At 43.6% G+C, this 105,341-nt stretch overlaps 4 protein-coding genes across 6 annotated transcripts; 3 read left to right on the top strand and 1 right to left on the bottom strand.

Moving 5' to 3' along the window:
- The first annotated feature begins 29,796 nt into the window (after positions 1-29,796).
- LOC127690692 (uncharacterized) lies at positions 29,797-34,956 on the top strand. Its single transcript, XM_052190260.1, is given in 9 exon segments — positions 29,797-30,168; positions 30,206-30,724; positions 30,726-31,299; positions 31,336-31,452; positions 31,455-32,110; positions 32,113-32,712; positions 32,715-32,982; positions 32,985-34,679; positions 34,682-34,956. Coding segments are annotated over 9 exon segments (5,076 nt in total).
- Positions 34,957-49,506: 14,550 nt separating this feature from the next.
- On the top strand, positions 49,507-59,891 carry Pbk (PDZ binding kinase). Of its 2 annotated transcripts, none has more exons than XM_052191164.1 (8): positions 49,507-49,808; positions 52,737-52,814; positions 53,537-53,630; positions 54,629-54,771; positions 55,490-55,659; positions 57,014-57,143; positions 58,505-58,681; positions 59,097-59,891. In XM_052191164.1, the coding sequence occupies exons 2-8, from the start codon at positions 52,757-52,759 to the stop codon at positions 59,336-59,338; spliced, it is 1,014 nt and encodes a 337-aa protein (XP_052047124.1). In that variant the 5' UTR covers positions 49,507-49,808; positions 52,737-52,756; the 3' UTR covers positions 59,339-59,891. The 2 variants fall into 2 exon arrangements, with proteins under 2 accessions (XP_052047124.1, XP_052047122.1); XM_052191162.1 differs by having other exon boundaries at positions 49,508-49,765.
- Positions 59,892-60,319: 428 nt separating this feature from the next.
- On the bottom strand, positions 60,320-76,999 carry Esco2 (establishment of sister chromatid cohesion N-acetyltransferase 2). Its single transcript, XM_052191161.1, has 11 exons — positions 76,843-76,999; positions 75,385-75,462; positions 73,462-74,257; positions 72,272-72,362; positions 70,672-70,732; positions 69,263-69,389; positions 67,884-68,015; positions 66,294-66,383; positions 65,696-65,836; positions 63,820-63,980; positions 60,320-62,085 (listed from the first exon to the last, which is right to left on the bottom strand). The coding sequence occupies exons 2-11, from the start codon at positions 75,447-75,449 to the stop codon at positions 61,953-61,955; spliced, it is 1,797 nt and encodes a 598-aa protein (XP_052047121.1). The 5' UTR covers positions 75,450-75,462; positions 76,843-76,999; the 3' UTR covers positions 60,320-61,952.
- A 3,052-nt stretch (positions 77,000-80,051) lies between these two features.
- Ccdc25 (coiled-coil domain containing 25) lies at positions 80,052-104,960 on the top strand. 2 transcript variants are annotated; one of them, XM_052191160.1, is made up of 9 exons: positions 80,054-80,195; positions 82,324-82,371; positions 86,608-86,647; positions 90,269-90,320; positions 93,125-93,200; positions 95,239-95,342; positions 95,513-95,715; positions 98,888-98,933; positions 103,503-104,960. In XM_052191160.1, the coding sequence occupies exons 1-9, from the start codon at positions 80,168-80,170 to the stop codon at positions 103,530-103,532; spliced, it is 627 nt and encodes a 208-aa protein (XP_052047120.1). In that variant the 5' UTR covers positions 80,054-80,167; the 3' UTR covers positions 103,533-104,960. The 2 variants fall into 2 exon arrangements, with proteins under 2 accessions (XP_052047119.1, XP_052047120.1); XM_052191159.1 differs by lacking the exon at positions 98,888-98,933 and having other exon boundaries at positions 80,052-80,195.
- The last annotated feature ends 381 nt before the right edge of the window (positions 104,961-105,341 follow it).

Here is a 105,341-nt window from a genome sequence, read left to right as displayed (position 1 = left end):
GTGGGTAGCTTTAAAAAACACGTCAGGGCTTAGTTCTCTACAGTGTCACAGGGCATCAGGTCAGAAAGCTAAAGAAAAATATCTGAAAAGCTGGGAGCAAATCAAACTATAAGTTTACCTGTCAGCGCTCTGGTGACACCTACAGGCCTACAAGAGAAACAGAACGGAACCTTCAAGAAACAACTCCAAGGAGTCTAGAGTCAACCTCAAATTTTGAAGCCAGGTCTTTTTTTTCCCCCTCGGTATAGAATAGAGTTTATTAAGGGAATAGGGAGGGAAATTAAGAGAGTAATAGAGGAGCCAGGTAGTGGTGGCACAGAGGCAGAGGCAGGCGGATTTCTGAGTTTGAGGCCAGCCTAGTCTAGAAAGTGAGTTCCAGGACAGCCAGAGCTATATAGAGAAACCCTGTCTCAAAAAAATGAGAGAGAGAGAGAGAGAGAGAGAGAGAGAGAGAGAGAGAGAGAGAGAAGAAGAAGAAGAAGAAGAAGAAGAAGAAGAAGAAGAAGAAGAGGCAGAGGCAGAGGCAGAGAAAGACAGAAAGGCAGAGAGAGGGAGAGAGTAGAGAAGCCGGCCATGACCACGTGGAGGGGCGGGGAGAGAGTGGAGGGAACAAGGGGCAAGAGAACAAGAGAACAAGAGGGAAGCCAGGTCGGAAATGCGTGAAGATCACTGTACTGTCCCATCTGTAAGCCTGGGACAGAGCTGATTGTACTGAATCTCTGAGAAGCTCCTGGCTGCTGCTGCTGCTGCTGCTGCTGCTGCTGCTGCTGCTGCTGCTGCTGCTGCTGCTGCCTGCCCATCTGAGGAGGAGCGGGCTCAGCAAACCCTTCAGCACATGGCTGTCAAGAAGTGGAAAGGATACTAGCGGTCACATAATCAGCCTCCTTGTTTTATAGGTGGGAAAACTTCAACCAGAGAGAAGCAGGAACTGAGCAGGCGCAGTCAATGTTTCATTTCCTAAACTTTATGGCTTTGTCCGTATGAGAGAACCATGAGTGCCCAGGAAGGCTTCCAAAGGATGTAGAATATGAATCCCCCAAATATGCCACTTTGACATAAAGTCTGTTTTGAGCTGAACCCAATTAAGGAGAAATGCGAGTGAGACATTTTTCTTCCTTTCCTCTAGAGCGGGGTAGAACTTTGTAAAGTCATCCCTCCTTCCTTCTCTACTAATAGGGACTAAATTATCACAGGGCGTGGCCTAAGGCCTTCGCAGCCTGGACACCACACTAGGATATTCCATGCACTCAGATGTCTACATGGTAATTAGCTTCCCACATATTTACATTTCCATCTTGTACTGCCCCCCAGTGCTGTCTGTTGTCTGTTGACGATCTCGTCAAGTCTGAGTTAGTTCTACACTATGTCTTTGAGAGTCTGTTTACCTCTGGATTTCTTCTCACAAGTATAGGAGACATACATGTTAGTACACATCTGTTTGTTTACCTCTTGTAAATCTGTCTTTCCTTATAAGAGACCTAGACAACAGGAAAGAAGGATAAAAAGAGCTCCTCCTCCTCCTCTTCCTTCTCCTCCTCCTCTTCTTTCTCCTCCTCCTCCTCCTGTACTTTTTGGCTCATATGTTTAATGATTGGCCCAGATCTGCACTGCTAGACAAGAGAGTGCATGTGAGGTCCAAGCTCCAAAGCCAGGAACAGAAGAGAGTTATAAATAGCCAGAGGGTAAAGAGAATCCAAGGTATCAGCAGCAGATAGGAGAAACTGTAATTATAGGCACACTGGTCACTAGGTAGGTAGACACTGGAGGACACCTGGGAACATACACAGGCATACAGGTAGACAGGCACACAGGTCACAAGATAGGTGCACACACACCTACACAGGCTGGCTGACAAACATAAAAGATGAAAGCGCTTGCCTCTGACATCAAGGCTACATTTATAGAGAATCACACAAAAGTGGTGTCTGCCATGAACAGGTTTATACAGGTCCCAGGTTTATAAAAGGTCACACCTTGCTTTGGAGATCCACAGACAACAGTGTCAGCCATTGCTTTGTCAGTGTCAGACCCAGATGTCTAGCATTGGCTATCTTGAACCACTTCAGAAAGCCACATCAGCACCATGTTGTCTAAACACAAACTGGCCCACATGGCCTCCTCTTCCCTCCTGTGAACACCCACGTCACTGGCTCTTTGACAGAAGAGTTTGTGAGTCAGAAGCCATCAAAGGTTAATTTGATAGCCAGAAGTGTTGGCTATGAAAATGGTGGTTTGTACAATGGCTAATTGTTTTCTTATTTTTGGATGTGCTGTTGACTAAGGAAGTAATCCATTTAAGATGCCGTGGAAGGTACTTCTGGCTTCCAAACAGACTTCATTATTTCCAGACAGTAGTGGCCCAGTGCAGACTGCTAGGAAGAGGGATGGGGGGCATGGGACTTCCAAACAACAGTGGGTCCTTCTTACATTGCCTCTGGCTGCAGTAATAGAGAAAAGCAGACCCCAGACTGCTCCTGCCTGACACCCAGGGATCCATCAAGCCTGACCCTTCTCACTCTCCAGAATATCTACTTCGGTCCTATAGACAGCCTGCACTCCACAGTGGTATAGTTATTGCAAAAGTCACGTGTAGTGGTACAAGCCTTTAATCCCAGCACTCAGGAGACAGAGGCATTGTGAGCTGGAGGCCAGCTCTGGATCTGCCTGGGCTACATAGTTTTCAAACGGGAAACAAACAGATTCCTCCCAGTAATCATGTTGTGGGGAAAACGAATAACACTATTGATTTTTAACTCAAAGACTGAACTATAAGAGGTGTAATTGATGCAAGGTTTTGAATGAATTACCTTGAAAAAAAGATTAGCTGACGCCACACTTTACAGCTCAGGGACTTGGAATGGATTATCTCCAGACTACAATTAATTGGCAGAATACGGAAAATAAGTGCAGACTCCTGGAATTCACAAACACTGCCATTTAAAGAAGTGGCTAAGGTATGGGAGCTGAGGATGCAGAAATGATGCTTATGTGTGTGACCTGGCCTGATGCAGTGGAAAATTCTCTGCACTCGGGAAGCTGAAGATAAGAGCTTTCTCCCGGAGTCTGCCTCTGGCCGGATGTGTCCTTGGGCAAGCATCTTAGCCTCTGCGGAACTCACATTTCTGTGTTTGTAGGAAGGAGGGCTGGAATTAGATGATATCTCTGTTCTCTTCCAGATCCAGTGTTTTATTACCTCAAAACCTCTCCACCTGCTGGCAAGTTGACTTAGCAGCTGAAAGTGCTTGCCACACAAGGCTAGTGACCTGAATTTAATTCCCATGACCAACATGGTGATCGGAGAGAACGGACTCACAAGAGTTGTCCTCTGAGCAATACATTCATTCTGTGGCACACATAAACACACACATACACTCACATTCATACAAACACACACAAACATATACTCATACCTTCACATACACAGGCACACATGGTACTTACACTCACACAGAAACACACAAACATACACTCACACTGACACACATACCCAGACTTACACATATACACACAAGCACACACTCACACTCAAACACATGCACATAAACACACATACACACATACACATATGCACACACTCACTCGAACACATATACATGTGCATTTGCACACATGTACACACACACTCAAATAAACACACATAAACATACACGTGCATACACACTCACATATACACAAAAGCAAAATTAAAAAAAATACACAAACATGAGCAACAACAATCAAATATCAACAACAAAAAACACCCTACTCAGCCAAAATAAATATAGTAGAAAAATCTGCTACTATAAGCAAGACGTTTTTGGTCCTGTATGTCACACTTATGGCCATCTGTCCTGTCCAGTGTATGTGAGAGAGCCATTTATACAGCTAGCTGACTGCCACCTGTGGCCTGAGTCCCTCGGCTTTGTCTCCTCAGTAGCCAGCCCAGGTTTTGTCACGAGACCCTGTTTATGCAGAGTGGAGTGAGCGAATGGACCCTCAGTTGTTGGCCACTGTTTAAGAACAAGGTTTCCTTGGTCGCCCTTCCTGCCACTGTCCTGTTTCCTCTTCAAAGCCAAATCCCAAATGAGATATTCTTCCCACTCCATTTCCTTCTTCCTGTTCCCTGACCAGCGGATTCCAATCGGTCTTCTGTTCAGAGCCAGTGAACAAACCAAAGCTCTCTGGAGACGTCTGTGTTGGTAAACCAAACAGCTCCCCTAGGGACTGGGGCTTGGATTAAGCTCCATTAATCAAGATTAAATGATGTTCATTGTGTTAAGGTTTGTTGAACATTCCTTAAGTATTTTTCTAGAAGTATCTTTGATGCTTTTCTTTGCATGAAACTAACAAAAGTACAACTATCATTTATGCCTGGAAGCCTTGAACAGGAACTGCTCTGAAAGAATTGAGGGACATTGTCACCAGGGCTGTTGGAAATGGCTTCCTCTTCCAAAGTCTCCCCCCCACCAGCCCCAGCCTGAACTAGTGTGACAAGAACCTTTAGTCCAAGCAAGACAAGCTTGGAGCGAATCCCTACGATTCTGCAGGGGATGGCTCTGCATCTTGCAGGGGCTAGAGGTTGGAGACCATTCTCCTCACGACTTAGCCTAAAACCTTGTGAGTCACAGACAGGAGGAAAGTTTGGAGGGTGTATTGTGGTTGGTGTTCCAGTCACCACATTTGAACACACACCATCACTCCACACCATGCTCCTGGCTGTCTAACTGGGTTGCTGAGCTCACTTTTTGAGTCAATCTAGAGACAGTCCCTTGTGCTGCCCTGTGGCGGGGCAACATTTCTTTACCCACTTGTAATTTTGTCATAAGTAGGGCAGACTGAACTGGTGTCATGATGAGGAAGGAAACGCTTGATGGTGGAGCCTCAGAAGTGACAGCAGCCCCTGCCTCAGGGGTAGGGTTACTTAAAATTTGGGGGAGTTCTGGTGGAGTTGCCAGAGTCTGCCAGAGAAATCAGTGTCCCTTTATGAGATTCTTGGTACCATTAATAAAGGAATTAAAGAACAAACCCAGAAGAAAGCTCAAGAGTAATTTAATCAGAGTTTAAAATAAAAACACCAGGGAAGAAGTTCTCTCTCTCTCTCTTTCCCTCCCCTCCTTTCCTCTCTCAACAGCTACTTGGAAGAGGAATGCTGTTTGCCTTAAGCCAATATGGAGGTAAGCCACAAGCTGGACAAGCAGCTGCACAGCAGGGCGGGGCACACCAGAGAAAGAGTGAAGCCCGGCATGCTAGGAGCTGCTTAGGCTCTGGCTAGCTTCCAAAACATAGACGAAAAGACAGAAAATGGGAAATTACATTTTCTGAGGCAGACACCACAGAACCCTATTTAAGCCCTGGAACACAGGCACAGAGAGCAGGAATTCTGGGAAGGGGAAGAAGAAAAATTATTCTTTCTTTCTCTTCAGCATGGTTAAAGGTAGATCCACTCTCCTGAGGGGTGGCCAGGTGACTGATGGATGGAACACAGAGGAGACAATGGCATGTCTCCACCCACAGTTAGACTCCATTCTTTACTGATGGCCACAGCAGTAGTACAAGAAGGTGGCTAGGGAGCCGGGCGGTGGTGGCGCAAGCCTGTAATCCCAGCACTCTGGGAGGTAGAGGCAGGCAGATTTCTGAGTTCGAGGCCAGCCTGGTCTACAGAGTGAGTTCCAGGACAGCCAGGGCTACACAGAGAAACCCTGTCTCAAAAAAACAAACAAACAAACAAAAACACAAAAATCCAAAAAAAAAAAAAAAAAAAAAAAAAAAAAGAAGGTGGCTAGGGGTGGACGAAGTGGGGAGCAGAGGAGGCAGATGTGGGTGGTGGGGATAACAAAGATGTAGATAGAGAGATGAGAAAGGTAGCCCAGGACTACAGAAGTCAGAGGCTTTGAAATCCCAGAGTCAACACAGATTACCAGTCCTAGGTCCTGCCAAGCCTTGGTGACAAAGCATCCTGACACCTGAGGTTAAGAGCTGTAGCTGGCTAGCGCCTGCTCCTATTGATTGCCGCTGCACTGCCAAGTGCCGGGCACTGGTAACCAAAGCCTAGATCGATGAGCCTCCTGTCTGAGTGACTGGACTTAAGCCTCTAAATCTCAAGGATATAAGCATCCAAACTTTTTGGTCCCATCTGTAAGCCTTAGATACACAAGGGCCCGGTGCCACCAAAGCTGCTCATTGCCTATAGTGACATCATCCATGTAGGACAAAAGGCCCTGGCCAGATCACTGGTGATGAAGCCACTGTTGAACTGTGCTCTGTCTTCACCTGTGTGCTGTGCTCATGGAGCCTTTGCTAGTAACTGTCTTCCCTCCGATCGCCCAGCTAATCCCTAGCATTTTTTGCAACCCCCATGCCATACCATGAGCCTCTGAAGCACCTCGAGCTCTGTGAACACTTATCTGTGTACACTTAGATGAATGAACAGCCGTACTTAGCATTCTGAGTGAGTTTATTGACTATACTGCAAGCTAAATAAAATAGTGGAGAGAGAAAGAAAGAGAGAGAGAGGGGGGGGAGATCATTAAATCAAATACTCAAAGCACCCATCGGAAATCAACCAGGGATGTCCTTTGTGGTAGTTTGAACAGGTTTGGCCCCCCCATAGACGCATATGTTTGAATACATGGCCCACAGAGAATAGCACTATTAGGAGGTGTGGCCTTGTTGGAGGACGTGTGTCACTGTGGGGTTGGCTTTGAGGTCTCCTATGCTCAGGCTCCTCCTAGTGAAGAGTAAGAGTCTCCTCCTGGCTGCCTTCCAATCAATATTTAGAGCTCTCAGCTCCTCCAGCATCTTTTCTGCCCGCAGGCTGTCACGCTCCCTGCCATGATGATAATGGACTGAACCTCTGAAACTGTAAGCCAACCCCAGTTAAATGTTTTCCTTTATAAGAGTTGCCTTGGTCATGATTCCTCTTCACAGCAATAAAAACCTAAGAGATCTTGTTAAGCCAGCCAGCTGGAGTCGCTGATAAAGAGAGTCCCAGGCAGTGTCCCCTTGGAAGAAGAAATAGAATCAGAGATGTCAACCATCGGATCAAGTGCTCAGAGCATCCAGCAGAAAGCTGAGGCAGTTAGCTAGAGTTCCCATCTGAGCTTTGTCCCCATGGCTGAAATGCAGCTTCTGTTTCTCTCATTTTTACCTCATTGTATTCTGTGGCTCACCTTTCTCCCTGTTTTTAAGGACGCTTACTCTTGGGATGTTTCGCCCTTCTCTTCCTTCCCTGTCAAGGTTGGGAAGCCTCCCTGTTAAGGTTGCCAGCCCTCCTCCAGAGAAAGAGCCTTGAAGGACACTTGAAATGCATGCTTGGGTCTGAAATGGGGCACAGGCAGCCCCACTTTGAGAGTCCGCTTCTCCAGAGCTCAAAAGGCTCATGGTTCCCTCTGTTGGGAGCGATGCTGCTCGCTCACAGGAGACGAAAGCTGGGAAGTGGTGATGCGCTTTAGACTCAGTAGAGAGGAAAGCAGAGCTCGCCTTAAGCCACCGTTCTGCTCTGTGCTGCCACCGCTGCCACCACTATTACTTCATATGGATATGTTGTTTTTGTTTAATTGTGAGGCAAGTTTCTTTCTCTTTGCAGTCCAGACTGCCCTAGAACTCAGGGCGATTCTGCCTCCTCAGCCTCTCAGGGACTGAGATTACAGGTGTGAGCCAGAACCTTGGCTTCATGTTTTGTTTTGTTTTGTTTTGTTTTTTTGAAGAAACAACCCCACTTGTGAAGGTGGGGCCACACGGCTCATTCGCCTCTTTAGAGCATTCCTCTTAATGCTGGAGTAGAAGCAGCTTTCCCATGAGTTTGAGAGGACACAGTCCCCCTGCTTCATGATCTCTTTTCTTCTTTTTTAAATTAACTTTTTATTGACTTTTTTTGTGAATTTCCCATCATGCACCCTAATTCTATTCATCTCCCCATCACTTCGTATCTCCCCTTTGCCCTTGCAACCTCCTGCCAAAAAAAGAAAATAAAAAATAAAACTAGAAATAAAAGAACCCATAAAAACAAGCAAAACAATCCAAATAAAAATATAAAACAAAACTAGAATCTTGTTCTGGAAGCTGCAGTGTGTCCCAGGGTGTCCCACAGTGTACCCCACTATCCACATGTCTTAACTTGCAAACGTCCATGGCAGTAAGTCCTTGGTCTGGTTCCAGGCCTCTGGTTTCTGCTACACTATCAATACCAGATCTTCACGGGGACTCCTCTCAGATCTCTCTCTTCTTGGAGATCCTGCAGTTTTGCATCTGCAGGACCTGCCCCTTCCCGGACTCCAGGAGTTCATAGATGGAATGCAAGTTGGAGTACCGTCTTTTCTTAATCTATTGAGTCCAGCCAGTGCTTCCAGTAAGTGTGGGGGTGTAGGGCCATGCGTGGAGATGGGCAACCTACCAGAAGCCACATGCCCAGAACTCAAAACAACCAGCAAAGCCAGAAGCTCCTCTGCTTTGTGAGCCCCTCCCCCACCACGCTGGGAGACTGTCTCACGTGTCCTTGAAATGCGAAGTCTCTGGGTTGCTCCTCAGTTAAACAGCCTTGGGCTTGCCCATATTCTTCCTGGGAGGAGAGCTATTTTTGCAGGGTTCTTTTTGGCTCTCTTTCCCTGACCACACCCATCTGCCAGACTCCACTAATTTTGTGTATCAGTCTATAGTTCTCTACAAATGCCCTGGGGTGGAAACCTTATCACGCGTTCTGATCCACACAGGTGTGGCTATTTGTAAGGGTAACTTTTGAAGCCTGTGAGTAGTTCATCCTAACAAGGAGAAAGCTCCTTCCCTGATTCTCTCTGCTAAGCTGACTGACTAAGATAACACACTCACGTTAGTTACAACCCAGACCTCTTGCTGCTGAGGCTTTAACCTCCTCATACTCTGTTTTGAATTAGGTTGGGTCTTCTGAGGAAAAGCCTGGAGCATTCTCTCTCTCCCCCTTAAGGAAATCTCTAAGCCTCAAGCCTGGAGCTGCAGGTGCGGAAGTGGCCTGCTTCTCTTGTGAGTAGCCCCTTGCTTTAAGCAAAGGACAGGGTAACAGTGTTAACCTCTGGCCTCTTTGGCCTTTCTCCCATAGTAAAACTTCCTCCCTCCAAACAAGCTGGGCCACAGATGGAGCCTTTGTGTTTGGTGTGGAGTTTTAACCCTTTAGGTGGGTGCTGGCTAATGGGGAGAACACCTGGCCTTCCCACTGGACTCACCTGGACTTCGGCCTGTGACGGAGAAGGTGGGATAGAAGCTGTGGCAGCCTGCTCATCAATGATGGGTGGAGTTCCTGACACAGTGAACTAGGGGTGGAGAGGAGGTCTCAAAGCCACAGACTCTCACTGTTCTAACCAAGCTTTACTGTTTTTTTCTTGAAGAAATTCTTCTTTATTTGCTGTATGCCCTTAGGATAATTTCCAGAGTAAATGTTCTGGATTTTGCTCACAAATTTCCTCAGTCTGTTTGCTTGGTTGGAGACTGAGGCACTCCCTGCCACTGTGTTGGACTGTGTGATAGCATCTTCTTCAGATGGCCATTGGCCAGTGGGTGGAGAAAATAGGCTAGAACCTGAAGCAGATAAAACCTTCACAGGCATGCTAGGAGAGACCTTCCAGCCAACTAGACACTGTCGTGTAAAGCGGTAGTTCTCAATCTTCCTAATGCTGCAACCCTTTAATAATACAATTCCTCATATTGTGGGAACTCCCAACCATAAAAGTATTTTCCTTGTTACTTTATAACTGTAATCTTGCCACCGTGAGGAAATCCTAATGTAAATATATGGTATGCAGAATATCTGTGATGGGGGGGGGGTCAGGACCCACAGATTGACCCATTGGTGTGAATGCTATAGCTTCCTGAGGTAGAAAGCAAACTCTCTCTCTCTCTTTTTTCAAGATTTATTCATTTATTTATTTTATGCATGTGAGTACACTGTAGCTGTCTTCAGACACTTAGCAGAGGGCATTGTAAGACCCCCAAAAACCAAGGGTGCCCCAGCATCCCACGCCCTGGAAGGCGACACCCAAATCACTTGCGAGGAACGGTCTCGATGCAATAACATGAGGATTTCTTTTATTCCAGAATTCTGGGTTCCACAGCCGTACACTGTGCAGGGCTAGAGGACTGTGGGCCCCCGAGTGCCGAGTTGTGACAGTTTTTATAAGTTTACAACAAAACCAGCAAATCGCAAACCAATCATTTCTTAGCATGGAGAGCCCATGAAATGCGAGCCAATCGATTTGTACCACTCCATAGTTTTTAGACCAATCGGTTTAAATTATCGGAGCCCATGCTCAGTGGGCCAATTAGTTTCCTATTTTCTTGGATGTCTATAGCTGCGTGAACTCCTGGATAGGAGTAATGGCGAAAGCAGTTTACAGAAGCAAGATAAGCTTAGCTCATTTCCAGTTACCCTATGGGGCCAGGATCACACCTATTCAAGGCCTTTCTGCCTAGCTCTTAAAGGGTAGGCTCTGGACTGTGACCTTTTACCTAGTTTCTAACAAGGAGCACAAAGAGCTTGGCTCTGGTATGCGCAGTGTTTGGAGCTCCTTAGAAGGCTGGAGTTAGGCTGTATTTTCTATTCTTTCAGCATCAGATCATTACAGATGGTTGTGAGCCAACATGTGGTTGCTGGGAATTGAACTCAGGACCTCTGGAAGAGCAATCAGTGCTCTTAACAACTGAGCCATCTCTCTAGCCCCCCAAAAGCAAACTCTTAAAACACTGACTTCTGATTCCAAAGGATCTGTGTCCTCCCATAATGCAAAATGCATTTAGCCCAACTTTAAAAGTCTCCGTAGTGGGGCTGAAGAGATAGAGGAGGGCTCACAAGCGCTCACTGCTCTTAGGGAGGAGGAAGGGAGTTCAGTTCCCCACACCCAGGTCAGATGTGTCACAGATGTTTGCGACTTTAACTTCAGGGGATACAATACCCTCTTTTGACTTTTCTGTGCACTTGTACTTACACACACACACACACACACACACACACACACACACACAATCTTAGGGTTTTACTGTTATGACCAAGGCAAGTCTTATAAAGAACAACATTTAATTTGGGCTGGCTTACAGGTTCAGAGGTTCAGTCCATTATCATCAAGGTGGGAGCATGGCAGGATCCAGGCAGGCATGGTGCAGGAGGAGCTGAGAGTTCTACATCTTCATCTGAAGGCTGCTAGCAGAATACTGGCTTCCAGGCAACTGGGATGAGGGTCTTATAGCCCATATTTACAATGACACACCTACTTCAACAAAGCTACACCTCCTAATAGTGCCTCTTCCTGGACCAAGCATATGGCTAACACACACCAACACAAACACACACACACACATTTAAAATTTAACATTTTTATAATCCCCATTGCCTCCCCAGTACCAGCACTATTCAAAAGAGATTGCTGAGTCTCCAGGCAATTTCTCAGCTGTGAGCCCCTGAAAACTAATAAAACAGGAAACTTGATAATTCCAGTGTGCAATTGCCCAGAGCAACATCCAGACTCATGAGAGACCCCCCCCCAACTCAATGTTTTTAGAGCTCTAAGCAACTAGCCCTGCACAGAGTAACTTGTTTTTCTGCTTTCAGCTTGAGAAAGATATAGCCTACCCAGTTCTAGTTCCAAGGTTTAACTATACAGTGCCCCAAGGACGTTTGCTCCAGATAATCTCTCACCTTCCTTAATTCCTCATTCTGTACTTCCCCATTCTGTGCATGTTTTGTTCTCCACCCCTTGCCTTGTGAATTGTGTCCTCCAACCCTTGTCTTGTGATTTTTCCCATTTAAATACCCCTGACTTCAGTTGTGCAGGGGTCCTCAGTCCTCTACCCCTGCTTGGTGTACAGCTGTGGAACCCAGAATTCTGGAATAAAGAAATCCTCATACTATTGCATCGAGACTGTTTCTCTCGAGTGATTTATTTGGGTGTCACCTTCCGAGGCGTGGGGTGCTGGGGCACCCTCGGTTTTTTGGGGGTCTTACATTTTTTGGTGCATTGGCCGGGAAGTGCAATTTTCCTTCACATGTGAGAACCAACTCGGAGGTAAAGGGGATCCCCTCTGGAATATGTGTGTGTGTGCCAGCTGGTGTCTGTATCCTGGGTGTCTGTACTGCTCTGTTTTCTGTATCTGAGGAGACGCGCGTTTCGGTGGACAGCTGTCCTCTCGGGTTCGTGAGAACCAGAGGACCGTGGTGGGCAGACCTGCTCTGTACCACAGGTTGTGACCCAGGGAGACGTTCCTGGGTATTTTGGGGGAACTCCAGAGACCCTGGAATATTTCTGTCTGAATTTCAGAGAGGACACAGTAGTTCTACTGAATTGGAGAACTTATATGCCCTCCCAGCCCTCTGGTTTTCTGATCTGGGTCTGTCCATCTCAGTGGAGGCGAATACTTGTCAATTTTGTGTGTCTTTGTCTACAGTTTGACCACTAGACGGGTGCCGTGGTTTGTTTTCTGTCTGTCTCACTGTGTGTCAAAGTCTGAGTCTGTAAGCCTTTCTGAAAATTTCGGTTTTGCTTGCAAGCTTCTGGTGTGGTGCGTTCGACTGGCAGCTGCTAGAGTCGAGACTGTGAGGGTCTGGAGGAAGCTTTAGACCTGGGAGAAAGCTGAATAAGGCTCTCCTCCATCTGTAAACAGCAAGTCAGTAATGGTGGAAGCCATGCTTTGCAGAAATCTGTTTTATCTGATCCCTGCTATGTGTGCAGGGATGCCTGGTGTCTGAAACTGGGCCCCTCTAGGGGCAAAATGTGTGATTTTCCTTGCTCTGTGTTTTGAATCTAGTGGCAGGGTCAGGCTGTCTATGTGGTGTTGTTTGTATCGTGTTTTGTGTTCTTGGACTTAGATGGACGATATTATTTTGACTTTGAAAAGCAACTCTGTGGCGCCAAAATCAGGTCACATGACTCAAGCACACCAACTTAGAACAAAAGGAGAGACAAAATACTTGGGCTCTGACGCCCCCTGAAAAAGGAAAACAAGTGTTAACAAGACGCTCAATGTGGCAGGTGCGAGAATTTTGGGTTTAAATTGGTACAAATGGCTTATTTCTTGTATTTTAACTTATTTAAATTGTTATGATCAATGTGATGTTAAACTTTGTGGTTATAGTGTTCCTCTGGGAGAGAGGTCAAAATAAGGGAGACCTCCAGGAGACTAGATTCTAAATCATTAAGTGAAAAAAAATCTGTCTTTGTGATACTAAAATCTTTATAATTGTTATTAAGTTCAAGGCATAAGTTCTTATTTGATACAGGTTAGGGGTTATTGATACAAAATCAAGGCTTTCATTGGTATAAATACTAAATTTGAAAGTACCAGATTTACACCCAGTTTTTTGTTATTATTACTGATCTGAGATGTTTAAGCCTATGAGTTTAGGGCTAAATAGAAATCTAAGCCTCTGAGTTTATTGTTAGGGTGTTTTCTAGGTTTTAATCAGAAATAGGTGAAGATAGTATAATAGACAACCGTCCTCATTACTTTACATAGATAGCTGGTTTTCAAAAATGTCAAAAATCCATGGTATATGACGTTTATGTCTTAAAAGCTATGTAAAGCTTTCTATATGTTTTCAGTTAATATTGGTCACTCTTAGAATTCTGATGGGGTTGAAGACTATTAGTCTCACAGACAGCCCAAGCTGTTTAATCTTGAGAAAGCTGATATAAATTTAAATAAATTATTTTCAGATGACATAAAATTTAAAGCCAGGACATGAGTCAATTCTTACAATGTTAATTGTTAAGTGTTAATTCTGACAGTCTTTTAAGATAATACAGATGAAAAGGGTTCTGTTTAATTGACAGGGATGATAAACTAGATGTTATGTCTCTTATAGTTTATAATTTAAAAAATGGTAATAATTATGCTCAATTGATATTTAGAGAGGACCACAGAATGGAGCAGGAGAGGACCTGAGACCACCTATCCTGATACCATGGTAGCTCTCTCGCTAAGGGTATATTTCCCAAGAGACTAATTAATCTCTTTGGGACTGTTTTATTTGTAATACAGGAAGTCAAAAAGATTACCCCCTCAGACAAAAGGTAAGAGGCATCTGACAGACAAACACCAGACTCCATTGGCAGGTCTCGAGGGCATGGCAGCCCACGAATTTGAACAAGGTATGTAAGGTTAAGCAGGGACCAGATGAGTCACCTGCAGCTTTTCTAGAGCAGCTCATAGAGGCATTCTGACAATATACATGCTGTGAATCCAGGGGCTTGGAATATAATGCTACTATGACAATGGCTATTTTAGACAGGGCTAATAGATATATCAGGAAAGAGCTTCAGAGGCTAGAGGGATTTGGTGCAGGTTGCTGAGAAGGTCTGTAGAAGGATTTAGTAGTGTAGGTTATTGAGAAAATCTGTAGAGAGATTTAGTAGTTTGCTGAGACAGGGAGACAGAGGAAGAGAAGAAACGGAGAAGAAGAAAGAAAATGACAGAGAAGCAAGGAAGCTACAGAGAATCCTGGATATAATAGTTAAAAAAAGTAGAAAAGGGAGACAGAAAAGGACCAGTGTGCATACTATAAAGAAAGAGGCCACTGAGCCAGAGTGTGCCCTAAGAAATAGAAGTCGGGAGCAGGAATTCCCAGGTCTTGGGAAAAGTGACCCCAAATGGCAAACCCAGATATTAGCTCTGGGTTAAGACAGCAACTAGGGGAGATGGGTTTTCTGACCACCTCCCCCAACCCAGGACAACTATGGGAGTGAAAGAAAAACCACTCAGTTCTTGGTGGACACAGGGGCTCAACACTCAGTCTTCCAAGCCAATGGTGCTGTTTCCAAGAAAAGATCTTGGATCCAAGAAGCCCCTGGCACCAAACTGTATTCATGGACTACCCGAAGAACAGCAGATCTAGGGATGAGATGGGTAGCCCATTCATTTAGGGTCACCCCAGACTGTTCCTACTCTCTGTTGGAGTAAGACATCTTCGCCAAAATGGGGAGGGGGGCAGATATGCTTCCTACCCAACGGGCTGCAGCTTACTGGCTCAAAAAGAGAGACTGACCCCTGCTGAAAGTTGCTACAGACCAGAGCAGTTTTCTCCATGATGGAAGCAGGTGCTGCTATGGTGGATGGCACAAATGTCATCTGGGTAGAAGAATCTTTACCCACTGGCATGTCAATGCAGAAAGTGGAGCTCATTGCCCTCACCAAGACCTTGGAACTTGGAAACAGCAAGAAAATCAACAGCCACATGGATAACGGGTATGCCTTTGCCACAGCCCATGTCCACAGGGATATATGCCAAGAGGACTGCTCACATCAGAGGAAACCAACAGGAAATCTTGGACCTCTTAGATGTCCTAATGAAGTCAGCCACTGTGAGTATTCACTGCCCAGGATGTGCAAAGGGAAAAGACTCAATGGGCAATAAGCAGGCAGAGCAAGTGGCTCCAGGAATGAATATGCAGGAGCCTATACTGATTATGGGTTTGTAAGAGACACCCATTGGGAAATGGGACAGAATTAAGGAACAGCCTCACTTAAAAAAGGACTGAGATTACTAGCCACCCTACCAACTATTACCAAGAGAGGGTGCACACAAGAAGGGAGAACTATACTCCCCAGAAAGTAAGCCAAGGACTCACTAGGCCAAATGCACAGATGGACTCATCTAGGGGATTAAAAAAAAACTGTCCTGGCAGTGAAGGGACCAAACATATATTTATGACTCAGATTTTAGGCTAGAGAGATAATTAATAGAACAGTGTAAGATATGCCAGCAAGTAAATGCTTATGCAGTAAAGAGTAAACAGAGCAAAAGACCTAGAAGAGAACACCCTAGAGTATATTTAGAGATTTTATAAAAGCTACAGCAGGAGAATATGATTATAAAATATCTTATAGCATTTATAGATACTTTTATCTAGATGAGTTGAAGCAGGAAACTGCTGCCAAGGTTAGAAGAAATTTTTCCAAGTTTCAGAGTGCCCAAGGTAATTAGATCAGACAATGGTTCTGTTTTTGTTTCTAAGGTAAGTCAGAAATTGACAGAGATATTGGGGACTAATTGGAAACATTATTGGATGTACTGTCCCCAGGGCTCAAGGCAGGTAGAGAGAATAAACAAAACGCTATGAGAGACCTTAACTAAATTGACCTTGGAGACTGGCTCAGGCTGGGTGGTGCCTCACCCCTTGTTTCTGAAGAGCCCCTACCATTTTAACCTGACCCCCCTAGAGATCCTCTTTGATACCCCAACTCCTTTGGTGTCCACTGGGCCCTCCCAGGAGGTGTCCCACTATATATGATTTGCCTTAAATGCTCCAGGCATGCCAGAGATAGGTGGCATATCTGCTTCCAGATAGGTGACTGGATCTGTATAAGAAGGCTTCAGGAACTGTTGCTGGGACCCTGATGAAAGAAACCCTCACCAAATTGACCACAGAGACTGGTATTAATTTGATAGCTCTTCTACCCTTTTTGCTTCAGGCTTTTGTTCTCTAGGCTCAAGGCCCTCAAGTGGGTGAGACAGCAAGTATGGAAGCAGCTCTGGGAGGCCTACTCAAGAGAAGTCCCACATCGCTTCCAATTTGGAGATTCGTCTTCGTTAGACGCCACTGTGCAGAAAATCTTGAGTCTCGGTGGAAAAGCCCTTATCTTGTACTCTTGACCACTCTGCTTTCTGTTTTGATGAGACCCTTTGTAATTTTACTCCTTTTGCTTACAATTGGAACCTGTGTGACTAACCGGTTAATAGCTTTTATTAGGGAAATGTATAAGTGCTGTGCAGATTCTTATGCTACGCCAACAATATAAGAGATTAGGGCAGGACAATCCAGAATATATAGAGTCAGAGATTTAGTTCTATAGTTCTAAGATTAGAACTATTAACAAGAGAAGGAGTGGGGAATGAGAGACCCACCCCCCCCACCCCCACCCCAACTCAATGTTTTTAGACCTCTAAGCAGCTAGCCCAGCACAGAGTAACTTGTTTTTCTGATTTCAGCTTGAGAAAGATAGCCCACCCAGTTCTAGTTCCAAGGTTTAACTATACAGTGCCCCAAGGACGTTTGCTCCAGATAATCTCTCACCTTCCTTAATTCCTCATTCTGTACTTCCCCATTCTGTGCATGTTTTGTCCTCCACCCCTTGCCTTGTGAATTGTGTCCTCCAACCCTTGTCTTGTGATTTTCCCATTTAAATACCCCTGACTTCAGTTGCATGGGGTTCTCAGTCCTCTACCCCTGCGTGGTGTACGGCTGTGGAACCCAGAATTCTGGAATAAAGAAATCCTCATGCTATTGCATCCAGACCATTTCTCTCGAGTGATTTGGGTGTCGCCTTCCGAAGCGTGGGGTGCTGGCTGGCTCACCCTCGGTTTTGGGGGGTCTTACACTCCAAAAGGAAACTGAAGGACAATAGCAAAGAAACTTTGGACTGAGTCAAAATTTAAACTCAGCATGGAATATATTAGATTCTGTAGCCACATGCCAGGATCTAAGCATGCGTTGGCATCATCCAAACTCCAACAGGCTGGAGCAGCCCTGCAATTCAAAGCACACCTGGCCTGCTTCTTGAGCCAACTCTACTTGGTGCCTTCAGCTTTCTTCAGCATGTGTCCTGTATTCCTGAATCTCCAGCATCCTGTGGTCTCCGTTACAACCTGAATTTACCCTAAAAGAATATCCTACGTAGCCTACTCGGGGGCTCAGGATGAACCATTGAGCCTCACTGCACATCACAGGGACCCAGGCTTTAAACTGAGCCTCACCGCACATCACAGGGACCCAGGCTTTGCTTCTGTTTTTGCAACTCCCTATGTAGACCAAGCTGGCCTCAAACTCATGGAGATCTGCCTGCCTCTTCCTTCCAAGCACTAGGATTAAAAGCATGTGCCACCAGGCCTGGCACAGGGCCTCTTTTATCACAGCTTCAGCCAGTGGCCTCCAAGTGCCTGAGTGACAGAAAGAGGAGAAACACTTTTTCAGGTCCTTTCCATCTCACTGTCCTGGCCTTTCTCTTTTCAGACACCCTCTTTTCTTTTCTTTTTTTCTTTTTTCTTTTCTTTTCTTTTCTTTTCTTTTCTCTTCTCTTCTCTTCTCTTCTCTTCTCTTCTCTTCTCTTCTCTTCTCTTCTCTTCTCTGCTCTGCTCTGCTCTGCTCTCCCCACCCCTCCCCTTCCCTTCCCTTCCAATCCCTTCCATTCCCTTCCCTGCCTTTCCTTTCTTTACATTGCTGAGCATTAAACCCAGAGGCTTGAATGCCCTAGGCAAATGCTCTCCCACCCAGATACTCTCTTCTCCAGAGGCATCTTTTAAAGGCATTAACATTTTGACACCTTGCTTCCCTCCAGGACCTTTCCTATGTCCAGATGCGCGCAGGTTCTCTTTAACAGTACTAATCCTGATGACAGTCACCTTATACCTGCAGCTTTGAAAGTGCCCATGCTTCTTTCCTCACCAAATCACATGCCTCTCCATCATTTTGCTCACTATAAACCTGGCTGAATGCAGGCAGCTGAATGTCACGGCCACGCTGTACACTGTCTTGTTAATGCTGTGGCAGATTAATGACTCCATTACTTTTTAATTCAGCTCACTCAAAATTTATGGGCACGGGCAAAATGTAGCCAGATTTATTTATTTATTTATTTATTTATTTATTTATTTATTTATTGCCAGAATGCAACACAAATGCCTCATGAACAGCCTCATGAAGGGTTTCACTCCCCATACTTCCAGCGGTAGTCTGGCCTTCTGACCTTCCACAGAATGGTTCTTAAGTTCTGCTTATATTAGTCTAAGACTTCTCTCACATTTCTCACATTCCAAAGCCAAAAGACTAAAATCGTTGGGGTTCTGCAGCAGTGACACCACTCCTGGGCACTATTTCCTGCATTCATTTCTGTTCTCATTGCTGTGACAAAATATCAGACAGAAGCAACTCAAGAGAAGAAAAGTTGCTTGGGCTTAACCCTTCACAGAGGGAAAGGCGAAGCAGGGTGTCTGGTCCATGGCAGTGAGAACACATGTCAGCAAATCACTAACATGGCTGTAGGTGAGGAGGCAGAGAAAACAGACTGTAAGACCTGAAAAACGAGGGCGCCCAAGCGCCCCATGCCTGGGAAGGCGACATCCATATCACTCGCGAGAAATGGTCTCAATGCAATAAGCAAGAGGATTTTTATTCCAGAGCTCTGGGGTCCACAGTCATACACCATGCAGGAGTAGAGGACTGTGGGACCCCGTGCAACTGAAGTCAGGGGTATTTAAAGGGGGAAAATCACAAGGCAAGGGGTGGAGGACAAAGTGGAGGACAAAACTTGCACGAAATGGGGAAGTATAGAATGAGGAAGTCAGGCAATAGTTTATGCCTTAAGGAAGGTTAGAGATTATCTGGAGCAAACATCCTTGGGGCATTGTATAGTTAAACATTGGAACTAAAACTGGGTGAGCTATCTTTCTCTCAAGCTGAAAGCAGAAAAACAAGTTATTCTGTGCTGGGCTACTTGTTTAGGGGGCTAAAAACATTGAGTTGGGGTCTCTTAGGACCAGAGTCAAAAGCAAGTATAATTTCAAAAGCGTACCCATGGTGGCCTACTTCAGTTAGCCAGAGTCTACCTCTCTCCTGTAACCCACAGACTTCAAAACAGTGCCACAAGGCTAGGAGCCAGGCAATCAAAACAGGAACCCACAGGGGACAATTCAGACTTAAACCATGAAATACATTTTAGAAGGTAAACCAAGCCAGGTTAAATGAGCCAAATTATACATTTTGGATGAAGCCAAGACTTAATTCTTGCAATACATAAAATATAAAAACACTAAATGGATATTCACTTTACAAAAATATTCAATAAATATTCTTTCAACTAGATAGATACCCTGGTGTATTTACATTGTCATATTTAAATAGTTGCAATGAAACTTTATGAAATATAAAAATCTCTCCAGTAAGAGAGATAAGGATATATACACTGACATTTAGCCATGAATGCAGATTAAGCACATCTAAAATCATAATATATTGAATGGGAGTAGGATTTACATAACAATTTCCAAGAATGCTGTGAATTATGGGATACTCATGGTCTTTTAGAATATGATTTGAGACTAAATCCCAGGGTGCTCTTCGGTTCACTTAACATCTCTCTGCGAAGTTCTACGCTTAAAGAACACTGCAGCTGTGCTGGAGGCTATCCAGCTCCGGCTAACATCTCTGTAATTCTTTCTACATCTAATAAAGTCTCTGGAGGCTTCTTACTCTGATTAAATGCTAGCAGAGGCTTTTCCAGAGCCACTTAGCAGAGAACTGGCACAGCAGATTTCCAGTAACCGAGTGGCCACAGGCAACGCAAAGAGCAGAATCACATTCTATGGAAAATACATTGCATTTGAAAAAGAGAGTTGGCTCTCTGTGGTGTGACCACACCTGCGGTCAAGGCATCCCCCATGCAGCACTCACTGAAGGTACATAGCACGCCACCGGATACCTCCTTTTCCGTCCCTAATTCTATGTCGCTCCTCCAAAGAATTCTAAGGGGTTTTAATTTTCTCTTCCTTCTTTCCTCTTTGCAAGGGGAATCAAGTCATCCAGTCTTCCCACAAACTATCTGGAGTAGGACCATCAATGGGGCAAAACAAAGTATCTCCCCAAACAAACAGGGTCTTTTCTTCAGAACTTTCCGTAGACTATAACGTGCCTAGAAACAGCTCATAATTCTGGAAAGATCTCCTTAGTGGGGAGGTAAGATTAGATCCTGAGCAAGCCAGAGTCCACATTCTGGTATCCCATGCTTCATAGGGTAGAATGGCTCGTTCATGAAATTCTCTTCCTGTTTGAGAAGGTGCACTTGGAGTCAGGATGTCCCAGGGATTCTGTAGGGCTTTGGTTGTAGTTTACAGCTAGCCAAACCAAACAGCAGCTAGGAATCAGGACTGTTGGCATAGTTTTGGTAACCAGTCAGTTCACATCAAGGTTAAAGCAGCAGCAGCAGCAGCAGCGACATCAACAACAAGACTTGTGTTGATCCATTTTCTGTTTTTCTCACAAAGTATCTGAACCTGAATAGTTTGGTTTCTTAGGCTCAAGTTTGGTTCCAGGGGTGCAAGAGCATGGAATGAACTCCTTTTAGCTCTGGTATGAGCTCACATGTCTGTGAGTTCACATCCCAGTGGCAGCTCAGATAAGAGTGGCAAATGGCACATGCGGAAGAGGCATTCTGGAGAGGTGCAAAGTTCCCTTAGGGCAACCCCTTACTGCAGGAACTAACCCAGTTCCAAGAAGCACACACTAGCATTTTCTGGGGATGGTGCTTTCTGTATTCGTTGCCCTTTTATTACTTGAACAAAAAAAAAACAAAAAAAAAAAAAACAAAAAAAAAAAAACACTGTGACTGAGGCAATTCATTGAAGGAAGGGCTTAATTTGGACTTAAGGTTCCCAGAGGGTAAGAGACCATCGCCATCAAAGTGCGGAAGCATTATAGTGCACCTGAGCACAGCAGCAGGAAGAGCTGAGAGCCCACATCACCAACCACAGGCAGCAGCTAGCACACTATAAACAGCACATGGCCTTGGAAACCTCAAAGTGTGTCTCCAGTGACATACTTCCTTAAGGAAGGCCTCATCTCCTAAACCTACCCAAACATTATCACCAACTGGGGACCAAGTGTTCAAATGTCTAAAACTATGGAAGACATCTCATTTAAATCACCACACCTTCCATGATGAGATTACATTATCTTATCTCTACAAAGCTTGGAAATGGAGGTTGGGTAGGGGCACAAGACTCCTAGTACATAAACCTTTGGTGGACATAAATCATACCAAACTACAGCAAGAGTCTAACTCCGACAGAATCAGAAAGCATGGCACCAGAGTTCAGATGCTTTGGGCAGACAGGGCAGCTGTTGGTGATCCCAGCACTAAAAAGACAGAGACAGGGCTTTCAGGGAAAAGCTGCCTGGATAGACTAGCCAGAATTGGTGATCTCTGGGTTCAGCAAGAGACCCAGCCTCCATAAATAAAGTTAAAAGCCATTGAATGAAATTTGACCACACACACACTCTTTTCCCAAACGTGTGCATGCACACATATGAGAGAACATGCACACACACACACATTAAGAAATAAAATCAGGATGAGAGACTCAGGGCTATAAGTAGTATACATCATTTCACTGACTTTACAAACCCTAGTTAAATAAGAATAATGCAAATTATTCCTAGGCATAGAGTTATGGGGCAGTGTGGGCGGGGCAGAAACAGCATTTCTAAAGATAGACGTGTAAGTGTCTTAGGACCCGGCAGACGTGAGTGAAAGCTCAGCCTGGGGTTAAGAAGCCAACCGGGTTCCCTGAAAATGGGATTCAGATATGGCTGCTTTGGGAAGTAAGAGTGAAAACAGAGCCAACACTAAGGAATGGATGAGAATGCGTGTGCTCAAGAGCTCACGTTTGTGAGCGTGTGCACAGAGGCCGGAAGTAGACATGCCTGTCCTGCTCCATCACTCACCACCATATTCTTGTCTGGCAGAAAACAGACAACTACATCAATGGGTCAGAAGAGACACCCACATCAAAGGAACACTGCAGTCCAGCCTTTTCCACAGAGGGTGCTGGAGCCAGGGGAGAGCCACGTGTAGAGAGAAAAACTAACACAGATGCTTACTCAGGCTTACACCCATTACAAAAATTAGCTCTATGTAGATTACAAACTCCACTGTAAAATGGAAAACTACGAAACTCATGTGAAAAGTGTGTGTCCTTGGGGGAACAGTGACTTTCAGATCCTGATGTTTATTTGAAGGAGTTGACAACATCAGCACAGAAATCTGCACATGGATATTTGTCTCAGTTCATGTGGATATTTATAGCAGCCTAATTCACAATGCCAGAAGACAGAAGCAGCCAAAGCGCCCGTGGGTGGCTGGATGAACACCCAAACAGCACACAACGGCTCTTATTCAGCACTGAAGACACATGCATGAGCCATCAAGCCGTGACGAGACATCGAGGAACCTTAAATGCACATCACGCAGTGAACAAAGCCATCTGAGAAGGCTGCGTGTGCAAAATATGACATTCTGGAAAACGCAGAGGTCTGAAGACAGTAAAAACATCAATGGTGAGCAAGAACCCCGGATGAGAGAGCAGTGGGAAGTTAGAATGAAAAAAATCTTGGAAGTTTCTGCACGAGAATGTTATGACCCACTAATGATACATTCCTTAGATCCCTGGACTGTGTGAGGTCAAGAGTGACCTCTGATGTGGCCGTGTGGGCTATGACAGCTGTGTCCCTCTGATGGAGGATTCTGGCAATGTCTGGACCTATGTGTATATGGGGTAGGAAGTGCATAGAAACTGTACTTGCTGCAAAAATCTTTCTGGTTCGGTTCCCAGCACCCACATGGTGACTCATAACTAAAACTCCAGTTTTAAAACTAAAGTTCCAGGAGGGATCGAGCGCCATCTTTTGGCCTGGTACTGCATCCATATGATGCATATGCATACATGCAGGCAAAACATTCATTTACAAGATAAAAATAAACACATCAAAAAACCTCTTTACATGTATTTATTTTGTGAATGTGTATGAAGTGTGGGCACATGTGAGTGTAAGGGTGTGAATGTATCTTTTTTTCTAAGATTTATTTATATAGTTGTTGGGAATCTAATTTGAGTTCTCTGAATAAGCAACCTGTGCTCTTAACCTCTGAGCCATCTCTCTAGCCCCTCCACCTTGTTTTTGAGGTGGGATGTGTCCTGGTGTTCGCTGCTGCAATGTGTTCTCTGGGCTGGCAGGAATCCTGTAGGAGAATCTCTTATCTCTGCTTCCCATCTCACCTGGAGGTGCACCGAGAGTAGAGGCATGCACCTTCTCCATGGGTTCAGTCGTTTTCTAGATCTGTTCATAGAACTAAGGAAATAGTTGACTTATTATTGACAATATATTGACTAATTATTATCCATATTTCATATGGATAAAGGGCATTTTATCCATATGAAAAGGTCCAGAGAAGGTCCAGAAAGATACCCAAAGCAGAAACATCCGTCCCTGTGGAGTTAGGGTTCACCACTCTCTTGACACGTGAACATGTTTAACAATCTAGAAGCTTCCTGAACCCCATCTTTTAGGGCTGCCTATGGAAGTTTCATTATATAGCTATGGTAAATTATGAACTCAATCTTTGCATCTCTCTGTCTCCAAGGATGGGGAATGAACTGGAAATCCTGTGTTTCTAATCATGCATCTGTCTTTCTGGTGAAGAACCTATGAGAACAACTGATGTGTCTGTCCATCACCCAGGGTGCTCCCAGGCATTAAAAGAACTGGGCCAGCCACCAGGCATCTGGGAGAAAAGACACTACCACAGCCTCTGTCATCTGTAATTTTATAAAGAACTTTTGTCTAAGAAGGTATAAAAAAAAGCCAGAGAAAAGAAGTAAAGTGTGGCTTTGGGGCTATGCCCCATCCACTAAATGTGTATATGTATATGTTTACTTGTCTATAGGTATGTACATATGTGTGTAGGTATATGTGTTTGCATATAAGTATGCATGAACACTTGTGGAATTGATGAAAAGGTGTGTGTGTGTGTGTGTGTGTGTGTGTGTGTGTGTGTGTGTGTGTGAGCTTCTTCGGAGGCACCTATGCTGTCTCCTGGAGCTGAGCAGCCCCGGAAAACTGACTGCTCTGCTGAACTCGACCATGTAGCTAGCCTGAGTCCCTCATCCTAATAGTGCCTCTTAACTTTCTTTTTTTTTTCTTCCTTTTCTTTTCTCTCTGGCTCATGAAGAGTCAAAGAACTCTGAGCCTCTTGCCTGGCCAGTGAAGACTCCTTGAGCCCAAGAGAAAAGAGCCCATGTAACCAAACTTTTTTTTCCTCATCCCCTGCTGCTCCCAGCAGGAGTTAAACTGCAGGAAGCCATCTGCTTTTGGCCACAGAGGAGCTAAAGAATCCAGAAATTGTCAAAGGTAAGTAGCTTTGGCTTGATCATCAATTCCATGCCTCCCCTCAGCTTCCTTCCTCAGTATCTGGATGCCAGAACTGGCTCCTGGCACACCTCCTCCAACAAGACCACATACCTCCTAATCCTTCCCTAACAGTTCTACCAACTGGGAAACAAACATTCAAGTATATGAGTCTGTGGGACTCATTGAAACCACCACACCTTCTTTTAATACCTTAGCATGAAGTTTTCTGAGGACTTTCAAGTGATATCTTCGTGGCTTGATCCACTTCACAGTGCTTGAGGAATCCTTATCCCAAAGTAGCAAAAAGACATGTTGCTGAGAAGGTAGGTGGCTTCCTAGACATGGAGTCTAAATAACCACAAGCTTTGGCTATTTTTAAGACTCTGCTTTGAACAGCTCCCTGATTTTACCATCTTCCTCAAGCAAAGGGCCAATGATTTCCCTGAGAATATCTGATTAATTTCTCTTCAAATAGTATTGTGCTGGTCAGGGTTGTTAGAGAATATATATATTCGTGGGGAGTTTGCTAGAATAACTTGATATAGGGTCTGGATAGCCCAACAATACATCTTTGAAAGGCTGAGCACTGTTAACTGCTCAGTCTATGAATCTGCATGTCTCAGTGGTTCCAATCTAGAACTGAAGGAAGAGAAAACATCTAGAGGACTTCTGGTCGTCAGTCCACATTGGACCCAAAGTAACTGGAATCCAATGTTATCACAGAAGGGCATCATCATCAAAGACAGACATGCTCGTCAGCAAGAAGCAAGGCGGGCATGCAGGAAGCAGTGGTGCTCCCTTGGATTGCTTTCAAAACTTGTTTTTGAATTTAAAATAATTGCATAGTTTACCCCCATCCCTTTTCTCCCTCCAACCCTCCCACGCGCCTCTTGCTTCTTTCTCATTCATGGCCTCCTTTTCTCTGTTATTGTTACAGATTTGGCTACTATCAACATATGAGGACCATTTTTTTAATCAATAAAATTAACAATTTACTAAATTTTTGAACTGATGCTGTTTATGTAATATATAAACTTAAAAATCTGTAGTATATTTTGGGTTATTTTTCTTTTTCCTTTTTTTTTTAATTAATTTATTTATTTTTTAACTCTATATTTTATCTCCCCCCATCCATCCTCTGACTGTTCCACATTCCATACCTCCTCCCCAGGCCCCTGTCTCCACATGGATATCCCCACCCCCCTAACCCCCTCCTCTAAACTCCCTTTGAGCACCATCTTTGCAGCCTTACAACAATTTTGTCACACTGGTCATTATTGTGTTTCATGGGTGTCACAGCGAGGCAGGACTGTTGGTTGCTTCTGTCCCTTGGGAGCTGCATAGAACCTTCCAGTTCTCTCTCTCTCTCTCTCTCTCTCTCTCTCTCTCTCTCTCTCTCTCTCTTTCTCTCTCTCGTGTGTGTGTATGTGTATGTAAGTACAACCTGTTCTCTGCTCTCTGCTCTCTGCTCAGTGTTATTTTTACATATATGATTCAAGGCTGACCACTTGGAACTGGAGAGTAAATTAGGGAAGGCTATTTCTCCTGTTTTCACCATTCTTGACTTCCTGTAATCCACTGTTGGTCCCCAAGAAGTTTCTTCCTTCCACACTGGCATATCTACTGTCATTGGCACTGTTTGTGTCTTACTTAGGCAGCCACAGTATTAAGGTATCATGGTGTCGCTTTCCTGTCATTTCTAGGAGACACAATCTCACAATAGATTTCTTGGCCCCTTGGCTCTTACAATTCTTCTGACCTCTCTCCTGTAATGTTCCCTGACCCTTAGGTTCAGGAGTTGTGGGATAGATATCTCCTATGGCTGGGCTCCCCATGACCAGTTTTTCTTTTATTCAGAACAGTTGTTATATTTTGTAATGGTGTCTATGTGTTATAAAGAGAAGTTTCTTTGATGGGGCACGAGAGCTATACTTAACTGTGGGTATAAGGATAACTTTTAGGATACCGTTTAGGAATTACATTGGTTTAGTAAAGTGGTGGTATAAGATTTCCTCTAAGATCCATTACCTCACGAGTCTTGGGAATTTAACTAGGTTTCCAGTACTAGGCATATTTTCCTTCCTGTTGAGTGGGTCGTAAGTCCAATTAGACAGCTGTTGGCTACTACCAAGATATGAGTACCACCATTGCCTCCTGAAGGATATCTTGCAGAACTAGCCATTTTGTAGCTGATAGATGTCTTAGCTAAGTACTAGTCCCTGGGAGGATGCTTTTAGGTCATATCTCTCAGGTCCTCTAGACATCTTTATTTGGATCACTGCTGGAGGGTGTTTTGTACTCTGGGAAAGATTTTTTTCCATCATTTAATCCTCTCTTAATGGTCTCACAGGCCTTTTCAGAGGCATGCATGCCTCCTAGTTGATTCCAGATACTATCAAACTGGTGATCAAGATTAGCCACCACAAGTATGTTTCATGGAAATATTGCTTCTGGGCCAGGACAATGTCCAAAACAGGGCAGTAGGCAAAAAGAACTTCCACTACCTATAAGCCCCCCACCAGCACCACAGTGCACATTCCAAGTGGGAATGTTTGTAGTTAAAAGTGCAAACCGCCAAAACCTATTTCCTGTCATTTGTTGGATTCATTCACCCTTGGAAATTGAGAACTGATACTTTTTTTTCCAGCTGAGTTAGAGTGAAGAGCATTGTGGAGCAGGAATGACGTCGGGACACTGAGACTGTGGCCAGCTGCTGTGGCCAGCTGGGGTCTTACACAATCATAGCAGATGAACTCTCTCGGCTTTGTTAGGGATGAGGTGGGCATCTTCCCTCAGGAAGGGTCTGAATTCCCTGTCACATCTTCCCAGTCCACTGGACCACAATGGGATCAGGAACTCATCAATTATAGGCATCTGAGATCATAGCACATCTTCTAAAGTGCTTCTTGTTTTTTAAAGCAAGCCTTATGTTCCCAGAACCAGCAAATTCCACTTCTTACTGGAAGCTGTATGGACACTTTTAGGTTGAGCTGGGACTGTACCTTCCAAGTGGGTGGCTCTAAAAGCCTTCCTATGTCTTCCCTTCCTTTCTGCAAAGGGATGTAGCTGTGTCTTTTCTCCCAGATGCCTGGTTGCTGGCCCAGTGCTTTTAATGCCTGGGAGCACCCTAGGTGATGGACAGACACATCAGTTGTTCTCACAGGTTCTTCAGCAGAAAGACAGATGCATGATTAGAAACACATGATTTCCAGTTCAATCCCCATCCTTGGAGACAGAGAGAAGCAAAGATTGAGTTAATAATTTACCATAGCTATATAATGAAACTTCCATAGGTATCCCTAAAAGATGGGGTTCAGGAAGCTTCTAGATTGTTAAACATGTTCGCATGTCAAGAGAGTGGTGAACCCTAACTCCACAGGGACGGATGTTTCTGCTTTGGGTATCTTTCTGGACCTTCTCTGGACCTTTTCATATGGATAAAATGCCCTTTATCCATATGAAATATGGATAATAATTAGTCAATATATTGTCAATAATAAGTCAACTATTTCCTTAGTTCTATGAACAGATTTAGAAAATGATTGAACCCATGCAGGAGGGGGTACAGATTTGTAGAGAAGGTGGACAGAAGTTAGGGGTTGTACAGAGCCATATTGGGGTGTCATGCCACATAGTAGGAACTTGACATTGGCCAAGGACAATTCCTGGCTCTGGGCAGGAATCTGACATTAGGGTATAATAGGGAAGTAGTTTACAGCAGGAATTTTTATCCTAGGGTGGAGAAGCTCAGAGTGAAGGTTAAGTTCATTGTTCCTCCAGGTCTATGAATTCTTGAATTAAGCAGGTGACCCACCCAGCTGTCTGAGCAGTGGAGGCAAGGACGGCCAGAAGACTTCAGCCTGGAGTCTGGGGGGAGGGACTTGCCCAAACTGTTAAAAGGCCTGACCTCGATTAAAGTTAGGGTCTCAATCGGTAAACTATTGTCCTGGCCTCGTGCTTTTCGCCCCTTCCCCATCTATCCCTCAGCTTCTGGTCCAGCAACCCAGTTCTTAATAGCTGCAGGGAGCTACAGACTACAACAAGGGGTGACCTGGGGTCCTAGTACTTGTGATGATGTAGCTTAAAAATAAAATTAAGTCAAAACTCTACAGAACCCATGGCCCAGGGACAAAGGCAGGCCAGGGACATTTTGCTAACAATAGATAAGTTTCCCCGCTTTCCCCCATTGCTGATATGCCGGTCTGCACGTATTACCCGCTGATGTAATTGTGTATGAATTAACCAATCATGTAAAAGCACGAATCCCCCTCGCCTTTCCTATAAAAAACCCTAGCTTCTGAGCTTCTGGGTCGGCTCCTCTGTCTTTTGCATAAGACACGTGTCGACCCAGGGCCCCGCCATTAAACCGCTTCATGTTTTTGCATCAAGCCGGTCTCTCGTGTTTCCTTGGGTGTGCGTCGACCTGAGACTTGAGTGGGGTCTCCTGTTCGGGGGTCCTACATTGTGGGGGCTCGTCCGGGATTTCTGCAACACCCAGGAACCCTGAAGACCCCTTGGAGGTTCGTTCGTGTGAGTTTGAATGTTTAAGTGCGGCGCCGCTGTGTCTGTGTTTTTGGTTTCGATTTGTGCATGAACAGAGCAGAAGTGGAACCCTGCTCTTGCAGCTGCCGCTGTGGGCCGTGAGGACCCACACGGCCCACAGCAACTGCAGGCTGCAGCCCTGGAGGATGCTCTAAGGGTGGGAGACGGTCAGGAGAGCCTGACCGTGTTTTTCCAGAACGAAGAAGATGGAGTACTCCTTCTCCCCGAGAGAGAGAGAGTGCGGGACCCTGCACCCTCGGGGGTTGTATTTGGTTGGTTGTTCAAGACCAGACGTGGGAGAGTGTGTATGGACGTCTTTGTAACTGTTGCCTGTGTTTTGTTTTTGTGCCTTTTGTTGTTTGAAATGGGGCAGACTGTGACGACTCCTTTATCTTTGACTATGGACCACTGGACGGATGTTAGGGCCAGAGGAAGGAATTTGTCAGTAGAAATTAAGAGAAAGCCTTGGCAGACTTTTTGCACCTCGGAGTGGCCCACCCTCCGAGTTGGCTGGCCCCTGATAGGGACTTTTGATTTGCTCACTATCGGGGCCGTGAAAGCTGTTGTCTTTCAGGAAGGACCCGGAGCACATCCAGACCAGCAGCCGTATATTACGGTGTGGGAAGACTTGGTACGGTCCCCACCCGAATGGGTCTGAACGTTTCTCACTTCTAATCATCCCCTGATGCCCCGGCCATTCTGCCCTTCCACCCCCCATCTCCCATTAATTATGACTGTTCGGGAGGGCAGCGGACGAGGAACCGAAACCACAGCTGAAAGGTGGAAAACGCGACATTTCACCGGCGTCTGTCCCGAAGATTTACCCCGAGATAGAAGAAGTCCCCGAATGGCCCACTCCTCCACCCTATCCCCGTGCCCCGCAGCCCGCACCCCAACCCTTGGCCCCGACACCTCCCCCTCCTGCTCCGGCTCCAGAGGTCGGGGAGAGGGAGGGCCCCTCCGCAGGAACAAGGAGCCGGCGAGGTGCCATCCCTGAAGGACCAGCTGACTCCACGGTGGCCCTTCCCCTTAGGGCTGTTGGGCCACCCCCTGGTCCAGATAAACAGAATGCCTTACAGCTTTTACAATATTGGCCTTTCTGCTCCTCTGACCTTTACAATTGGAAAACTAACCACCCCCCTTTTTCAGATAATCCAGCAGGACTCACAGGGCTAATAGAGTCTCTGATGTATTCACACCAGCCCACTTGGGATTATTGTCAGCAGTTTTTGCAGACCCTGTTCAGTACTGAAGAGAGAGAGGGAATTGTTCTTGAGGCCCGAAAGAATGTTTGAGACAATGCTGGGCACCTTGTCCAGACCCCCAGAAGGGATAGATGAAGGATTCCCCCTGTTGTGTCCTCAATGGGATTATAACACGGCACAAGGTAGGGAACGGATGTCCAATTACTGTCGGGCTCTAGTGGCGGGTCTCAGAGGTGCTGCACGAAGGCCCACAAATTTGGCTAAGGTAAGAGAGGTCATGCAGGGACCGACTGAACCCCCTTCAGTTTTCCTGGAAAGGCTCACGGAGGCATACAGAAGATACACCCTCTTCGATCTTACATCTGAGGGGCAACGAGCCTGTGTAATCATGGCTTTTATTGGGCAGTCGGCCCCTGACATTAGGAGGAAATTGCAACGGATCGAGGAACTGCAGGATTATACAATAAGGGATGTAGTTAGAGAGGCTGAGAAAGTGTATCACAAAAGGGAGACAGAGGAAGAGAAGCAAGAACGAGAAAAAAGAGAAAGAAAGGATGAGGATAGGAGAGAAAAGAGGCAAGAAAAGACTTTGACTAGGATATTGGCCACAGTAGTAGGCAGGGATAGGAGAGATAGGAACAGACAGCTAGGGAACCTGGGAGGTGGAAGATGGCAGGAGCCAAGGAACCCCAGAAGAGACCACCCCCCTCTGGGGAAAGATCAGTGTGCTCACTGCGGAGAAAAAGGACACTTGGCCCGTGAGTACCCCAAGAAGAAGCAGGGGACAAAGATATTGTCCCTCGGGATTGATGAAGACTGGGGGGACAGGGATCAGTCCCCCTCCCCGAGCCTAGGGTAACCCTACATGTGGAGGGAACTCCCATAAATTTTTTGATTGACACAGGTGCAGAATATTCGGTGCTGAAAACTCCTCTGGGTAAGGTTAAAAATGAAAAAACACTGGTAGTCGGGGCTGCGGGACAAAAATCTTACCCATGGACTACCTCTCGGACAGTAGCCTTGGGGAAGAGTATAGTAACTCACTCGTTTCTAGTCATTCCTGAGTGTCCTATACCCCTACTGGGAAGAGATTTGCTGACCAAATTAAAGGCACAAATAACCTTCACCCCCTCTAGACCGGAATTGCCCTGGGGAACTGCCCCTCCCCAGGCATTGGAACTATCTTTGCAGTTAGGAGAAGAGTACTGGATTTATGAGAAGGAGATAAAGGCTGCCACCCCTGAAAGGCTGAAGGACTGGCTCGATCGGTTTCCCCTGGCTTGGGCTGAAACGGGAGGGATGGGAATGGCAAAGCAGGCCCCTCCAGTAGTGGTGGAGCTCAAGTCCGGTGCCACCCCCATTAGGATCCGTCAGTACCCTATGGGGAAGGAAGCTCGGGAGAGGATATGTCCTCACATCGACTGGCTAATCCATGAAGGGATCCTGGTCCCCTGTAAATCTGCCTGGAATACCCCCCCCTCCTTCCAGTGAAGAAGCCAGGGACGGGTGATTATCGTCCTGTACAGGACCTTAGAGAAGTTAACAAAAGAATACAGGACATACACCCCACCGTTCCCAACCCTTACAACCTGCTCAGCACACTGCCGCCTGAACGAGCCTGGTATACAGTGTTAGACCTTAAAGATGCCTTCTTTTGTCTAAGATTGCACCCTAACAGTCAACCCCTGTTCGCCTTCGAATGGCGGGATCCTAAGAGCAGTCGGATGGGGCAGCTCACCTGGACCAGGTTGCCTCAAGGGTTCAAAAATTCTCCAACCCTGTTTGATGAATCTTTACATCAGGATTTGGCTCCTTTTCAAGCCCACAATCCACAAGCAACCCTTCTACAATATGTAGATGACCTTCTCTTTGCAACCGAGACACATGAAGAATGCGAACGTGGGACACAAAATCTCCTGGCTGAGCTAGGTGAGTTGGGGTATCGGGTTTCAGCTAAAAAGGCACAGCTGTGTCAGACGGAAGTGACCTATTTGGGATACACTCTGAAGAATGGACAGCGATGGCTCACAGAAGCCAGAAAGCGGACAGTGATGCAGATCCCGACCCCAACCACCCCTCTCGCCAGGTAAGAGATTTCCTGGGAACGGCGGGGTTCTGCAGACTCTGGATCCCAGGGTTTGCTACCCTGGCAGCCCCCTTATACCCGTTGGCTAGAGAAAAAGGGGAATTTGTGTGGACCGAGGAACACCAATTGGCCTTTGAAACCCTAAAAAAGGCGCTGCTACAGGCCCCCACTCTAGCACTACCTGATCTGAACAAGCCTTTTACCTTGTACAACGATGAGAGAAATCGAGTAGCAAGGGGGGTTCTTACTCAGACATTGGGACTTGGAAGCGCCCTGTAGCTTACCTGTCAAAGAAGTTGGACCTGGTGGCCAGTGGATGGCCCTCATGTTTATGGGCAATCGCAGCCACTGCAGTGCTAGTAAAAGATGCTGATAAGCTAACTATGGGCCAAAATGTGACCATAGTGGCCCCTCACTCCCTCGAGAGCGTCATCTGGCAGCCTCCAGACTGTTGGATGACTAATGCCAGGATGACCCACTACCAGAATTTCTTGCTGACCGAGCGGGTGACCTTTGCTCCACCTGCTATTCTCAACCCTGCCACCTTGCTACCTGAGACCAATGAAGCCCCCATACACCACTGCGGGGATATGTTAGCTGAGGAGGCCGGAACTCGGTCAGACTTAACTGATCGTCCTTGGCCTGGGGCCATGACTTGGTTCACAGACAGCAGCAGCTTCGTGGTAGAAGGTAAGCATAGGGCTGGGGCAGCGGTAGTGGATGGAAAATCTATCATATGGGCCAGCAGTTTACCTGAAGGGACATCAGCTCAGAAGGCAGAGCTCACTGCACTGATCCAGGCCTTGAGGCGTGCAGAGGGAAAGGCTGTCAATATCTACACTGACAGCCGATACGCCTTTGCAACTGCCCACGTCCATGGAGCAATATACAGGCAGCGCGGACTATTAGCTTCTGCTGGAAAGGAGATTAAAAATAAAGAAGAAATTCTCAGCCTGTTAGAAGCTGCTCACTTGCCCCGCAAGGTGGCAATCATTCACTGTCCAGGACACCAGAAGAGAAATGGGCCAATAGAAAATGGAAATCAAATGGCAGACCGGGTAGCAAAAGATGCGGCACAAGGGCCACAAATTTTAACCCTTAAAGCCCCACCACAGTCAGCAGAGGAGATTTTAGAAAAAAGAGAAGAGGGGCTAGAATACTTGACTAACATACATCGCCTCACCCACCTGGGAGAAAAAAAGATGATAAAGCTGGCCGATAAGTCCCCTTATCATATCCCACAGCTACACAAGATAGTGGAAGAATTGATAAAAAATTGCCAAGCTTGCGCACTCACTAACGCAGTGCCGAACAGAACCAGTAGCGGAAAACGTTTAAGAGGGGACAGACCGGGAACCTATTGGGAAATTGATTTTACTGAGGTAAAGCCAGCAAAGTATGGAAATAAATACCTTCTAGTTTTTATAGACACTTTTTCAGGGTGGGCAGAGGTTTTTCCCACCAAAAGAGACACGGCTAACATGGTAGCCAAGAAGATACTTGAAGAAAATTTTCCTCGGTTTGGGATACCTAAGGTAATTGGGTCAGACAACGGACCTGCCTTTGTCGCCCAGGTAAGTCAGGGATTAGCCAGACAACTGGGGATAGATTGGAAATTACATTGTGCCTATAGACCCCAGAGTTCAGGACAGGTAGAAAGAATGAATAGAACACTAAAAGAGACCTTAACTAAATTGATCTTAGAGACCAGCAGGAATGATTGGACAGCCCTTCTCCCCTATGCCCTGTTCCAGGTTCGAAATACCCCCGGAGCTTCAGGTTTAACACCTTTTGAATTAATGTTTGTGGCGCCCCCGCCCATTCACATAACCACAGAGGATAGAGTACATCCTGACGTACCCCCCTCCCTCATCCCCTCGTCTTGCCTTCTAGCCCATTTAAAGGCCCTCGAGATCGTCCAAAAAGAGATCTGGAAACAGTTGAAAGAGACCTACACTTGGACGACCTGCAGGTGCCACACCGCTTTGAAGTGGGAGATACAGTCTTGGTGAGAAGACATCGGGTGGGGAGCCTCGAACCTCGGAGGAAAGGACCCTACCTAGTACTGCTGACCACACCGACTGCCATAAAGGTAGAAGGAATCCCCACCTGGGTCCACGCCTCACATGTTAAGAAGGCTCCCCGCGGACCTGATCGAGATGAGTGGGCTCTGGAAAAGACTAATAATCCTCTTAAGCTACGTCTACGCCACTTGCACCCCACTGAAGATTGATAATTCCCATGCTTCCCTATCTTTGGTTTGGCAGATATCAGACATTAGCACGGGGCGAATTATAGGTAGAGCTCAAACTGTTGCACCTCCAGGCACTTGGTGGCCGGATCTCGGATTCTGTTTTCACTCCATGAATCCCATCACCAAGAGTATTCCCCCTAACATTGTTCGGAGCAAGGGGTTTTATGCCTGCCCCGGGACCACTGATTCTGGGGGCTGTGGAGGGCCAGATGAATTCTTTTGCAGGCGTTGGAGATGTGTAAGTTCGAATGATGGAGATTGGAAATGGTCTACCCACTTGGCTGATCGTATAACCTTTTCCTTTGTGAATTCAGGACTGGGGCGACATGTCACTTTTCCCTTATATGCAGACAAACCCTGTTCTCCTAAGGACCTGGACTATATAAAAATCCGATTCACTGACACAGGGAAACGTACCCCCTTACCTATGTGGCTAAGTGGGTTGTCCTGGGGACTGGTTTACTATAACCACGGGAGTAAACCTGGATCCCTGATATCGATCAGACTCAAAATAGAGAGTCCAACTCCAGTACCTGTGGGGCCTAACAAGATTCTTCCAGAACAAGGCCCCCCGGCCAGACCCAAACCTCCAGCCCCTGTGACTGCCCCATCTATTCAAAAGACAGTAGGACCTCTTAGCACCATCGGCCTCCTCGGGCCCTCAACCGTGATCCCCACATATCCATCAACAGGGCAGAGACTGTTTAACCTAGTCAGAGGAGTCCCTGAACAGGACTGACCCAGATGCAACTGCTGATTGCTGGTTAGGCTTGTCGTCAGGACCCCCCTACTATGAAGGTATTGCGTTTAATGGGGATGTTAATGAAACTACTGATCATACTTCCTGCTCATGGGGGACAGGAAAGAAATTGACCCTGACTGAGGTAACAACATCAGGAGGGAGTACAGGACATTGCCTCGGGAATCCCCCTCCCTCCCACCGACATTTATGTGGCAGAACTCACTCTATGAGTAAGGCAAAAACTGGGTCCTGTCTTGTACCCTCCCCAGTCGGCTGGCGGGCCTGTAATACAGGACTCACCCCTTGTGTGTCAACTAGTGTTTTTAACCCCGCTCATGATTTTTGTGTTATGGTTCAACTTTTACCACGAATGTATTATCACCCTGCTTCCTTTTTAGATGAATATGTCAACGGAAGAATGAAGAGGGAGCCCATTTCTGTAACTCTAGCAATGATGATTGGGGCCGGTATTGCAGCAGGAGTAGAAACAGGTGTGACGGCTCTAGTAGAAGGAAGACAAGGAGCTCATTCCTTTCAGTCTCTTAAGCAAGCTGTAACTGAAGATCTAGAAATGCTTCAAAAGTCTGTGGATGCATTAGAGAAATCCTTGACCTCCTTATCTGAGGTAGTATTTCAGAATAGAAGAGGATTAGACTTGTTATTCTTAAAGGAAGGGGATTGTGTGCAGCCTTAAAAGAAGAGTGTTGTTTTTTCGCAGACCACACAGGAGTGGTTTGAGATTCCACGCAGAAATTAAAAGAAAGGCATGAAAAGAGAAAGCGAGAATGAGTAGAGCAACTGGGATGGTTCGAATCCTGGTATTCCAAATCCCCGTGGATGACCACCTTGCTCTCTGCCCTCGCAGGACCTATACTTATCATATGCCCTGTTTTTGTCTTTGGCCCATGTCTAATAAATAAGGGCATAGCTTTTGTTAAAAGTAGAGTAAATGCTATACAACTCATGATTTTGCAAAAACAATATCATCCTTTGCCCAAGGAAGTAGAAGAATATGCTTACCACTTTCTAGAAAGAAATACTGAGCTTTAAAAATTTTAAGATTAAAATTATAAACAAATAGAAGAGGGGAATGATGTAGCTTAAAAATAAAATTAAGTCAAAACTCTACAGAACCCATGGCCCAGGGACAAAGGCAGGCCAGGGACAGGCCCAGGCAAGCCTAGACAAGCCCAGGCAGGCTGGGCCCACCCAGGCAGGTTGGGCCCACACTCAAGGACGTTAGGACATTCCAGGAACTGACTGGTCATAAAGATAAGGAAGTTGCCTAAACAACCTCTGCTGAGTCAGGGACCATCTCGACTCCTTCCCCCAACACTTTTGCTAACAATAATAAGTTTCCTGCTTTCCCCCATTGCTGATGTGCCGGTCTGCACGTATTACCCGCTGATGTAATTGTGTATGAATTAACCAATCATGTAAAAGCACGAATCCCCCTCACCTTTCCTATAAAAACCCCTAGCTTCTGAGCTTCTGGGCCGGCTCCTCTGTCTTTTGCACAAGACACGTGTCGGCCCAGAGCTCCGCCATTAAACTGCCTCATGTTTTTGCATCAAGCCGGTCTCTCGTGTTTCCTTGGGTGTGCGTCGACCTGAGACTCGAGTGGGGTCTCCCGTTCCGGGGTCCTACAGTGACTGTCTGCTAACATGAAGGGCAGTGTTATAGGACTGCATTCTTAGCTGTGGGATCTTTATTAACTTTGATTAATGTCATCATTGAGTTAAACTGGACACTCACATGGTATCAGGACTTGGCTGGAGTCTCTTCTCCTAAGAGGTTAGCCCTGTCAAACTAGGCACCAACCTAGAGACTTCTTCCAGATTTCATTAACTTCCAAAGTGTGTGTGTGTGTGGGGGGGGGGGCGCTCATCTTCAATATCATCAGAGTAGGCTCTAGGGAATTCAAATGTGATTTTTCCCCCCTGGGGGTATGGGGGTGACTGTAGATACACAGGTCAGCTGCAGCAGATGGCAAATGTGGGTTCAGGGACTGTGGTAAAACATTAAAACTTCACCTCAGCGACTATTCCCAGACCAGCTGCCATGTCACCAAAGGACAGATAGAATCTCTACAAAACAGTTGGCCCATATTTTCCCTCCTTTGTTTCTGAGCACACACCCAGGAGAATGATCTAGAACTGATGCTGTAGGAGGCAGACACAAGTAAAGCGAATTCCATTGTGTTGGTGTAAGACCCAATAAAAGAGGGCGCCCCAGCGCCCCATGCCTTGGAAGGCGACACCCAAATCACTTGTGAGAAATGGTCTTGATGCAATAGCAAGAGGATTTTTTTTATCCCAGAACTCTGGGTTCCACAGCCGTATACCATGCAGGGGTAGAGAACTGTGGACCCCCAGTGCAGAATTGTGACAGCTTTAAGTTTACAACAAAGCCCGCGAATCACAAACCAATCATTCCTTAGCATCGAGAGCCCGTGTAGTGCGAGCCAATCGATTTGTACCACTCCATAGTTTTTAGGCCAATCAGTTTAAATTATCAGAGCCTGCACTCCGTGGACCAATTAGTTTCCTATTTTCTTGGAGGTCTATAGCTGCGTGGACGCCTGGATGGGGGTAATGGTGTAAGCAGTTTACAGAAGCAAGATAAGCAGATAATTAGCTCATTTCCAGTTACCTTATGGGGCCAGGATCACCTATTCAAGGCCTTTTTGCCTAGCTCTTCACAAAGGGCTGGCTCTGGAATGTGACCTTTTACCTAGTTTCTAACAAAGAGCACAAAGAGCAGGCTCTGGAATATGAAGTGTTTGGAGCTCCATAGAAGGCTGGAGTTAGAGCTTCTTTGGAGCCAGATAGCATTTTAAACTTCTGACTTCTTGGGGTCATTAGAGAGTTAGGCTGTATTTTCGATCCTTTCATTAGAATGTCCTAGACTAGGAGAATGAGGAGGCACAGCCATAATGGTGGACTGTGTGAGGAGAAAAGAGGGGTCTGGACTGATAGTGGAGGAAGGGGATGCTAATCCAGACAAGAAGGGCATTTGTTGCTGAGAGGAGAGAGTGTGTCTGTTCTGGAGAAATGAGAAAAACCATGAGCTCTCCAGGCAAGGCCACAGTCTTAGTCTTTGCTAGAGCCCAGGGACCCAGTGAGGCAAACTCTGGGAAAAGATGCTTGGGGTCAGATCACAAAGATCACAAAGAGAATTTTTGCCCCGAAGTTTACAAGGTCCCTGGAGGATTTGGACACAGGCAAGTCAGAATTAAGGCCTCAAAATGGGAGGAGGGGCCTGTAGCAGATGGTGGGCTGGGAGGTTAGCAGTGGGCTGGTGGTCCAGGCAGAGAAAGGGAGAGACTTAGAGATGCAGGAGGAAGAGGTCAGAACAGAGATGGGATAATAAAGGTGTCTAAGGTCTCTAGCTGTGAGGAAACACCATGACAAAAAAAAAAAACCAACTTGGGTAGGAAAGGGCTTATTTTGTTTAAAGTTCCAATTAACAGCTCACTGTCAAAAGCAGGGAGGGCAGGAAATCAAACAGGGTGGGAACCTAGAGGTAGGAGCTGATGCAGAGGCTGTGGAGGAGTGCTGCTGACTAGCTGGGTAATCTGGCTTGCTTAACCTGCTTTCTTACACAACCTCCTACCACAGCCCTGGGGATGGCTCTACATGCAATGGGTTAGGCCCTCCCCCATCCATCACTAACTAAGAAAATGTCTTACAAATGGGTCTTATGGAGGCCTTTTCTCAGTGACGGTTCTCTCCCCTCATATGACTTTAGCTTCTGTCATGGTGACATAAATCTATCTGGGATAAAAGGAAATCTCCAGTTCAGGCCCCAGGTACAGAAAAACAAAGGCCAGCACATGGCAGTGTAAGACCCCCCAAAACCAAGGGTGCCCCAGCACCCCATGCCTCAGAAGGAGACACCCAAATCACTCGAAAGAAACAGTCTCGATGCAATAACATGACGAATCTTTTATTCCAGAGCTCTGGGGTCTACAGCAATACACCGCACAAGGGTAGAGAACTGAGGACCCCATGCAACTAAAGTCAGGGGTATTTAAAGGGGAAAAAATCACAAGACAAGGGTTGGAGGACACAATTCACAAGGCAAGGTGTGGAGGACAAAACATGCATGGAATGGGGAAGTACAGAATGAGGAAGTAAGGAAGGTTAGAGGTTATCTGGAGCAAATGTCCTTGGGTCATTGTATAGTTAAACATTGGAGCTAGAATAGGGTGGGTTATCTTTCTCAAGCTGAAAGCAGAAAAACAAGTTACTCTGTGATGAGCTAGTTGCTTAGAGGTCTAAAAACATTAAGTTGGGGGGGGGGGGGTGTCTCTCATTCCCCACTCCTTCTGTTGTTAATAGTTCTAATCTTAGAACTATAGAACTAAATCTCTGACTATATATTCTGGATTGTCCTGCCCTAATCTCTGATGTTGTTGGCGTAGAATAAGAATCTGCACAGCACTTATACGTTTCCCTAATAAAAACTATTAACCGGTTAGTCACACAGGTTCCAATTGTAAGCAAAAGGAGTAAAATTACAAGGGGTCTCATCAAAGCAGAAAGCAGGGTGGTCAAGAGTACAAGATAAGGGCTTTTCCACCAAGTCTCAACTTGGAAACAACTTGCAAGTCTCTTTCCCCTGAGTAGGCCTTCCACACTCCCTGCCTCACCCACTCAAGGGTCTTGAGCCTAGAGAAAAAAGGCCGGAAGATCACAAAGGGTAGGAGAGCTATCTAATCATTAACACCAGTCTCTGTGTCAATTTGGTGAGGGTTTCTTTCATCAGGGTTTCAGCAACAGTTCCTGAAGCCTTCTTATACAAATCCAGTGGCTACCTGGAAGCAGTGTGGAGTTTCTGGCATGCCTGGAGCTTTTAAGGCAAATCTCATATTGTGGGACAAGTTCTGGGAGGGCCCAGTGGACACCAAAGGATTTGGGGTATCAAAGAGGATCTCTAGGGGGGTCAGGTTAAAATGGTAAGGGTTCTTCAGAAACAAGGGGAGAGGCACCACCCAGCCTTAGCCAGTCTCCAAGGTCAATTTAATTAAGGTCTCTCCTAGGGTTTTGTTTATTCTCTCTACCTGCTTTGAGCCCTGGGGACAGTACGTACAATAATGTTTCCAATTAGTCCCCAATATCTCTGTCAATTTCTGACTTACCTTAGAAACAAAAACAGAACCATTGTCTGATCAAATTACCTTGGGCACTCTGAAACTCGGGAAAAATTTCTTCTAACCTTGGCAGCAGTTTCCTCTTCAACCCATCTAGAGAAAATTATCTGTAAATGCTAGAAGGTATTTTATAACCATATTTTCCTGCCTTAGCTTTTATAAGATCTCTTAATATATTCTAGTCTATTCTATTCTAGGTCTTTTGCCCTGTTTACTCTTTACTACATAAGCATTTACTTACTGGCATGTCTTACACTGTTCTATTATTTCTCTAGCCTAAAATCTGAGTCATAAATATATACGTTTGGTCCCTTAACTGCCAGGACAAGGTTTTTAATCCCCTAAATGAGTCCTTCTGTGCATTTGGCCTAGTGAGTTTTTGGCTTACTTTCTGGAGACTATAGTTCTCCCTTCTTGTGTGCACCTTCTCTTGGTAATAGTTGGTAGGGTGGCCAGCAATCTCAGTCCTTTTTTAAGTGAGGCTGTTCCTTAAATTTGTCCCATTTCCCAATGGGTGTCTCTTACAGACCCATAATCAGTATAGGCTCCTGCATATCATTTCCTGGAGCCACTTGCTCTGCCTGGCTATTGCCCATTTTCCCTTTGGACATCCTGGGCAGTGAATACTCACAGTGGCTGGCTTCATTAGGACATCTAAGAAGTCCAATATTTCCTGTTGGTTTCCTCTGATGTGAGCAGTCCTCTAGGCATATATCCCTGTGGACCTGGGCTGTGGCAAAGGCATACCTGTTATCCATGTGGCTGTTTATTTTCTTGCTGGTTCCAAGTTCCAAGGTCTTGGTGAGGGCAATGAGCTCCATTTTCTGCATTGACATGCCAGGGGGTAAAGATTCTTCTACCCAGATGACATTTGTGCCGTCCACCATAGCAGCACCTGCTTCCATCATGGAGAAAACTGCTCTGGTCTGTAGCAACTTTCAGCAGGGGTCAGTCTCTCTTTTTGGGCCAGCAAGCTGCAGCCCGTTGGGCAGGAAGCATATCTGCCTCCCTCCCCATTTTGGCGAACATGTCTTACTCCAACAGAGAGTAGGAACAGTCTGCGGTGACCCTAAATGGATGGGCTACCTATCCCATCCCTAGATCCACTGTTCTTCGGGTAGTCCATGAATACAGTTTGGTGCCAGTGGCTTCTTGGACCCAAGATCTTTTCTTGGAAACAGCGCCATTGGCTTGGTCACTAAAGAGTGACCAATATTAACTGAAAATATATAGAAAGCTTAACACAGCTTTTAAGATATAAACATCATATATCATGAATTTTTGACGTTTTTGAAAAACAGCTATCTATGTGGACTGTTGTCTGTTAAATATCAATTGAGCATAATTATTACCATTTTGTTAATTATAAATAAAATACAAAATAAAGTAATGTGGACTGTTGTCTGTTAAACTATCTTCAGCTATTTCTGAGTAAAACCTAAAAAACACCCTAACAATAAACTCAGAGCCTTACATTTCTATTTAGCCCTAAATTCATAGGCTTAAACATCTCAGGTCGGTAATAATAACAAAGAATTGGGTGTAAATCCTGTACTTTCAAATTTAGTATTTATACCAATGAAAACCTTGATTTTATATCAAAATAAAACTTGTATCAAATAAGAACTTATGCCTTGAACTTAATAACAATTACAAAGATTTTTATCAAATGAAATTAATTGTATTTTCTCCCCGTTTTAAATCTGACCATTTCTATATTCTCTAGAAAGACCGTTTCTTCAATCTGAACGTGGATGTTGAGATATGAAGGGGAGTAGTATTTTCTGTAATGTAAATCTCAAAACAAGATTTTAGTATTACACAGACAGATATTTCATTTAATATTTTAGCATCTAGTCTTCTGGAGGTCTCCCTTATTTTGACCTCTCTCCCAGAGGAACAATATAACCACAAAGTTTAACATCATATCGATCATAATAATTTAAACAATTTAAAATAAAAGAAATAAACCATCTGTACCAACTTAATGTACCAGAATACTCACACCTGCCACATTGAGCGTCTGGTCAAGGCTTATTTTCCCCACCAGGGGTGTCAGAGTCCAAGTTTTTTGTCTTTCCTTTTGTTCTAAGTTGGCATGCTTGAGTCACGTGACCTGATTTTGGTGCGCTTGAGTCATGTGACCTGATTTTGCTGCCACAGACAGAGTTGCTGTAAATCAGTCTAAAGTCCAAATAATATCATCCATCTAAGTCCAAGAACACAAAACCTGATACAAAACAACACCACATAGACAGCCTGACCCTGCCACCATCAGGCTTCTAGAATCAAAAACACAGATCAAGGAAAATCACACTATTTGCCCCTAGAGGGGTCCAGTTTCAGACACCAGGTGTCCCTGCACACATTGCAGGGACCAGATTCAGAAAAACAAAATGGCTCCCGCTGTTACTGTCTTGCTGTTTACAGATGAAGGAGGGCCTTATTCAGCTCTCTCCAGGGTCCAGCTTCCTCCAGACCCACCCCCACACCCGCCACGGTCTCAACTCTAACAGCTGCCAGTTGAATGCACCACACCAGATAGGCTCTCTGTGCCCCAGAAGCTTGCAAGCAAAACTGAAATTTTCAGAAAAGCTTATAGACTCAGACTTTGACAAATGGTGAGACAGACAGAAAACAAACCACGGCACACTGAGAAGTATTTGCCTCCACTGAGACGGACAGAACCAGATCAGAAAACCAGACAGCCGGGAGGGCATATAAGTTCTCCAATTCAGTAGAACTACTGTGTCTTCTATTCAGACGGGAATCTTCCAGGTTCCCTGGAGTTCCCCCAAATACTCTGGGACGTCTCCCAGGGTCACAACCTGTGGTCTACTCACCACGGTCCTCTGGTCATCATGAACCCGAGAGGACAGCTGCCTACTGAAAACACGCATCTCCTCAGATACAGATTCAGAAAACAGAGCAGGACAGACACTCAGGACACAGACACCAGCTGGCACACACATATTCCAGAGGGGATCCCCTTTACCTCCGAGTCAGTTCTCATGTGTGAAGGAAAGTCACACTTCCCGGCCAATGCACCAAGAGAATGTAAGACCCCCAAAAACCGAGGGTGCCCCAGCACCCCACGCCTCAGAAGGCGACACCCAAATCACTCGTAAGAAACTGTCTCCATGCAATAACATGAGGATTTCTTTTATTCCAGAACTCTGGGGTCCACAGCCATACACCGCACAGGGGTAGTGGGACCCTGTGCAACTGAATTCCCCTCTGGAATGTGTGTGTGCCAGCTGGTGTCTGTATCCTGAGTGTCTGTACTGCTCTGTTCTCTGTATCTGAGGAGCCGGCGTTTCGGTGGACAGCTGTCCTCTCGGGTTCGTGAGAACCAGAGGACCGTGGTGGGCAGACGTGCTCTGTACCACAGGCTGTGACCCGGGGAGACGTTCACGGGTATTTGGGGGGAACTCCAGAGACCCTGGAAGACCCAGCCATGCTTTGCTGGAATCTGTTTTATCTGATCCCTGTTATGTGTGCAGGGATGCCTGGTGTCTGAAACTGGGCCCTTCTAGGGGCAAATTGTGTGATTTTCCTTGCTCTGTGTTCTTGAATCTAGAGGCCTGACGGTGGCAGGGTCAGGCTGGCTATGTGGTGTTGTGTTTTGTGTTCTTGGACTTAGATGGACGATATTATTTTGACTTTGGCTGAAAAGCAACTCTGTGGCGCCAAAATCAGGTCACATGACTCAAGCACGCCAATTTAGAACAAAAGGAGAGACAAAATACTTGGGCTCTGACGCCCCCTGCAAAAGAAAACAAGTCTTAACAAGACGCTCAATGTGGCAGGTGCGAGAATTTTTGGGTTTAAGTTGGTACAAATGGTTTATTTCTTTTATTTTAACTTGTTTAAGTTGTTATGATCGATGTGATGTCAAACTTTGTGGTTATAGTGTTCCTCTGGGAGAGAGGTCAAAATAAGGGAGACCTCCAGGAGACTAGATTCTAAAATATTAAGTGAAAAAAAATCTGTCTTTGTGATACTAAAATCTTTATCATTGTTATTAAGTTCAAGGCATAAGTTCTTATTTGATACAGGTTTTATTGATACAAAATCAAGGTTTTCATTGGTATAAATACTAAAAATTTGAAAGTACAGGATTTACACCTAGTTCTTTGTTATTATTACTGATCTGAGATGTTTAAGGCTATGAGTTTAGGGATAAATAGAAATCTAAGGCTCTGAGTTTATTGTTAGGGTGTTTTCTAGGTTTTAATCAGAAATAGCTGAAGATAGTTTAATAGACAACAGTCCACATTATTTTACATAGATAGTTGGTTTTCAAAAACGTCAAAAATCCATGGTATATGATGTTTATGTCTTAAAAGCTATGTAAAGTTTTCTATATGTTTTCAGTTAATATTGGTCACTCTTGGATTTCTGATGGGGTTGAAGACTGTTAGTCTCACAGACAGCCCAAGCTGTTTAATCTTGAGAAAGCTGATATAAATTTAAATAAATGATTTTCAGGTGACATGAAATTTAAAGCCAGGCCATGAGTCAATCCTTACAATGTGAGTTCTTAAGTGTTAATTCTGACAGTCTTTTAAGATAATACAGATGAAAAGGGTTCTGTTTAATTGACAGGGATGATAAACTAGGTGTTATGCCTATCTTATAGTTTATAGTTTACAAAATGGTAATAATTATGCTCAGTTGATATTTAGAGAGGACCACAGAGTGGAGCGGGAGAGGACCTGAGACCACCTATCCTGATACCACAGTGGCTCTCTCACTAAGGGTATATTTCCCAAGAGACTAATTAATCTCTTTGAGACTGTTTTATTTGTAATACAGGAAGCCAAAAAGATTACCCCCTCAGACAAAAGGTAAGAGGCATCTGACAGACCAACACCAGACTCCATTGGCAGGTCTCGAGGGCATGGCAGCCCACGAATTTGGTCAAGGTATGTAAGATTAAGCAGGGACCAGATGAGTCACCTGAAGCTTTTCTAGAGCAGCTCATAGAGGCATTCTGTCAATATACATGCTATGAATCCAGGGCAAGGAATATAAAGCTATTATATTATGACAATGGCTTTTATTGATGGGGCTAGTAGATATATCAGGAAAAAGCTTCAGAGGCTAGAGGGATTTAGTGCAGGTTGCTGAGAAGGTTGTGAGTGATTTGGGTGTCACCTTCCGGGGTGTGGGGTGCTGGGGCACCCTCTGTTATGTTTACAGCATAAAGAAGGCTTCAAGGTCTCAGTACTCGGGAGGAAGAGGCGAGAAGATCAGAAATTCAAGATCATCCCTGGCTACATAGCAAGTTCAAGCAGGACTAGCTGGTCTGTCGGAATCACTGTCTCAGAAACAAGCAGGCAAGCAAAAGTGCCCATGTTGCTTTGAAGCCAATCTGCTAGAGTCAAAGCAGTGTTGGTTCTTTCGGTGAAATGGTGAGATTGAAGCTTTACAAATGGAAAGAAACAGCTGATCCAGGTGGAGCTGCTCTCTGTGACGACTGATGAGCAGGCAAGGTTTGAAAGTGATGGATGCATTTCACAGGCAATAATCTTGTGATGGTCACATGTCTCTGGGGGTAATCTCTGGGGAGTTCATTTACAGGTCCAAGACTGGAAACAGAGGAGGATGGTTATAACTGTTAGGCAAGGGCCTTTATTTTCACTGATTCTTTAGCCTCAGTTTATACCATGCCAATAAGTTCATCTCCCTGGAGAGTCTTTTCACCAGCAGTAGTTAATTAAGAAACTTTTGGGGTCTGGCTTTAGGCAGAATTTTATTATCTACTAAGAAAAGAACACAGAAGGCTTGTAAAAACCTAAGACTTAATAAAAACATAGAATATTATAGATATTTAATGAAGGCAGGGTGTATAATTCCAGTTTTACACTCACAAAAAAAATTAAGATAGGGGTGGAGAGTTAGGAGTACTTGCTGCTCTTGCAGAGGATTGAGACCTGGTCCACAGGCTGGGCAGCTCACAAGTGTCTATAACTATAGCTTCAGGGAATCTGACACCCCCTTCTGACCTTAAAGGGCACCTGAACACACACACACACACACACAGCATGGCATGATGGTACATAGTTTTAATCTCAGTACTTGGGAGACAGAAAAAGGTGGGTCTCTGAGTCTGAGGCTTGCCTAGTCTATATTGTCATGTCTGGGCCAGCCAGGGCTACATAGCAAGAACCTCTCTCAACCAACCAACCAGTCAATCAATCAATCAATCAATAAAAGGAGAGGCAGGGGTCAGGGGAGGTGAGAGAAGACACTGCGTTTCTATGCCTGGAAAGAGTGATCTAAAATGGGAAGATCCTGGGAGTGAAGGTGAGGGTGTTGGTCGTATGTGCGTGTGTGCATGTATGCGTGTGTGTGTGTGTGTGTGTGTGTGTGTGTATGCGTGTGTGTGTGTGTGTGTGTGCATGTATGCGTGTGTGCGTGCGTGAGATGGAAGAGATTTTGAGCACATTTGTTTAAAAGGAATACTGAGTTCAACATATGTTCAAATCCTATTTACATAAATGATTAGCTCTGATCTCAGGTATATTGCTTATATTATTTGACTGTTTTCTTTCTCAGTTTTCTCATTTTTAAAAAATGAAGTTTATCATGCTATTTGCAGGAAAACAACAACCTGGAAATCATATGTTAAAAACATAGACCAGACTTAGCAAGGTGGGTAACACATGTTTTCTTCCTATGAGGAGTCTAGATTTAAAATCACATATACGTGATTACAGAGAAATGAGGTTGATTGTAGTAATCCATATGATAGACTTGTGAGGATTAGGTACGTTAATACATGTAAAGCAAGAGTACCCATGTCAGACACATCCTGCATACTAAATAAGTGCTTGTATTACTGTTATCATTTTGTTTTTTAAGACCTTTAGAGGAGGTGAAGATGCCAGCGAGGGTGGTGATTTGGCAGTGGTGTGGCAGGGAATGAGAGGACTCCAGAGCTTCTGGATTGACTGGGTGCCTAGGCAGGAGGAGGTCCTTTTCTTTAGCCAATGAAACAGGCTAAGGAAGATTACAGATGTAGAGGGATTTGACTTTGAGGGGTGGACATAAGGCAGGAGTCTGTGAGTGATTTCCATTTTATCTGAATAGCTGAAATTGTTGGGGAGCAGAGCTGTGTGTGACAGAGCTCCTTATCAGCCTCCAAGATGGCCTCTTCCCCAGCATCGATTTCCAACAGTTGCTTAATTACTATGGGGGAAAAAACCAAAACAAAAAAACAACAACAACAAAAAACCCCAAAACCCAATGAATTTATATTGCTTGAATGATGTCAGATCATTTTAAACCCAGAAACATTCCCTGCACTTAGAAAAGAAATCATGGTGCTGGAGAAATGGCACAGCAGCTGAGAGCACTGGCAGCTCTTCTGGAGGAATGTTCCCAGCCTGGTCAACATATCAGGTTCTGGGTCAGCCAGGGCTACATACTAAAAAAGGAAGGAAGGAAGGAAGGAAGGAAGGAAGGAAGGAAGGAAGGAAGGAAGGAAGAAAATAAAATATGTAAGTGAAAACACTTGAGAAACTGAATCAAAGAAATAAAATAGGTGTTAGTGCCAACAAAATTGATGTCACCAGACAAGTATGTGTGTTAATGTATATAAACACGTGAATACATACATGTCATGCCACTGTGTGATACTGTCTTTGTAAAGAAGCTGCCCCTATCTATCTGGGCTCAGACTGTGGTTGAATTTCTTTAAACGTTTGAAGAGGTCACAAGTGCTCTGTTGGGGAGGCATCTCAGTGTTTCTTGTGTTATGTTGTATGTTTTCTTTCTTTTAAAGGTATCACATGGTCTATGGAAATGTCTTCCTGTTCTCCTAAACTTAATTCATTCCTCTTGTAGTGAACACGGTAGATTATGTTATGCAGTGGGCACTCAGGTGCAGAAACCTGACACACAGTAGGTACTCTGGAAATATTTACTAAGTAGAATGTGGTAATTCCAAGAATTAATCAAACTGGGCCAGTGAGATGTCTCAGCGAGGATAAGGGCTTACTGCTAGGCCTGACTGGTTGATTTAGATCTCAGGACTCTAAAGGGGAAAAGGAGGAACCAGTTTCTGCAGTTGTGCTCTGATCTCATAATTTTTTAAGTTAGCAAAATTTCTAAATATTCTATATTTCTTCTCAACCTCAAATGATGAAACTCTACCCATTTCTAATTAGTGTTTTAAGATCACATAAATCTGCAATAAAGCTTCCTACGTAGTTGCATATTCTGAGCAGTGTTTGCAATTTGGGTAGATTTGCTTTCAAAACAGACACAAACTTTTTTTTTTCCACCAGCATCTGTCTGACACTTTTTTTTTGTTTTGTTTTGTTTTGTTTTTGGAGACAGGGTTTCTCTGTGTAGCCCTGGCTGACCTGGAACTCACTCTGTAGACCAGGCGGGCCTCAAACTCAGAAATCTGCTTGCCTCTGCCTCCCAAGTGCTGGGATTAAAGGCGTGCGCCACCACTGCCCGGCTTTGTCTGACACTTGCTATAACTTTATAGCCATTGCTCTGGAAGATTTCTTCTCTTAAGTCTAAGTCAAACTTGGAAGCCCAAGTAAACCTGAGCGGACTGTGCGAACGCTGAGAAGTTTGACCCTAGTGCCGCCCCGTAGTCCCCTGGCGGGACCTTTGAAACTGCGCGGCGGCGGTTACCGCTCGCGTTGGCGGGAGGGAGCTGTTTCTGCACTTTCAGAAGCAAGTCACCTAACAGCTTGGAGTTCTAACTCCAGTGCCCCGCGGGCCGCGGCCTTTGAAGACCGCGCGCGCCCTAACGCTGGGCGGTTACAGAGTTGGCGGGAGCTGTTCCTGCACCTTTCGGACTAGGTGTCCAGACAGCTTTGAGCCAGCTCGTCACTGTCACCTTTTTACCCGAGGGTGCGACTGTGGTAAGGGAAAGCCTGGCCGACTCGAGGTTGACAGCGCACAGGGGTGAGGGATGGGGCATCGAGGACCTGAGGGGAGGGGTCGCGGACGGGAGGGAGGCCGCCTCTACCGGGAGACCGGGGGGAGATCTGCGGGGAAGCTCAGCGAGCTGAGGGTACGCAGCGGCTAGGGGAGGACTGAGGGAGCTCCCAGGGAAGACGGTGGGTGGAGGAGAATAGGGGAATCCTTTGGGACCATCGAGCACCCCCAAGTCCCTGATGCCGAGCGCCTTGATCGCGGAGACTGGGGGTTCATGGAGAAAGTCACCCCTTCCCCATGAAGGAGGCGGGGAAAGCACTTCCCAGTTAATGCCTCTGCTTTTAAGATGAGGCCACAGTAGAAAGGTGGCCCGTGGTAGGGCAATGGCGCATTGGGTACAGTCTGTGCCTAGCATGCCTGCAGCCCCAGGATCCATCTTCAGGACCCCAAAACCTGGGAGCAGTAGTGAATGCGTGGTCCAAGTACTAGGGAATGGAGGAGACCAAAGGAAGGACAGGGAATGTGCTGTGGGTAGAATTTTATACATGGGAATACTGGTGTTACCTAAAAATTAGATTTACACCAGGCAGTGGTGGCACACGCCCTTAATCCCAGCACTTGGGAGGCAGAGGCAGGTGGATTTTTGAGTTCTGAGTTCGAGGCCAGCCTGATCTACAGAGTGAATTCCAGGACAGCCAGGGCTACACAAACACTGTCTCGAAAAACCAAAAAAAATTATATACATATTTACATGCATATATGAAAATTCATAGTGAAAACTCATATCATGTAGAGTATATTATTATAAAATTATGGAGTGTTGATTCTCCTGCACGCAGAGGCGGTCTCCCTCCTGTCCGCGACCCCTCCCCTCAGGTCTTTTGCAGAGGCCCTGAGCTGGTTGCCAGCACCCATGTGGAGTGGCTCACAACTCCATGTAATTCCAGAGGAGTCCATCCTTCACTTATGGCTCCTGTACTATTGTGCATATACCACCCACCCCTGCCCCGCCCATATATGTGATGGAAAGTATATGATGAGAAATCAAGTCTTAAAAACAATTATCAGGGTAACCAAGCAATGGCACACATGTGATCTCAGTGCTTGGGGGGGGGGCGGGTGAAGCGGGAGTATGTAATGTTGGATATCAGCTTAGGATACACAGCCAGTTGAAGGCAGTCTAAGTTATGGTGAGACCCAGACTCAACAGAACAGAAATAGGGATTAGAAAGCCCATCAGTAGATACAGATCAGTAGTAGGGTTCAAATGTGCCCTTTGAACCCTAAGCCTAAAGGTGATATGGTTTAAAGAAAGTATAGTTATTTAACAATCCTTACGGAATGTGTATGCAGATCTAAGACTGTATAAACTAAGGCTCAATCTCAGCCAGGAAAGAAAAATCCCGTTAGACAACTGAGCTGGGTGGGACAGGATATCTTGGTACAAATAGGGTAAGTGGAAGATAGGCATTTTTGAGAGTCCAGAATATAAAGGAATGTTGAAATGTTTAAAACCAGGTATTTAAATCTTTTAAAAACACACTGTGTCTTTTGTATCCACTCCTCAAGCTGTGGTGGCAAGGATGGTCTCCAGGCCGCGCCTTGACAGCATTTTGTATGTGGCTCACATTCTACAGGCTGTGTTCCCCTCCATTTCCTGACTTGGGGTCTTGAGGGTTGAACCCTTTGTCATTCAGCATCCCAGCTTTAGTCCCACGTCTGTCGATAAGCCCACAACGTCATGTTCAGCTCTGTTCCCGATCTGTATTTGCCTGCCTGTTCAACCTTTCTACCAAGATGTCCACTAAAGCATCCAGAAATGAGCTCCCAATCTCCAATACCCTCTTTTGTTTTTCCATTTGTTTGCTCTAGAAAGCCACCTCCTCCCTTTTTTACTTTTTTCTTCCTTGCCACAGTTAAGTCATCAGGAAATGATGGCAGTTTCTGGACAGCTCTAGACATGCTGTCATGGAATCTCATGTGTGGCTTTCTCCATCAGGTCTCTTTCACCTGGCATGTTTTCCTGGCTCATTTGTGTTGTACACAGCAAGTCTGTTACTCTTTGCTCTGCATTCAGCATCTAATGGGTCCTTCTGTTTGGACTGTTAGGAACAATGCTGCTTGTATGCACAGTTTTCCAGTTTTGTTTTATTTGCAGCAGGGTCTCACTGTTGGCCAGGTCAGTCTCAGCCTCCCGAGTGCTGCTATTACAGGTGTGCATATAGGATTCTCTTAAAGGATACCGAGGCATATTTGTAACTTCTGGGAAGTATGTGAGGGAGACGTAGTATTGCCTTTTGGTTTTGTCACTGGGGATTGAACTCATGGCCTTGTGCATGCCAGGCTGACATTCTACCCATGAGCTACATTCCTAGTTTCTGCTAACCTTCTTGAACTAGATAGTAATTTTTTTTAAGATATGACAAGACATCGCCCCCCACCCCCACCCTTCTCCCCACTCGCTCTCGTCCCACACGATCCTGGTATTATTTTTTCAATTGAAGTTACATACTTAAAAGTTTTTAAAATTATGTTTGTATCTATATGTATTGTGTATGTGTGGGAGAAGATGTGTGCCACATAGTGTGTATGGTGGTCAGAAGACAACTTGTGCGAGTTGGTGCTCTTTCTACTAAATGAGACCCAAGAATTGAACTCAAGTTGACAGGCTTGGCAGCAAGTGCCTTTACATTCTGAACTATGCCTCTGACCTCTACGTATATACTGCATAGTTAAAACTACAACCCCTAATCACTGATAGTTTGGCAAGAGTAAGGAATTGTATCTCTGGGTTTCGATTTTACCTTTGTAAATAAAATTGGACTAAGTATTTGCTGAGGTCATTTTCAGGTCTCAAATTGTATATTTCTGTGATAAGATAATGTTATGGGATTCTCCTCACAAATGGGAGTATTTTAGATAGTTGCAGTATAATTTAGCTTGTTTTCGTTATAGGACCTAAAGTGATTGCTACAATGGAAGGAATCAATAATTTCAAGACGCCAAACAAATTATCCGAAAAAAGGAAATCTGGTAAGATTGCAAAAGACCTTTTCTTGTTACTGTTTGTACTGGAAACATTTTAGTGTTTGTTCCTTTGCCATTGTCTGTAAACAGTCATAGTATTGGTCCTTATAACAGTGTTAACCATAAACGGAGATCCTAATAGCACAGGCCAGACTTTCTATCTGCTCCTGATGGTCGTTCTGGATTTGAGGACCTGCCTAGTAATGGCTTCTGGTTTGAACTAGAGGATGATAGGAGTTGTGACCCTTGTAGATGGGACCCAGGAATCCAGCATCAGACTTGCACAGCAAGCACTTTTACCTGCGGAGGTGTCTGGAAGATCGTTCAAGATGTCTTTAGTTGGTTATATATAGATTAATAGACATTGTACCTTTTTTCCATTTCAGTCTCTATGACTTTTTAAAAAATTTACATTACACTGGCTCAGCATATTTTTGAATAAATGTGCTAGTGGACACATTAGTGTTATTCCCAGTGTATACATACACAATAATTGAATGGATTTTTAAGATTCTTAGCTTGTAAGCCATAAAAAACAAGCTATTTACATTAGTGTTATTGTGAGAGTTGTAAAAGTCATCTTAGTCAAAGGGTACCCTAGGGGAAAAAACCCTATGTCATTACTAACCTTCGTAATTAAAACTGTTTTAACTGACAGGGCTTTAAAACTATTAAGATGATTTTGTACTGCTCTTTTCAAATGCTAAGTTTTTGCTTTTGCTTTTTAGTATTATGTTCAACTCCATGTGTAAATATCCCTGCCTCTCCATTTATGCAGAAGCTTGGCTTTGGGACTGGGGTCAGCGTTTACCTAATGAAAAGGTGAGGGCAAGATTCCCTGCTTGGGGGACTGTGGGTCTCTTGTCCTTGGATTGGGGAAGTTCCTCATCACACCTGAAGGCTACATTCCAGTCTTTAGAATCTTGATTACTGCAAGAGCTCTGCCCCTAATACTTTACTTCTAGATTCTTCCTGGTAGAATAGTAAAAGGGAAGTAGCTTAGTCCATTTTCCTTCTGGCTTCTACAAGAAGGTAAAGTGGTAGAAAGATCTGAGAACATGGCTTTGAGTGTGGTGAACAGGTATAAAATTGTTCCATGTGGAGTTGAAATAGCTGCCAGTGGAGAAGAATGTGCTAGGGATGGGGAGCCATTGGCACTTACTACCTCTAGGAAAGAGGGAGTCAGCTCTCTTAGGGATGCAGGCCCTGAGAGGCTACCCATGCTCCAGTAGGAAGTCTAACCCATGCTCTAAATGGACTCAGTGGGCTTGAAAAATAAAGAACACATGAAGTTAGGAGGGAAAAGTTAGGTGGAATAGAAGAGGAACTGGAGGGGAGGGACGGAGTGGAAAGTAGATTTGATTAAAACACATATGCATGAAATTCCAAATAATAATAAAATAATAGAATACCTTTATATAGAAACTCTCTTTAAATTTCTTCAATATTAACCATAGCATGTCATAACTCATATCTGATGCATATAGATAAATGTTGATGAAGTAACAGATTGACATGCCAGGATAGAAATGTTAGAAAACAGTATAGCCATTTTGAGGTTTAATTGTACTTTGATAAATTCCTAATCCCCATCCTTATTTTTGTCCTTTAATCCCTCTCAGAGCATAGTATCAGGTGCTGTTCAGGGCATCTGATTAAATCTTGACACTGATTTAGTCAAAGCAGAAATGTAACAGGTGTAGATGAGCTAAAGAATTTTATATACTTTTAAAAACCTATTTCTATGGAGAAAAATTTGAGTGTTGGTTTTTTTTTATTCATTTTGTATCTCTAAGTTTACATAAATATATCTGTTTTAGATCACCGAGAGGGTTGTCTCATTCTCCTTGGGCTGTGAAAAAGATAAATCCTTTATGCGATGATCATTATCGAAATGTCTATCAGAAGAGACTCACTGATGAAGCTAAGATTTTAAAAGACCTTAATCACCCAAACATTATAGGTAAGTCTACATGTACTTGTGGCAGTATGTGGTGGAGCAATGTTCTGTGTAGCTATTGGTTTTGCTAATGACATTGGATCCACATATTGTTGGAAAGTGAGTTAATGTGAGTTGTCTAAAGTAAAAATTCACATAAGGGCCTGGAGAGATGGATCAGCAGGTCAGACCTGTCATGCTTGCAGAGGACTCAGGTTCAGTTCTTGGCACCCACAAGGTGACTCACAACCATCCACAGGGGATAAAGTATCCTGACTTCTACTGGCAACAGGCATACATGTGGTGCACATACATGTAGGCAAATACTCATAAATAAAACTATTAAAATTTAATATTTTAATTTAACATTAAAATTTTAAAATCATGTATCTTAGATCTTTAAGCATTTGTATTTAAATGTCATGGAGTTGAGTTGGAAGTATTGGTACTGGTCCTGTGAAGATTTAAGGACTGTAGAATGGTCCTCATGTAGACCATTCGTGTTCATTTAGATGGGTTCTTGAACTATTTTTACTTTGTATTTTTGGTACTAATGGGGCTGGGGGAATCATTCTGTTCACAGAAGCATAGTAAAAGTATTTTGATCTGTCCTGCTAGACGCACTTGAAGGCATTTGAATTATGCCTCTGGGATTTGTAAATAGTAGCTGCTTCATTATGCTAGTCCAGGTCCATGTTACATTAATGAAGAGTTTAATAGAAAAATGTCATGTTTTCTTCAGGGTATCGTGCTTTTACTGAAGCCAGTGATGGAAGTCTGTGTCTTGCTATGGAGTATGGAGGTGAAAAGTCTCTGAATGACTTGATAGAAGAGAGGAACAGAGACTGTGGAAGTCCCTTTCCAGCAGATGTAATCCTCAGAGTTGCTTTGCACATGGCAAGAGGGCTAAAGGTAACTATGTTCCTATATTTTAAACAGCTTTGGTGCACTATGAAGACTTTAAACACGGCTTGTACCTATGTTGCTGTGCTTTTGGATAAATAGAAGATAAGGGAAGAAATGTATATGTAACTGGGCGGTGGTGGCACACACCTTTAAACCCCCACTCGGGTGGCAGAGGCAAGGCAGATCTTAGAGTTTTGAGGACAGGGCTACAGAGAAACTCTGTCTTGGGAAAAATTATATTAATTAAATACTGGCAATAGTGACTCTAGAGAATTACTTACGGTGTAATGATAATAATACTAGGGTTACATGCTAAGGTTTCATAGGAAATTGGTTTATGGAACAGATTGAGAAAATGCACTTTAAATACAATTTGTAGTACATTTTTAGATAATTTTAGATAGGATAGAGCTGGGCATGTTGGTACACAGCTTTTAGTTCCAGCAGAAACCGGTGGATCTCTGAGTTCAAGGCCAGCCCAATCTGCATAGTGAGTTCCAGAACAGCCAAAGGATAGAAACATCTGAATTACTTATTGATTGATGACTTTAAGTATGGATATATAATGAAATGAATAAATTACAGTGTAACCATATTGAGGCCTCCTTACCACATGATAGGCTGTATTGAAATAAGCCTAGTAAGCTCTTGTGTAAGAGCAGATCACAGCAAGAATGGCCTCTCTTTTCAAAGTTAGGCTCATGGTGTAGTTAGTGCTCAAATGCGGACAGCTATTGTGCAACACTGTTCACAATGTGACTGTAATTATTTGCAACCCAAAAAGAAGTTAAAGTATAAAACATGATATAGCTTTGGATTATATTTTTTGCTTCTGCTCATGAATTATGGTGGCCCCATGTCATCTGCTTTTCTTGTTTTACATCAAAGTTGAGGTAAGTTTGCTTTATTGTCTAGATTCCAAAATTAAGTCTAGAGCTACTGGCCTCAAGAGAAATTGGAGTGTTTGGAAACCTTCTGGATAGAAGATTATATGGGTGTTGGTGGCGCACGCCTATAATCCCAGCACTCTAGGAGGCAGAGGCAGGCATATTTCTGCTTTTGAGGCCAGCCTGGTCTACAGAGTGAGTTCCAGAACAGCCAGGGCTATACAGAGAAACCTTGTCTCGAAAAAACCAAATCCAAAAAACCAAAAAGAAAAGAAAATTATGTGGGCTTTGAGAATTCAAAGATCTTAAAAGAAAATTTTTAGATAACGTGGCAGCTTCCCTTCCTGGCTTCAAATACTTTGAAATGGACAAATTAAGTCTAGTTTACAAAGAGAATTCAAGTCATTGTTTTATTGAAGGAGTTTTTATTAATTTTTCTGCTCATGTATTTGATTGTTTTTTTCCAATTTTAGTATCTGCATCAAGAAAAGAAGTTGCTTCATGGAGACATAAAGTCTTCAAATGTTGTAATTAAAGGTGATTTTGAAACAATTAAAATCTGTGATGTAGGAGTCTCTCTGCCATTGGATGAAAATATGACTGGTAAGTAGCATTGTTTAAAATTCATACAATTTTGCATTGTAAAACACAATAAACCTACATGGTTTAAATGAACTATTTTTGAAAATTGTATAATAGATTTTTTTTTAGTATTTCGCCTCTTCTGAGTCTCCAGCTCCTTCCCTTCCACATGGACAATTATTGATTTCTTGATAGCATGTATATTTTTTGTCTTATTTTAAATGTTAGTTTAGGATGGCTTCAGGATCACAGGCCTCCAAGTCTTCAGCCTGTGCCCACACTGGCCCTTGTTAGCATGGATTTAACTGAATAACTTTGGGCAAGACACACCCAGCAGGCTTGAGCTTCCTCAGCTTCTGGGCATTATCTAATCATGCTAATCAGGATCAGCTATTACATTTTCCCTTTTCCCTTCAAATGTTTCTTTCTCTACTTGTAATTTTATTTTTTTATTTGATATATTTTTTATTTACATTTCAAATGATTTCCCCTTTTCTGAATTTTATTGAAAGCCTCAAAATAGAGGCTGATTAAATAAACTGCTAGTTTTTCTCTATTGTTTGAAAGTGAGTATAAGCATTTTGTTTTCAATTCTATCCTTATCTGTGTAAAAACAGAGATTATAGTAATGAAATACTGAAAAATTAACACTTTAAAACTGTCCAGTGAATTTGATTTATTTTAGTTAAATAGCGGTTTTAAACATGTAAAGCAAATTTTACCTTAAGGAAGATATCACAGGTATAATACTTTACTAGAAAGAGAAATTAGAGACTACTAACAAAATATCTAGGAGAGCCTTGAGTATTTGGAAGTTTAGCAATGTAAATTTATATAATTATTGGAGAATAGTTGGATCAGAGAATTGACTAAGTGATCCATGTTAAATCACTAGTTTCCTGGGAAAGCTAGTAACTATTAGTGATTATGTTAAAAAAGAAAAAATTGCCCACACTGGCTTTAATTCCTTGTCAGCCAGGAAAGGAAGAGCAGAGCAGTCTATGAAAGGAATAAGAAAGACAGGAATAGAAGTCAAGAAAAACTTTGAAAAAATGTTAATAATGACAAAAGCTGGATCTGTGGAAAATAACAATTCTCACCAAGATTGAGAAAAAAAGAGATATAACCACCAATATTAGACAATGAAGAGGCTCTCAGCTGCATGTTCCACACATTTGTAAGGATTGTTACAGCTATATTTCACCGAGTTGTGAGCAAAGATAAATGGTAATTTCCTAGAAAAAATGTAATTATCAAGATTGACTTGATAGTAAGAACTAGGAAGTCCAAATCTGTGTCTAGTAAAGAAACATTCCTACAAAGAGTCTTACATGGTAGACTTTAGAAGTGATATAGAATGACTGAAGTTATTTTTGTTTTAGTGACTGATCCTGAGGCTTGTTATATTGGTACTGAGCCATGGAAACCTAAGGAAGCGTTGGAAGAAAATGGCATCATTACTGACAAGGCAGATATGTTTGCTTTTGGCCTTACTCTGTGGGAAATGATGACTTTATGTATTCCACACATCAATTTTCCAGATGATGATGATGATGAAGGTATAAATTCATATAGGTTTTAACATAAACCTGAATTTCTTTCCAGTAGATTAGTACCTAAAATTGTCTTTTTAAATTTAAACAGTTAAGATTATAGCAATACTGTGACTAATTGGCTAGATTTAATCCTATATAAATGAGCTAGAGACTGATAATAGGAAGATAATGGCATTCTCCACTTATGGGTTCTCTTTTTTTTCTTAATAATTCTACATTGGGTAGGTGGGGTATCTAGTTAAAGTTTCCGTACCTTTTGCTGGAAAGAAAATAGCTAAACTCTGTGGCAGAAGAGTTGAACAAACTGCCTGTGGTATAGTGGAATGCATACTGGATAACCCTCTGGTTGCAGGAGGGTAAACCATTGAGCTGTTCCATGACATACATGATCTTGTCTTCATCTAACTCCCTGGTACAGATGCAACCTTTGATGAGAGTGACTTTGATGATGAAGCATACTATGCAGCTCTAGGGACAAGGCCATCCATCAACATGGAAGAACTGGATGAATCCTACCAGAAGGTCATTGAACTCTTCTGTGTGTGTACTAATGAGGATCCTAAAGATCGCCCATCTGCTGCACACATCGTTGAAGCTTTGGAACTAGATGGCCAATGTGGTGGTCTGAGCTCAAAGCCTAACTTGTATGGCAACTGTTAACTAGATGTATTTATTTAGTTAATATAACTTATAGTAGCTAGATTCTAGAAGTAGCTTATTTTAGGACCATTGTAGATAGTTAATATTTGCATAACTTTCTGACATGTTATTTCTTATATATGCACTTATTGTACTGGATAGTCTATAAAGTTTAAAAAAACTCTTCAGGTATCTAGATGCTGTCCCTACTGATTTAAACACTAGTGACCCTTGTCTAAGATGACTTAGAATCAACGGGACCATTGCTTTGTTAAAGATCTTTTTAGATACTCTTGCTTCTTTAATGGGTTACTAACAATCTCACTACATATGGTACACACACAGTTTGTCTGCTCATTGTGTCCACCCTACAGCTGGCCTGTTGGCCCATGTGCCCTGGAGCTTGAGAAAAGCATGGTTTATAAGTGTAGCTCCTAGGGTGTCTCAGACCCTGGTTACTGTCTTGCCTCTCTCAACATCTTAACATCTAATTTATATTGTTTTTACTTTGTCACAAGTCTTTTAAAGGTAATGTAAGAATAAACAAACAATAAAAGAGTTTTAGTAACAGGCATCTCAGCGTTATCTTCTGTTTTTGTTGATGTGTTAACCTTTGGATTTGTGGAGAGAATGAATGTGGTTTCTCTCAACCTTGTTTTCTTATATATAAAGTGAGGTTGAATTGTGTCAGTTGAGTCACAGCTCCCTGAAATTACCAGAACTAAAATGGTGAAACCAGGTGGTGTACTCAGACTTGGCAACAGATAGGAAGCATTATTCTTTAGAATTTCCTGTAGGTTCCTCTTAGTACACCAAACAGATTACTAATTAGCACATTGTCCATCAAATTAGTAGGAAAGTGACATCAAAGTGAAAGTTTACTTATGGAAAAATTGTTTAAGTGTGCACACTGAGACTCAGTAGTCTTATCTGCCCCTTCTCTGATGTGTCATTTTAAAAGTAGGTTTGCCCAAGTGACAGGTCCTTGCCATAAAGCATGAATTGACTCAAAACATAAACTGGCACTTTAATTGACAAATTTTGTCCCAGCAGTTCCTATAGACACATTTTCCATTTAGCACTTTACATCACTGTACCTGTCACAATAAACCAGTACTGAAATGCAATAAAACTCCATACTTTATTCAGATTTACTGTTCAGTGACATTTTCTGTTCCAAGATCCCATTCAAATGCCACACTTAGGGATGTCATGGCCCCTTGACTAAGTTCAGATTTTTTTTTTTCATTGCTTTTGAGTTTTAGGGTATGGTGTTTAGGTATTTTGTACAATGTCCACTGGAACGTGTCTGATGTTTAGTTCATGCTCACATGGAATTATATTTGAGAAAGGCAAATAAATACCCTGCTGCTGTAGCAAAGCAAGTTTCAGCACAGTCACATGGCTGTTGCTATTGCTGGCAGGGTACCCACTAGTGCAGTGCTCACTTTCCTTTCTACTGCTACACTCTAATGTGCAGTCTACTTTAGGGTATGTGGACTTACTGTTGTAAATTGAATTGTAAAATTCAATTTTTAGTATGGACTCAAATTATCACTTCATGTGGTCCTTGCAGAAGCCTGGCTACCTGACTTGGATCCTTGGAAGCTATGGCAGGAGAGAAGTGCCCCCCAAGGGTCATTCTCTAACTGCCATGGAGGCACCTTGAAATGCATGCACACATACACTACTAACAATTATTAAAAAAAAAAAATCTAATTGATTTCTCAAAAGTCACTGAACAATGAAATTTTAATAAAATTTATAATAAAACACTTAGAGATTCTGTGCAGCAAATAACATTAAAATGTTTACATAATTATAATTTTAACTCTTACTAATTTTTGAAGTATTACAGGCAAATTACACTAAAGATGAACCAATTTTACAACAAAAAATATAGTACAAAAAAGCAAAAACAACTTTATGTCTTGTGCCAGGTATCAGTTAAATGACCTTTAAGAAATAACCTGAATTTTCTACTTTACAAATGGGTATCCAAATTCAGAAAATCTGAGTGCACTTAGGTATACAGAATATTCCATAAGGTCAATATGTTCTTAGGTCCATTAATCTGATTCATGACTTCAGTTACCTACTAGCATTTTTATATAATTAAAAAAAATCAGATAACACTGCCAAATAGTCTTAATTAAATTTTATAAGCATGCTTTTGATTGATTTTCTAAGGGATTATGGAATTATTCCTGCTATCCTATTACAAATCAGAAATTCAAAATATTTTTAAGTATTTTCAACTTAGCTGCTATAGTATGCTTGTAAAGGGATCGCTACATAAGGAATTCAGGAATTATCTCATGGCCTGTGTTTAGATTCTACTGATGAAGCATGAGACAACCATAGTCTAAAAGTGTGTTCATGTGTTCCTTTTAAAGTAGCCCAGTTTCTGCAAAAACCACCTTGCTGTGAAGTTTTTCAGAATTAAGAATTCAGAATGTACAGTATACAAAGATCTTTCTTCTTTGAATCCCAAACAGTCCTCAACAAATTATCTAACATATAAAGAAAAAAAATAGTATGTACATGTGTACAGTCTTATGATTTTCATTCTGCTACTAATTTCTATCTAGTGGAACTTTTCCACATAGTACCAGATTTGTAGTTGAAATTGACTTTAGCTATGAAAATTATATACAAGGAAATTCGGGGTGTTGCAGTACTTGGTTGCAAATAATTTGCCATCTGGTGTTGGGTCAGAAAATGCAATTTCATTAGTGCTGAGAAAACAGCCAAACATGAAGCAGTTCCTACAGAAAAAAAAAAGGGAAAAGACCATTATAAACTAAAATTTTGGATTTCAATGAAACATTAATACAACAATATAAGTAACTGACTAAAACTATTTTTTCTGATAACAAAATGCCTTGGATTTAGAGATGTCTCATGACATCAAGAAAACTAAGGGCTGGAGAGATGGCTCAGCGGTTATGCTCTTCCAGAGGTCCTGAGTTCAAATCCCAGCTACCACATGGTGGCTCACAACCATCCGTAATGAGATCTGTTGCCCTCTTCTGGAGTGTCTGAAGACAGCTACAGTGTACTTAGACATTTAATTAATAAATAAATAATAGAAAAGAAAACTAAGAAACATAACCATTATACAATGTGATCCTGCATTAAAATGAAAACTAGTGGAAGGTATTTGAAATAAGTGAGGAAAACAAACCCTGGACTACCAACTAGATAAAGAGGATATTGATAATAAAGTTTATTGAACTTGACCATTCTGTGGTTATGTAAGAACATAAATGTAAGAAAAACAAATGGGGATGGGGTGGTGAGGGGGAGATAGAAGAAATGGCTCACTGGTTAGGAGTACATATGTGCTTGTGGTAGTTTGAAAGAGAATGGATCCACAGGCTCATATATTTGAATACTTAGTCCCTAGCTGGTAAAACTATTTGGGAAGAATGAGGAGGTGTGGCCTTGTTGGAGGAAGAGTGTCATTAGGGACCAGTTTGGATATTTCAAAAGCCCATGCCATTTCCAGTTAGCTTTCTTTGACTCATGCTTGTGGATTAGATATGAGCTCTCACATCCTGCTCTAGGACTGTGTCTTCCAGCCTGCTTACTAATGGTTATTGACCCTAAACCCTCTGGAACCATGAGCCCCCAAATTAATGATTGCTTTTATAAGTTGCCTTGATCGCACTGTTTTGTCACAGTAATGTTACTGAAATAGCCTGCTCTTGCAGAGGACTAGAGCTTGGTTTCCAGTACTCATATTTGGCTCATAACTACCTGTAAAACTCCAGCTCCAAGTCTGATCTTTTCTGGCCTTCAAACACTGCACCCACATGGCTTATACCCACACAGACATGGATACAAACACAGATGTAAATAAGAACAAAGACAAAATGAGGGGGGCATAGTGGTGCATGTTTGCAATTCTAGCAATGGAAGCAGAAGGATCAGTTAAGTAGTTCAAGGCTAGCCAAGGCTAATAATGAGACTCTATCTCAACTATGAACCCCATCTTTAAAAAATAAAGTCAAGAAAGAAAGAAAAGAGGGCTGGAGAGATAGCTCAGTGCTTAAGAACACTGACTACTCTTCTGAAGGTCCTGAGTTCAAATCCCAGAAACCACATTGGTGGCTCACAACCATCGTAATGAGATCTGACTCCCTCTTCTGGAATGTCTGAAGACAGCTACAGTGTACTCTCATATAATAAATCTTTAAAAAAAAAAAGAGAGAGAGAGAAAAGAAAAGGAAAGAAAGAAAAAAGAAGAAAGGCAACAGGGAGGGAGAGAGGGAAGGAAGGAAGGAAGGAAGGAAGGAAGGAAGGAAGGAAGGAAGGAAGGAAGGAAGGAAGGAAGGAAGGAAGGAGTTACACTTAATTAAGCTTGGCATGGAATGTATATTGAGTATTTCATGCTAATGTTAACATCTGCCTTTGACAGTATAAAAAGTATTTTAGCAGAATTCTGTTTTGCTTGTGAGCCAAGGAAGATTCGGTCTAAAGCTATTCTGTCTCCTTACCTGACAGTGTCAACCAGTCGTCTTGCAATGCGCTTTCTTCTTTTTAGTCTGAAGACCCAGATTCTACTTATTCCACAAATTGCAGGTTCTGGTATATCTGAACACCGCCAAGCTCTAGAACATTCTTTACTGGCACTTGGTTCTGACAGGACACGAAAAGCCTGAAATGACACACAAAAGCATCTACAACTAAACACGCAGACAAGTTGACTTTTCTTTTAAAAAGCAAACAAAAATCCAAACTTTAAACAAAGCCTAATTATAATCTACCAGAAATATTTTGTTACTCCTTAAATCATATTTATGTATATGAGTGTTCTTTATGTATGTATGCATATGCACTTTTTTAGAGAGGGTACTGGATCCCCTAGAACTGGAGTAACCAATGGTTATAAACCATAAGTTGAAAATTAAGCTAGAAACCTTCAGTACAGGAAAGAACACAACATGCAGAAAAACATTAGGAGAAAATATCTACAAATCTTATCATCTGGGGCAAATGGATGGACCCATAATACATGCATTACAAAATGGCAGATGTTGCACAATCTAACAAATACAAAGTCTGAAACTTGCCGTGTTTCATCTAGATACAATAAATCCTATCTAAGGTCTCCACATGTTTATATGTTTAAATGTATATATGCATGTATAGGGTTACAGTTAAGCTAGGTAAGCCACATCCAGTGGCACAGGCCTGAACCATGTACATGAGACTGAGGCAGAAGATCACAACTTCAAGGCCCATAAAATCAACTTGCAGAGAATTTCTTTCAAAAAGTACAACCTGCTGTTTTAATCTTTGGTGACATTATGAGTTATCTAAATCAAGGCAGTTAAACATTTTTATCATCATACATATTTTCCTGCGAGGAAAACATTAAAGATGTTTTTTTTTGTTTTGTTTTTTGGTTTTTTTTTTTTCTGAGACAGGGTTTCTCTGTATAGCCCTGGCTGTCTTGGAGCTCACTCTGTAGATCAGGCTGGCCTCGAACTTAGAAATCCGCCTGCCTCTGCCTCCCAGAGTGCTGGGATTACAGGCATGTAATTCCAACATTATTCTTCTTTTTCCTCCTCCATTATTATTGTTGTTGTTCTTTATTATTATTATTCTTTTAAGACAGGCTTTCCCTGTATAGCCTTGGCTAACATGGAACTTGGTAAGTAGACAATGGTAGCCTCTGCTTCTCAAGTGCTGTGATCAAAGGTGTGCATCACCACTGCCTGGCTAACAATTTTCATGTATGTACATACACACACACCTGGGATCAAACCTTGAAGCCTGTGGATACACCCAATGTTCTATTGTTCTTTGGGTCCTTTTGTTGTTAATAAAAGTGGTTCTTGGCATTCTTTTCCAGCACCAACTTTATTACGGTATGACTGACAAACAATTAATGCATATTTGCTCTCTATTGACAATGCACACAAACTGCTTTTCTCTAACTTTTAATAAGAAAACTGCTTTCTAGAACTGCTAATTAATGTCTAAAGTAGACAGTAGTTGGGCACAGAGACACACACCTTTAATCCCAGACTTGGGGGGCGGGAGGCAGAGGCAGGAAGACTTCTGAGTTCCAGGCTAGCCAGAGTTAGTGACACTGACTTTATGATAGATACATAGATAAATAGATTGTAAGTGAGGAATGAGTAATGATTATTTTGTTAAATATATCTGCTGAGCTGCGATGTAATAACTTAGGTCTACAGATTCTTACATAAAAGTCACTACATTTTTATACTCCCAGATAGAGAAATGGCTACACAAAAACAGACTTATTCTGCTTATATTATAGACAAAATACTAAATATAATGTAAATGAATGAATTTAATTACAGCCAAAGACATTTTAATAACGTAAGACATACAACACACCTGTTTGATGGGTTCCGCAATTAAACATCCAACTACTCTCTTTTCATCAATAAAAAGGAAGGTTTTGGTTTTGTTTGGACACATGGGAACAACCTGCTGGAAACCCAATTCCATATCCACAAGTTCTTGGACATCTTCTACCTGACAAGTGTTAAAAAGCAGGTGAGTTTCGTTTAAAAATCACAACAAAAACTAAATATGTGTATCCTCACGAAACATGATCACCATCATTTGGCTTTTATTATCTCTATTTTCTAAAATTATATACCCTCAAACTTATTTTAGAATTGATGCATGCACCTGGTACTTAGGGAAAAGGCTACCTTTAAAGAATGCTTTTAAGAGACATTCAGAATCCTAGCAGAGTGGAGGAGTCAGAGCCCCAGGCAGATTTCCTTTAGCTTTATCATTTCTGTTGGTGACATTCAACTCAGGAAATAGCAACACCAACAGAGAACAAACACATCTGACCAAGACTCAATACAAGCCAGTATGAACACTTAAGCCTATGCAATAAAGAAGGCTATTGGCACACCAGGAAAGCAGTTCACATTTCACTGATGCTTTTCTTAAGAGAGGAGAAAATCCCCATACATACCTTTTTGATGGCATAACTTGGATCATGTGGCAGGACCAACACAATCTTCCCATCCCAAAACTCTGCTACTACCCGTTCTCTTTTCCAGCCCTGCCAAAGCAGGTAAAGGAGAAAATATTGTTAATTTATAAACAGAACACATAAAATATTTTGGTTAGGAGACAACAGATGGTCAAACAACGAGTGACCAGAAAGGTAAGATGGAGGTTGTGGCCTTGACCAACTATGGTGTTCTCAACCTATGGGTCAAGATCCTTTTTATAGAGGTTACAAGACCAACAGAAATATCAGATACTTACATTCCAGATCTGTAGCAGTAGAAAAATTAGTTAGGAAGTAGCAACAAAAATAACCTGTTGGGGGTTGCTCTGGTGCGGTTATGTATTCATATGCTAAATTCTGTACCATAAATTCTGGTTGCCTCAAGACAAGTGAATTCTCCTGTGCACCAGCTTACCAGCTTTTGCTGTTTAAAGTTTGCTCCCAGGATGGAGTGAGGAGTTTGAGGCAAAACAAGAGAAAGAGAGAAAAGGAAAGAGAGGAGGAGGCCACCATGAGCACTTGACCAAGAGAAACAGCAGTAACAGGGATATATGGCTGGGATGTAAGTTAGAATAGCTCCAAGCTTGAAAATAAATAGCATGACTTTGTGTCTTTTATACAGCCTAACTGGAATTTGTAATTTTTTCTTAAAAATAATCTTATGGTTGGGGGCCAGCATAACATGAGGAACTGTACTAAAGAGTCACAGTGACTATTCTCTCTGCAGGGAATAATGCAGAGTGCCCACAGCTGTTCAAGGTGCTGAAAACAAGGTACTGAGGAGTGTTTAGCTCTAACGGGACATTTATACCAATCCCTCCAAGGCTCAGAGAACATCACAGAGGAGAAAATCTGAAAGACGAGGAAGAAGCTGGGGAGCCGTGAACTGCCATCTTCTGACTATAACACAACAACTGTATTTCTGAACTCATAGCAGTTGTAGCCTGAACTGGACCTGAAGACCTGTAAACTATCTGAAATAGGTGTCTAGACAGTAAGCCAAGCTTTGAAAAGTGGAAGATTATAAACAGAGGACATAAATGGACTGAAGAGAAAGAGAAACAAGCCCAGATAATCCTGAGGCTCAATTTTTCCTTTTATGAATCTGCATAGGTCTTACCCTAGATGTTTGAATGTGAAATGTCTCCCACAAGTTAATGTATTTGAATACTTGTTCCCCAGCATACTCCCTTACAGCTCGGGGATTCCTATGCAGTTGCATCTGGTGCAGTTAGCACTCTTGCTCTCTAAGCCTTTCTAGAGTCTGTTATGTTTATTTTCTTAAGACACTATCTCACTTTTATAGCCCAAACTGACAGACTGGCTTGAAACTCATTATGTACCCAGTCTGAATCTGAACTCAGTGATCCTTATGCCTCAACCTCTTCTTAAATGCTGGGATCACAGAAGAAGCTAACATGAGCAGCTAGCTTCTACTACAAGAAATGAAAAATTTATAGATATACAGATCTTTCAATAATTATGGTACAAATGCCTTCTTTCATACCATTATACCGACAGAACAAACTGAAAGACTTCTTGACTCACCACATATTTAATTCCTTCCAGAAATCGATGGTGATGTTGGAGATGTTGTATTTCATCTTCAGGATTGGAAGCAGTATAGATCATGCCACAAGACTTACAGATAGTCGTCCCAAAATGTTTCTGACCTGCATCCTACAATTAAAGAACAAGCATGCAAGCAAACAAAATCATAAACCCAAAGAACTGGGTGAATAATAGACCTTTAGGAAGGGCTCATACAAAAGACCAAGAAAAAGAAAAGGCCTCATTTCAAACAGAAGGGACAACATTCTGTAATAGTGTTTTTGCCTTAAATTATCTGTAGTGTTAAATTCTTTATCTGTAAATATTAAATTCTCTGCCTCAAAAGATGGCTCTATGAATTCTCATAAAACATTGCTTTTAATGTCATTGAAAATACTAGATTCTGAATTATTAAGACAGTGATTGGTAGTTTTTCTGTGAGAAGGTAGAAGTAAATACTTGAGGCTTTTCAGACCATATGTGATCTGCCACTGCTGTATTTGAATAAGAATCTATTTGAATACTTGGTGCATGGTTGGTGGGCTGTTTGTGGAGATTATGGAAGCTTTCGGAAGTGCAGCCTCCCTGGATAAAGGCCATCACTGGGGGGCAGGCTTTGAAAGCTTATAGACTACTTCTTGCTGTTGTCTCTGCTTCCTGTATGAGGTTAAAATGTGACCAGCCAACTTTCCATTCTGGCTGCCCATCATGTTATCATTATGCCTTCCCTTGGAACCAGAGCCAAAATAAACTTTCTTCTATCAGTCATGATAGTTTATGTACCAACAAAAGGTTAACTAATTAACTCTTCTCTTTGCTTCGAAACTTCTGAAAGCCCGGCTTGCAGGCACAGGCTTATAATTACAGCTGCCTTAGAAGTGGAGGCAGGAAGATTTAGAGTTCAAGGCCAGCTTGGGCAACATAGTGAGATTCTTTCTCAAAATCAAACACCTCTGGGGGTGCAATGTAGCTTAGTGGCAGAGCCTTGCCTATCCAGGAATGAGAGCATCAGCCTCAATTCCTAGAACCATAAACAAAACCATTCAAAAATGTTAACTACACTTTTCGACTCATAGATTATAGAACTGAATCCAGTACATAGCCAGCTTGCTAAACTTAGTTCTAATTTAATGTTGCTATTTCCACTGCATCTTTTATTGAGAATTTTCTTACCTAGAAACAAGCCATTCATAGCATCCTACTCAAATACTTGCACTGCCCCCAAACTATAAGCTCCAAAGTACTGGCTAGCTTTGAATGGTACCACAACAACACTGGCAATTACAAACTTGGAAACCCACAACCCATGATAACCATTGTGAAAGGCTAACTGCATGTGCCGTGTATGGAAAGACCTTTATTTTGAATTTACTCACAATGACAAGCTGGTCTTTTCCTCCTTTATTTGTATCTCTGGAATTAATATTTTTCTGTACATTTGTCTGTTTCAAGAAGTTAGTACATGGAATAGATCCCGCAGACGACTGTTCTTCAGGTGGAGACCTTTAAAAGAGAAAGTTAGAAAATATGGAACAGTAAGAAACCCAAGGTCCCAGAAGTAATCACTTACTCAGAGGAACATAATGAACAAATTCAATGTCAAGACTCCAATCCAGATCTGACAGCCAAAAAACTTTCCTCTGTAGTACTAGACACACATATAGAGAATTGCTTTAGAAGCTAACTGCACTTTAAAAATGGACTTTTCTTTCTCTGTCAGATCTTAGGACAATATCTACCCACTCAAGTATAAAGAGGCAGATGTTAATTCTAGGCAGATGTTAATGTTGAATCTTATAACCCAAGGCAACGATAGTCACCAGCATATTAGGATCCAGCAACATTTTAATTTTACTTGGGTACTTGAGTGAGAAATCCTGACTCAGAAAGTACAGTGACAACTCCATAGGAAGATCACCCAGGGTGACCTCTGGCTTCCATAGGCTTGTGTATACATATACACAAGTGCCCACACATCAATGTACACCGCACGCACGCACGCACGCACGCACGCACGCACGCACGCACGCACGCGCCGGGGGGGGGGGGGGCACAGTTGGTGGCAAGTAGGCACAAGATTTCTGAATACCCCGACATTCAACAACAAATGAGTGAAGAAAAAAAAAAATCAAATTTTTTTTTAGCAAGATGTTCAGACAATACAAAACGTAGACCTTCTACTTGTCATGTTCTCTACATGACACCACCTTGCCATCACAGTATTTAGCCATGACTTAATAACACTAAACTACTCTTACTTTTCTGGCCACAATTTCTCCCATCTGTAAAATGGAAGCTACTAGTACCTATATCATGATTATAAATGTTCATTAAATTTAGTTATTGTTAATATATTGTCATCTAGGGGAAGAAATATAATCCAATGGGCTTTTGATTCAAATGTGAATTCTATTCCTGGCCCCAGCACTGAGGACCTACTAACTGCAATGGTGGCTAAATTCCTATTTCCTCAGATGAGATGATTATAATTATAACAATACTAATTGTGTTTACCTTCTAGATTGTCCCAAGGATCTTTAAGTGAAATAATAAACTAATTACTTACAGGCTAGGTACTATGTAATAATGTAACAATTACTTTACTCAAGTCCACAAAAATCTATTCCATGTGTAATAAAAAAAGAAACTAATCTCATCTTCTATTCTCAGTATTATTATTTCCCCTTAGTGGTAAAGAAAAAAAAAATGATGTAGCATTACATGAGAGAAAAATAAACCTATATAGTTAATAAAATTAGGGCATTAAAGCAAAAATAATTCCTACCTTTTTGTGTTCACTGAAGAAACACTGAAGATGGGATAGACAGACTCTGACTCCAGAGAAACTGTTAGGGGGAAAAGCAGCAGAAGGTTGCATTACTGAACAAAATCTGAGCTCTGACGCATAAGACGCTGAAGGTTAATAAGAACAAAAAATGTACACTGCCTAACTTAAAGAGTCAACCATAATTAAGATAGTACAAATTGCCAAAAAAGAGACAGGTAGGTCAATGGAACAAAAGAGTTCAGAAATTGACCTACACAAATAAAGCAATGATTTTGGCAGAGACAAAGGTAGTCTTTCACAAATGGTGCCAGAACAACTGGATACCCAGTCAAAATAGATCACCAATCAAAATATAAATTATGTGGTACTGGTGCATGCCTTTAATCCCAGCACTTGAGAGGCAGGCGGATCTCTTTGAGTTCAAGGGCAGAATGGTTTATAAAAGAAATCCTGTCATAAAAGAAAAACAATAGGTTAAATACTAGATTAGAGAAGTCAATGAGAACTGTGAGGAGGAAGAATCTGAGGAAAATACTGAATGAGTCCATAGCATAAGAAACTAAGACAGTGCTCAAAAAAAAAAAAAAAAAAAAAAAAAGAAAAAAAAAGATGAGACATGCCAAGGAGAATTAGGCTGAAAACGACCATCATAATCAAAACAGAATAATTTCAACAATAAAAATAAATTGGATTTAAATGCAAAAAATAAGCATTCACTTATCCACAGTGACAACATACCCATGAGCTCATTGGTTTATTTAAGTGGAGGAATAAATAAGAGAGATAAATTTGAGAGGGTCTAACTCCCCAGAGAGCATAGTAGGGTTAAGATGCTCATGCCTCAGCAGAGCAATCTCCTGAGGCGGAAGGTGGAAATTCATTTTGACTGGGTACCCAGTTGTTCTGGCACCATTTGTGAAAGACTACCTTTGTCTCTGCCAAAATCATTGCTTTATTTGTGTAGGTCAATTTCTGATCCCAAGTTCAATCCATGGAATAGAAAAGCAAAAACAAGCCGGGTAGTGGTGGCACACACCTTTGATCCTAGAATTTGAGAGGCAGAGGCAGGCGGATCTGAGTTCAAGGCCAGCCTGGTCTACAGAACGAGTTCCAGGACAGCCAGGGCTATACAGAGAACCCTGTCTCAAAAACAAACAAACAAACAAAAACAAAAAACAAAAAAACCAAGATGCAGAGTTTGGTGTCTGGAATCCCAGTACTCCTATGGAGTTAGAGAGAGGAGAATCATCATATACCACAGGCTAGTTAATGGGAATACAGAAAATACAAACAAGAGACCCTGACTAAACATGGTAGAATCAAGAGAAGCCTAAGTGAGCTTAGGAAAATAGAAACAGCCAGAGATTACCTAAGGATAAATGTTTCCTTTGTCTGAAGCTTTAACCTAAAAGCTCCTTTGCTTCTTTTCAAAACATACTGCTTTACCATAGACAACAGTTCCCCAGAGATAGTAATGATAGGCACAGTACTTAAGAAGGCCCAGAAAATGTTAGCAGATATAAAATCTCATATGGACATGCAGAATGAAGCACTGTTACAAGTTGCTGGGCTAATTAATGTAAATGTTCTTACTTACTTGTCTTGTTCTCATCATGTGACTTCTCTGAAGGAAAATTATGTTTATCAACTTTACATTCCTTTGAAGAAAGGATTGCACCTGAGGAATTCTAATAATAAACAGGTTAACAGAAATAAAGAAAAACCCTTATCCTTAGTTGTATTGTCTTCAAGTGAACAAATCTCAACAAACACACGTATAATACTTCATAGCATGACTTATCAAGTTTTCAATCTTTATTTATTCGGAAATTTCCTCCGCATTCATTGAATATGGTTCATATAGAGACTGCCATACTTGTAAAAATGCTTCAGGGGTTGGACAGCACAGTGGTTAATAGAGCTCTGGCTGCAATTCTAGCCAGGTTTGGTTCTCAGCACCTCTTAATGGTTCAACTGTCTCTAGCTACAGTTCCAGGGAATCCAGTTCCCTCTTTTGGCCACTTATACACATATGCACATACTTATCAACAGGTGAAACACTCATACATATTAAAGCTAATAATAAGTCTTTAATAAATATGTATGCTTCCAAATGAAGATGGCATAAAGAAAATTATATACTATTCTTTTCATTATAATGAAATTAACTTTTAAAAGTTAGTGAAAATGGAAAAAAATAACAAACTTTCTCTTAAACTAGTAAACAAATTCTCATCATGAACTCGAGACTGGTAGTTTAGGTTGATAAAGTTCTTGTTGTGCAGAATGAGGACCTGAGTTGGACCCCATCAGTTTGTGCTTGTAATCCTTGGGCCAGGGAAGAAAAGACAGGCAGCATAGTTGGATCCTGAGCTAAGGAAGAGCTCCTTTCTCAAAAAAAAAAAAAAATCCAAAGTAGATAGTACCTGATAAACACTTGCCCACTGCACATGCATGCAAAAATACACAGAATAGTAACTACATTCTGAGAGTCATTAGAGGGAGCTTTGTCCATAGCAGTTCCTATTTAACAGTAGCAGAGAAACTACAAAAGCAAAGTAGAAAACTTCCTGCTAATGTTCCAGAGTATACTACCTAAAGCCAAAGGAGAGACCACAGTTATTTTCTACCCAGCTTTATATTTTCTGGTTTTATAAAAGTGGTTCTCCAAACTGTAAAGAAAGTCAAATTTCATTCACTTATTGATCTACATAATTATATACACATAATTCCTATCTAAGCATTATTAAATCACCAGGTGTTCTTAAATGATACATTTAGCTTTACCTTTCTCAGTTTCTCTTCATTTTTACTTCTTGCATCCTGTAGCTCAACATTTAATTTCTCATCCATGAACAAGGACTTCAGTACTTGCTTTGCCTCTGGAGCATCTTCAGTGACCTCTGGTTCATTTTTCTGCAAAAGTAATGGCTTATCTTCCAGAGGTAACTTTTTAAGAGAGTTTTTTTTCCTAACAAAAAATGCTGCTCCACCTTGGAGTGTAACTTGTGGTTTGACTTTCTGGCTTAAAACCCGAGGAGGAGAATTTGGATGATTTTCTGCTGGAAAACAACTGTCCTTTTTGTCTACAACTGGCTTATAGGTCACTTGATTTGGCTTGGAAATTTTTAAGTTTCCTGATATAGACTTGATATGCTTATAATTTGGTTGATATTTAGCAGTTAAACTCTTCTGTTTTTTTTTATTCTTCTTGGTACAGACTGGTTTTCTCTGAATATTTTCTGTCACACTGGGAAAAGGTTTATCTCCATTTTTAGTTGCTAGAGGAATAGATCGACACTCTCTTACCAACTTTCTCTCCAGTGGATTGAGGTAGTACTTATTTTTATTGTAGAAAGATACAGTAGACACAGCTGGTTTAAATAATGAGCTGTGGTTTGCAAATAACAAGCTATTATTTTTAGTTGTTTTGCATGGACTTGAAGTGAAATGGCGTTGGTGGGAGCAAGACTTGTCTTCCTTTTGAACACTGCTTTGACAATTATGTTTCTTATTAGGTGATGGAAATAGATTTTCAGCAAATCTTAAATTTAATTTGCTTGATGAAATATCTGTTAATAGGCTACAAAACAAAAAGAAAGTTCATCGGTAAGTTTATGGTTCTTTTTCAAAATTTATTTAGATCTACTAGTAAACTTTTCCCTAATAGTCATACAAAAAAACCAAAACACTCCTCTCCACTGTTTGACACATTACCTACTAGTTTAACAGGATCCTCACATTCTGTCTTTATTAAATCATTTAAATATATTTCTAATATATATAACATTCATAAGATGGGCAATGTGGCACACACCTTTAACCTCAACACTCTGGAGGCAGAGGAAAGAGGATCTCTGTGAGTTGGAGGCCAGCATGATCTATATGTAGTTCAGGACAACGAAGACTACTTATAGAGTCCCTGTATCAAAGATAAACAGATAACACTCATAAAAACAAACAGTGTTTACAAAGAAACTTTGATATGAAAGTAAGCATATTTCAAAATCAATTTCTCTGTCTAGGCTATATAAAAATTATCCCACACTAGGTCTGGGCATGGTCGCATTTACCTTCAATCCAAACATTCAGGAGGCAAAGGTGGAGAGATCTCAATTAGCTCTGGAGGCCAACCAGGTATAAATAGTTAAGACTGTTTCAAATAAGACAAATTGCCAAGGGGCTGGAGGGATGGCTCGGCTGTTAAAAGCACTGGCTACGCTTTCAGAGGACCCAGGTCTAATTCCCTGCACATGGTCCTTCACAAACAGCCTGTAACTTCAGTCTATGGGCATTGCACATATATGGTACACAGACATAAATGCAGACAAAACACTGACATGCATCAAATAGCTTTTTAAAAAAGACGTACAAATTATTCTCCATGTATTTTTCCCAATTAGCCACTAAAACACCCTATGATAAATTTTTTGTAATAGACTGTCTTCTGTTAGAAAATCCAGTCTTAGCAGGGCGGTGGTGGTGCACGCCTGTGATCCCAGTGCTCGGGAGGTGAAGGCGGAGGCAGGCGGATTTCTGAGTTCAAGGCCAGCCTGGTCTACAGAGTGAGTTCCAGGACAGCCAGGGCTACATAGGGAAACCCTGTCTCAAAACAACAACAACAACAACAAAACAAAAAAGAAAATCCAGTCTTTGGGAAGACTGGATTTTTCTTTCTTAAAAAGTCCATACGTATAGGTTAAGACTTACCTATCATCATCATCAGCATTCAATGTATATCGCTTCCTCTTCCTTGGAGTAAAAGTTGCCATCATCTTAACTAAATTCCTAAAGGCAGTAAATGTCAGTTATAAACACCATGTCAAAACTGTATTTTATAAATCTTGATTCTAAATAAGTGATTGCAAATAAATACCCAAAGGAAAATTTATTTTTGAGATAGTGCTTCACATATCAGAGGTTAGCCTCAAATTCAAACTCATTCACTCTGTTGCCAAGGATAAACTTGAACTTTTGAGCTTTCCAAGACTGGAATCACAAGCTTAAATCGCCAGGCCTGTTTCCAAGAAACAGATTAAGGAAAAACAAGAACAGGGTTCAGTGGTTAAGAGCACTGACTGCTTTTCAAGAAGTCCTGAGTTCAATTCCTGACAACCACATGATGGCTTCACAACCCTCAGTGGTAGAATCCAACACCTTCTGGTGTCTTTGAAGACAGCAACAGTGTACTCTTAGACATAAAAGAAATAAATCTTAGAAAGAAAGAAAGAAAGAAAGAAAGAAAGAAAGAAAGAAAGAAAGAAAGAAAGAAAGAAAGAAAGAAGAAAAAAGAAAACACCAACCACAGAAAAACAAACAAAACCTAGTCAGGTGTGAGGGTGCTAATGGGAGGCTGAGGCAAAGGGATCCCGAGTTTGAGGCAAGCCTGGGATATAGGGGTCTAAAAAAGTAAATAAATAGAAAGAAGTAAAGCAGTAAACTATCAGAGACTTAAAGCAGGGATAAGAGGGAAGGGGGCGGGTTGGGGAAATGCTGAGCTACAGTAGACGAAAGGAGGGAAAGAAACCGAGGAAGGCGTTTCCAGTAGTTTCGTTCGGGGCCAGGTGGACCCTAATTAGGGTACCCTTTCCGCTAATGACGCCAATCCCGGGGCGGTTTAGCCCTCCTGCTAGGCTCCTTCCACACTGCCCGCTGAGGGAGAACTCTTGTCCCCAGCCTCCCTCGAACGCGATGTCTCCTCCATAGTCCACTCAGCACACTTTGTGACTAACCAACCATCTTCCCAGCCTGCACGGTCGTGAAGGCAGAGCCTGTGCAGAGCCTTGCTGGACGGGCGCGCTAGGTTACTGTGGGTAGGGCAGTCCTCCCCTCGGTCCCAGCGGGCCCCTGCCCCCTGCGGGAGCTCCCTTGGTTTGAACGACCTTGACCTCGCCAGGCAGCTGCTAAGGAGTGACACAGCAGGCAAGCCTTGCCCCTGAGGGAGCTGCTTCGAGAAGGTTCTTTCCTTCCTCCCCCTTCCTTCGGACAGGGTATGTCAGTCCCACAGAATTCCACAGGCGCGACCTCTAAGCCCAACAGAAAGTCTACGGGCAACAACAGAGAAGACCTCTCCAGGCTGCGTGAGAGAGAAGCTGGCACTCAGAGCACGAGCCGCGCCTGAGGAGCAGGCAGCGTGCCACGCTCCAGGCCCTGGCCCCGTGACGTTACCTTCGCTCCTCAGTCTCTGCACCCGCGTCCACTCCTGCGGGGAACCCACGGAAAGATCCCTCTGCACCTCAGCAAGCGTACAAACAACTCTGCTCACAGGAGCCCGGCGCTCTCCGGTGTGTTCAAATTCACGCGCGCTACTAGACGCCAACGCTGCTGCGTTCTGATTCGTCGCTGCTCAGCGCTTCCTAGAGCCTGCGCCGTGATTGGCTTCTCGCTAGTCCTTGCCCCGCCCTCCGGTGAGGTGGTCTCTAAGATTCTCCCGCCCTTGAGAGGCAAAGCTGTTAGGGAGGAAGCGGGGAAGGGCGGGGGGGGGGGGGGGGGGAAGCCACACCTCCTGAAATCCTGCAACAACTTCTGGCTTCAGGCTGCCGCCCTGTGAAAGTGCATTCTGGGAATTGTAGTTTGTGAATCAACTGAATTCTAAGCCAAATTCTGAGGCAATTTGGTGTAAACAGCTAACAGAAAGTGACATCTCTAAGACACTGGAGACGCTTATTTTTCACATTTGAAGCCTTATTAAATTTAGAAAGAACAGCGAAATTTTCAGTTTCCATTTTAGTATTTTATTATTCAAATTATGTGAATGTTCGCATAATTCTGTTCGATTCTTTATATATTTTTAAGGATTTTATTTATTTTTTTTTGACTACGTGCATGTCTGCGAGTGAGTATGTGTATGTGAGTGCAGATACCAGCATAGGTCAGAGGAGTTGGATTCCCTTGATCAAGTTTTAGACAGTTATAGGCTACCAAATGTGGATGCTAGGAATTGAACTCAGGTCCTCTGCAGGAGTAGTATGTATTCTTAATAGCTGAGCCCAGGGTGGGAGAGATGGCTCAGCGGTCGAGAGCACCAACTGCTCTTCTGAAGGTCCAGAGTTCAAATCCCAGCAACTACATTGGTGGCTCACAACCATCCCGAAAAAGATCTGATGCCCTCTTCTGGAGTATCTGAAGACACCTAAAATGTACTTACATATAAATAAGTAAATCTTAAAAAACAAAAAAACAAAAAGACAAACAAACAGCTGAGCCCAATCTCTTGAGCTGAATGTTTTATATATTTTATATTTCACATACTCCTTACACGATCTATGACGTTTGCTATCATTCTTCCTTTACAGAAAATGAAAATGAAGAACTGAACCCAATCGCTATTTATAAGGAAGGCCTGTGACACTCCAACCCAGCACTGGTTTTATCAAGTGTCTTTTGACAAGCAGAAATGTTCTTAAAACACTCACAGGCTTTTAAGAAATTATCAGTATCTAGTAGTCTGGACACTTGTTTAGTTCTAAAAAGGTTTAAGTGATGCTCTTCTTCACAGAACAAAGTTGGCTGGGTGTCAAGTGACTAACATATTTTCTGCTATTTTCAAGGAATCATGAATGTGTCAGCTTCTGTGTTCCGAGCCAGAATAAAGGTTTCCATTAGGCAATGGTGGAACAGTAGGTTTTGTTAAGGGAGATGTCTCTGAAACTGAGGCCCCACTACTCCAAACTCTGCTACAACTCTGTCTCCTGAGTTCTAGAATACTGACTGTAACAGGGCCCAGACCTGAACAGAACTCAGCACATAGACAGCACCACTTGTCAAAATGGAAACAAAGACCTACTCCATCAGAGTCCACAGTTCTGGGAAAGTCTCTAAATGTACTAACCTTGCTTTTTGGCTTCTATAGTTCCACTTTTGTAGTTCTGGTTAACTGAAGAATGTCAACCCAGAACATGTTTTTGTTGTTGTTGTTGTTGTTGTTTTGTTTTGGTGTGTGTGTGTGTGTGTGTGTGTGTGTGTTTGTGTGTGTTGTGCTTAAAAGCTCATCTTGAGAAAGACTAAGAAACTGTTACTCTGGGATCTCAAATACCCAGTGTAGTATTTGGTCAGCTAAAAAAGATTTTCTATTGGCTTAAACCTATGTAGGAGCAGTCTTCTCTGGTGGATACTCCACAACTTTGACCAGCGCCAGGAGACCAGGAATAATAGTGGGTTTTGTAAAGTAAAAGAACCAGAACAATAGGGGAAACCGGTTAGTGAGAGACTATGGCTAGTTTCTTCTTTTGAAAGCGCTAAAGCCAAGGGTGGGGACTTTTTTTATCATGCAGATTCTATTTGACTAGAATTTCCTGTTTTATGAAAGACTAGGCTTTCCAGGGATGGTAAAACTCCTTTTCTGTAGCATTTTTTGTTTGGTCTGACTTTTGGGGCTTGTTGGAGGGATGCAGTCCAAAATGGACTCTCATCATTTTTCTTTATCATTTTCTATAAGGAAAACTGTCAAGTCAAACCTAGGTGCTGTGGGAGTATTTTGTAAATTTATAGCAAGAGGTTCTGAACTTCAGAAGTTTGGTATATGTTCAGACTTGTAGGTAATGAGGGGCAGACATTAGGTTTAAAGGAACAATAGCCAGGGTCAGAATCCCAATAAGCATAGTGCCTCTGGGAAGTAACAGTAAGGCTTCATTTGAGAACCTTCTGCCCTTGATGCAATTTAGTTAATTGTGGTAAAGCAAGACAGTGCAGCATTTCTTCCATCTTGTATTCTTACTGAGGCCATCTTAGGTTTAAATAGGATTTGATGAAAATTACCCAGCTCTATTCTGACCAGCTTGGTCAAGGGAACCAAAACCAAAACCAACGAACCAAACAAAAAAATCACAACAAAACTCTCACCTACGTCAAATAGTGGAGAATGAGTTTATTTAAAATTGGTTCTTACCGAGTACCTCCTAAGGAAATGGGTACAGGGACCCTTAACCATGACGAAAAGGCAGTTTCTGCGTTCATGGAGCCCACATTGGGTTGAGTGGGAAGGCAGATTAAAAAGCAATGACCAACTCTTTTTTTTTGGGGGGGGGGGGCTTCGAGACAGGGTTTCTCTGTACAGCTCTGGCTGTCCTGGAACTCACTCTATAGACCAGGCTGGCCTCGAACTCAGAAATCCGCCTGCCTCTGCCTCCTAAAGTGCTGGGATTACAGGCGTGCGCCACCACCGCCCGGCTTGCAATGACCAACTCTTGTGCCCACTTAGTAGAGCCTCTGAAAATAAAGTCCTTTATGGCTTCAAACAAGATGTATTTTCCCAGCTAATTTCCTTCAACTAGTCGCTTGAGCACAATCCTCAAAATCCCCGGGCCACCCGCCCTTCCGCCAACACCCGTCTCTTCGCCAGGACTAAAGATGGCGCCGACAGGACGGCGTTGTGACGCGTCCGCACGTCCGCCGGAAGTGTCCGGAGGAGAGCCTGGGAGCCGGCTCACCCTCGCGCCGGTGGTATCTCGAGCTTCGCGTTTTGAGTAGGAGTCGCCACTCTTCTACCAGGATCATGGTGTTCTACTTCACCAGCAGCAGTGGTGAGTGACGCCGGGGCCCTGCCCGCAGCTGCCTCCAAAGCCGGCATTCCCCAGCCGCCGCTGGGCTTGGACTTAGTCCTGAACCGTGTCCGCCCGCGGGCGCCTCTCCCAGAGCCTTCTGGTTCTCTGCTTGGCCGTCCCCGCGGCTGCCTGGTCGTCTCCTGGTCCTGGTGGTCGCGGTGGGAATGTGTCCCGCTTTCTTTACACCCGGTGATCATTTCCATCCCCACCGGTCAGACGCGCCAACGCTTCCTGGACCCGGGCTGTGTGTGGGTTCCTGCATAGCGCCCCCTCCCTCCCCGTCGCCAGCCTTTGCTCCTGCATTCTGCCCGCACCTTGGAGCAATACTTGACCAGTGAGGCAGGTGCCAGCAGTTGTCTCCTACTGGAAGAGTGCCTTGCCCTTCTAGGAAGGGCGGGCCTGGGGTGCCATGGAAAGCAGTAGAAGGGCTAAAATGTTAGTACAACCCTCCCTGGGCAGAGTTGATGTTCCAGTTGACGTCTGGTAATACTACTGAACTGGTTTTGGAAGGCCAGAAAGTGCTATTTTGGTTTCGAGGAAATGCCGCTGTCGGCTTAGTTTCTCTCTCTGCCCGTATTGCTCCTTTTGTCCAGAATCAAGTTCTAATGTTACACTTTCACCCATTAAAATGGCTCTTGACTTTTTTTTTTTTTTTTTTTTTTTTTGGATTTTCGAGACAGGGTTTCTCTGTGTAGCTCCGGCTGTCCTGGAACTCACTCTGTAGACCAGGCTGGCCTTGAACTCAGAAATCCGTCTGCCTCTGCCTCCCAAGTGCTGGGATTAAAGGCATGCGCCACCACCATCCGGCTCATGATACTTTTTTTATTTCTGTAGGTATTTTGCCTACATGCACATCTACACACTACTTTTGTGCCTAATGCCTATTAAGGCCAGAAGAGGGTGATGGGTCCCCTGGAACTGGAGTGACAGACAGTTGTTTGAGTTAGAGTGTTTGTCTAGTATTCCTCAAGTCTGGGCTTTGATCTCAAGTACCACATAAACTGAGTGTGTAGTCCACTCCTGGAATTCTGTGATTCAGGAGTTGGGGGCAGAAACTCCGTGGCCTTCTAAATGTGTGGTCCCTTAATTTTTGTTTGGTTTTTGATTTTTGAGTCAGAGTCTCAGACCAGTCTGCTCTAAGCCAGCCTATGTAGCTAAGGACAGCATAAACTCCAGACCCTTCTCCCACTCAAATGCTGGGATTATGGGCATGCACCACCATCACTGCCCTGTGTGTGCTCTGCTCTGTGGTACAGACTCTCCTGCCAGCCCTGTTTCTATCTACCAGGCATTGTGCCTTGTAGACTGAAGACCAAGTCACAAATTTAGCTCCATTTAGGGTCCACCAAGTTTTGGTAGGGTGTGGTTGGCAGTCTAACACCTAGTCCTTTCAGTCCGAATCTTGTACTTTAGAATCAAGATTAAGGAAAGCTTTCTAAACAACAAAATTGCTCATTACTTCAATGTAAAGTCTAAGATTTAGTTTGTTTGAGATAGCCGGAGGGCGTCAGAGCCAGTATTTGGAGAAGTTTGAGAACTGCGGTTCCCCTGAGTGGAACAGGGCGTCCACCAGCGCAGCACAATGAGATATAAGCAATGCCAGCCCGATGGGGCCACACAAAATAACAGCTGGCTAAGTTTAAGAACACATTAAATTCACTACATATACTATGCATGTGCACATACACACACATGCTTATATAGTTGTTTTGAGACAAGGTTTCTCTGTGTAGCCCTGGCTGTCCTGGAACTCACTCAGTAGACCAGGCTGGCCTTGAACTCAGAAATCCGCCTGCCTCTGCCTCCCTGAGTGCTGGGACTAAAGGCGTGTGCCACACCACCCTGCTTGAGATATTTCCATGAAAAGGAAGAAAACAGCCATTCAGCAGTAAGGATTGCTAAAGGTCTTCTTTGGGGACAAGATAGTATTTTAAGCTCAGTGAGACTTATGTAGTCTATGGTTCAGTCTCTGCCTGCTGCTGTCATGTAAAAGGACAGGACTTATCCTTAGCTCAGAGCATGCGCAGGAGCGGGTCAGAGCCAGGTGGGGCCCAGGGCCGTGTTTTGCATCCATATTAATTGTCTCTTTATTTTTTCTTTATTTTAGTTAATTCGTCTACTTACACTATTTACATGGGAAAGGATAAATATGAAAGTAAGTTTACAAAAGCATTTGATTTTGAAATGTCGGGCAGGTAAGTGCTGTTCCTGTGCCCTGTTTGTTGGGTTTATGGGTTTTGTTATTGATTTCTTTTTCATTTCTTTTGAAAATTAGACTTGACAAACAATAGTTGCCCACATTTTTGAATACAGTGTTTTGATATGTGCACACATTGTGTGATGATCAAGTTGAAATCCACAGCATATCTGTCACCTCAAACACTATTCCTTTGCAGATAGAGTATTCAAAATCCTGTCTTCTAGCCATTTCGATGTAGACTTTGACAACTGTATTTGCTCCTAACAGCTCATTGTTTTCCCAGTTGACTAGCCTCTCCCAGAGCTCCCAGCTACCAATAGTCTCTCCTTCTACAAGGTTTGACTTTCTGCTTGTCCTGTTCAGCTGGGCCTGGCATGTAGCTTGTTGTAGTAGGGGACCCTTGTATGTCTGTAATCCCAGCATTATAGGGGATAGCGGAACTGAGGGCGGAGGACAAATGCTACAACTAAGCTGAGTGCCAGATCCAGCTGGACACTTTTGCTTTCACTTCTGAGACAAGATTGCACTCTGTGTAGCTCAGAGGCTTAGAATTCATAGGCATTCTCCTGCCTCAGCCTCTGGAGAGTGAGCTTGCGAATATGAACCACTCTGACTAGCTCAAGTTGACCTTCTTGGTGGTCAAGAGAGCATGGAGTTTTGCAACACTGATGATACTCACAGTGAAGGTGAGAGCTCCTCAGAAGGAGCTGGAAAGAGTGTCATTCCTCAAGACTGGAAAATACAGGTAGTATGAGGGTTTAGAAAAGACAGCCGTGACGTCATGCCAGAATCAGCTCCGCAGCAAACAAGTTGCAGTTATGCAGTCTCTTCAGATCTCTGAGTTCTTAGACATTAGAGGCTCATGGGCTGTAGCTACTGCAGAGGGTTGTCTAGTTAGGGAAAAGGCCCTATATGCAGTGTGTCTTAGACACACCCACTCCAATGAGGCCACACCTCCCAACAGTGCCACTCCCTGGGCCAGGCGTATTCAAGCCTTCATATTGCACTCCCTGCCTCCTATAGGCTTGTTCAAACACTTGAGTTAGGGTTTTACTGCTGTGAACAGACACCATGACCAAGGCAACTCTTAGAAGGACGACATTTGATTGGGGCTGGTTTACAGGTTCAGAGGTTCTGTCAAGTATCATCAAGACAGGAACATGGCAGCATCCAGGCATGCATGATACAGGAGGAGCTAAGAGTTCTACATCTTCATCTGAAGGCTGCTAGTGGAATACTGGCTTCCGGGCAGCTAGGACTACAGTATTAAAGCCCGTGCCCACAGTAACACACCTACTCCAAGGCCATACCTCCCAAAAGTGCCACTCCCTGGGTCAAGCATATACAAACCATCACACACTGCCTCCCAGAGAAGCACTCATTAGCTGGTGGGTAGAATCCCCAGTGCTTCTTAAGCTCCCAGATACCACTCCTCCCTTGCTTCTCTGGGAACATTCCCTGGGGTCGGTCTGAGAGCTGGCTGGCCACACTGTTGTCTGTGTGTAACCTTTTGTTTTTCCTTGTCTGCTTTGCCTGTTTCTTTCTAGAACTATCAGTATCAGTTTGGTGTAACTTGACATAGACAACAGACTTTGATAGTTTATATGCATTAAAAGAGGCACGCATATCATTCATCAATAAGAGATACCTGGCAGGAATGAAATAAATACAAATGGGTGCTATAAAGCAGAACTGGTAAGATCAAGACTGGTGAGAAACAACAGATCACAGCAAAATAAAGTAGCTCACGCTTTGAAGCAATCTTTCATTGTAATTGGTGTGTGGCATTGTCTAAGATGTGACCTAATGGTAAGTCATCCATATTATATATTAATACTTAAGTTTTAGTTTCTCCTCATAACCCATAATGTCACTGGTCCTGGAGGAACAGCAAGCCACTGCTACAGGAGCCATAGTTACTTAGAGTGGATGTGAAAGCAGATGCCAGGGCTGCCAAATACAGTTTTCTTCCTACTACAGCGGAGGTGGATGAGCGGGAGGCTGCAGCCACTGGGGAGCCCTTACAGCCACTGAGTGATGCAGGTTTTGCACTGTCTGGGGCATGGGGGAGCTTTACATATTTCTTAAAGGCCCGCACTGTTAGGTTCGCATGGGTGGACTAGTGGTGGTTCTGACATTTCCACCTGTCTCTCGCTCCCTTCCATGGTTGTCTTCTCTTTACAGAGGGCTTACATATGTGGAGGCCTCGTTCTGGCATTCAGACACAAAAAGTGGCGTGTGTTGACTTTGTTGTGAACCTAAAACTGCTCTGAAATATAAAACATGTTTTAAAATGTGGCCAAAATGCTGACCTTACTACATTACGTACTAGCACATGCCGTAGGAGGGATGTGAATGTGGTTTGAGACACTGAGTTGAGAATTGTTCACATTTGTGGTAGAATTTATGCCTAGAGACAGACCTACATGAAGAGTCCTTTTGTGAGTCTACATGTCTAGAGCCCTCTGGTGTTTTGTGCCATTGTGTATGTATATATGGAACATTTGCTCATCAGGAAACTTGGAGTTGTCAGCCCCTCCAAATTAGCTTTATATGAAAGGAAGCTGCATTTTAAAGCCTCCTTTTGGAAATATTCATGATATCACCCATTTATTTCCAGTAGCCAGGCAGTTTCCAGATAAGCACCACATGGATACTACATATAAATGGAACTTTTAAGTAGTGTGTTTGCTGAATTCTTGGCAGGTCTGTTCTTTTTATAGCCAGCAGGTGGCCCCAGCTATTCATAGCACACTTACAAATCTTTTACTATTAGTATTTTCTTTTACTTTTTTGGTGATTTGTTCAGCTCCCCACTTCCCATAAATTTCTGATGTCTAGTAGAAAGCTCCCAGTGTCAGCTATTGCCAACAGTGTCCTCTCCCAAGGGCTGTGTGTAGTTTAGCTAGTAGGTTGTCCTTTCTTGGGTACATTTAAAACCACCACACACATGCTGTCCTCGAAGTTTTTAATTGACTTTACCTTTAATGGCGTACCTGCCATGTGTAGAATTTAAAATATCAGATAACACAGCGCGAACGCGTACTCTCACACACACACATATACACACACACACACACACACAGTCGGTTCCCCACCCACAGAAGCTTATTCCTCTTCATCCCTCCCAAGACTTGCGTTCCGCTCCCTGCCTCCCAGAGCAGTTCCTTTTCACTCTCACATCTGTCTGCTGCTGGTTGATCTCCACTTAGGATCTTTCCTTTCCTTTTAGATGTAGCTTGTTTGTAACATCCTTAAGTACACAGTTGAAAGTTGTCTGTTTTCTTTGTCTTAAGTCTTCTCTCATCAGCTCTGCTCTAAGACAGGGTCTTACAAGGTCTCACTAAGCTGACCTTGACCTAGCTTGTTAGTGCAGGCCGCCCTCAAACTCACCATCCCCTTGTCTCAGTTTCCCAAGTGTGTGCTCCCATACCCTTTGAGTTTTTGAGGTTTCTCTTGGTCTGCCCATTTGTTCTTTTGAGACAGTCCAGTTAAGGCTGGCCTTAACTCCTTGGCGTCCAGGGATGACCCCGGTTTTGATCCTCCTGTCAGTTGCAGTTGCTGACATTATAACTGTGTCAATCATACACAGCTTCTGTGGTGCTGGGATCAATCTTAGGGCTTCAAGAACAGGAGGCAAACAGTGCAACCACTGAAAACTCTATTCCCAGACCTTTATTATTTATTAGCACTCCATAACCCCATTATTTTAGAGTTTGAACAAAATCATTAACATTTAAGTTTATAGTTGGTCAGAATCTCCTGACTCACAGCTATTGAGATGTTTTACAGTATTTGGATTATTCAAAGAGTCTTTGGGTTTTGGATTAGGAGGGTGGAAAAAAGGGGGTAGAGAGATGGCTCAGCGGTTAAGAGCACTGATTGCTCTTTCGAAGGTGCTGAGTTCAAATCCCAGCAACCACATGGTGGCTCACAACCATCCATAATGAGATCTGACACCCTTTTCTGGAGCGTCTAAAGACAGCTACAGTGTACTTACATATAGTAAATAAATAAATCTAAAAAAAGAGAGAGAGAGAGAAGCATGGAAAAAAAATAAGGAAGAGAAAGAGCGAAGGGGAGAAAGGAGAGCGTTGGGGTTTTTTCCCCTTCCCAACATAAAAATCCTGGTATATTTCCACTTAACAGCTTTCTTAGTTTCTTTTTCCCTCCTCTTGTATCTTATTGTAGATGAAGATCTGATAAAGTACGGCTGGCCTGAAGACATTTGGTAAGTAGCAGTTTTTATTCTGTTTCATTTAGCTTATCATTTAGATTTCAGACTTGGCCATCTACCTGCTGCCATAATTTAAACACATCGTCTGCGTGGTGTTTTCATTCCTGGAGTGCCCGAGTGAGTAGCCGAGGTGCCCTTCAGTGTCACCCTGTGACGAGAGAAGGTGCGGGCCGGCTCCTAACACAGCTCCTCATCACGGTTTCGTCCATGTTCATTCTCCACTGCTTATTCTCTCCTGGAACCCAGTCTCCACTTCAGTGGGCATCACGCCCCCTAGATAAGTTCTCAGGCCCTGTTTACTTGGGTGTGATGGCAGTAGTGTCCATGTTTCAAGCACTTAACTGCCAAGTACTGTCGAGCGTCAGGACATTTAATTTCCCAACAACCTCTGCAGTTACTACTACCGTGCCCACCATTCGGATGAGGAACAGAACTGGGCTGCACTGGTTATTACTGGCCCAGCTCAGGCTCTCAGAGGCCCAGCTCAGCTTCTGAGCGTTGGTGTTGATTTGTCCTCACCTTAGGGCACCATTCTTCCCGGTTCAGTTCACTGCTCCCTGCTCCGCCCTCCACCCTCTCCCAGCCCCAGGTCCCTAGCTATAACTGTCTACAGACTTCTCCAGCTGTGAGCTCCCCATTCCCCTGATTTCATGACCGGCTGTGAGGTTGAATGGCCCCTTTTCAGAAGAGCTGGTTCTGTTTTCAGTAATGTGGCCGCCTTGTGCATTTAACAGGCTACTATCTTACAAGTAACTCAAGTTCCCACTTACGTGTGGTTCTGCTCAGAAGCCCCATAAATCTGTCGGGGCTCCCCAAACAGTCTCTTGGTGTTTTATTTACTTGGTTATGAAGAGCTCTAGTTCATGACTCCAATGGACGTGTTCTTCAATCACTCTGAAATCCACACTGAGAACCAGTGGGTAGCAAGAACATGGGGAATTTGAAAGGTTTAAGAGAACAAAACTATTCCGGCCCGGTGTCCTAGCTTCTGCACTCAAATGTGCCATCAAGTTGGACACTGCTTAGGTGGGGCTCCTTCGCTCAGGTAGGCAGATTGGACTGCTGGGAAGAATTTCTGGCCTTCCTCCAGAAGGCCCTACAACCTCCATTGCACAGTGATTGGCCTGCTCTGTGAACAGAGGTTGTCGGCACTGGCACATAACAAGAGTTTTTCCTTGACTCACTTGCTGCCTTCACGGAAACACACATGCTGAAGGTTCCTCACCATGAACGCTTCCTTGTCTCCCCTTTGAATATCTGTCATCCCCAGCTGCAGCCTCTCTGATGCCAGTGTCTGTACCTCTTGCTGAGGTAGTTGCCTGCTATCCCCACCCCTTCTTTTCCAAGTAAACTTGGACCCTATTCCAGGCTTTCCTTGAACTCACATTCTTGCGTCAGTCTTCCAAGTCCTGGAACTACAGCCCCTGTGTTGTCTGTGCTGTCCTTTAGCCTACAGATTGGCACATAGCTGCCTAATAGGAAAGGAAATATTCAGATCCACCTGAAAGTCAGTTTACTGTACCTTTTAAACTTTTAAGTTCAACAGGTAGAATTTCTAGTTTATTTAGGCAGATTTCTAATTTAAAGCCCCCACTAGTAAATTACAGCTTGAGGTTTTTTTGGGTTTTTGTTGTTGTTGTTCTACTTTTTTAAGGTTGAGACTCTGGCTGATAGACCTAGTGCCCCCTTTCGGCACCTTTGGTAGTCCAGGGGTGAAGTGCAAAGCTGAGCACAGTTGATGTTTATTCTCAGAAGCTATTTGAGAACTGAGGAAGCTGGAGGAGGCCCAGACCTCAGCCCCCTCCAGTTCGTGTGCTCTTCCATGTTCATCTTCCAGGGAGCCAAGAGCGACTCCTAGCTCCTCCGCAGTGCAGGGCTTTACCATGGTGATCTCTGAGGCTGGTTTGGAGAGTTCAGCTCCGAAGTGCAGGGCTTTACCATGGTAATCTCTGAGGCTGGTTTGGAGAGTTCAGCCTTTTAAGTGAGGAAAAGAGAAAAGGTGTGTCCTTGCTGCCCGCAGACTAACTACTGAGTGGTATTTTCACGGACCCCACTTTAAGGAATTGAAGCACTCCCTGGGCCTCTGCACCCTCTGGTAATTGTTCTTTTATTGAAAATGTTAAGCTGGTGGTGGTGGCGCACGCCTTTAATCCCAGCCCTTGGGAGGCAGAGGCAGGCAGATTTCTGAGTTCGAGGCTAGCCTGGTCTACAGAGTGAGTTCCTGGACAGCCAGGGCTAGTCAGAGAAACCCTGTCTTGAAAAAAACAAATCCAAAAAAGAAAAGGAAATGTTAGTCTCTGAATTAGTGAGTGATATCAAGGCTACAAGTGGGCATAGTTTAAACACTGAGTGAGTGTTTTTAGTAAAACTTCATTAAGACTTTTTACAGGAAGTAGTTTGTGCTGAATTGTTTCAGGGGTGGGTATTTCAAACCCTGTACTCTATCTGTCTGTCCTTTGTAGATATATACTGTTATATGTAAGCCTGAAGATGGCATCTACAAGCTGTGAAAAGACACTGTGGCCACAACAACTCTTAATATGAGAAAGCATTTGGTTGGAGCCTTGCTTACAGTTTCAGAGGCTTAGTCCATTGTCACCATGGCGGAGAGGATGGTGGCACACAATGCACTGAGGCAGTTCCTGACCGGCAGGCAGCTGGCAGGGGAAGAGAGACTGGACCTGGCTGATGCTTTGGAAACCTCACTCCAGCCATACACTTAAGCCAGCAAGACCACACCTCCTAATCCTTTCAGAGAGTTCCGCTCCCTGGTGGCCAAGCACTCAAATAAGAATGGGAGCTGTTCCTATTCAGTCTCCACTCCAGCCTTTACTCCTGGGTGTGCCTTCAGTACTTAGGTAGGAACTCATTAGAGTAGATTACTTTGGTATTTTTTTAAAGATGTATTTATTTATTATATGTAAGTACACTGTAGCTGTCTTCAGACACTCCAGACGAAGGCGTCAGATCTCATTACAGGTGGTTGTGAGCCAGAATTCTTAGCCTGCTTCATCTGGTTCATTTAATGATGTAGCCTGCTTAGTGAGCTAACTATTCTGCACTCCATACTTGGTCTTGATTGTTCTGCCATCACTTTTTTTTTTTTTTTTTCCGAGACAGGGTTTCTCTGTGTAACCCTGGCTGTCCTGGAACTCACTCTGTAGACCAGGCTCTGCCTCCCTAGTGCTGGGATTAAAGGCGTGCGCCACCACCGCCTGGCTCTTCCATCCTTTCTCATCTGAAATTCTTGCCCTGTTTTCCTTCTTGTCCTGTGCTTTGGTCGGGCCAGCAAATCTCAGCTCTCCTCAGAGCCTTTGGTCCCTGATAGTTCTTCTTGTCACTGGAAGCTGTGCTCTGCCCAGCAGGTTTCGTTTTTATTATCATAATAATTATCATATTCACCTTGGCGCGCAGCCACGCACAGCCGCACAGCTCTATGTTTCTGTTGCCTCTCCAGGTTGCTGGCCAGCCTTGGGAGATGGTGGCTGTCTGATGCTCTCCATGGAGCCTCACGTGATAAGGCCCAGCGAATACTGTCTTGGAATGAGATGCTTTCAGTGCAAGTGGCAGAAGACACGGTTGTCTTGTTGCTAAAAGTGGTTTCCTTCTTTGTAGGTTTCACGTGGACAAGCTCTCTTCGGCTCATGTATACCTACGATTACAAAAGGTAACTGAATGTAGACTTGGATTCATGACCTTTCCTTTAGAGAGGAACATTATATATTCTTTTTGTGCGATTAAGTTGCTTAAATAATAAATGTGTTCAAAGTCATAAAGATTAGTAAATGTCTTCCTCCTACCCAGAAAATTGTTATAGGAAATTCTGAATGATTTCCCAGGGAGAAGCCCCGCCTGGTCTAGCCAGCTCAGTGTGTCACCTGTCCCCTCCGCTTGCGCTCCCCCTCAGTTCAGTTGATGCTGACATCTATTTCTAATGGCTTCTTCTCCAACTCACTCAGTCCACCTGGCTCACGAGGGCGCTTGTTCCTCTGCAGCACCAGTGGTAGGTAATGCAGGAAGGAAGAGTCCGATTGCCCTGGTGATGCAGCACCGCCATTTTTTTCTAACTTGTTTGTATCTGTGTTTTCAATAGTTAAACTAAATATATGTGTACTTGTTGTATGTATTATGTTTTAAAAAATAAACATACTTTGGACTTACAAGATTTTAGAAAGTTGAGTGATATTGATAACAATGTCCCTTTGTCATGACCTCAACAGTTCACTTTTCTCATGACTACATAGAATCACAGGTGGGAGTGACCTCTCCATCATGTTGGACAGTTCATGTGTTAACATGACTTACGCTAGTGGCAGGAGCCTGGACTGCCTGGCCAGGGCTGTGCCTGCCACCTTTCTCCTCCGTGGTGGTACTGCATTTCTAGACTTGGTTACTACAACCAAGTTGGGGTCTAGCATCTATTTAGACATGGGCAAAATGTAGTTTCATGTTTTAGAGTGGGGTAGTTTCATTATTTGGGGTTCATGCAAGGTGGGACTCTTTTCTTTCCCCCTCATTTGAATAAGTAAGGACTTGTGTTTCTGTCTGCCATGGGCCTTATGTCTATTCAGATGCTGTGATCTGTCGCTCTTGTCTGTCCAGCTCTGGTGAGATCCCTGTCAGCCTCCTGTGAGCTGCCTAATCCACCCAACCTCCTAGTCATTATTTTCATGAATAAAAAAAAGTTACTATTTTTTTTAATTTTGTTTTTGTTTTGAGACAGAGTCTTGTTGTATAGCCTAGGCTGGCCTCAGAATCACAGAGAGCTGTCTGTCTCTACCTCCTGGGTGTTTGACTCAAAAGCATGTGCTGTTACGCCCAGTCCAAAAAAGTTTTTAACAAAGTTTTGCTGTGGAGACCTGGTCAGGAACCTGCTGAGTAGAACAGGCTGGCCTTAAACCTGTGATTCCCCTTTTGAACTCTGGGATTACAAGCATGCATGACGGCAGTTTGTAACATATGAGATCTCTTAAATCTGAGCAGCAGCATCTGGTAGCGTTCCTTGTTATATGGTGGCATGTACCTATTGTGTGTCCAGAGTGGAGGCTGCAGTGAAGTCACTGTGAGTTTCAGAAGCCTGCAGTTGCCAGGCTGCGAGACTGCAGCTCAGCCTTTAAACATCTGGGAGCTCAAGGACAGCGGTGTAATGATTTTGATCTTCTGCCTTGTGGTTTCCATCCAAATCATTGTTACCGAAAGTTCAATTTATCTGTTCTGTCTGTACATCTGGGACATATTTAGACTATTTAATTTTGGCCTACAGCCACGGTATCTATCCCAGGTTGATGGAATTCCTTTTTAGGGTCGTGGTTGGTAAAGTCGATAGTATGTTGTTTTCTTGTTTGTTACTGTGATTTCCTGTAGTGAGCTGATAATATGGCACAGCTGATAGGAAGCTACTTTGTCAGAATCTGGATTATGTGCAACTTTTCATCATTATAAACCCTTATTTAGAAATGCTTGTTTGTTTTGAAAGAAAGTCTTACTGTTGGCCATGCTGATCTTGAAATCCAGGGTTAAAAAGACCTTTCTATCTTAGTTTTCTGAGTATTTGTGACTGTAGGTCGGCATGCAACACCACACCTGACTGGCTTTTTTTTCTTTTTTGTCACTGTGGCTGGTCTGGAACTCGCTGTGTAGAACAGCCTGGAGTCCTGACTCTACTTCCTCCTGTGTAGAAGGGACCAACTCTTTCCTTATGGAGTCACTGTGAGGGTTAAGACCTGGCACGTGCTGAAGCTTTGCAGAGTGGCATGTGACAGGTACCGTGTGCCTTCATTGTGGTTCGAATCCCACCCAACGTGTGACCATCTAGTCTCAGCAGTGTTTGCTACCACGTGACTGTTTTGGATAGAAAAGTCATGACATTTGGGAGCTTTTTTTAGCTCAGTAGTGTAAAGTGACTCAAAGCAAAATGCAGCCCTCACACCTTTTGAGTTCCTAGGCTTACTGGTCTGAGCTCAACCAGTGCTGCTGCTGTTGCAGTCTCCGCTGGCTGCTCTGTCTCCTTTGGGAGCAGTACAACAAATGAAGAACACAAGAACTTCACCCTAATTTTGGCTGAAAGATAGACGGCTGGTGAGATGTTTGGGACCCAGAACTCCGGGGTATCTGTTTCAAAGGAAGGGTACAGGGACCTCAGCCAGGAAGGCGTCTAGATCCCAGAATGGACATCATTCTCCCCAAGCTTTCTGGAAATGAATGAGGATGGCAAAACCCACTGAGACATTACTGCAGCTAATATCTTCAACATGGTTATAAAAATGTGTTAAGTATAGTTTGCTGCTAGTGCCTTCTCTTAGTTCAGGTAGGCGTGGTAAATAACTTCATCTTTCAGTGTTCTGCTGTCCACCTGAAGAGCCCCTGCTTGTTTGTAAGCCCATGTCCAGCAGGTAAGGCAGCAGATGCCTTGTGAGTGCTCCAGTGGCCACCAGGAACCAAGAGGATTATTTGGTTTATTTTGTGTTGCAGGGAGAGAAGATAGAAGACATTCCAAAGGAGGTTCTGATGGACTGTGCCCACCTCGTGAAGGCCAATAGCATCCAAGGTCAGTTTGCCTAGCATTCACTTTTTCTGTGTTTCGATCATAGTCCATTTTAGTGAGCATGACTGTAGAGACAGCAGAAGACATGTCTGAGGAGGCTTGTCAGAGAAATAAAAGCTCATAACCTATTACTCTTAGTTGTACTTCCTTTCTATCTTGACTCTTTTGTCTTTCCCTTCCCTTGAGTAGGAAGGCATCCAGCTCTGCCTAAGACTTTTGCCAACATGGCAGTGTTGATAGCTAAGGAGAAGTGTCTACTGCCATCAGTTGTCAACAGACTGTACACTTAGAGGGATTTGGGTCAGTTTTTTTTTTAAATAAAATTACATATTTGTGTTTTGCTTGCATATAATCTCTATGCTATGTGTACGTCTGGTTCCCTTAGAACCCAGAAGAAGTCGTCAGATTCCCTAGAACTGGGCTTACAGACAATAGTGAGCTACAATGTGGTTGTTAGGAAATTGAACCCAGATCCTCTAGAAGAGCATCCAGTCTTAACTGCTGAGCCATCTCTCCAGTCCCTTGCTTGGATATTTTGAACTAGGATATTGATGTGTAACCCAGGCTAGCCAGCATGGAACTCATTGTGTGGCCCAGGTTGGCAAGTCAACAATTCTCCTATTTCAGCTTCCTGGGTACTGGAAGTATAGGTATGTTCAACCATCCCAGGCTTAGAGCCGGAGACTTTAAATCACACTTTTTCCTCTCTCCTCCTCTCCCAGGCTGTTCCTTCATTTAATTTGTGAAGGTTTTGAGTCATTTTTTTGACTCTGTTGTCCTCCTTACCCACGATCTGGGTGGTCTCTGAGTGTCCTTATCTTTCAGGAGCTCTCAGGGTGAGTCCTGTGCAGTGTGAATTGGAAACAATCACTTTGTGTGTTTTAGGCAGTAGTTAAAAATACTGGGCTTGGTGCCTGTGTAATTCTAGATAAGATTAAATCTAATCGAAAGGTCTAGAAGGATGGTTACAAGGACGGGGCTAGGAGTTATGAAGAGGGTTGAGAGAGGTGTGGGTTTAAATGATTGAGCTAACATGAGATTTTAGGGGTAGGATGAAGACTGGATAGAGAGAGAGCTGGTTCTAAATGGAGTTGGAAGAGGATCCCGAGCAAAGCAGCTGAGAGCAGGCGCTTACACAGGAGAGCTTGGCAGCCTGCCGTCATGTACACCGGTCTCTTCAGGCTCAACCCAGGCAGCCCTAATTACAAACTCAGTGCACAGACTAAGAAGCTTAGAGTTTGCCTTTAGGAGCCACCAGTTTCCAACTCCGTAGTCAGCAGGTCGTTCTGAGGGAGGACACTTTATTTCATGAGTAGAGTAAAATCTCAGATCTTCAGTTACTGAAGTAAAAAATGAAATAAGCAAACTTTTTTCTTTGTACCAACCTCTTCCACACAGCCTTGTTATTTCCCATGCCTCTGGCTTACAGATGAACCTTGGTTTAAAGAGCTGTAGACTGTTTTTTGCTTGGTTTCTTCTTAATATCTTTAGAGTTTGAGTTCTAGAGAAAACAGGGGGAAAGTCATGACACAGGATTAATCCCTTCCTTCCTCAGCCTTCTGCAGTGATCCATCGCACAGCAGAAACGGAGCTAGGTCCCAGGTTCCATCCACTCTTACTCAGTACTGGAGGACAGTACTGGGGAATGAAGAGGACTGTGAACTTGCAGAGACCCCACTGGCAGCTTAGTTACCAAGTTCTCTCCACTCAGTACCAAGAGGACAGGGAGTAAGCTTGCTGGTCTCTGCTAAACTGGCTCATTTAGGTTCAGACTCATGGGTTTTATTTAGGGGAAAAGGCTCCACTGATAACCAGACAAGTCTTCCTGAGCATGTTGTAGTCTTCCGTGTCAGGAGCCAGGATTCTTTCTACTCAGTACTTTGATATACTGTTCAGTTTCCCACTGTCCTTTGGTACTTTGGGACATTGGAAGTGAGCTCTTCCTATGCCTTGTCTGGGGTGCATGGTGTTTTGCTGTGGGTGAAGACCATGCCACTCTTGTCTCATGTTTCCTGCCTGCTGAAGAAATCTCTCTTGGCAGGCTGCAAGATGAACAACGTTAATGTGGTTTACACGCCATGGTCTAACCTGAAGAAAACTGCCGACATGGATGTGGGGCAGATAGGCTTTCACAGGCAGAAGGACGTAAGTGCTCACACACCGCGGGAGGCGGGGCCTGAGTCCACGCTGAGTGTCCTGTGCTTCCTACGGGTGTTCAGCTGGGTGGCTAAAGCCCTGGAAAGCCAAAGCCTTGCCCTCTTAGGTGAGAGAAAAATAATTAAGGCTAAGTACTTTTCCTCTTACCTCCCTTAAAGGTAAAGATTGTAACAGTGGAGAAGAAAGTGAATGAAATCTTGAACCGATTAGAGAAGACCAAACTGGAGAAGTTTCCAGACCTCGCAGCAGAGAAAGAAGGCAGAGACCGTGAAGAGAGGAATGAGAAGAAGGCCCAGATTCAGGAAATGAAAAGGAAAGAGAAAGAAGAAATGAAGAAGAAAAGGGAACTGGATGAGCTTAGGTACGCTGGGGCTGAGGCCTTGCTGTTCACTCGGGTTCTCCCCACAGGTTCTGAGGATGATGGATGCCCCAGTGGCTGGTCATTCAAGCCTCAGTGTTGACTGAGTTGTTAGAGGTGGCCATGTTGATGTATGAGTCCCCCTCTTACAGAGGTGTTGGGTGTGAGTGAGCAAAATGAAAGGTTTTTACTTCATAAGCCACCATGGGCTGTCCTCGATGCCGACTTGTTCTTGGGGAAGGAAGAGGGACAGGAGGTTGTAGTCCTGGGCAGCTGGGCAGCTGGGACCACGATGTGCAGCTGCGCCACTCAGAGCTGCTTTCAGTGCTTTTTCTGCCTTTTGGAAGTTGAATGTGTTACTGTGACGAGGCCTGCCTGCTTCAGTATCCTACAGTTTGAATCAGCAGGTAAATTAGTTTGACTCCTGACATCTTAGTGAAGGTGGCCGTGAGAATGCCGACTGTATCAGTTTTCGGTTGCTTCTAGAACAAATGGCCCCAAATGTAACTCCTCAAAGCAATGTACAGACCTCCAAGAAGTTCTGACTAATCAAAGCAAACGAGAGGTCGGCAGGGCAGTTCTTTTCTGGAAGCTCCTGAGGCAACGCTGGCTTCCAGAGGCTGCCCACATTGTGTGGCTTGTTGCCCCGTCTCTGGCCTTCTCTGCCTTAAGGAGCCATGTGGCTAGATCAGACATACTTGCACCATCCTCAGTCATCTCCCTGTCATAAAGAACTGTCACACCTGCAAAGTGTGTGTCCACATAAGACAACATGTCTGTTGCTTCTAGAGATTTGGATGTGAGCATCCTGGGGGAGGGGAAGCTTTGGGAGCACCATTCTACCTGCCGTGTTGAATATGTATCGCTGCACTTGAACAGGCCCCGCTGCCCTGTTGATGTTTGAATGTGGTGTTGGCTTTTCTGAGACAGCTAGCCTCAAACTAGTAAAGCATCTGCGTCCTGAGTGCTGGGATTGCCGGCATGTAATCATTGTTCCTCTTCCTTTCTTTATGTAGTGCTAAGGATTGAACTAGGGCCTCATGCACATGACAAAGGCTCTAGCACATAGCTCTGTCTCTTGTTTCCCCTAAGAGGAAGTTGTCCTTGTGACTTGTAGTCATGGGGCTCCTAGGTTTCCATGGATGCCATTTGTGATATATGTCCAGAAAGGACACAAGTGTGGGGTGGCATCAAATTAAAAGCCACCTATCTGCCTTTGCTCTGACCCAGCTTTGCCTGAACACCCTGGGTTCTTAGGAAGCCAGCTGGGCCAGGGCAGAGCTGCTCTGGTTGTGTGTGTTCAGGTGTGAGGCACCTGCTTGTGTTCCTGTCCAGGTTCTGCTGAATTAGGAAGTCTGGCTTTTAAAGTTGAGCATTCAGACTGAGAGCTCAGGCAGGGAATGCTGTCGTACACTGGTCTGCTGACTGAAGCAGGCAGATACTTAGACGTGGATATCTACAACTGACTACAAAGCGGCTCCTGCTGTGTGTGTAAAATGGCTCCCTCCAGTAGCATTTGTGAGTCCTGGCAAGCAGGATTTGCAGCTATCTTAGTTAGGGTTTTTATTGTTGTGAAGAGACACCATGATCATAGCAACTCTGACAAAGAAAAGCATTTACGTGGAGCTTGCGTATTGTCTGAGGGGTTTAGTCCACCACATCATGGTAGGAAGCATGGTGGCACACAGGCAGCCATGGTACTGGAGGAGTGGCTGAGAATTCTGCATCTTGATCCCAAGGCAGCAGGAAGAGTCGCATTGGTCCTGGCTTAACCTCAGAGCCCACCCACAATGACACACTTCCTCCAGGGAGGCCACACCTCCTAATAGTGCCACCCTCTATGAGCCTACAGGTGTGAGAGGGGGAGTGGCATCATTTTTCATTTAAAACACCACAACAGCTAATTCTTGGTTTTAGTTTGGAGTAGGGGAAAATTGAAGAAAATATGCTGTTCTGTTTCCTTCGCATCTTTAACTACTTTGTTTAGAAACATGGATGTTTTCTGTTAGAAACATGATATCACTTCATTTACATCTTGATAAGGAGAAATGGCCAACACATTTTCCATCTGACTTACACTGTTCTTGAAAGTGCTTCTTGCATGTCCTCACTCAGCAGTGACATATTTCTGTTACCTGAATTTTTAAAAGGAGGGTCAGTCTGAATAGCAGCTAAACATCTTGCTGAGAGTTCTAGCTGAGTGTGTCGTCTGGTTCTCAAATCGCCATGCCAAAGCTCTGCTGCCCTCTAGTTCATTTAATACAGTCTTCTGTATAAGTCTTCTGAATGGGTTGAGTAATATAAATATAAAGATGCTGTGATTCGTGCTGGAGGTAGAGTTGTCCTCTGACCTCCAGGGCGTGCTGCACTCACACACTCACACACACACACACAGACACACACACACACACACACACATGAGACATAATTTCTCTTTTAAGTTTCAAGTTAAAGTGATGAGGCTTTGAGAGAGTGAGTCAGTGGGTTTGCTTTTTGAGACAGCATGTCTTTGCACCTTGGCCTGACCAGGGATTCAGTGTACCCTAGGCTGACCTCATACTTGTGGCAGTCTCCTGCCGCAGCCTGCTGAGTGATAGTTTTGCAGGCACGGGCCCAGCTGACAGGCACGGGCCCTAGCGGCAGCTTGTGTTTTAGTAAGAGCTCTTCGCCTGGTGGGTTATAGAGGGACCCAGAGGCAGTGGTCACAGACCATGGATGAAGCTTGGACTCAGTGAGAGGGAAATTCACTGGTAAAGTGGTAGCGCTTGGTTTGATGGTAGTTTGGGTTGGGGAGTAAAGCTAAGAATGGCTCCTGGGTGTGAAATGGAATGGACAGCGATACTCTTCTAGGCAACAGGAGAATGAAATGTGTTTGTTTCTGTAGGGGAATAGATTTTGAGTCAGATAAAGACCAGAAGTCTGGAAATATCTTTTAGGAATCTCAAAAGGTGTTGGGGCGATCTGAGTTAATAGGGAGTGCAGAGGAAACGTGGCCTTCAGCAGGCACGCTGTGTGCTGCTCTCTCCAGAGTGGTAACAGTTGGCCCGCTGAGCCTCCCGATGTGACCTTCTGTGAGATGCTTGTTGACACAGTAACGTCATTTGGGTTTTAGGGTGCTAGCCACCAAATGCTTATCGAGAAACAACCTCAATCTGACTATTTTCTCTTCTTCTAGGAGCTACTCGTCACTAATGAAAGTTGAGAATATGTCCTCAAATCAAGTATGTTCACAGTTCCTGCTTCACTGTTGTGCCTTGAAATGTTTCAGAGTCTTTAGTAGTTGAGTTATTGACTCTTGTAGTGTTGCAGATTGCTTACCATGAATGGCAGCTAGTATGGAGAAGGAGGTTGAGCGTGCGTGCGTGCGTGCGTGCGTGCGTGCGTCTGTGTGTGTGTGTCTGTGTGTCTGTGTGTCTGTCTGAAAGACATTACCTTCCTGCCCTGTGATCTTGTGTTTGCCATTATATGGGTCACTTTAAGGTCTGATACCTCACTGCTATGCAGGGCAGGCCTATTAGTATTCCAAGGTGTGCCCGTCAGCTTTCCCTTACTCTAGCACAATGTCCCAGATAATCAATTTAGGAAGAAAGGAGCTTTATTTTGACTTGGATTTTAGAGGTTTGGGGCTATGGTCAGTTGCCCTGCTGCTTAGAGTCCAGTATTAAGACAGCATGGTCACGATGGGAACGCAGGAGAAGGCAAGCTGCCCAGCTTACAGCAGCTGGGAGCAGAGAGGTGAGGGAGGCTGGAGTCCCAGCATGGGGAGGCCGTGCTTCTTCATACTGGACACTGCTTTTAAATGTCCTGCCTCCCAGAACATGGACTAGAGAACAGGCCTTCAGCATGTGGCCTTTGGGGACATTTCCAGACCCAAACTGGCACAGCACTGTAGTCCAGTTCTTTTCTCCTTTCTTAGTTCCTATTCCTGTTTCCAGGGTTTGGGGGGAAAAAAAAACTTTAAAAAAAGGAAATTAATAAATTTCCGTTTATTAATATCCTCTACTAATGGTGCTGTAGACTTCACACTATAGATAGACAGAGTCAGAATTACCTCCTTTCAGTTAAAAATAAATGTACCAAATACGATACCATATGCCTAAATACTACTACTGATTCTTTTCATTCTTGTTAGGACTTGGAATAAGTATTGACATGTTTCAGGGTTTTGTTCTGTTCTGTTTTGGGTTGGTTTTGAGACAGGTTTTTCCTTTGTTGCTCGGGCTGCCATGAAACTTCCCCTTCCCCACCTGGTCTCAGACTCACAGTCTCGCCGCCTCTGTTTCCCAAGTGCTAGGATTACAAGCAGGCACCTCCACATTTGGCTCGGGTTCTCTTATAAGACGGCTTTTAAGATGTATGCTTTAGATTGTATCATCAGATATGCTGGACATGAATTGCAGATGCTGTTTAAATGAAGATTAAGTCTGAAGCCTGTGGTTTTCAGCTGTATCAGCTGTGTGTGGCCCGGGGCTACTATTTCAGCACAGATAAAGGACCTACCATTCCTACAGAAAGCTCTGCTAAGTGGCTCCATTCCCACCTAAGGTTATCTACTCAAATTCCAAGTTAAGTGCATGATTGGAGTCAGTAGGATTTTAGACATTTCTTATGTCCAGTACCTGTCCAAAAATTGGTAAGAACACATCTTTACTACCATGTCTGTAAAGAACTAAACTTTTGAGGCTCCTTTATGAATCAAGATGGTAGTTTTGTAAATTATTTCTGAAAATTTCCAAAATAGCACTGTGTAGTTCATCAGGACTGAATATTAAGTCAAGAGATTTAAACTGTCACTGGATTGAGCCTACTATATTTTTTGCCTTTTTGGGGGATTATTGCTCAGTGTAGAGACATTACCTCATGAGGATGTTGTGACCTATAAACAAGGGTGTGCCCTGATGCTAGACTTGGTATCATAGGTAATTGTCATTGGTTTTTACTTGGAGTCCTGAGTTTGTTTAGCCCTCTGCATATTATTCTTGGCTTTCCAGAAACTCAGACCATTTTAGCCTTAGCAGAGACCTGTGATAGATTCCAAGTCAAATTCAGTAAAAACTAATGCTCCTGTCTCTGCTGTGTCGACTGAAAACTTTTTGAAACTTTATTTAGAAGTGGCTTTCCACCAGAAATCTGGCCTGTGTTTCAACCTTGTATCTGTTGTTCCCATAGTGAGTCTTTAAGAGCTTTCCATGTTCTTCTAGAATTGGAAACACATACATGCATATGCACACACATATGTATATGTATAGATGGATACACACACATGTGCACATACCATCTCTTGAAATGTTTAAGGCATTAGTTCCAAGACCCTAGGAATGTCATAATCTAAAATCTGTGGATGCTGAAAACCTTCATGAAATAGAAAAATATTCTCATGTAACTCATGTTTTATCTCTCTATGTGCTTTATCTGAGTGTTATCACTTATACCAAATACAGTGTAAGTGTAGGTGCAGATAGTTGTCACACTGTAGAGCTTACAAAATGTTGACAAGAAAAAGGCCAGTACCTGTGTTTGTGGGATTCCTAAGTGATCTCTGTGTTTGGTTCGGATCTGCAGACCCCACAGATGCAGAGAACCAGTCGTGCATGTGTATGCACAGGCACTATAATTAACAGTCCCAAGACTACAGCGTTCGACTGAGACAGACGCTTCTCCCCCTCCTGTTCTGTTACTTGCTGCCATGTGTAAGGTGCTCGAATGGAAAGACTTCAGTCTCCTTGGAACATTTTCTGCTATTACCATCTTGTATTGTATAACCTAATTTGTAGTGTGAACCCCTGATCTTCATTCGGAAGCTGATGCTTATGTGAGATAGGACTGTACAAGCTCATCAGGAAGAGTACTGGGCTCTGTCTGAGCTAGATGTTCAGCAGAATTGTTAGTTCTCCATTTAGCATACTCTCTTTGATCTGTAATTTTTAGTCCTTTTTCTATATGTGCTTGGAGGCATAGACCGTTGCTATCATGGTCCTCCTGCTTATCAGTTAGCACTGGGCAACAGAAGCCTGTCCCTAAGCTGAGTAGTAGAAAGACTGGGAGTCGGACATGTGACAGTTGCCCAAGGACAGTCCTGGACCGCAGACACACAGTTAAACGTCCCTGTGGTGCCAGACCTGTAGGGAGTGCGCACTGTCCTTGTTACCAGCCAGGAGGCCTTACTGGGTTGTTTGTCCTCACTGGCTGAGTAAAGAGGCTGACATTGGATGTCTCTGACGCTGCTCCTGATGTTTAGGACTCTGAGGCAGTCAGTCCTACCACTGGGTCGAAACACAAACAGTTGAGCCAAGTTTCCTGTTCTGATTCCTGTGCTAACAAAAGAGAAACACATGGGTCAGAGGCCTGGCTTTGCAGTCAGCAGAGCTTTCTGCTCTTCCTGGAGACCTGGTTCTGTTCCTGGCACCCACACGGCAGTTTACCTCTCTTAAGACTTCAGTCCCAGCCATCAGTCCCCGATTCTGACTTCCCAAGGGTTTTTGCTTGCATGTGGTACATGTGCACATACACTAAAATAAACTTATTTTTAAACCAATCTAATTTAATATATTATTTTGTGTGTGGGTGTTTGTGCATGTGTGGTGGTGCAGCACATGCATGCAGCACCCGACAGATGTTGGATCCCCTTGAACTGGGATTATTGATGGTTATGAGCCACCAAACTGGTTCTGGGAATCTAACCTGGGTCTTCTGCATGAATAACAAGTGCTTTTAACCACTGTATCATCTTTCAAGCTCCTAAAATAAATGTTTTAAGAAGAGGGGGAAGAGGAAGAGCAGAGAGAGAGAGACACTGAATGAAGCCAGAGAAAAACAGCCTTTATAGAAACTACCGTTTTCTAACCTTACCTGCTGTCTTCCTGCCATTTCCAACAAGGGTCCGTAAAAGAAAAAGAAACCTAAGTCCGATCCCAGCCTCTAGCAGTACTGGTGTTAAGCAGTGACAAATCAAACCAGTGTAGTGGCCAGTGCTGCACAAGCCAGTCACAGTGCTGGGAAAGACTCCTACCAGGGTGCTGGGGTAAGGCAGCTGGGCTTATCAGCCATGCGGTAAGATTGCCCTTTACCCATGTGCTGTGGTGTGGACGGGGCCAAGCTGGCTAGCTTGATTACTAGCCCATGTTTGCTTCTTAAGGACTTTGCCTATTAAAAAGGAAGGAAAACAGTCAGCTTTCATGTGAAATCACAAATCTAGGAAAACCAGGAGGTTCAAAATACTGAGATTTAGGGCACAGATATTTTATATATGACAGTGTTATTGGCATAAGGAAGCAAGATACTATTCATACAGTATACTTGTATACTTGTAGAGGGTTAGTCCTTTTCTAAAAGTGTGTGTGTGTGTGTGTATGTGTGTGTGTGTGTGTCAGTCATGATCTGATATGGCATGAGCTGTGTTCAGAGTAAAGTTACTCCAGGAGAACAGGTTTCATAGCCCTCTCTTAGTCATTCTATTTTAAAAGTTCAGGATTTATGCTGAGTGATTAGCTATTCACTATCTTTCTACAGAGTCACAATTTCGTCCCACCGTCTGCCAGTTGGGGTGGGCCTTAATCGTAACTTGGAAGTTTAAGTAACTTGAGGACTTGGAGGCCGTGTCTGCTCTCCTTGGCCATACATGAGCTAATGGCAGCAGGGCAGTGCTGAGTTTGATCGTCTCCCTGCTAGCTTTCTTCACCCCTGCACCCTGAGATGAGGACTGAGACAGGGCCATGGGTTAGCCTGGTGATTGACTGTCTGGCGGGCTCAAGGCCTTCACTCTCTCTCTCTCTCTCTCTTGTCTCCTGCAGGATGGTAACGATTCCGATGAGTTCATGTGAGCTGAGCAAAAGACCCTGGGAAGACGTGAATGTGCAGACCATTACAGAGCTTTTGATTTCATCTAGGTTCTGAATTACAGAAACCAACCAACCAAAATTCTACCTTCATTCTACATAGACATTATTGGGTTTTGGAGTTTTTTTTAAAAAAAAGTCATCTTTTTGCTGATGAAAAGAACAGATGTATAATATAGCTGAACTTAAAGACAACTTATAAGTTTAGGAAAAGGAGAATATTTTTTGGCAGAACATACGTCAGTACCTCATGAAGGCTGGCAGCCTTTGTTTATGAGACAGACATTGGAGCAGACCGACTCTGGAAAGTGTTTCTGTGGCTGTTGTCTGTCCTGGGAACAGACGTCATGAAATGGGTTTCCTATTTCTAAAATATCTACTTGTGTGAAGAAGACAGTTGGTGGCTCACCCAGGCCAGGGCCCTCCTGACGATGGTTTCCTGACTAGAAGAAAGGCACGTGGGTTTGAAGGCAGCAGAAGTGCTTTCCTAACTTGGAGTTCAGTATTGGCAAGTTCTCTGCTGGCCCAGCTCTTAGCTTATTCCGAGGGTTCTGTTCTCGCTCTTGTGAGGTGAGGCCCATCTCAGCACTGTAGTTCCAGAGCTGATCTTGACCAAGCTTGGGAACTCATCACCCAAAGTCACAAGTGATCCAAGCCGCAGATGTGACAACTAGACTCTGAAGCCATTTGTGTGTGTGGAGGGAGACAGGAAGGGGTGCTCTGCTAGTCATGAGGCTGACACAGGTTGCCTCATGATTGTCTTGAGTGTATCATGAAACAAAAGTCCACCATGGATTGCAAGCTTTAGAAAGAATCAGGCATTTTCCTAGCCAGCCAAGGCATCTGTTTCCTTACTTAGGAATAATATTTATGTCGAATCGTAACCCCACAGTTGTAGGTTCTGTGACTTCACATGTATGTAGCATACATACTGGTCTGAGCCACCTGCTCTCCAGTAGGTACCTTTCTGTTACAGTGTTTAAGGGAGCCCTGTAGAGACTCTGCAGGACAGTGAGAGAGCAAAGCCCGCAGGGTAGTGGGCATGCAGGTCCATGGTCTAGCATCCCACACAGCCCTGGGGTGCCAAGCCAGTAGAAATGATTTCTTCAGCAAATGTACCAGCTGTCACCACTGACGTATGGGCAAAACCAGACCAATGATCCTTGATATTCCAAGTTGAGTATGAGTTGAACTGGAATATCCCCTAAGGCATAACTTGTTAGCCAATTTGAGGAGAGCAAATTTGAGGGGTATGAAAGTCAGCACCAGAGATCAGTGAGAGAGAGAGAGCGTGTGTGTGTGTGTGTGTGTGTGTGTGTGTGTGTGTGTGTGTGTGTGTGTGTGTGTGTGACAGATTTAGACTGGGTTCTGTGATTTAAGAAAATTATAATAAAGTATCATTTTTATCAGAAAGGACATTGATATATGAATTCTTAAAATGTGTTTTTTATAAAAGAGCAGCTCCCACCTCCAAGCTGATTTGAGGCTACTTATGCTGTAAAAGCTCATTTATCATAGGTTCCTTCTGTGAACTCAAGGTCATCTGCATTTGGGGTAAGCACTGGGCCAGAGCCCCATCCCCTGAGGCTCTGCCTGGGAGCCTTGCAAGGGTGGCCTCCTTTTGTCAGCTCTGAGCTTGGAGAAGTTTGAACTGAAGGCTGGGCTGCCCAGTCCCACAAGCCCTCCCTTCTAATCCCTGTAGGCATTCCTTTAAAGCTTCGGCTCCTTTAGCTCTTGGCTGTAGACACCTCAGCGGGAGGCATTGCTTCTAGCATCGCCTGTGTCCCCATGGCA

This window comes from Apodemus sylvaticus, chromosome 8 (genome assembly GCF_947179515.1).
Source record: "Apodemus sylvaticus chromosome 8, mApoSyl1.1, whole genome shotgun sequence".
NCBI classification, from domain to species: domain Eukaryota; kingdom Metazoa; phylum Chordata; class Mammalia; order Rodentia; family Muridae; genus Apodemus; species Apodemus sylvaticus.
The sequence above is the reverse complement of the archived record's forward strand: the minus strand, read 5'-3'. Positions and strand labels throughout refer to the sequence as shown.

Bases quoted from the DNA above. Each gene is read 5' to 3' on its own strand.
- Pbk (XM_052191164.1), top strand. From the start codon at position 52,757: ATGGAAGGAATCAATAATTTCAAGACGCCAAACAAATTATCCGAAAAA. The intron at 52,815-53,536 runs GTAAGATTGCAA...TTTGCTTTTTAG, and splicing joins ATCCGAAAAAAGGAAATCTG to TATTATGTTCAACTCCATGT. The intron at 58,682-59,096 runs GTATAAATTCAT...TCCCTGGTACAG, and splicing joins AGATGATGATGATGATGAAG to ATGCAACCTTTGATGAGAGT.
- Esco2 (XM_052191161.1), bottom strand. From the start codon at position 75,449: ATGATGGCAACTTTTACTCCAAGGAAGAGGAAGCGATATACATTGAAT. The intron at 72,363-73,461 runs GTAAAGCTAAAT...GTTTATTATTAG, and splicing joins ATGAAGAGAAACTGAGAAAG to AATTCCTCAGGTGCAATCCT. The intron at 62,086-63,819 runs GTAAGGAGACAG...TTTTTTCTGTAG, and splicing joins CGACTGGTTGACACTGTCAG to GAACTGCTTCATGTTTGGCT.
- Ccdc25 (XM_052191159.1), top strand. From the start codon at position 80,168: ATGGTGTTCTACTTCACCAGCAGCAGTG. The intron at 80,196-82,323 runs GTGAGTGACGCC...TCTTTATTTTAG, and splicing joins CTACTTCACCAGCAGCAGTG to TTAATTCGTCTACTTACACT. The intron at 93,201-95,238 runs GTCAGTTTGCCT...CTCTCTTGGCAG, and splicing joins GAAGGCCAATAGCATCCAAG to GCTGCAAGATGAACAACGTT.